The sequence below is a fragment of the Mya arenaria genome, chromosome 15 (genome assembly GCF_026914265.1).
Source record: "Mya arenaria isolate MELC-2E11 chromosome 15, ASM2691426v1".
In the NCBI taxonomy this organism is placed as follows: Eukaryota; Metazoa; Mollusca; class Bivalvia; order Myida; family Myidae; genus Mya; species Mya arenaria.
Genome location: NC_069136.1, coordinates 35539674 through 35669905, shown reverse-complemented (window position 1 = coordinate 35669905; position 130232 = coordinate 35539674). Strand labels below are relative to the sequence as shown.

Here is a 130232-nt window from a genome sequence, read left to right as displayed (position 1 = left end):
CGATACTGATGAGTTTCCTATACTTCCATGGACTTTTGGCTGGATCCAGATGAGGTATGAGGGTGAACCCATGGCTCAAATTAATTGAAAATATCACGGTCACGATACTGATGAATTTCCTATAGTTCCATGGACTTTTGGCTGGATCCAGATGAGATATGGGGGTGAACCCATGGCTCAAATTAATTGAAAATATTACCGTAGCGATACTGATGAGTTTCCTTCAGTTCCATGGACTTTTGGCTGGATCCAGATGAGGTATGGGGGTGAACCCATGGCTCAAATTAATTGAAAATATTACCCTAGTGAAACTGATGAGTTTCCTTGAGTTCCATGGACTTTTGTCTTGATGTAGATGAGGTATGGGGGTGAACCCATGGCTCAAATTTATTGAAAATATTACCGTAGCGATACTGATGAGTTTCCTTCAGTTCCATGGACTTTTGGCTGGATCCAGATGAGGTATGGGGGTGAACCCATGGCTCAAATTAATTGAAAATATTACCCTAGCGAAACTGATGAGTTTCCTTGAGTTCCATGGACTTTTGTCTTGATGCAGATGAGGTATGGGGGTGAACCCATGGCTCAAATTAAATGAAAATATCACGGTCACGATACTGATGAGTTTCCTATAGTTCCATGGACTTTTGGCTGGATCCAGATGAGGTATGGGGGGTGAACCCATGGCTCAAATTAATTGAAAATATTACCGTAGCGATACTGATGAGTTTCCTATACTTCCATGGACTTTTGGCTGGATCCAGATGAGGTATGAGGGTGAACCCATGGCTCAAATTAATTGAAAATATCACGGTCACGATACTGATGAATTTCCTATAGTTCCATGGACTTTTGGCTGGATCCAGATGAGATATGGGGGTGAACCCATGGCTCAAATTAATTGAAAATATTACCGTAGCGATACTGATGAGTTTCCTTCAGTTCCATGGACTTTTGGCTGGATCCAGATGAGGTATGGGGGTGAACCCATGGCTCAAATTAATTGAAAATATTACCCTAGTGAAACTGATGAGTTTCCTTGAGTTCCATGGACTTTTGTCTTGATGTAGATGAGGTATGGGGGTGAACCCATGGCTCAAATTTATTGAAAATATTACCGTAGCGATACTGATGAGTTTCCTTCAGTTCCATGGACTTTTGGCTGGATCCAGATGAGGTATGGGGGTGAACCCATGGCTCAAATTAATTGAAAATATTACCCTAGCGAAACTGATGAGTTTCCTTGAGTTCCATGGACTTTTGTCTTGATGTAGATGAGGTATGGGGGTGAACCCATGGCTCAAATTTATTGAAAATATTACCGTAGCGATACTGATGAGTTTCCTTCAGTTCCATGGACTTTTGGCTGGATCCAGATGAGGTATGAGGGTGAAACCATGGCTCAAATGTATTGAAAATATTACCGTAGCGATACTGATGAGTTTCCTTGAGTTCCATGGACTTTTGGCTTGATGCAGATGAGGTATAGGGGTGAACCCATGGCTCAAATTAAATGAAAATATCACGGTCACGATACTGATGAGTTTCCTATAGTTCCATGGACTTTTGGCTGGATCCAGATGAGGTATGGGGGTGAACCCATGGCTCAAATTAAATGAAAATATTACCGTAGCGATACTGATGAGTTTCCTAGTTCCTAGTCGTAACGTCTGACAAGCTTTACCAGTCGGAATATAATTTATTTATGAATCTTTAAAATAAATGTCTGTTTTCATGGGCAAATCTTGCCCAATGTTTGGCTTGGGAGTTCGTGCATTTTGTTTTCAGAAGAAAAGTTAACAAAAATGAAACAGTAGAAGTATGCAGATGTATATTATGTAAATATTCAACACAGGCACGGGACGGTGCCAATTTTTACCCCAGGGGCATAATTTGAACAATCTTAGTATAGGACCCCAAAATTATGTCACATACCAAAATTATGTCACATACCAAATATCAAACCTCAAGGCCTTGCAGTTTCGGACAAGAATATTTTTAAAGATTTCACTATAATTTGCCTTTTCGTTGCCATGACAACCAGAGTTCTTCATGAAATGGAATTCTTTGAACAACTTTGGTAGAGCTTGATGCAAGGACTATTCCTGCCAAGTTTCATTGAATTTGGCTTAGCGGGTTAGGAGGAGAAATCGTTTGAAGAAATTGTTGACGGACGCACGTACGGACGCACGCACGCACGGACGATGGACAACTTGCCATCACAATAGCTCACCTTGATCACTTTGTGCTCAGGTGAGCTGAAATGTATCTTGAGAGCTGATGATGGACAACATTTTTCATGAAGTTTCATGACTGTAGCTTAAATATTTTAGCAGTTTAGGAGTTACGCACCCGGAAGGAATGCCACGGACAATTGGATAGACGGACGGACAACTGCAAATGCACTCTGAGGGGGGGGGGGGGGGCATAAAACATAAAAATCAATGCATGTTAAAACATCAATGCATATTAAGACAACTGAAAATTAAAATTATGTACAGTACTTACTGTCAAGAATTCTTTTGAAGTTTGAAGAAAGTTTGGATTTCAATTCTTTCTAGTCGAAAATCACAACTTTTCTTGCCGACCGCCAAGTCAAATATGGTTACTGACTTCTGAGTAAGACTCGTGTGCAAAATTCCCGCCTTTTTAAAGCGGCACGTTATCAAAGAAAAAATCGGAAACTTCAAAGCTTTGTCGGCTTCTCAGCAATATGACGTCGGAACGACAAATCAACTTTACAAAGTAAGGCCAAATAAAACATTATGTCTGGTTCCGGTGACATGCCCCCAAAAAGTAGGTAGGGTAGGTCGGCATTTCTTTTTATTTTATTTATTTATTTATTTTTACTGATGCTGAGTGAAAGGTGATATAATAACGTTATTTTAATGTATATTTTGTGTGATTAAAGTCTTCTGTGCGTGCAACACTAAGCTTTTTATGTACTGTAAACATGCATAGTGTGCAAGCTGGAGGAGTTTTATGCACATTTAACCCTATAGGTTTAATAATTGTTTCTTTCTGTACGTGTTATATTTTGAAAATATAATTCGCTATAAACGAGACCATTTTCGGTGCTTGCTATGACTAGTACAGTATTTATGCAATTATATGGCAAAATCATGGGTTGTAGAACATTTTAAATTGACTGAATATCAGCGTAAAAAGAAGTCGCAGGGAATGCTTTACGTTGAATGCTTTAGTGCTGTGCAAATTCGTACATTTATTTAAAAATATGAGGTTTTGATTCGAACCTTGCCACAAGATCAATGTATTTCTATTTTCAAAATTTACTTTCCCTTAATCAAGACAACATATTATAGATTCAAAACTTAAACTAAAATTATTAAGTTTTGTTTTATTTTTAGAATGTTTACATGAACGCTTTAAAAACGTTCTTTACAATTCTCTTGAATATTGAGTAAAAAATCGGACCAATTTTTTCGTATTCAAATAAAAAAAAGTTTAGGGTCGGGCGAAAAAAATAGGTAGGGTCGGGTCGCCGGAACCAGACAATTTTTTTCTTTTCGCCTAATGTTTAGGAATACAGTCACACCTGTCTAAAGCAGCCAGTCAAACATCCTTATTTTTGGAGAGATATATTCATTTAAAAGAGCTCAAAATCTCTTAAATCGGATTTTGGTGAAAATACACTTTCGAAAAAAAAAGTTTTAAAAATTTGAAAATTGCTATTAATGATCTTGTGAATTGTTTGGGTCAATCTAAAACTACTGACCAAAGGATATTGAATTATATCGAAGAAATTCTATCGTAAAACAACTGCAAATGCATGAAATATGAATTTCGTTAGTTATTTTTTCGGCCCAATTTCTTGTTTATTTTTCGGATTTTCTCATGCAATATCTTCTTATCAGAAGTTTTAGATTGACCCAAACAATGCACGAAATCATTAATATGGCTGACGCGACGTCATTCGACCAATCGAATGCGACGTCGACATTCCTGCAACGACGTTTGCTTAAAGCAATCATATCTGGACAAAACCTACCAATTATTATTAAAATGTATTAAAATATAAGCATTAATACCGAGGGGTATTAAACGATCAAATTTTCCAAGAAGCGCTGGCGCGCTTCATGGATTTGCTCGCCTACCTTTACCCTTACAAGTTCACACTCTATGAACATAACCAAAATGCGATAATCCTCAAACTTTTACAGAGTTACCTGGAGCAAGCACGTCTCTAGTCTTAGAGTACTAGTACTTAGTAACCAGTACTAAGCAGATACATTCGCCAGTAATTGACAACTGCCCTACTTGAAACAGCGGTAGGGGAAGAATGGCCGTAGAAATCATTTCGTGACCAATCTCCACGAAAGTATCTGGCCCGCCCGGGAATCGAACCCAGGCCGCCTGCGTGCCAATCTGACGCGCAACCGACTGAGCTAGCCGGCGAAACAGTTACACAACCAGCAAAATCCATGTAAAGTGTGGTTAGGTTAGCTGTTTCTGTTACTGCTAGTTACGACGACGACGACGACGACGACGACGATGATGATGATGATGATGATGATGATGATGATACTTTTGTCACTTCCAATATTAGGTTAATACAATGTATTTGAGTTTGAAAAAAAGTTTACACATTGGCAGACTATTTCATTTATTAAGAAATACATAATTTATGTACCATATACGTAGGCCATTTTCATTTTATGAGTTTTTTTGGTATGTACCAAATACGTTTTGGCGAGCATAGAAAAACTTATTCCAACCGAATATGGTACAATGTTTGTACCATATTCGGTCGAAAATTGTACCATATTCGGTCCGAATATGGTACATTTGTACCATATTCGACCGAATATGGTACAAATGTACCATATTCGTTTTTGTACCAAATACGGTCCGACAGCGGCGGTTGTGGCTGCCCCAATGCGAAATGAGTGTGTCTTGTACTTTGCAATTTCTAGGTTCATTAAAAATAGACATTTTTTTTTTAATACGGAGGAAAACTGTGTGAGTGTAAGAGGAGTGCCATCCATATGGCAACAACAACAACTGGCCGTTAATCTTTGGCCTGTGTGCCAGAAAAAATATTTAGACTGTGTACTGGGCCGGTTGTATTAATCTGAATAGTGTAACCCTTAGAGTCTTTATCATTCTTTGAATTGCGAAGTGTAAGCAATAAATTGCCGCCGCTCGTATATTTTATATAACTAAATGCTAACGAGTGATTTACGGGCGGTTCGTATACTCGTTAAAGTGGTCTTTAGTCATTATACAATGTTCCGTAATTTATCCAAACTATGAAGCTGCGAAGCTTACTGCTATTTGGTTAGCACAATATTGAGAGTAGATTAGTTCAATATAACTAATACTACTCCCCTTTTTAACAATATCAATGATAGCTCTTCAATATCTGTTATGCGTTTAAAAAATGAAAGGGGGATGAATATATGACCAAAATAAGACTGGTCGCCATTTACTGAATGAAAATTTAAAAGGTCGAACTTAAAATAAATGTTAATAAACATCAGATTTTTAATAGTTTTCCATGTTTTACAGTTTGTTTAAGCAATGTTCATCACTTCTAATAAACATTCTGACTGATAACAAAACATGTCAACGAAAACGGTAAAATTGTTAGCAAGTCAGCTAATATTTCAGCTAATGCCAAATTATTTTATCTAGATTGCGACACAAGACAAAATCTTATGTTCTTATCTCGAGTCTTTCTCCTTGGTATTATACAGCACTGATGTAGTCTTATAAGAGGGTAGTAGGTACCCTGGTGGGCCCAGAAAGTACCCTGGTTGGGCTTGAACCCACAACCTTGGATTGGAGGCAGACACCTTATCCACTAGACCCCTTTCATTTCTTCACCTTTTAAAGAACCCAATTCACAATATGACCTTTTTAAGGATGTGCCCTATTAAAGCATTTTCTGTAGGCTCAAAAATAAAACAACACAATTATTTCTTCTTTATTCAATCCGCCAGGCCATCTTGCGCTTAATTTTCCTTCCAGGTTGGAATTACAGTTGTGTTACATGTATTCCATGCATTACAGGTATGTCTCCAGGCAGTCTTTAATGGCATTCTTGGGTACGTGCCAGTGCCGGAAATAGATAACATAAAAACAACAGAAATAATACAAATGAGATTATCACATCAATTATTTTCAGAGTAAAATAATAATAAAAAGTATTCACAAAAACATACAACTTTTATCTCAAAGATTGACTGTTTTGACACTTGTTTGTCTTTGAATTAACAATTTTTGTGCAAATATATGAAGTGCAGTGATATAAGACTGCAGACAAAAGATCAGATCGCAGATTTTTTTATGCGAGTTTGAAAATGGAGGATTTATGGCTTAAAATACTAACGCTCGCAGTTTTCCAAATAGTTGAGATCTGTTCTTAACGGATAACAGACAACAACGGCTCCCCCCCCCCGGGTTAAAAACTGATAAAATGAAGAAACTTAACGGATAACAGACAACAACTTAATTGAAGGCATTGATGCCAAAATCAGCCGCTTCTGCTACATTGAAGTCAATTAAAAATTGATGCATGATTATGTTTCGCCTTTGATTTGAACGAATTGTACATAGATTTAAGAATATTAAGAATATTCAACATAGTAATTCCAATCTTTATCCATTTATACCACATGTTATCTCTCACTACATTCTCAAAGGCTTTTGTATGATCTATAAAAGGACGGTATAAGCGTTGGCTTTGATTCCACATATGAGTAATAATACGATGTAGGACATGCTCTATCAAATAAGCTATCATTCGGTGGCCCTTATCACATCATGTGATGGCTTTAGGTTACGTAAAACGTATAATTCCTTTATTCTGCAGATATAATGAAATGAGTAATTCCAGGATTCCATCAATGAGATTAAATAACAATATGTTTTTGTTTTGTTTTATGATTAAAATAACGTTGATTTTCTTATTTAATGGTAAGAAAACATTCTATGCCACTCATGTTATATGTCATATTACTCATTATGTTAAAGAGTTTTAATTGTTTGTATTTTGCATTTCGCCATGACTATATTTGTTATAGACATTTGCATTTATAAATTTTTCAGTAAACTTTGATTGTTTGAAATACTTAAGTTATTTGTTTATTTATTTTAACATAAATAATAAATGATAATGTACTTTTTTGTATAAATTGTTGTTATTTAAATTTTGCATTTCTACATGTATATTGATTTGAATACATCAATGAATTTATACTATTCATGTTGAATTATTGTTAGCTGATATGTGTTTCTAAGAGAAATGTCGAGGTGTATTGAATGTACCTGTATTTTCATAGCCATTGTGGCAGTATCGTTGTCGTTTTGAAAGAACTAACATATGCACCAGTCCTGTTAAAATATTTATTGAGTTTATGGCCTTTTTCAACAGAGGGAAAAGACGGCAGACTGTTGGCTTCTGTTTGTTTGTTTGTTTGTTTGTTTGTTTGTTTGTTTGTTTGTTTGTTTGTTTGTTTGTTCGTTTGTTCGTAATTCATACCGCTGATCTTATTCTTTTTACAAATAATATAGTTATTTATATGTTTTCTAATTTATAATTAGATACTAAAAAAATAAAATTATGAACAAAATTTTGTCTTTTCCTTAAAATTTTCAGGCATGTACGTATGTTACAATTTGTTTTCTTGTAGGTCGCAAAGGAAATTGTTTATATGAATCACTATTTTAAACCGTTAGTATCCGGTCATAGAGAGTGACCTTCACGGGAATCAAACCTTCGTTGTCACCTACGTGTTCCGTTACACTTACAGAATGAGTTACTGACTATGTTTAATTGTTGATGGTACAAGAGAGAGAAATCATATCTAAATTATGGTAGATTTAATTTGTGAAGCCCACTTGTGGTGAACTTGACACAGGTATCACAATGGCGGTTTGTTGTAAGTGCATGCGTCCGACTGTCCTTGCAGTATTGTCTAGGCCATTCAGGTCGTTGGTGGGGGGATCAGTGACCTTCATCAGTTAATTATTTTGAGGAACGTCAGTCTTTGGAAAATTTGTACAAACAGTAACTTGTTAACAGTTTGACCTAGAACCATTACAAAATTAGTGGTAGACTACCCTTGACTGGCACTATCCCTTATTGTATCAAGGCTGAGTACATGTAGGTCATGGTCAAGGTCAACAGACCTATGAAATCGTTTTAGGACAACTCGCTAATGGTATTCTGAGGTAACATGCACGTTCAGTGGAAGGTTGATTGTTTTCGTGGTGAGTCAGTACGTCAAAAAGTTACAGCCAACGCTGGTTTTAGGAGAGCTTTGTCCAAGCAATCACTTGGCAACAGTTTGAGAAAGTGTCATCCAAATTCAGTTGTAGTTGCCCTTGAATAGTACTTGCTTCTATTATTTCGGTGGTCGATAGTCCATGGACATAGTCAGCAGTCATATTGGTCGCATGAGAAGATTAACAGACACATTGGAATATTTTTTCCGAATTCATAAATTGTCATAGCCTGTTTGACCTTGTTTGTAATATTTTGCATGATATTACACTACTCAATCATTTCTTTCCAATTATATTACCCCTGAACGCCGCTTGGTCAGACAAATAAATGAGGGTGTTTGTTTTAGAATAAATGCATTGATTATTAAGGGCCGCAAAAAGGAAACTGTTGACCTTGACATTTTACCTACTTACCAGAAGGGGTCATCAGCTGCATAAGGGAAACAAACAGTTGAAGTTTCATGGTCGTGGTTCACACCCTTCTTTAAATATTGTTTGGGCAAAAGTTCGTAAGGCTGTTGACGATGACCTTGACGTTAAGCCTACTGTCACCAAAACAATAGTGGCCTTCTACTGGCAACGAACAGCTTACCACTGAAGTAGCATTGTCCTGGGTCAAACCGCTTTAACGTAATTGAGGTAAACATACTTCGTAAGACTTAAAGTACCTTGACCAATTGACCTCGAAAGTAATGGAGAGTATCTACTTGTGAATGGAATGCTACCACTGAAATGTGTTGGCCCTTAATTAAACTGCTGTTTTGCAGACAATACTTGGTCTAACGACCGACCAACTTTTAACGTTTGGAAACGAAAATACCCCTATACATCGTCGGCGTCGCACTTTCGTTCCCGATTAATATTTTAACTGACGTGGGGCCGTATTCAATAGCTTCTCACCTAGGCGACCCGGGTTCGATTCCCGGCTCGGGCGCATGTGAGTTTGGTTCGTGGTCACCAATCCGGACAAGTGGGTTTTCTTCGGGTCCTCCGGTTTCCCCCACAACACAAGACCAACCTCTCGCGTAAAATCGTGTCAATTTAAGATAAGAAACTAAAGGTTTTCATTGGCCTCTATATTTAGCTGACCAGGCTTAATGGAATCACTGAGGCATGTCTAAGGATAAGGATAAGATCAATATTGAATACTGGTCCAAGGGTGTATATATATTTGTCATGGTTAGTAGAAAACCAATATTTCCCTGAATACCACTCTATAAACTCCTATAAAAAACAACAAAATCAATAGTTTTCAATGGTATTATTTTGGAAGTCCCTCTCAGAGAAGCACTTTGGAAGCCGATACGCAGAGTATGTCTATATAACAACATGTGTGACAAAAAATGGAGCTTACAGACGTGGTTGACTGGCCGAGGAAAAACTGAGATAAAACCCTCTTTCTGCGGAAAACTCAGAAACCTCTGCCCGTTTGTCATCCAGATTAACAGGATTTGTCTCGTACCACTAGATGTCGGGCCTCATCACCCATAAGCTCCTTAACAAAGATGTATAGAAAACATATCATTTTCATGATTTATGTATATGTACTATATAAAGTTATGCAAATGTATATTACATTGCTACGTTCTTTGGAGAAAAATGAGAAAAATGAAAATAAATTGATCATCCATATGATGAAATTGCAAAGTAACAGAAAACTTTCGCAATATTTTTTTTATACCGTTTAACAATTAATTTAATCGATGTGAACGTATCGGCTCCCCAAAGCTGAATACCTTTACATTCATATGTGTACGAATTACTCATGCTTAGAATTCGCCACCTGGCGTTTATTTTATCTGAAACAAGGGAAAATAATTTCCTTCTTATTCGTTTCACTCAAACGTAAGAAATTATATTTATCTTGGAGTAAATAGGTCGAAGATCTTGGTTATGGTGATCCTGACTTGAAAAAAGCACAGGTGCTTTCCTTTCCAATCAGTAACTTTTGAACGACTTGGTGTAGAGCCTTCAACCTTTTTGCACATTGGGCAGTAGATGACCCCAATTTACATTGTGTCAATATATCGGATTTTAAGGTCATGGCGACCTTATCAAAAACTACGCTTTCTTTACTGATCAATAATTTTAAACAATATGATACAGTGTCTTAGATTTCGGTATGCACATTGGTTATGGGCAGGATTCCCTGGTGATTTATGATAAATAGGTCAAAGGTCACGTTGACCTTTACTTTGAGGCAAACGGCCGCTCCCAAAAGGCGACACATCCGATTCGCAGAGTTCAGGTTTATGAAAGGGGACATAATAATATTGGGTCACCTCACATTCAAATTTCACTAAATAAGACATGTGGTACCTGAACTTCAAAAGCGGATTTCACAGACCGTTGGTTCATGCAAGGAGGTATCAAGCGACATGAGGCAAACGGTCGCTCCCAAAAGGCGACACATCCGATTCGCAGAGTTCAGGTTTATAAAAGGGGACATGATAGTATTGGGTCACCTGACATTCAAATTTCACCAAATAAGACATGAGGTACCTGAACTTCCAAAGCGGATTTCATAGATCGTGGGTTCATGCAAGGCGGTATCAAGCGACATTTAAAAATAGAAGGTTTTTTGTACCGTCTGACATGAACCCTATGAAATGAATAAATAGCTTTGCAAAATATATAGAAATTGGTTTTACTGAAGTTGTGAATTTAGCCCACCAGTATTACCCAGACAAATTCCCTGAATGACTTTTTCGTTTCAATATCGAGTATTGACGATGATAATGTACCTTAACTAAACTTTAACATGAAGACAAATAGTGAATTAAGCAACATTAACATTATTTAAACCGAAAAAAGACGTCCTTAAAATCTCAATATTTATAAAATTTCTGGACCTTATGAAATGACAGTCAAACCCCGTTGGCTCGAACTCGTTTGGCTCGAATTCCTCGATGACTCAAACTTTATGTAAAGGACCCATTTATTTAAACTGAATGTAAGCATAACCGCTTAGCTCGAATTTTCCGAGGCTCGATGTATTTTCACCGGTCCCTGGGAGTTCGAGCCAACGGGGTTCGACTGTAGTCATAGAATGCTAAATTAGAATGAATACCTCATCTTCCATTTGTATGCCACTCTGTATTCTTTTTGATATTATTATTTAAGGGGTAAGTTCTCTTCCTACGACCCGTATATCCCATATTGGATCACCTACTAACCCCGTAACGTATATATCACGTGACCAACGAGTTAAAATGTTTCAATGTTTCATTTATTCATCGGAATCGAAAAATAGACGCCATTTTGGTACATATGAATTTGGTGACCCAATATGGAAAATAATGGGGCCACGTGACCAGTCCTGGACCAATGGCGTTGCGTCTTTCATGTTGGAGGCGTGATATTATTAGATACTATGTCGCTAATACTTTGTGGTCGTCACAAACATTTAGGAACCACGCGGAGTCCGGATGCCGGATGATACATGGATCCATCATATAGATACCATGATAATGCACCAGTCAATTGTAACCACGCCCCCCCCCCCAGGTCCGGGGAATAGCGGGGACTTTGACTTTCGGTCCAGCCAACCCCGGCTAAAATCCCCGCCCTGCGGGGACGAACAGATGGTTAAATCCCCGCCAAATGCCCCCGCACCCCAGGGACCCTAGGTAAGGCCCTTTTTCCGCTATATTTAAAGCGAAGACAAATCAGCACACTTTCCACTTAAACAATGCAATATACATAAGATATTACTCTTATTGTTTTTGCTTATAAAACACTTCTGTTTGGTAGTAATATGTTCCGGTCCGGACAGCCCGTAACTGCTGTTGGCAAAACTCGTGAACCAATCCATGTTCATGTTTGATTTTAAAAATTTAATAATTGTAGTAAATATTGTGTTAAACTTTGCATTGAAATTGTTAAATGAATTCTCGTGCAATAAGATAGTATTATATAAGACTGTGGACACTATATCCAGTATATTATGGCAATAGGTAATCTCGTAGAGATAACAGAACAGAACATGATTTTATTTCACGTATACCTACAAGGTACATAGTCACACCCGAGCAGAACAGAATGGGTTTATGACCCTAGCACAACCCAGTGCCGTAGCTACACTGAGGCACACCGAGGCAGCTGCCTCGGTGTTTTTAGGGGCAAATAGAAATTAGCTTGAAAAATAACTCTTTTTAACTTACTTCATTTGCTTCAATGTACAAAAACCATTGACCAAAAATACCCCAGAATGCAGGAAATCGCTTCTTGCAAAAACAAATCAAGGGGGGGGGGTGGATGGCCCCGGACCACCCTTGACCGTTCTGCGGTTTTTTTTTAAGTCTGGCTAGGGCACTGCAACCGCAGTGTTTATTTTTGGGGGGCAGAAATTCGGCTACATTCCCCTACTGAGTATATTTTCCCCTGTCAAGGTTCCCTTTAAAAGAAATTATCTCTGATGAGCATTGACCTCTTAACATTAAACAATTTTAGCAATATAGTGCCATTTATGAAAATGTCCATAGTGTTGTTGAATAAATGGTTTGCAAACAAGTAAAAAAAAGTATATGAATCATTTCAGTATTATTCCCCCTTTTTGCCAAACGACACTATCCCATCAAAGGGCCCCGACACTGTCAGGGCATGGGAAGACACAGAAATAGCAATTAAAAAGACATACTAATCAGGTAAAAATAATCAGATTATATCAAATTCTAATTCTAGTCTTGTAAGACTACTTGGAGAACAAAGTTATTAAGTGACAGGAAGGAAAACTACTTTTAAATATATAATCTTAAAGACTTAGCAACACTTATCTGGTATTACAATAAAAATTATACGTACCCGTTTGCTAATCATTTTTATTCATGATTTAAAAGTGAATTCAAAATGCAGGGAATTTTGAAACATCAACATAAGATAGTTACTTTGATTTTGAGTTCAATAAAATGTAACGAACAAAAGACATTGTAAGATAAACATGCAATGGAAAACATATAATTGCAAAGTATATTTAGCTGAAAAAGATTAAATAATAAAAAAATACGAATTCATACGAAATAAAACAAAAATAATATGTCTGTCCTTATACGACGTTCGTGAGCATCTTCAGTTAAGCAGTGGTGGATTCGTGGTCTAGTGGAAATACATTTGACGGTAAATCCAGGAATCGCACGTCCCCGACGCACTACTACGGCTAACCGTATTCAGGAAGAGACGTTAAAAACAGGGATTCTGTGTGTAAATGCTTTTCATTGGTATACGTTGAAGAGTATCTCTAACCGGGGTTACATCTAGTTCGTGCATTGAGACCCAGAGAGAGAGAGAGATAAACGAATACATGTTCTTGACCATAAACTGGAGCAAATATTTGTGGCCAATTCTTCATTTTCTGTTACAAATTCATTAGCGAATTGTTGAACCGCCAAAGGTTCCTCTGTAATAATATTACATTTGAAGGTCAGTTATTGTTCCGCGATCACACCACAGTGCGATATTCAATTTTAATTTATTGTTGTGGGGCATGCATACCATTTAAAGTAAAGGTCATAGAAATAGTATTTGGCTACCATTACTTTATGATACAAATAAATTGATCGATTTCATTAGACCCCGAAGATTTTATTACCTCTTTTAATTTGGAATAAAACTGACCATACATGTGTAATTGATATCAGTGTTAACGCAAATAAAGTTGTGAATTTTATTGTTCGACTAGAAATAAATGTTGTTTAATTGGTACTGAATAATGTTCTTTTAAGCTGCACTCTCACAGATTGAACGTTTTGACAATATTTTTTTTTTTTTTTTTGGGGGGGGGGGTCTTGGAACGAGCCAGTTTATGCGAAAATGCATGGAAACCAGTGATATAAGACTGCTGACAAAAATCAGATCGCAGATTTTCATATTTAAGTTTAAAAATTGATGTTTTATGCGTTTTTCTTAAACCGCTAAAAACGCTTTTAGCCATAACACATTAATTTTCGAACAGGAATATGAAAATCTGTGATCTGGTATTTTACCACAATCAATACAAATGTTTTAATATATCAAAAAGTATTAATAAATGTCGAAAAGAATGGTTCTTATTAAGGATACCGAATTTAATTTGAAATATAGGTGCCCAAAACACTTCCTTATGAGACGGTAGTAGATCACAGCAAATCTTTTAGCACTCACCAATCATTTAATATTTTTGCGTGTTCAACAATTAAATTCACGGTTACAATCGTGTTAGCAGAAATTGATATTTTCCAAAATTGCATTATTAAGTAAAAACTTAAAGGTTTATCACCCAGAATCCATGTTTGTTATACAAGTGTATGTATTGAGTTTGAATATTAATGTGACTTACACTATTACTAAGTCTGTGTTGTGACCAGTCAAATTGAGAGAGCTTTTTCATACTTGGATACTTTACTTTGTGATTTCAGAGGTATTTATCATGTTAGTTAAAGGTTTGTAAATAACAATTTGTGTTCTTTTTAATTAAACAAAATCAAATCTGGTATTTAAGGATCGGTATTATAAGTATCTTCCATGGCGTAAGATCGCAAACCAACCTCATCCAAACCCGAGCGTAAGGTGTTTTACGGAAACGAGGTTTACCGGGTTTCCGCAGGGCACCATGTGGAAGGGTTGGGATAATTTCAGGGAAGTAGCTAGCCCTCTATTTACGTGGATGCATAATTGTGTTAGAGGTGTCCGGGGACACGGAGGTGCTTTATTTAGTACTGGGAAATGAACAGTTTTAGGATCATGTAGTCAAGTACGCGTACTGGAACTTTGGCCAATTTATTTTTTTCTTATTTTGTCAGAATCACGTGGATTCAGCCGCGTACTCGCGTATAGGCAGCTACGCGCCTGGTGATGAACTTACCTTACACGAGCGGCCATGGCAGATGCCTTTTCTCCCACTTCAGTTTAACAAATTTCGGTAAAAAAGTATTTCAATTTATTTTTGACATACGGGTTTTTTATCTTTGCCTGTAAGCAAAAAGGCTTTCCAGCATAGCCAAATATTTGGATCTATTTTTCTGGAAATGAAGAATATATAATACGTCTCAATACAACCAGCGTGATAAAGGATTACTATAAACTATATGGAAGCGTATATCGTATATACCGATACCTTAATCATATATTCGTGTAGACGTTTTTCTGTCGACTTGACGAGCTATAATACCATATGTATTTTTCGGTTAAAAGTGTTGTCGACGTGTTTACATACATGTATGAACTGCATGTGTCGACATAAGTGTTGTCGGCAAATCAGGTTATTCACTTTATTGCGACTCTTCACATTCATACAAATGTCGACGTAGCATATTGTATGTGGATAAAAAAATAAGTCGAAGCCTGAAGTTTAAAAGTGGACGTGTGAAAAAAATCTTTGGCAACATGTCGTATTATAGCTCGTCATAAAACAAAAAAAAACTGACAAGATTTCTTAATCACACCACAGGTACAGTCGAAACCCTTTGGGTCGAACTCGCTTGGCTCGAATTCCTCGTTGACTCGAACTGGATGTAAAGGACCGATTTCTTCATACTGCTTGTAAGCCTCTCCGGTTGACTCGACATTTTCGAGGCTCGAGGTAACTTCGCTGGTCCCTGGGAGTTCGAGCCAACGAGGTACGACTGTATACGATATAGGTTTCCCTCTATTTACATTCATGTTTATCAACAATATTTGGAATAGAAGTAGAAATAATCTTTTAAACTATTGTGAAAATTATTTCAGGTTTCGAATCTCGGTCTGAGCGTATGTGAGTTTGGTTTGTGGTCACAAAGTCGGGCAAGTGGGTTTCCTCCGGGTACTCCAGTTTCCTCCACAACACAACACAAGTCCAGACTCTCGCGCAACAGCGTGCTAACGAGAGTGATTAATATAAGTTGCAGTTGCTTGTTTCACAATCGTTGTAAAATTAAATAAGTTTTAACTAAACTATATGCAAACATTCAGTAGAAATACAAAATAACCGCGTTTTGTATATTCTATTTATGTTCTATTTTTAGAACAGATACAGTACAAAATAGTAAGATGTTTTCTCTCCATTGTAAGACATTCCAAGTATATGCGGAAGTGTACGGACATAAAAAGGCCATTAAAGCGGAGTTACGGATCCGTGGTCTAGTGGTAGCTCACTTGGCACCAATGCAGGGGTCGCAGGTTCAACTCCCCACCGCACCACTAAACCAATACTAATCGGCTTCCGGGAGGGACGTTAAATGGGGGTCTCGTGTGGCAGTGCTATACACTGCTTGAAGAACCAGGGCAGCTTTAACCAGGGTAACATTCTGTCTGTACACATTGCTAAAAAAACTAAAATGTATAACAATCTTATCGGAGCACTCGCCGAATTGGGCAAGGCCCGAATTTGATTATTTATAAGCTTTAATACACACCAATTAAAGCGGGTGTTTGAAATCAAAGCAACAATGTCCTAAAGCTTGTAACACTATCGTTCTGTAATTAAAGGTCGTTTTTCACAGATCAATAACCAAATCCACTTGAACTAAAAGTCAAATTTATAATCACAATATAATACTTATGCAGATGTTACGCATTCTTTAAACAAAAGTGTACCACAGAAAAAAACACGCAGAAAATCTGTCTTAAGTGGTGGTAAAATAAACGTGTGTCCTTTCTTTAATAGGGTTTGTGCCGTAATTGTTGCGTGAACTTTTAAATTCCAATTTAATCCTAATTTCAGAGATTAAATGGTCAATGCTAGCATTTAGGCGTCATTATAACCAAATGCACCTCTCACTGCCGTATGATAGGGACGGGATTTGAATGAGATAAAGAAAATGTATTTTATTTGTATGGCGTTAATGTGTCGTTTATTTTAAGGATTGTGTGAAATACGAAATTACGGGAATAATCGCAGCTAAAAATAAAGTAATAAATTTGTAGACGGAAAATAAAACAAAAATACACAAAATTGTATCTGGACAACAACAGAGTTGAAATAGAGTACATATTTTTTGGCGAAATTTGATATCTTAAAAACGAATGTAATAACTTTAAAGAGTACCTCCGAAATAAGTGCCCGAAACAAATGTGTTAATCTTAAGGAGTACCTCCGAAACTTCAGGGAATACCTCCGAAACGAATGTGTTAACTTTAAGGAATACCTCCGAAACTTCAAGGAGAATCCGAAACAAACGTAACACCTTCAAGGATTTCCTCCGAAACAGCAAGTACCAGCAGAATCCGCATCGACCAATTCAATACATCATGTGAGTATTTAAATTTTTATATAGTTTTGTGAGAGTTTTTCAACCTTATGAAGATGGTTACACATTTTTCAAGTTAAAGGGGCTGAACACCAGATGGTCCAAATATCTGCAAGTACGGTATTTCATCAAAGCAAGCCTAGAATTGTCAATGTAGAAGGCCGATAATACATCACTTTACATGGTTAAAATATTGAACACAACACTCATGTTTCTGTCTTATCCGTGTATCCCCGTTTAAAATAGCGCATTATCCAATCAAATCCATTAATGAGTACAAATAAATTTACAGACGCTATTTATAAACTTACTGGGATGGTGGTGTCTGTCTGTCTTTTTGTCTGTCTGTCCAACTGTCTGTCTGTCTGTTCGGACGTCTATCTGTTTATCGTCCGTCTGTCAAATTTACTGTTTTCTATTATACAGTCAGACGTCAAGGGACTCGCCATGTGGTGACAGGCGAGGGTAGGAGCCGCCTACTTACAGTGTCCGTCCGTTTGGACGTCAGATGAAGATCAACCCGGACATGGAAGATTTCTCCTACGAGAACCTGGTAATGCTTTCTATACTTCATATGCTTAAAGCCCGATCTACAAATTAACTGATTATATGATAGTTCCATTATTTAAAACCATTATTTTAAAGTTATTTTGGTGCCGATGCTACTTATGTAATTCGAAATGGTCAAATGTCCCAAGAAATATGATAAATACAGGGTCTGATGTATATTGTTGTTTATATATTAAAACTAAAGATAAAATTGAGCATCATAATATAACCATCTTTTTAATCATTTTAGGAACATCATGTTACATTTTCTACTAAAAACATTTTTAAAATATACAAACAATAATATTTGGTCACCAGCCATTTAGAATTTCATTTTTCCAAATTATTGATAGTTCAAGGTCCTTAAAAAATTTGTGGTCAAATTATTTTGTAAAATCCTTCTAGATATTCATTGGTTTCAAAAATGATATTGAATTCATCCAGAATTTTATTTCCAAAACATCAATGTTTTAATGCCATAAATGTGTTAAAATATTTTCACTTAACACAAAAGAGTATATGGTCACTAAGCATCCAACATTGATGAAATAGCGAAAAAAAAAGAAAATTGTCGAAAATTGACATAAACTTGGTATCGATGTGTTCCATGCATTGAAACTTACTAACTGAAGTACCACATAGTTTACAATTCCTTTTTTTTTTCGTAGTTTTTTCGTAGTTTTTTTCCATTAAAAAAAGATGACTAGGTATGTCTACCCAGTGGATACAACGCTGGTCTAAAATTTTGGTGACACCATTTCGAACACGGTCCCCGCCACATTTTTAGCTCTACTGGCCAAAGGCCAGAAGAGCTTATGCGATGGTAATGTGTACGTAGTATGTGCATCCGTGCGTCCGTGCGTCCGTGCGGTCGTGCGGTCGTGCGTCGTGCGTCTGTAAACAATTGCTTGTGAACACGATACAGTCTTCAGTTTTGATTGTATCTCGATGAAACTTGTATAGTAATTAGATATCCATTAGAGCTGGGTTCCTTTCGAAAACCAGTCAGATCCGCCCATGCATGCCTAGATTATGGCCCTTGATAGTATAAAAAATGCTATTGTGTAAACAATTGGTTGTAAACAATTAGTTGTGAACACGATACAGTCTTCAGTTTTTATTGTATCTCAATGAAACTTGTACAGTATCTAGATATCCATTAGAGCTCGGTTCCTTTCGAAAACCAGCCAGATCCGCCCATGAATGCCTAGATTATGGGCCATGAAAGTTTTAAAGAAATGCTCTCTATTTTTAGCCAGGTCTGCATGAGCGAATTCTATTTTTAGCCAAGTTTACATGTACATGTAAATTCAAGTCTAGAGTTAAGGGAGACAATTTGCAAGTCTATGATTTTGAGAGACAATTTGCTTTTTGCTTCTGCAGCTGATTTTGTGAATTACTCTGCCTTGTTCTTGTTGAAAGCCCAAAGGCCATTTTTTAGCTTTAAGTTCTGTAGTTTGCGCATTCATCTTAACAAAATTGGTTGTGAATGTTTAAGTTATGCACCTGGTGTCATTACTGGCCACACCCAGGGTTCACAGGTTTGGTAAACATAAATAGGGAAAGGTTTAAAAATCTTTTTGTGTGTTCGTTGGATCCATCTCAGCATAATTGCTTGTGAATGTTTGTTCAAATTGATCAATGTTGTCCTAGGATGCCCTTGACTTTGACCTTTTGACCAACTTTTTTTAACTTTTAAAACTACAGAAATTTTTACTATGAGTACAGTTTTGAAAGCATTTTTTTTTTGTCAGATGACTTTTACTTGGTACATATTAAAATAGTTCATGGAACTAATCTGCTTACAATACTTTCTGGGCTCAGATGTTGAACGTGCTACGTTTTCAGGTAAGCCAAACACAAAACATAAACCATATGTCTGTTGCCTTTTACCCATACATACATGCTCTGGATTGATATGACCACAAAAGTCATGCCAGTAGAGCATAGGCCCTTTTGGGCCTCTTGTTTTTTTACATTTTGGTATTGTTTTTACAATTATGATATCAAAGAGTAAAACCTTTTATTAAATAATTGTCCTGAGATTCGTTACAGAAAAAAAATAATTTTGGTACCAATTTGGTGTACAGTCCCTTTAAAGTCTCGTCAATACAACATATATACATCACATAATAAATATAGCTTAAAACATGCATTGCCACTCAATCTTTGAGTTATAAGAGGATAAAGTGCACAAAATATAATACTATACATAACTTATACAACCTCTTAAATCGATATATATATACAACACAAAGTATTACACACATATAGAATACCATGTATCTTTTTACAAAAGTAAGGAACTAGAAACCGATGCTAATTTTGTTTTAAAACTTAGTAAAAACAAACAGAAATAAAATACTGAAAACGTAAACGCAGATTAGCATTGGTTTCTAGTTTCTTACTTTTGTATATATCGATTTTAGATGTTAAATAATTAATGTATAGTTTTATGTTGTTTTTGTGTGCTATAGTCTCTGATAACTCATAAGCTGAGTGGCAATGCATATTTTAATGTATATTTAGTAGGTGATGTATATATGTTGTATTGATGAGACTTTAATAAATTATCAAATATCTTGCATAATTAAGAAAAGGGCGTAAAAAATCGATTATCACCCCGGCCAGACCATGTATGTCCGAGATTAAGGCTGTCTACTTGCACGGACAATGGTGTTTATTTCTATTTGCCGTATTTGCTATTTTAATTCGTAATTTAATTTCGTATTGACTGCAGTTAAATACTGAATGAATAAAATATTTTGATTAAGAATTTAGCTAATACCCATAAAAGATCAATGCGTGTTTTCTTATTGTTAGCGTTTAAGCTATTGTTGCAAATAAAATATTGAAATAAATAAATATTTAAATGTACAATTTAACAAAGGATTTAATTTTGAAGAAAAATCAGCATAGGGAAAACTCTTTACTATTTAATTATCTTAAATTTAAGCTTCTTTAGTGAAATCAGCTGAAAATTTGAGATTTTTTTTTACAAAAGATGTTTTCTTCTACTATGCTGTATATTGTTATCATGCATATATTTTGATAATCAGAAATAAAAATCTAATTGCTAGGGGCCATTTCAAAAATGACTTTAGTTGTAATATCATAATCTTTAATCTCTTTTTATATGCGACAGTTATACAAATAACTTCTTTAACGCTGTGTTAATTTTTCATACCGTCTCAAGTTCAATTCTCTGCAATATGTAGAATAATAATAAAACTATGGCAATGAAATAATTCCAATTTACGACTAAACTGTAATATCATCTAAATCTCTTTTGAATTGGCCCCAAGCTCGAAAACCTGTGACACCAGTTCCTATATAAATATACATGCATTTCAGTTTTCAAACGCTTTACCATACAAACTGGACGTTTAAATGACCGCAATCTTTAATTAAAACAACTCCTCTGTTTCTTTAGTAAAAACCGATTTTTAACATATGTTTGAAGTTCTTAAAAATCAGTTCATCGTTTAAAAATAAATACAATTGAATGCGTCCAAAATGATGTACAGTTCGGCCACGAACTGTGATTTGTTTATAATTTACAATAGTGCTAGAATCTATATATTATAGATTATTTATACATATATATATATATATATTCCCATACCAAAACTAATACCGCCACCTATGGTTCTAACCAACGCCTTAATATATTTTTGTATCATTTTGTGTTTTATCGTCTGCACAGCGGTTGGACCGGATGACGCAGTTTGTATTCACGTCCGGGCACCTGCAGGAGTTACGTCACGCGGTTTGCGACCTGCTCGACCTGTTCCAGGAAATCCTTACTGACCCCATCACCTCCCATGCTGACCTCCTGGCAAGGATAAAAAATGTGGTATGTCCATTTGAAGATTTCTAACTAACCGTTGAGAAAACCCATGTGTTAAAGTGTATGCTCTTGGTGCGACGGTCTCGGGCCCAATCCCGGACCGCGTTGAACAAAATCGATAGCTCCAATGTTTCTTAGAGTTTAAGCTTGGAGTCGTCATGACATCATCATGACTTAAAGTATTTAAATTCCATACGAAGCATGAGATAAAAGTGACTGCACTATATTTTTGCTATTAGAGGTTACAATTGTCGAACGACATATTTGTACTATTGATCTGTACTATTGTTGAACGACATACTTGTAATATTATCTGTACCATAGTCGAACGACATATTTGTACTATTGATCTGTAATATTGTCGAACGACATTTTTGTAATATTATCTGTATCATTGTCGAACGACATATTTGTACTATTGATCTGTACTATTGTCGAACGACATATTTGTAATATTATCTGTACCATTGTCGAACGACATATTTGTACTATTGATCTGTAATATTGTCGAACGACATATTTGTAATATTATCTGTACCATTGTCGAACGACATATTTGTACTATTGATCCGTACTATTGTCGAACGACATATTTGTAACATTATCTGTACCATTGTCGAACGACATATTTGTACTATTGATCCGTAATATTGTCGAACGACATATTTGTAATATTATCTGTACCATTGTCGAACGACATATTTGTACTATTGATCCGTACTATTGTCGAACGACATATTTGTAACATTATCTGTACCATTGTCGAACGACATATTTGTACTATTGATCTGTAATATTGTCGAACGACATATTTGTAATATTATCTGTATCATTGTCGAACGACATATTTGTACTATTGATCTGTAATATTGTCGAACGACATATTTGTAATATTATCTGTATCATTATCGAACGACATATTTGTAATATTGATCTGTATCATTGTCGAACGACATATTTGTACTATTGATCTGTAATATTGTCGAACGACTTATTTGTAATATTATCAGTACCATTGTCGAACGACATATTTGAACTATTAATCTGTAATATTGTCGAACGACATATTTGTACTACATTCTGTACCATTTTCAAACGACATATTTGTACTATTGATTTGTAATATTGTCGAACGACATATTTGTAATATTATCTGTACCATTGTCAAACGACATATGTGTACTATTGATCTGTACAATTGTCGAACGACATAGTTGTACTATTGCTCTGTACAATTGTCGAACGACATAGTTGTACTATTGATCTGTACAATTGTTGAACGACATATTTGTACTCCTTTCTGTACCATTGTCGAACGACACATTTGTACTACTTTCTGTACCATGGTCGAACGACATATTTGTACTACTTACTGTACCATTGTCGAACGACATATTTGTACTTCTTTTTGTACCATTGTCAAACGACATATTTGTACTATTATGTACCATGGTCGAACGACATATTTGAACTATAAATCTGTACTATTGTCGAACGACATATTTATTCTACTTTCTGTACCATTGTCGAACGACATATTTGTACTTCTTTCTGTACCATTGTCAAACGACATATTTGTACTATTATGTACCATTGTCGAACGACATATTTGAACTATAAATCTGTACTATTGTCGAACGACATATTTATTCTACTTTCTGTACCATTGTCGAACGACATATTTGTACTTCTTTCTGTACCATTGTCAAACGACATATTTGTACTATTATGTACCATTGTCGAACGACATATTTGAACTATTAACATGTATTATTGTCGAACGACATATTTATTCTACTTTCTGTACCATTATCGAACGACATATTTGTACTAATAATGTGTACTTTTGTTGAAAGACATATCTGTACTACTTTCTGTACCATTGTCGAAAGACATATTTCTACTATTAATCTGTAATATTGTCGAACGACATATTTGTTCTATTACCTGTACCATTGACGAACGACATATTTGTACTTTTAATATGTACTATGGTCGAAAGACATATTAATACTGTTTTCTGTACTATTGTCGAACGATATATTTGTACTATTACCTGTACCATTGTCGAACGAACTAATTGTACTAGTTTCTGTACTATTGTCGAACGACATATTTGTACTACTAATGTGTACTTTTGTTGAACGACACACATTTCTACTATTACCAGTACTATTGTCAAAAGACATATTTGTACTATTTCCTGTACTATTGTCGAACGACACGCATTTGTACTATTACCTGTACTATTGTCGAACGACACATTTGTACTTTTGTACTATAAACGGTACTATTGTCGAATGACACACATTTGTACTATTAGCTGTACTATTGTCCAACGACACACATTTGTACTATTAGCTGTACCATTGTCGAACGACACACATTTGTACTATTACCTTTACTATTGTCGAACGACACACATTTGTACTATAACCTTTACTATACTATTACCTGTACTATTGTCGAACGACACACATTTGTAATATTACCTGTACTATTGTCGAACGACACACATTTGTACTATTACCTGTACTATTGTCGAATGACACACATTTGTACTATTGTCAAACGACATATTTGTACTATTACCTGTACTATTGTCGAACGACACACATTTGTACTATTACCTGTACTATTGTCGAATGACACACATTTGTACTATTGTCAAACGACATATTTGTACTATTACCTGTACTATTGTCGAACGACACACATTTGTACTATTACCTGTACTATTGTCGAACGACACACATTTGTACTATTACCTGTACTATTGTCGAATGACACACATTTGTACTATTGTCAAACGACATATTTGTACTTTTACCTGTACTATTGTCGAACGACACACATTTGTACTATTACCTGTACTATTGTCGAACGACACACATTTATACTATTACCTGTACTATTGTCGAATGACAAACATTTGTACTATTGTCAAACGACATATTTGTACTATTACCTGTACTATTGTCGAACGACATTTTTGTTCTATTACCTGTACTATTGTCGAACGACATATTTGTACTATTGCCTGTACTATTGTCGAACGACATATTTGTACTATTACCTGTAGTATTGTCGAACAATATACATGTATTTGTATCATTATCTGGACTATTGTCGAACGACATATTTGTACTTTTAAACATGTTTCGTGAGTTTGCCTACATCAAGAAAACTGTCAAAGGCTTAGCCACTATCCCAACTGTACAATATTATTTTTGGTTCAAACCAGGTTGGTTCATTTAACACAAAGATTGCCTGTCCCCTAACCGTTTTGTCATTGTTAATGGCCAATTTGATTAATCTTCGTATTAACTTATTACTTCAACAATTTGACGCGTCTGAAATAAATGCATACTGACGTTTTGAAAGATATTTTTCCGCACGATCAGATTCATTAAGATATTAATCTTAGTGTTCATAATCTTTTCCCTTACCTTCTATATAAATATTGTGTATATCGGATCTGGGAAACAAAAGTAACGTGTCATAAACGACGTAATGCCAGACAACATCATTGGATCGCCAATCAATCATTATAGACTAAGAGCCGATGTCCATTCAAAAAAATCCAAATCTGAAATTTGCATAAGATGAAATTTATAGCACGTCTGAAAGTATGCCATACTTACATATTGAATGGTTTATTTCCGCATGATCAAATTCATTTAGATATAAATCTTAGTGTTGATAATCTTTTCACCTAGCTGCTATATGAATATTGTGTATACCCTCAGCGTGCCAGACAATTTCAAGCCAAGATTGTCAATACAACAAATTAACCTAAGATAAAAAGTCCATCCAAACTTACACCAGCCGAGCTAAAGGAATATCCATTACTTACTATAAGTATTTGCCCCATCGATCCAGGATCCAAGATGGCGTCCAAGATGGCCGCCTTTCACATTATTCATATTTTGTATTTTTAATATATTAGCATTAACTGTTTTTATTAACGTCTCTTGAATCGAAACTATGATAATAATTGATCGGTTTCGGAAGCCATTTGGTTAAATGTCTTTTAAGAGGTTAAAAGGTGTTTCCTTAGTTCAAAAATTTGCAAAACAAATTTACGGACTGCAGATAGTAAGTTGTCTCCACTTGTTATTTTGTGATATTAAACAACGTTAGAAAAAGAGTAACGTTTCTCATTAGAAAAATATAATTTGTTGAACATTCCCACTTTGTTTTCGGAAAAATGACCATATCTTGTGTACGAGAACAAAATTTGGGTGAAAATGTAAACAAAGAAGAAGATGAAGAAGATCAGCATGTCAAGCGTGTTCTTGAAATCACAAACCAGTCAGATTTAAAACCTTTAAATATGGAAGGTAGCTAATGGCCTAAGATGGTATATAAACAAGAAACAAGGCATGTAACAATGAGAAGGCAAGCCAAATATCGATCAAATTACAGTTTGAAATCATTTTATTTAGTGTTGATTGACATTTTCTATTTGTATCTGTCCTTCCATTTTTCTTGTCGATAGAAGGACGAAGTTCTGTGTAGAAATCACCGCCTACTATTATATTTCGTTCATATTGGTAGCTACAAAATTTTCTAATTGATCAAATTACGATGTCTTGTCTTCGCTACTTGGGTCATATACATTGACTATTGATATTTGAGCCGCATCGCGCGATTTTGGGCCTTCGGACATAATTATTACAAATGAAATAATCATTAATAAAAAATGCCAAAAATACTTTTTCTATGTAAATCAATTTTTTCCCGACTTCTTTCTCTCTAAGGTTTGTCATTGGTGCATCATTTTCTCGACAATTTATGACCATTGGTTAACTCATGGCAACCATGCATTTTGTCCCGACATATTTTGACTGGGCTGATAGTCTGTGTTTAAAACGGCCAAATGTATTAAAATACAAAAATGATTCATTATTTTTATCTTAATTTATGTTCTTTAAAGATTCTGTGATAAGAAAATAATTTAAATCATCAGCTAGTTTTTATCTTGATACGATAATTTTGCACGTAATTTGAATAATGCACTTTCGTTACGACGTCATTTGAATGAAGTCAAATTTGTCATTCAAAATGCGCAATACATGGTCTCACTTGTAAACACGTAACTTACGCAATTTAAGTGATATCATCATGAAATTCTCAGAATATCTTCCTGAAATATCATGCCATTCAAATACCTTAAAACATTGTAATAGTGAAAATATGTCCGAAGGCCCTAAATCGCGCGACGCGGCTCATATATTTGTTATTAACTTTTATGGTAGAGTGATTAACCGCCCAGCTACTAACTCATTAAAATTTGAACATTCGATATTTGAAAAATTATTGACAAGGTAAGCGACGCCTTTTTATTTGATTTAAGTCGGCTAAAGAATAAATCGACTTTTACACAACCCATCTTTAGTTTAACAGGACTCGAACCACAAATGATCGTCAGTTATTTGTCAATACCACGTACATATAAAGAAGGTCTGGGTCAATATTTTAATAAAAAAAAAATATTGATTTTGATTTTTTAGAGACAACCAGAATGTCATTCTCATTCATCAGAAGTTTGATTATGATAAATCTAATATTGTACGCATAGCGTCATCACTCTGGTGTACGAAAATGCTAGAATGTTTGCCTGACGAGATATTGAGCTCTGTCAAATGAGAGACAGACTTACCAAATGTCCCCAAGCTTTTGGAATATCGAAGATAGGATATTCGACAACATAACTGGCATCTGTGCTGATAATGATTATGTTGTTTATTTGTTCAGAGTGTTTTTTTTTAATTTGCGGAATGTTGGTCTCTTCAGCGGGAGGGTAGGGTCGGAAGCGTGCGGAGCAAGTACCTGTTGGCGGGCGAGACGGGGTATCACCAGGGCAACTTCACCGACACCGAGGCCGGAAGTGTCGTTAAGATCCTCCTCGACTTTGTTGCCATGACGGACAACTGCCTAACCACTATGATGAACAAAATACAGGTATCTAGCTCCCAGGGACTTAGATTGGACTTAAATTTAAGATTAGAAACTAAGTGTTTTTTTAGATGACCAATAGGCTGAATGGAATCACTGAGTCATGTCTGATGATAAGGATAAGAACAATATTGAATACTGGCCCTGGGTCAATAACGACCGTACATTTAATTTAATTCTGAGAGTAGAATTTCGGTGTTTTCACAGAATTGTAAAACTAATAACCAATAGACGGTATAGATTCTCAGCAGAATAACTGAGGGTACGAACATGAACTACATTAAAGGGCCACATTATAGGTTGATGCAATACAATTATTTATTTGTTTATTATTTACATGCATTATTATGTTTTACTCATTTGACTTTAATGGTCAAAACAAAACGAATACGATTCATGCTTGTTCGATTAGAAAGATTTTCCTCGTTTGCCTAGCCTGGCAAATGCCTTTTGAGCGGGAAGAGAAAATAAAATAACCGGAAAAGATGAAACGCTGTTCTACACTAGAATACACGACACCAATTCTTCGTATACAGTATATTACTTGTTCATATAACTAAAGTCATACCTCGGCAGGACCACAATGAAGATGTCCGAAAGCTCGAGTCCAAGGTCAAGGTCACGGAGGAGCGCGTGCGGACGTACGACGCGCTCGTGGAGTCTCAACGCACACTCTTCACGGAACGGCAGGCGGAGACCGCTACCATGGTGGACCGAAATCGGCAACTTCTCTCACAGATAAGCGAGAAAAACGAACAGATAAGACAGTAAGGGAAATGACGTCATTACCTTGTTCTACAGGCGACATTTACACATTGTTATATGTCGTTTGTACGTACTAGCATTCTCTATAGTACAACGTACCTTATCTATTTTACAACGATCAGGAAGAAACTCACTATTGTTTGCACGATTTTGCGCGAGACTGTGGTCTTGGTTTGTGGGAAAAAACGGAGAACCCGGAGAAAATAAATGTCCGAAATGGTGAGCACTAACCAAACCCACATGCGCTCAAGCCGGGAATTGAACCCTGGTCGCCGTTTCTAGAAGCGTTAGCTGTAACTAGCTACCTGTATCTCAGTGCTGGGAACACGTTAATAGGATATTTCATCCAGAAACAAAGGGTTCAGAACTTAAGAATAAAAAAGGACATGCAATTGATCAGCTTAGGATCCAACGATGATAATTTGTATTGCATGGGGCAATTTTTTCGTCGAGTTAAACAAGGGACTATAATCGTACACACTTGTATTGAATACTTACTAATAGTGTAACGTTGCCTAACTTCAGGTTGGAGAAAAGCAACAACGTGTTGCTATGGGAACAGGAGAAGAAACGAGTTCTTGCCAGCGCCCAAGCGAGGTAACTAAAATGTGGCTAAAAAAGGTTATTTTAAAAAGTTATCTCCCCTGACTTAGAACTAACTCCACTCTGCGCTTCTTCCCTTACAATAAACATGCAAATCACATGAAAAAGGATATATCACGTGATAATTATATAAAGATTGTATATAATCTTTGATTTTGAAAGTATTTTCGTATTTCAACCTCTATTCTTGAATAACTGAAATATTATATATCCATCCCGAAAACATTATCTGGTATAAAAAATATATAATATAGCTGAATTCAAGCTATACTTGCTTGCCAGGGGAGATCACTTCATAGGTGATTAATTATAAACGAATCTAAAATCCCACTGTTTTTTTAACATATACAGCCAAATATTGCATGAAAAGATTAAGTATATTCATTACCTTTCAATATCTAGAGTGGTCTATTTGTATAGTTGTCCGCCTCTCATCAACGGAGTTGTGGGTTTTAAACTACCGTAGCCGTTTTAAGAAACCAACTAAGAAACTATGATTATGCGGCTAATCTGGTATTTTTTAATTATATAATGGCTAAATAAAAAAGCTTTCGGTGAAATATTTAAACAAAATCAAACTTAACATTTTGTAACTTTAAAATGAAACTTTACCAGTAGCAATTTATTGACTGATTTAAGATAAATGCATTGCCTTAAGATAACTTTACAATCAAGATGGCAGAATGGTATACTCTAAATTTTAAAATCTGCTCTGTCCTCTCTTGTTTGTATTCCGATGAAACTTTAAACCGCTTTAAACATTAGTTGCATGATTTAAAAGAAACGTATCAAACAAACTACTAGCGACCTTGACCTTTCATCGTTTGACCTTGCAGGATCGAGGAACTGGAGCACGAGGTGGAAGTGTTAAAAAGGAGCAAGGATAGTTACAAAAACAAGGCGTCCGTACGTATATACTATATACTTTAAAACTTTAGGCCATACCAAATTTGTGTTTATGTGAAGAGTCAACCCATAGTACAAAAAGCTATCTGGATATCCTGGAAAAAACGAACCCCCGAAAATAAATCCTCAGTAGATTATAGACACCAGAGGCTCCTTATTACATTCTTGACCATTCTCATTTGTTAGATGCGTTTCCACTTCAAAATAAGTTTAAAAAACAACTTGAACGAAAGTGTGTTGGTCATTTGAATCCCACAGAATGCATCATTTTCTGATATCAAATGCCAAGAATACTAGTACAATGTATGAAGTATGGTGTTTGCACTTGAATTCCGCGGACTGAAATATAGTAAAAAGAAATGTAAAATATTCCGTAAGATCGTTGATCATCTAAAACTGTGTTGTTGATTTTTTCGATCGGGAAGCCCGAAACCGATACGTTCGCGGACGCTAAACATACAAACGATGGCCTTAGCTCAATTGGGACGAAATATCTAGCAAGGGGCCTCTTCAACAATGGTCTTAGTCAATTTTGTTCGTAATTTAGAAAACAAAATAATGATCAGAGTTTCACTATTCAGCTACATATTTGAGTGATTTGAACTTCGGCCAGTATCATAAGTGAACACTTAGTTAGGAAAGTTTCAATGTGCTGTCATTCGTGACGTTTTTAAAGATTTAAGAGTATTGAAGTTTCGAATAAAATATATTTTGAAACGGTCCCCTATTCCAGTTCCTGGATGTATTGTTTTAGTTCATCGCTTTAAACAGGTCATTCAACGCCAAGTATTTCGTGCACTCAATTTTTGTTATTGGTGTATGTGACTGTGTCGATTCATATTGTAGGTTCGTGATGTTATACTTTGTGATCAAACTATCTCAGTTTCAACGATAAACTTTTAGTTTGTTATAGTGTATATACTACAAAATCAGGGTCACTGTGGCTCCCTTCGTTTCATTTGGTATACACGCACATAAACATACAGTTGCTCTGTTGTCTTGAGTCTGAGATTCAAAACACAAAATTGCAATGTTATTTAAAGAGCAAACATGGTAAAACTGGCCATGTATCTTTCAAAACAACAACAACACGTTTAACAATGATTTACACATTATCAAATTAAAAAATTCTGATGCCCAGAGATATTGTGATTTATGATAGTGCATCTAATTTAGCGGGATAGAAGGTTTTGTAATATAGAACGCGCGCCCAGTGTAAAACATTGCTACACAGGAAACATCTTTCCTATGTTTAACCAGCACTGAGTGCCCCAAGCGAATCCATGGAGAGGCGGACACCACATCAGTTACACCAACTTTATATTTCAAATCCTTATTCTGAATTGTAACATAGGCTACAATTTAATACAAACAAGTTGACTTGATATGCTTTACTGAGCTATGTTAAGCAAACGAGTGCATACGTTCTGCATTATTAACGGAGCAATCCGAGCACGCTCGCCTTTTTACGGACTAATCCGGAAAATGCAATCCGAGCACGCTCGCACTGTTACGGACTAATCCGGAAATGGCAACCAAGCACGCTCGCTTTTTTACGGACTAATCCGAGCATGCTCGCCTTTTTACGGACTAATCCGGAAATTGCAATCCGAGAACGCTCGCCTTTTTACGGATTAATCCGGAAATGGCCATGAGGTTCGTGCGATTGTCGTGTTGGTCGTAATAATACTGACTAAAAAAGAGAAAGTCTATGAATGGTGATTATATTCAATTAAAATCATAAACTGCAACACGCGCGTCACCGTTATTAAAGCAAAACCGATATGAAGAGATGTCTTCTACTATTACATACAAGGTGTTATTTAATTGAGGTACTGGGTCCATGATTAGGAACAGTCTCAAGTCTGAGTTCAGACGCAAGTGGCAAAACTGCTAATATTGTTTTTTAGTACAGTTTTGATGATGAATTTCGCTGAATTTTATAACTATTCAAAATTGGACAATTATTCACATTCATTTTTGTAAATCAAAAGGAATAAAGACAATTGTTTTGTAATCCAATATAAGTGTCTTTCTGGGTCTAAGTCTAGACTTTGCTTAGTTTCAAAGCGGAGACTAGGGGCTGTATTCACTTAGTTCTTGGGTCTGAGTTTCAGACTCAGACTAAGAAAACTGAATTTTTCAATGTTACAAAATATCTTTAATGTAATTATGTTTCATAAAAGCATTTTTGTAAACCAGAGCGATGATGCTATGAGTTAGATTTGTTATTATCAAACCTCTGATGAATGAGGATGGAGAAAAGATGTGTACCTGATTGTAGAATAGATTATTTGTAACACATAGTACATCATTTTTGACCATCTTTTCTCATATACTAGCATTTCTACAAAAAAAGAAATTTAGCTTTTCTGAGTCTGAGTCTTAAATTTATCGAAAATTCTTAAGCTTAACAGGCTTAAGTAGCTTATTTCAATTAGCCAAACTACATACTTAAGTTGAATTTTGATAAATGAAAAATGGTTCGTTGTAAATATTATAAAAATCATTCTTTTCTAAAACTCTTAAAGAATTAAATATTTTCAAATTATTGAATAACAAAAATAGCGAGCTCAGCTTAATCCTGTTTATTTCTATTTCTGTTACGAAAAAAATATGTGAATACTAGTAAAACATTCAAATAGTTTCAACAAATTGTACCATTAGTGCTCTGATAGAAGGAAAATTACAATGAAAGTTTTTCCATATTGAGTCTTGAGTCTGAACTCAGACTTGAAACTGTTCGTAATCACTGCCCCTGAGTCTCAGACTCAGACTCAGACTCAGACTCAATACGTAAATGAATATGGGTTTGTTACCAAAGAAACGGATTTGCCTAACAAACAATGGCGAATGATCTTATTATTTATATAAAATTATGTCTACATGTATAAATACGCCTTTTGAAGTGTTGAATATGGTTAGATCAATTGAAATAGAATATTCTTTGAACAAAAGCAGAGCTATTTAGGTAATCCATCCATTATTAATACAAAGAATTGCTACTGGTAAAGTTTCATTTTCAAGTTACAAAATGTTATGTTTGAATATAGTGTTCACCGAGATCTTTTTTTTATAAAGAAATTATGTTATTTCGGAAACAATTAAATACCATTTCTGTACAATGAAAGGAAACTTTAATGATAGTAGCGGCATTATGGTGTTATTCAAAAATATAGTTCATGCAAAAATAATATAATGGCTTATTAATATAAATTAGACAAACAAATCTCGATGATTATATTTAGAATGAACGAACACACCTGTGCATCCTTTTATTTATAGATTTATTACCTTTGGTCGAATAGAGCGACAAACGTGATCAATAGAGGAGTACCAATCGTACCTGGGACCGTTGAAGGTAGAGCCAACAAGAACATCGAGTTAAACCAGTTCGAGTTAAAGGGATTCGATTGTATGTACTACTGAAGAGATCACTATTTTTACGGTGAATTGTCATTCGCTATATAAACCTTCCTGAATTTCAGGACACGGACTCCTCGTTCAAGGCGATGAGGCTGAAGAACCAGATGTTGACAGAGAAAGGTGGCGGAGAGGAGACGGCAGAACTGACATCGAAACTATCACAACAGAACTTTATGCAGGACAAGGTACTGTGTGGTAGGGACTTGCAGCGTAGTGAATGATGTTGTGTGTGTTTGTGTTGATTGGGGAAAGTTGAAACGACGGATTTATAACCGTACTATTTTAGAAGAAATGTACGCAAGACATGCTCTAAATGAGGCGAGGGGTGTTGAAGGTACATGGAAATGATTACGGGGGGGGGGGGGGGTAGAAGCGGCAGTGCTTAGCACAAAAGTCCCACAGTAAAGGGTGGCGGTAGGAAAAGCAGGGTGCTGGCCGTCGATTGTGGCGGGAGACGGCGGAACCCCAAAATTTTATGCATTACAAGGTGCGCGACGTCTCCGATGCGGTAGAGGAGGGTAGCGGTAGCGCAGGTTGGTGTTTATGGCTTGAGACGGGATAATAGATGAAGGGCACCGCTCAAACTTTAACGTTGTTTGTACCAATTAAAGACATTGGTTAGATTGCTCTAAAACTGTATTGGTCTTAAATAATTCTAAAAATAACACATTATCTTTCTTTTACAGGACATTATGTACCTGGAGAAGCAATTGTACGATCTACAGACGGCGACTGTGGGAGTTATAGGGGGAATAAAGTCTGATTTCTCGTGAGTAGCATACTGCTAGAATATAGGTCACGGTGAATCAATTCTGACTTCTTGAGAGTCCATTTTACTTTTATATATTGGCGACTGTGTGAGTTATGCACCAGTCAATTGTAACCACGGCCCTCCAGGTCCGGGGGTATACCGGAGGAAGCCGGGGAAATGGACCTTGTTTTACCTTCCCTGTGGCTCTGCAGTGCTGGGTGAATGCGGCGGTTTTGTCTTCACGCCAAATATAGCGTGGAATGGGCCTTACCTAAGGTCCCTGGGGTGCGGGGCATTTGGCGGGGATTTTACCATCAGTTCGTCCTCTCGGGGCAGGGATTTTACCCGGGCTTGTCTAGACCGATACTGGCGATAGTCAAAGTCCCAGCTATTCCCCCAACCTGGGTAGGGGTTGGGGTTACAATTGACTGGTGCATTAAAGGGGCGTCCAATCCGACTTCTCGTGAGTAGCATAATGCTAGAGTATTGCTAAAGGTGAATCAATTCTGACTTCTTGAGGGTCCATTTTACTTTAAAATATTCGCCACTGGAGTTATAGGGAGTATTCAGTCTGGCTTCTCCTGTGAATCGAGTAATTAGAAGTCTATTTAACTAGCATTCATAAGCCACGATGGGAGTTATAGGGTACCCAGTTGTCTAACTTAGAGGTCCATTATTTAAGTAGATTGGCTACAGGTTGAGGAGTAATATGTTTCATGAGGTTTGACTTCTTCGGGATATCGAGTGACTATAGGTGAACTATACTAGTAAATGACCATTGGTCACGTTGGGCGCAATGGCAGGCATCGACTTCTTACGGAGTAGCACACTTATGGCCAACTTCTGATATCTAGATATTGAGTATGAAACGAGTAAAATTGTTAATGTATGTCTAATAAACCCATTTTTATAACCAAAAAAAGTATATGAATCAAAAGTATGTTAGACAAATCATGGGAACAAGGTTATATTTCATTTTGATCGACATTAGGGACCATATTCTATATAAATATTATGCTTATGCTTTGTTATTCTGTTCCTTTTAGTGGCTCATTAATTATACAGACAAATAAAAAAACCTTCAGAGTCTCTCTGAATCTAAGTCATTTATTGAATACAGACCCAGTTAATGGTAACCGCAAACAATGTCACAATTTGTCGGGATGTCAAGAAAGGGATTTTTTGTAACCTTTTTGTAGACATAGAGAAAATGGTCGGTTTTCTTTGGTTATTCTTAAAATATGTTTTTGTACAGCGTTTATTCGCTCATCAAGTTATTCACCTCTCCTCTCAGGTCGTTATCGGGGAAATTTGTGGACAAGGACGCAGGCGAAGTGGATGCTAAATTCCGGATTCTAGCGGCGCGCATGGACCGAGTGTATCGGGCGGTCGCCGAAAACAACATGGAGAAGGCCAAGGACGCTTTGCCGCCTCACTACAAATATATTGAGGACGTATGTATTTATCCAATGACCGTTTATTTTTATTCACTCGTCCATATAACTTTTTATAAGATGGCGATAATTTGTGTTGGTCCCCATATTGCGCTGGTTTTGGACTCCAATAAATCAAATAGGACTCAGATTTCACGCAATGGTTTGTCATCACAGGTAAACAATCCATTTTTTATTGCAGTCAAATGGTCAAAGTTCAAGGTCACGCTAACCTTTGCAATGAGACGAGTGTCGATCAAAAATTCAAAATTCAGGGTCATCAAATTTTATGAAATTTTGGAAATGAAACATCCATGAGCTGTTTTCATGTCAGGTGTAAAGGTTACGGAGACCTTGAACTTTGACCTTCTGGCCTAAAGAAAATAAATCATGTTATTTGAACCAAGGATCCTGTTTTTACAGAGGAAGGCTGTCATTAGAAAATAAATAACTATTATACAATATTTGGTCAAAGAGTCACAGGTCAAGGTCAGAAAGACCTTTCTAGCACACCAGATAGGCATTTCCGGTGAATTTAGCCGTGCTGGAAAATTCCATCTGGCACCCCCCCCCCCCCCCATGCCAGATGAGTCACGCGCTGTGACGTAATACTTATTATTTACTTTATAATGCACTTTATGTAACCATTATTATGCGATTTCAATAGATAAGTTCTATAAACATTAACTTGACAAAATTGTATCTTCAAAACAAAACAAAGTAACCCTTAAAAGACGTGATATCGTAGGAACTTATTGACGTATGCAGTAAATACAAATTACTGCGCGTCATGACGTCAGTGAACCTCAACGCACGCGCATTTTGATGTAATGAACAAAAATGCGCTATTTATGTTTTTTCTTCACAAAACAATGTGATTTAAAGTATGCTAGAAAAAATATCTATCATGTGTGTCCGTTCCGGATAGAAAAATCCGACCCGAGGGCACGCTGCGTTGCCGGTAACTCGGCAAGCCTCGTTACCTGGCAACGCAGGTGCCCTCGGGTCGGATTTTTCTATCCGGAACGGAAACACATGACAGATATTATTATTCTTACAAGCAAATAAATGATTTCCGATCTCACAAATTGCTGATTCAATGGTTCTTAAATGTCACGAGATAGTTTTACTGGCATGTCGATTGCTTATATTCATTCTGAGGTCAAAAGGTCAAAGTTCAAGAAAAGAGTTCCTATAAAATGGTTTTCAATCAATAACTCAAAAACGCCCAAGCTCAGTGTCAAGGTCACGGATACCTTTTGGTATTGAAGTGATATACTTGTTTATATCACTAACTCAGAAGTGACTTATACCTGGTTCTCTTATTACACAAGACGATTGCTCATGGTAAGTTGATAAACCCTATTTGTTTTTAGCTTTCCCAATGTAAACAAATGGTTCTTTTATGTATTTGAATGCTTAAAGGGGCATCTGCCCAAATGCGAAACATGGTCTTCATTAGTAGCCTTAGCGATATCCGAAATGCAAACAGTGTATAATCACCAAAACATTCAAAAAATGTTCGACATAACTGGAACATCGAGAAAACAGAGTGCGAATTAGCGAGTTTTCACCGTATTGTTTATCCGCTCGAAATATCTGCATTCATAGGAATGATGAATGCTAGTTAGGGTCATTGTCACAGAAAAGTTGTGTGTAAGCTTATTTATACGATAAGATCGTTATTCATTTTATGATTTGGAGCATTGTGCATAGAGCTACCCTAGTTCTTTAACGTGCACCAGCGTATAGCAATGTCACATAGGGTTCCCAATTTAACGTCCCTCTCGCAGGACGATTAGTATTTGTTTTGTGGTACAGCGGGGAATCGAACCTCCGAACCCTGGATTGAAAGCCAAGTGCGTTACCTCATAGACTCATGGCCCTTTGATGCCTTTAATGGTCCTGTCACACACTGACGTATATCTCGGCGGGACTAAAAGTAGTTCGTATAATCATAATCATAATAACCACAATAGTAATTAATTGTAGTGTTGAAGATGTTATCTGTATAACTGAAGTCAATTTGATTCCCAATGAAAATATTTTAATGCATATATAATTAATATTTCATAAAAGCTAAGTCTAAGGTTTATCTGCTAAATTAAAACTTTCCACGCGAACTACTTGCAGCGAAGCTAAATGTAAAGAATTCTGACATTGTTAACTGTCCATGTTGAAGTTGTTTTCGATAGAAAAATGGCCAAGGCGCTCGGAGCAGGGGTCGGACATATGTCGGTTCTCCCTTAAAATGATCCCTTATTTTTGTTACTAGGCTTATATTCACTAAGTCTAAGTTTAAGATACTCTAAATAAATTTGGATATAATATCGGAGTGGTGCAAAATAAACAACATGGCAATACATCCATTGAAAACGAATTGCATGTTGCTGGGTTCAAATGCAAAGTTAAGAAATGCATGTGCACTCAAATTATTCGTAGACAATGTACTTATTGAAAATGTAACTTCGAAGAAATTGCTTGGAATTGTTTTTGATTCATCACTGTCATGGAACCTGCAAGTTGACTTTGTCTGCAAGAAAGTAACTGCAAAGATAGCTCTTTTAAAAAGACTTAATTACTTTTTAACGGATCAAATGAGACATTTGTTTTATAAATCGTATATACTTGCTATGTTTGACTATTATTGTAGTGTTTGGGGGAAAAGCAAGCAAACGCATACGAAACGAATAACCATGCTTCAAAAAAGAGCTGCTAAAATTATTCTCTTTAAGCCTATTAGAACGCCATCGCATGAATTATTTAAACAATTAGAATGGCTTCAATTTGAATACCGTTGCAAATATCAAACGGCTGTTATGGTATATAAATCTATTAACAATCTTACACCGAGACATTATAAAGTTATTAAACAATACAAGATATGGATTACGATCTTCTACGCGACAAGACATTGCCCACATTCGACATAAAACTCAATACAAGAAACACTCGTTTGCATGCTACAGCGGGACAGTTTGGAACTCTTTACCAGAACGAATACGTAAATCGAACACGGAAAAGACATTTAAAGCCTGCTGCAAGACGTTCTTTTTACATCATCAATTGCAAAAACCGTTGTAAGAATTGTACGCATAATTCCATGACTATTGTTTTTACATTATGTATATCTCGAGTAAGGTGTTAAATACATGTGTGACTGTCCTACTTACTCAGTTAATAAATTTTAATGATACGATTTGTTAACCTTTAGGTACAAATTGATGTATTGTTCGGCTTTGATGTTATAATTAATGTATTATATTCATGTGTCTTTATGTTTTCGTATAACATTTTAATACGTACCCTTTTGAAATAACATAACTTTATGCTTGAGTTTTCATTCTATTAAGCATTTATGTGTGTGTGCGTGTGTATGTTCTTTCAGAAGGCCACATTGTAAATAAGTCGTGTGTTATGTTTGTTTATAATATGATGCCTATGTCTTAATGTGTTACCTTATTTAAATAAAGTTATTATTATTATTATAAGCAGAAATTAGATATGTTGACGTGAATTAAAGACAATCAAGCTGTTCTGTAATGAGCGTGGAATTCCCATTACAGTCGCAATTATACAAATAATTAGATTAAATTAGCAATCGCCAGTTACCATGCAATGTGCATTATCATGCGACATAATCATGATATGATGACAGTTATAATAATTGATATTCGATCTGTTTACAGGATAATTTCAAAGTAAAGAAAATAAGACGGCTCTCCATGATAGCGAGGGCACCTTCTCAGAAGTAAGTATGGAGGCTGTTTCCTCTATTTTGATAGGCTAATACCCTTTGATTAATAGGCATATACCCCCTCAAATTGATCCCAAGTGAAGTGCTTTATTGCATAAAGTATTAATATTCCTCAAGTCCTTAGGCCTAACTGCTAAATTGAAATTACTACGCGATCTACTTGCAGCGTTGTCAATTATTAAGATTTCTGACATTGTAATCCGTCCGGCAGTTTCCGAAGGAAAATGTCCGAGGTAATCCGATTGGAGTGAGCAATCACTGTTTTGTGAATTAATCATAAGCAGCATCTTACCATTGAGGTAGAAACTTGACGTTGTTATTGAGGTCCACTAGAACAGAGGACATGCAGATTATGCTAACTATGTCACATTGAGGAGGAAAAGCTGTTGGTATTCTATCTGTTTGTTTAAGGAAAGAATTGCGGGGTTGATGTCATTATCGGGGTATGAACGCAATTGGGCTGGTCAAAGTGTGTGGACTCCACGAGTTCTTTGACCAGCCCATATTATATATTATATATTATATATTATATATGCGTTCATATCCCCGATAATGACATCAACCCCGCTATTCATTCGTTATATTTATATCATTAATTCATTATTTCATTCAAGAATTGTTAAAAAAATAATTAATTTCATTTAAGAAAACCTTTCACTTAACCTTTCTTACCCATTCTGTAAATAAAACGACCCGACTGTAACCGGAAATATTTTTTCAAATGACGTCACAATAACGCGGGAAATGATTAACGACTTGAAATCACTTTTAAACATGAAATTGAAACACTATACATTTAAAATAAATTAACACTTTCTAAAATGTTTATTTATATTTACGGGACCTGCTGACACAATACAAACAATAACAAGATCAATAGTTTTAATGTAAATTGTTATGCGATGAATTACGATCCGAACATATCCGAAGATGTTGCGTTCATCGATTGATAAACGCAATTGCCGAAAGGCAGTTCATTTAAGGAATGGAAGTTGAGGTGTAAATATAGAAGGTTGTATCGGTTGATATACTTTGACGAACTACAAGGTACCTTCGGAGCTAGTCGGCCAAAATATGAATAGTGAATTAAATATTCTACAGCAAATTGTATCAACTGGTCAAACTGGTAAACTCTTTAGTATGGTCAAAGTCAGCTAAAACGTTTATTGATTGGCCAATATTTATTCAATAATAAGTATTGACCAATGAAATCATTCAAATGTGCAAACTGGCCAAAAATTACATGTGGATAGCTTATCCAAGTTCTTTTAATCGGCTGTTTCTGATGCGTTAATATCCGCAAAAATTGACATAGCATATTTGAACAACACGAAGACAAAATATTCTTTATGTCAAATTTGTTAAATGTGGGCATGATTTGTATGGACTATGTTTTGATCGTATAGTGTCAAATGCGAGGTTGTATGTATTACATATAGAATATATTCAATATACAGTCGAACCCCGTCTGCTCGAACTAGCTTGGCACGATTTCCTTGTTAGCTCGAACAGGATGTTTTGGACCGATTTCTTTCTACTGAAGGAAAGTATTCCCGCATGACTCAAATTTCCTGAAGCTCGAGGTATTTTCGCCGGTTCCTGGGTGTTCGAGCCAACGGGGTTCGACTGAACGAAGTATTCTAAGATTTTATTATTTATGGACCCATCGGGTCGGGTCCAACCTTCTTATTAAAGAGTTTTAATATAATTATGTTTTTGTTTGAATTGCACTTGTCACAATAATAAACAACTAACTGGCGGACTCACTAACTTATTAACTAATACTGATCTTTCTTTCTTACTACCATTCGTTTCAAGAAAAGAACATCATTATTTCTGAGTGTAACCGAAACCACACTGCTCTGCAATTATTTTATCTCTGAGACTCAATTCATGCTTTTGTGACAGGCGTCGAGTGATCGGCACGTTGTGGCTTTATGAAACTTCGAGGAGACGCGTCGCCGCCGCGTTATAGTATCTCTTTCGTAATCATTAAGTCACGACGATGGTGTTGTGAGGTCTAATTTGCAACATTATGTAACAACGATTTTCATGAAAGTTTCATGGAAATAAGATATATGGGGAAAGGCAGGGATTTTACCGCACGTGGAAAATTATAAACACGGGAAAACCGAGTAAATTTATAATTGTGGAGAAGTCATGTTAAATTTATTTTATATTTAGCGTCATCAAGCTGGTATATATGACAAGAAAACACCAAATGCCATCGTTTCAAGCTACACTTGGCCAATTATGAACCATATATATATTGTTTCTGGGGAGAGAGGCGCATGTTTAAACTGTGCCCTTAATTTACGCCCCCTCTAACGCAAACAATTTGAACCGCCCCTGAATAGCTCCTTAAAGCTTCATTCTTTGCGTAAATTAGTTTACTTAGCTCACGTAGAGTAATCTTTTCCTATTATTACTTTGCAGGACGCTGTCGAACATTCTGGACGATAAGAAACCTATCTTGAGCCCCATCCCCCAGGGTGCCCCGTCAGACCCGGAGCCTGGAACCAGTAACACGCGTGCGCAAGGTGAGAACAGCTTCGGCTACACAACACTATATTTGCTCTTTAACGGAATTGCTTTTGGCCTTAATTAACCGTATTGCGTGGTTCCATGAGTGTTTATGTATGGATGACACAAAGTTTGCCCGCGTGGAATATCTAACATTTCTCGCGGAATTTAGATGAATCTTTACAGGAATGATAAGTACCAAACCTAATTCGGCATCAACATCGGCATGTTCTAGCCTAGTTGATTTTGACAGAGTTACGGCCATTTGTGTTGTTAAAATATAGTGCACATACAGATTTCTGCACGTTTCCTTCAGAATATGATCGTTTCGATTTCTTTCAAACTTGGCACAATGACTCAACATAATGAGTAGATATGCCTTACATAAAACGTTTTCCAATCGCATTCAATATGGCTGTCTGGCGGCCATGTTGGAAGTAGATCGAACAACTTATAATACTACATATTATATACATGTCATGCTGTATATTCTTGATCTATCACAGAAATAATAGTCACAAGCATGGGCGGTACTAGACATGATTTCCTTTCGATCGGATTCATGATGGCCGACTGGAGGCCATTTTGGATTTTGCCTTAAATGTGTTAATTTTTACTACATTTATATTCACCAGTCTCTATTTCCAGTACAGAACATAACAGAGTTTATTTCGTATAAAAAATCACACAATATACACGATAGTATAAGTAAAAAAAGCCATTGATCGGTTATACATGTATCCATTGGTAAATTGTATCTAAAGTATATGTACAAGGCGATCGGTTATACATGTATCCATTGGTAAATTGTATCTAAAGCATATGTACAAGGCGATCGGTTATACATGTATCCATTGGTAAATTGTATCTAAAGCATATGTACAAGACGATCGGTTATACATGTATCCATTGGTAAATTGTATCTAAAGCATATGTACAAGGCGATCGGCTATACATGTATCCATTGGTAAATTGTATCTAAAGCATATGAACAAGGCGATCGGTTATACATGTATCCATTGGTAAATTGTATCTAAAGCATATGTACAAGACGATCGGTTATACATGTATCCATTGGTAAATTGTATCTAAAGCATATGTACAAGACGATCGGTTATACATGTATCCATTGGTAAATTGTATCTAAAGCATATGTACAAGACGATCGGTTATACATGTATCCATTGGTAAATTGTATCTAAAGCATATGTACAAGGCGATCGGTTATACATGTATCCATTGGTAAATTGTATCTAAAGCATATGTACAAGACGATCGGTTATACTGAAAAAAGAAGAGATAAATCATTTGAGCAGTTGATATCAAGACTAAAATAAGTGTTTAACTATGATCTTATAAAATGTCTAAAGCAAGTACTTACTCGTGTTAAAACACATGTGTGGATCGGTATATTATTCGATTGTTCATTAAAAAACAATATCAAATTTTAATCTAATTATGTACATACAAATATGCAAATCGGTGAAACACCATACAAACTGTATTACAATCAATTAATTTAATTCCAAAAAAAACTAAGTTGGGGCGTATATAAGAGTGAGCCAGTCCGTTGGTTGGTCGGTCGATTTGTTGGTTGGTCGGTCGATTTGTTGATTGGTCGGTCGATTTGTTGGTCGGTCGGTTGGTGGATTAATAAGTCGGTCGGGTCGACAGATTCAATTAATTTTAGTTCACATGACATGTGATGTTTACCACCATACAATTAAGGACAAGTTTGAATTTGGGTACAATCAACTATTTTTTTTACGGAGGTAAGGGCCCTTTTCAACTTAGAGCTTGCAAAAAAGACGTTAAAGGAATGACAACTAAATGACAGGGTCGACAAATTTAAATACCATAGAATACAGATCAGTTTTGATTTTTTGTTACAAAGTATTAATTTTTGACTGAGCAATGGCCCCTCACCATAGACTTTACTAAAATTAGATGTCCGGACGATAACTTCCGTCAGGTAAAAAGGATTTGGAATGTTTTTTGTACACATGTTTTATTCACTATAAAATACATATAAGTTTTGACTTTTGTTACACACAACAATGTTTGATGGAGTTGTTGCCCCTTTTCAAATTAACAGTTGACCAATCCTGTGGCCAGGCGGCGTTTGGGGTTATTATTTAATCCTGTGACAGCTCTAGTTTGGATTTCGGATGAGGGAGCAAACGTTTTCCGTAGAAAAGAATTTTGAGTTACCCGACTTTTCATAATAATAATGTCGACTTGACATATTGTCATATTAACGGGATATGTCGACTTCATTTTAATCGACAAGAAAGGTAAAACGCGTTATGTCCACAGTGTACGTTAAACTTATATTGTCGACAACATGAGATCAACATAAACAGTTATTATGTGAAGTGGTATACATAATTATGACAAAGTGTCGGGTTATCTCGTTATTTCGACATCAAAAAGTCGACAAGACTACATAATCATCACCAGTATTTTCGATATACGCTTCCATAGACGACATAAATATATCAACAGTATAAACGAGACACGCTTCCATGGTTTGCAATTTTAACGTGCTTTGTTGGCAAGCAAGTTCTGGTAAAACTATATGGAAGTGAAAATGATATCCATACTTCAGCCATGGTTGTAAAAACCAACGCGGTGCGTGATTTCCAAGCCTTTGTTGAAATGTTATTTAATAATACATTCAACAATTACACGGTTGTTGGCAATTTGATAACAATAATTTTATGAAATTGTTTTGAAATTTTCATTCATTGCCAATAAAAAATATCGTATTTCGGTTGAGGTAAAATTGCATAATTACTCAACTCAAATTCGCTTGATGCGTGTCGCTCACATCATAGTTTCTTGGACTATTGTCATTTTAGAATTTGAATTCAACTATTTGTCATATTTCACAAGTTGCGATTTGTGGGGGGAGGTAAACTTGTGTGTCATTATACGGTTGTTTCTTTGTTCCTCTGTAGGGCGGAAGTTCTGTTGCAAAACATTTGTGGAGCGATCCCCATGAAATGTACAAGTACCTAACACATTTTTTGTTAATGAGATATTGGTCTTAAACTTTGTATACATGATCACCATGAAATGTATGAATGCCTAACAAATTTGCAAACCCATTTCTAGATTTCTTTATCGTGACATTTTGACCTATCTACGTTCTGAAGCTAAAACAATTAGTTTGGGTCATATGTTGTTATTATACACTATTGCATAAATAGTTCGATACTATCTTTTGGTGGCATTGACTATGACCTATTGACCTTTTTTTCTATTGTCAAAGAACAGCAACCTGTTGAGGCCATGATATTTGTACTATTTTGCAAACGAGTTTTCGATATTAACCTTTGGTGACCTTGATCGTGACCTTTGTTATTTGTTTGAAACTACAACAATGAAAATAAATGTAAATTAATTACAATAGTGTAATACGCTGACCTTGACCGTGACCTGTTTAGTCACTTATTATTAAAACTACAGCAATGAAAGAATGACGGCTGAGTGTTTAATAGTTGGGACACTTGTTTATCGATACATTCATTTGATAATAAAAGTTTTTATTAGTTTTAATATCACATCCAGTGATTTCAAAATTTCTATTTCTACTTTTAATTTAAAATACCTAAATATTGCCATTTTGAACTCTTGATTTGTCAGAACTGTCTCTTGTTCGTCTGCGTAACATCGTCGTATTTCCAGAAGAATCTTTATAACTTAAAAAGATACTTCAATATTGACCTTGATCTTGACTTGATTTAGACCTGTCTTTAATTGCCTCAGCATTTAAATTTCAAGGAGCGACAACTGGTAAAAACACATTATCACATACAAGGCTGAGCATTGTAATAATTGGGATACCTATTACATTCTAGGTACAATTGGGGGTTTTCTAAGAAGTTTAAGTACCAAATGCAATGGTACATTTAACAAAACCCCTATCATTTTGTACACTTTATTATTTTTTAATTGGGGCGGTGGGTGACATATTTTTTTTCTTCTTAGATTTCCTATTGCATAAGGGACTAAATACATGTGTTTCTGGACGAACCACGACCACGATCGTGACATTTTTCCTATTTTAGATGAGAATGTTATACATCGACACCGTAGGTATAAATAAACGCCGTTCCCGGACAGTACCGGACCGATACCCAAATACAGACCCTGGGTCATCATTTTTATTTAAGTCCAGGGGCGTAGCCAGGCTTTACTGAATGTTACGCCCGAGAGGGGGCGGGTGTTGGAGGGGGAATATCACTGTAGCCGGTTGGGGGTTCGGGGCGGGGCTTGGGGTGGGGCTCCCCAGGGAAAATATAATTATCAAGTGATTGATTAAGGCTCAGTAAGCTATCTAGCACGCCTTAGCAATGCTTAGGCTTTAACAAAATAAAATTGTGTGGTTCGGGTCATCCGACCCTACCTGGAAAATATCGCCGACCCTACTGTTTTTGTTTTGGTGCGACTTGCGAAAAAGAAAACACTCCAGACCGTCGGGAGTTTAAGCTCATAACACCCAAGATGAATTTCGAAGATGTAGAGATAATGTTTTTGTTCAAGCCGGGATCTGTATCCGAGATTGACATGTCAACATCCGACAAGGGGCCATGGACCCGTTTGTATGAAGAACAGCTGTACGATATTCCTGTCGTACAATTTATCAAGAAATTCTCCGACTTTTCGCTCTTCAGAGTAAAGTATATACAATGTCTCTTGGATAACGATTTCACAGGGCAGTTAAAACATTGCATCGCTTATAAAACATAACAAAACTAATTTTGAAATTTAGGTCCTGGATCCCGGGTCCCGACGGTCTGCAGATATAATCGCCAACATTTTGGCGCATGCGCAGTCAACTATAATTGTAAGACTGGATTGTAAACATTTCTCTAAAATTAGATCATTAGATGTTCTTAAAAAAGCTGACCAGTCTATTTCCCCACAGCATTTAAACACAATACCGTGTAGTCGTCTGATGACATCTCCAATATTTCGAGAAGACACAATTTGTACTAAATGTAACATTAATGTGGTTGAAATAATACAATCACTATTTGATATGTCCTTAATATAGAGATTAACGTACTCAATATATTCCTAGATACTATGTTAATTGTCCCAAATTGACAACATTTAATTTTCCGATGGCTTGTAATAAAAGTCAATTTTGTAGGTATGTGAAGTTGGCTTGTACATTGTACATCGTAGTTTAGCTTGTAATTCGCCAATTACACGCTTGTAGTTTGGTATTCAGCTTGTAGTTCGGCTTGTATATTGTACATAGTAATTCAACTTGTAGTTCGCCAATTACAAGCTTGTAGTTAGGTATTCAGCTTGTATATTGCACATAGTAATTCAACTTGTAGTTCGCCAATTACAAGCTTGTAGTTTGGTATTCAGCTTGTAGTTCGGCTTGTATATTGCACATAGTAATTCAACTTGTAGTTCGCCAATTACAAGCTTGTAGTTTGGTATTCAGCTTGTAGATCGGCTTGTACATTGTAAATCGTAATTTAACTTGTAGTTCGCCAATTACAAGCTTGTATATCGGTATTCAGCTTGTAGTTCGCCCTAATTGCACCAGCATTCATAATATTTGAATTACAAGCTAGTAGTTGGGTATTCATCTTGTAGTTCGGACCAAATACATCAGCAGACATTATATTTGAATTACAAGCTAGTAGTTGGGTATTCATCTTGTAGTTCGGACCAAATACATCAGCATACGTTGTATTTGAATTACAAGCTAATAGCTGGGTATTCATCTTGTAGTTCGGACCAAATACATCAGCATACGTTGTATTTGAATTACAAGCTTATTACATAGGCCTCAAACCTTGCGGTCATGGTTCAGCGCTTTTTTTGCATGTAACTCCTCAAGTATTCGGTTTAGAGCTTCGGTTGCTATCCCAATTTGTTTGAGAGGTTTTACTCCCTGAATCGGGAGAGGTCACATATTGGGCGCATCTAGTATAAAATAGAACCGAGTCTAAAGCGTTCGAATGTTATTTAAGCCAAGTCAAAAGTTTATTTTCATATTATGTTATTACAGAACATAACTTTACTCAAAATTGAACATATTGACATGGCATGCAAGTAAACATAATCAAAAGCATATGAAGAAAAGAATAAAAAACGACGATTGAAACTAATACATATAAATAAGTAAATATAATTCTGTGACTAGCTTCGTCTAACCTTAGTAAACTATAAAAAACATAGTCATATTATACATATTTTTGTTCGTTGCTTGCGACGGTATCTGTATCATGTGTGTTTTTTTAATTTATTTATTGGCATTTCGCCTCGGTGAAGGATTGGTGTCATTAACTTGAAACAAACAGGAGTTATTGCTACAGGCATGCGATTTAGATCATTTTTATACCCTGTGCCCGTATATCAGGACGCCTTAGATGAAAACATATTTTATCTTTATAAGCTGTTTTTAAATTGTGTTTTGCTATGTTCCTTAGATGCATTAATTATCTAAAAGACACGAATTCATATGTTCTTATTTCACGGCTGCCACTGTTTCGCAGCCGTGTATTTGAAAGTAAGAATGTCATTTTCTTTCAAAAGAGAAAAACAGTCAAGGAATGTGTCAACATACATAAGTACTGGTTTTTACTCCGGAGGCTGATAGGCTGATTTTACAAGCTATCAAGTTGTCATAGTCAAACTTTAAGAAATCAGTACCACGGAACTAAATAAGGGTATATTTGAAATATAATTATTTGCGATACTAATTGACACTCAATCAACAATTTGTAAAAGCTTCATGCTTCATGTCTGTTAAAAGGTCGGATAAAATAGACACGTTTAAACCGGTATTTTAGTATTTAACCTTACACTTGTCAAACCCCAAAACACGTTAACTTATCAGCCTTATCCGAGCCAACATCAGCCGAAATGTAGGTGAAGTTAGATGAATCCGAGTCCCAAATAATCACCCCTGTGCTGCTGGTTTTACAGGTGCGGTCGGGAGCTGCAATCCGGTGTTGATAGACCCGAAGACGAGGCGGCTTCACTCCATCAACCCTCTTAAATACTTCCCCTTCATGTCGCCAGCGTTCGTAAGTACGATCATCATCATCATCATCATCATCATCATCATCATCATCATCATCATCATAATCATCATCATCATCATCATCATCATCATCATCATCATCATCATCATCATCATCATCATCGTCGTCCTCGTCGTCGTCGTCGTCGTCATCGTCATCGTCGTCATCGTCGTCATCATTATTATAATCGTCGTTGTCGTCGTCGTCATCATCATCATCATCATCATCATCATCATCATCATCATCATATTATTATTATTATTATTATTATTATTATTATTATTATTATTATTATTATTATTATTATTGTTATTTCAATGTTGTTTTATACAATAATTTGCATATTGTGTTATTTTTGGCATTCACAACTAAATTCTACATACAACTCTACTATTAATTGCAATAAAATGAATTGAATATTAAGTTATCCATGAAGCATATAATAAAAAGTACTTTGTTTAATGTTTTACAAATTTACCATAATAGTGTTGGAAAAGGTCAATAATGTTTTCGTCTTAAATACCCCATACCTCTGAACTCATATTTAATTGGCACAACCATTGCCAAACAGACGTAATTGAATTGAAATAAAATATAATTTGAGCTAACAGGTGTTATGGCTTGCAGGAAACATGGTCTGCTTTGCTTTTTCAACAAGATTTATAATAATCGAATATGTATTTTTTGCCGGATTGGACCTCCATATACGATGCTTCTGCGTCATTGTTATAATAGTACTCTCTTCATTAATTTATGAACCACCCTTTTCCAACATGTACTACTATTGTCATGAACTACGATAACCAGTAAAATTAGTATGTGCTCCGACTATGCTACAGATACAGGAGCAGTATGACAAGTTCCGGGAGTACGACAAGAATGGGGACGGATCACTGGATCTAAGTGAGGTGGGTAGATAGATAAGATAAGATATAGATCGGGTAAATATCAGATACGACCTATGAGTCGCCGGGAGTACGATATGAACGGGGACGGATCAATGGATCTAAGTGAGGTGTCTAGATAGACAGATAAGATAAGATAAGATAAGGTAAGATAAGATAAAGATAGCGTTAATATAAGACAAGACAAGTTAAGACATATTAGTTCCCGGGAGTACGACATGAAAAGGAGGGGATGATGTTAGTATATATAGGTAAGATGCCAAAATACACGATAAGACAAGATTAAACATGTCAGCACTAGAGAAAAAACACAAAAATGATAAGATAACGTTTCTAGGTGAAGGGATAAATTTCGGGGATTTATAAGGAAAATTAAGATAAGATGTCTTTGTATCAAATGTACACAATATATAACACAATATGCATGTATGTGTATCAACTGGCGTTTAAACAACAGTAATATCTATTGGTACTGCATTTCAACCAGTCCACTTGATCTCGAGTAGATGATAAGATAAGATAAAAAGGATAAGATAGATAAGAAAATATAAAATAAGGATAAGTAGAATTCAAGATTTTTCGAGATTGCAACCGGAACCTTGCTAGTAAAACATGGTATTGTCGAAATATGAATAAAATAAAATATAAAAACTGAAATGATTATGCCATGTGTTTCAGATGATTGACTGTGTTAAGAAACTCGGTTTCGATTTCAACCAGCATCAGCTTCTTGAGGGCATGGAGGAGGTGGACAAGGACGGGAACCACACCCTCGACTTCTTTGAGTACATGCTGGTCATAGACGGCATATACCGAAAAAATGGTAGGTACTTGACTTCTTCTATGATTAGACGGCGTTTACCGAAAACACGGTAAGTACGGGAACCACGCCCTCGTCTTCATCGAATACATTCTGGTTATAGACGGCGTATACCGGAAACACGGAGAGTACGGGAACCACGCCCTCGTCTTCATCGAATACATTCTGGTTATAGACTGGCTATAGACGGCGTATACCGGAAACAGGGGAGGGGGGGGGGGGTTAAAGTAAGGGAACCAAGCCATCGAAGTCCTCGAATACATGCTGGTTATAGACAGCGTATACCAGAAACACGGTTAGTACGGGAACCACGCCCTCGAAGTCTTCGAATACATGCTGGTTATAGACGGCATATGCCAGAAATACGGTAAGTACGGAAACCACGCCCTCGACTTCTCGGAATACGAATACTCGTACATGCATGCTATATATGGTGCATACGATAAACGAGGTCAAGACGGTATACATTTATGGTGTTCGAAATGGTCACCGTACACATACGAAACAACGCCAATGTGTTCCCACTTTAAAGTTGAAAGAGATGTTCTTATATATAAGCCCCCTGGTGAATTCTTAATTAGTTTTTACTGAGGGTTTACCATACAAATGGTAAAATCCCACTGATGATGTGAGTTTGTGTTTTTTTTTTTGTTTTTTTTTAGTTAAAGTGACACTCGAGTTTAAAATTAATACAAACACATTTACATCAAACATAAATTTTGAGTGATCAACCTTAAGAAATACCGTGTTTCCTGCACCTTTCTTTCAAATTCAACGCGATATCCTTTATAAGAATCGTTGTTTTCGATATTTTTTTCATCCATTTTGGTAAATTAAAAAATAAATTATTTGTGGTATAACTTATTTGGAAGTAAGAGTGCATCTTTGAGGGACTCTTGTTTGGTTATTCGCACCTCTTCTGTTCCCATCGGATACAACCTCGGATGTATGCCTGTACAGCAGTAAAAGTACTTCGTTAATTTTTGGAAAAAAAAATAAGTAATTATGGTGTTTTAACGTGTATTTTGTATTACTTAGCTATTTTTTTAGCCAGTGAAATGTTTCATCGCATGAATAATAAAGATTCCCAAGAGCAAAGTCATAAAGTTTTACTGCTAAACTGAAATCACTACGCGATATATTGGCAGCGTAGTTAAATGTAAATAATTCTGACATTGTAAACCGCCTATATACATACGAGGTTGTTTTCGATGGTAAATGACCGATTTGTTCTCGAGTGTTGTTTGTTGTGTGTTCAGTATTGTTCCATGTGTCTTTATCCAGGATGTTGATTCCATTTTTGTCTTCCGGGATTGTCCCTGCAGTTGTCATTGTTTTATTGTTATCTATGAACATCGAGTATTTTTAATGAAATTCATAGAAAACACACAGACAATACTTCTAAAAGTATTTGTTTTTCTTTGTCACAGGCAAAGCCGAGCTGTTCAGGGAAGGTCATGCACAAGTACGGAAAAAGAACATGTCAAAAACCTGCTCCATACAGTGAACTGATTGGAACGAGTGTTTTCAAAAGCTTGTACAATTAGGGTTTCCAAAACATATATAAGGAGAGATTCCGAATGATATGCATGGGTGTTTCCAATACCTATGGCATGATTGTTAATAATACGTATATACCGAGTGTTTTCAAATGATATGTAACGAGTGTTTCCAATACGTATGTAACGAGAGTTTCCAAAAGTTATGTCATGAATATTTCCAAAAGATATGTAACGAGTGTTTCCAAAACGTATGTAACGGGTGTTTCCAATACGTATGTAACGAATGTTTCCATAAAATGTGTAACGATTGTTTCTCAAAACTGTGTAACGAGTATTTCCAAAACAATGTTTCTACAACTATGTACGACCCGTTTGACTGTAACAATGCTCAATCTCCTGACATTTATGGACACTTATTATTTTGCAACCGAGTGCTATTCAATTCAGCTGGCACAGATATTAAATGGGTCAAGTTTACTGAACGTGTGTGCGTTGTCAATGTTGAAAAAAATGTGCCACTGATATTCGTAATTTATTTATTTTCTGTCCTTTTTTTGCAAGGTTGCGTTTGTGTTGCTACTGTAAAAAATAAAAATAACATGTTTTTTTTTTCGATACATGTATATTAAAAGAGTGTTTTAAGAAAAGTGTTTATGGTCATTTTATGAAACATGTTGAAGATTTGGACGGGGATTGACTAACATGATAAGAATGCTTGCAATCGTGTGCTAGTCATTGCAGCATGCGACATTTAGAAGTGTCTTTTTAAGTCATTTAGGTAATGAGTTCTACTTCTGAATGGTCCACGATTTTTTTTTATTTTATGGTTGTTGTTTTCTCTAATCATCAGTTTATGGCATCAAATCATGTATTTTCTTCATGGAAAAGGTACCTTAAATGCACCATGAATGGTATGAAACCTTTAAATCACATCACACAAATGGTGCCGACATTTTATTCTTAGTAGCAAGAACCCATTACATCATTTTGTTTGATTACGTCATATTGACCCATTTTCGGCTTGTCACGATTAAAGGCCTTTTAAACGGACTCGCTCATCTTTTGTAAAATGCACATTTTTATGACGAAATTAATCATTTAAAGAGTTAAAAAACGATACTCTCCGCTGGAACCCATTAATAAATGTTGTTATTTAGGGGACATCATGATAGGACGCTTGTTTTTCTTTTCATAAGGGCGCTTTTCGATGACCTGTTTACCTACCGAACGGTCATTAGAAAAACGTCCTATCGTAATATTTCATTTATTATATGTATTCCTTTTTATTTTTGAGTTTCATTTTTTTTTATTTACCGCTATCTGTCAAGTTTCCATATATGGCGCGTATGAATATGTTCCGTACTTTTGTGCATTGAAGTCAAGGGAGACTAATCCAGCGAAATAAGTCAGCAGATACAAAATTTACTTTATTGAGCAAAATAAAAAAGAATTGTATACATCAAATTAAAAATAAACAAATTGCTTATTAATTCGTAAACCAATTATTAAATGTCACAGCAGAAAAAATACGAAACAGAAACGGTACTACGTTTTACGAATATAAACAAAGCGTCATTTCATGAAGACCACGCGGCCAATTTACCATGGCCGAAAGCTGGGACCAATAATACCATTCGGAGCTCCTCGGCCATTTTATCGAAAACAACCTCGGATGTATGCCGGTACATCTGTTGAAGTAGTTCGTGAACATTTTGAATTATATCATTAGTTAAATGTAATGTTTTAGAGTTGTATTTATTGATCTAAGTTTAAATTTATTGTCATTGAATTGTATTATAGCAAACATAATGAAGAATCCCAAGAGTTAAGTCACAAAGTTTAACTGCTAAATAAAATTACTACGCGATCTACTTGCAGCGGACTTAAACGTACCACTTTTTGAGGGTGTAAACCATCCAAATACATCCGAGGTTGTTTTCGATAAAATGGCCGAGGAGTTCCGAATGCCAATAATACATGTAATCTTATTCCCAGCCGAAAGTGAACGGTCGTCGGATTTTTTTTAGGGTCATTATATGCAGAACTAATGGAAAATCGTTAGTTAAACGCTATTTCCCTCGAAGATGCGAATTCACCTTCTTTTTTGTACTGCTCAAATGTGTGGTAATGTTACAATTAAAGATCTAACAATTGGCAAACAACTAACTGACTAGATAGGTCGGTATAGTTCTCAGCGTCGTGTGTTCCCTGATTTCTTTGAATATAATGTTTCTGGATTTACATGCTTCTGATGGCGTGAGTAAAAGTAGGTAGTGTTATGTATCTCAAATAAAACACGTTTTCAATAACGCTTTTCAACAAAAGGCTTACAGGTAAAATTACACCCCAGCTTATGTAAGGGTTTTTTACTTCCTCGATTGTATTTTTTTCCGGGTTTGGTAATCAAAGAGTAAAATACATTTAATATTAGTGTTCTCATATGCATTACCCGGTATTTAATCCATTTGCTTTTTGCATATTCTATGTCATTATTGTAAATACCGATCATGTTGAAAGAAAAAAGGCAATATAGTATGTTTAAATCAACTCAAACCCGGTAAAACAATATTCTAAAAACATGAGCGAGTCCCTTAAAGGAAAGTCTGGCTTGTTGATACATTGGAATTCCACCCCTGTTTATTCCTCTTGGCTGGTTTTAAATATTGGTCTTAATTGAATCTCAGAACGATGTAGCTAATCGGATTACTTGTTGTCAATAACTGACCATTAGAGTGAATGAATTCAATACTGGATGACCATAAGAATGACTTAAGTCGTATATTGAATACCACCATCCCCTCAGGCCTGGTGTCACAACAAGATGCTTATTTCCTGTGTTTTGTTTATTACATTCCCATTTTAATAACTTTTTGCTTAGCTTTTAGTTTTGGTTCTGGTCGGAGGGAGGTGGTTGGGTATATAGGAGTTAGCTTGCCGGTCGATCGGTGTTGTCTGGAATAAACCTCATGAAAGCAACATAAACATGTTTGTCTTTGCACACAAACTACTAATTGTTAATGCTCCTTTTCAACTTAGTTATTGCCCATTTATACGGTGTCCGGGTAATAAAACGTGCAAGAGGTGACTGATTTAAATAATTGTTAGTACACATGTGTAACACTATAAAATGCTTTCAAATAAATCAAGTTTGACTTTGGTTACTAATCACTATTACTGAAACGGAGTTATGTCCCCTTTTCAACTAGGAATTTGCACAAAGAAGGTGAACCATTTTTATAAGAAACGGCTTATCATTCCCGGGGCCAGGCAGTGTGTATGGGTTTGCATTACTCTTGTGGCAGCTGTAGAAGTCCCTGGGTCGTCCACAACGTTGTGTATGGGTCGTAATCGTTTAAAGGCGTAGTGATGTAGAGTGATGTAGAGTGATGTAGAGTGATGTAGCGTGATATAGAGTGATGTAGCGTGATATAGAGTGATGTAGCGTGATATAGAGTGATGTAGCGTGATGTAGAGTGATGTAGTGTGATATAGAGTGATGTAGCGTGATTTAGCGTGATGTAGCGTGATATAGAGTGATGTAGCCTGATGTAGCGTGACGTAGCGTGATATAGAGTGATGTAGCGTGATGTAGAAATATCTTATTGCCAAACAGTAATAAATAAACATAAATAAACCTATATGATCTATCTAAGAATCGTTTGCGTACCATATGAGAGTCTGGAACTGTTACAAAAGTGATGAAGTAAAATCTGAACAGGTTTGTCGAAGTGTTTGGAAAGAAACTAAAAGCCTTATCAAACTCTGGTGAAACACGGAGAAGGGGCACTGTAGGTGGCTTAGGCTGCGCTATGTCTTTAAAAATGATAAAAAAATATAAAAGTTACCTTTCTTCCATCCTCATGCGAAGCAAAATATTGCGGCGACCCGGGTTCGATTCCCGGTCTGGGCGCATGTGAGTTTGTAAAGTGGTCACCAAGCCGGACACGTGGATTTTCTCCGGGTACTCTGGTTTCCCCCTCAACACAAGATCACACTCTCGCGCAACATCGTGCCAACGAGAGTGACTTAGTATAAGCTATCATAGATTCCTTCACAATCGTTGTAAAATATATAATGGTTAAAAGTAAAGGTTAAAGACTCAACAGTATTTTATGAACAAAGTTTACATTTTTTATTCTTTTCACTAATATTAATATATCGACCAGTCTCTTTTTCCAGTGAATTAGATCTGTGATAGTCTAAAACGTGATAATTCTTTACGGTGATTGTCATTTTTGACATAAATAAATAAAAAATGTAAACTTTGTTCATAAAATACTGTTGAGTCTTTAACCTTTAAATAGCCTTTAAATTAATGTTTTTGTTTTAATCTACAATAGTATTCCATTATGGGCTGAGATGTTAAGTTGTAATACCACGTTTGAACATATTGGTCACGTACTCTTTGTGTTAACATAGAAATATAATAGTAATCTATATTGAAATCAACTAACAAATTACCTTACCCATTCTGCTTAAAAAATCACATATAGCGGAGAACCACACCGTGGCATTTTTTTCTAGAATGCCGTATGTTATTGTTATGATAAATATTGTAGTGTATTGTAAATACACGGTGCATTAATGAATTTTGATTCTTATTTATTTTTATCCAGTATTTTAAAACTATATCTTTTATTATTTTACGAATTATTGACAAAGGGTGCCGCCCGAGCTCGTCTAAAACGATTACATTACGATTAAATTCGATTAATGTTGTTTAACAACAAAAATATGCTTGCAGAATTTTAAATTGAGTTTAAAACTCGCTATGAACTTATGCTCCCGAAATATCCGATCCCTATAAAATATTTGGTACAACTCGAGCATCAAACAAATTGAATGATAATTTAGTTTTAATATCTATAGATAATCTACTAAAACAGATAGTAGATAGTTGTATGCCTTTAAAGCTTGTCCATTCGGCATTTTTACAGCATTACGTTTGCATATGTCCAGTATAAAAAAGTTAATACTTAAATAACAAAAGTTATCCACCATTTCAACAGATTCGTTCATTGATTCTTCATCTAAATTTACAATAGGTTTGTGTTAGTTCTTATATCCAAGTTGCGTACATACATACATATACAGGGAATTTAGCTGATGCTGTAAACTTACGGTATCAGTGGTTAATAATACGATATCATCAACAAACAATAACATAGACATAGATAGTGTATCAATATCTGACCCAGTTAAATTGTGAAAGTCAATAGAGTCTTAAACATCATTGACAAACAAAATGAATAAAAGGGGATGTATTGGCTCACCTTGTTTAACACAAAGTGATATATGAAAACTATCTGAGCAAGACATATTACTATTATCCTTAATACAAGCCTTAACACTACTATGCACTGATTGTAACATATTTATCATCTTGGAGCTAACGCCAGATTCTACTAATTTTATCCATAATACATCACAGATAAAAGTATCAAATGCCTCTTCGCAATCAACAAATGCACACCATAGTTTATGTTTGCTCAGAGCAGTGATCTTAATTAATGCACGTAGGATAAAAATACAATCAGAAATTTGAATATTAAATATTATGACTATTTCTGAATCCAAACTGTGATTTATTATAAATATTATTATTTTCGCACCATTTATCAATTATATTTCAAAGGATCAATGAAAGTATCTTGGCATTTATATTAATCAGTTATTCCTCTATAAATTGAAGGATCAGAACAGTCTTCTTTTTTGAAAATTGGAACAATAGCCCCTTTGCTCCATGCCCTAGGATAGACACAATTTTGAAATATGTAATTAAATATTTGAGCCATAAATTCTTTCGAATCTATGTAAAAAACTCATCAACAACATTAAATATATCACAACTCTTTTTACGTTTAAGACATGAAATGGTTTAACATATCTCATCAACAGTGAAGTCACAATCTAATTCATTCATTCCAATACTATTCACATAATCAGGATTATCGTTAATATCAAAATTACTAGGATATGGTGTATTTGACATATTTTTGAAATGGTGAACAAATTCATCAATCATATGACATTATAATTATTTTATTTTTTTACCATTAAACTTATTGATATACATGTATTTTCAAAATGATCTAGCATTTGTCTTTCACTATATAGTTTCATAGTTTATTTCAAATACATAAAGGCCATAGGCCCATGGGAATACAGGAATTATGCATATATACACATATCATGACAATTCATAGATCAGTGGTCAAATACAATTTCATAGATACAATTTTTTACAATAACTCACACTATATTATTATATAATTCAAACTATAATATATATACTACTATAATATTATCACAGGGAGGAGACAGTGGCTGTTATATAGATATAAACTTATTACATATGTTAAATAGAAACAAATCTTAATTCAAAAGCTTTATGTACATACATCGATAATTTTCTACATGTAGCTTTCCTATCACTGGCAATAAGTTCAACAAATTTCAGTACATTTGGTCATTTCCAACAATAAATATATCTAATCACTAAGAATCAGAAATTAGCATTACAACGAAGTCTCGATAAACATGGATAAAATAACACGGGTATTTTTGTCGATATTTTGATTCTAAAATATTCAGAGGAACAGAACAGAACAGACAGTTAATTCGACTTATACAAGTATACACCGTCGTAGAACATATACTTATACATATAAACATGTCACGTATCTACACTTACCAACATAATATAATAAAATAAAATATAAGCAAAAATATTATGTAAATTTAATTCCATATAATTATTATGTTAACTTTGGCAGTGAGGGGAAGTTTCATAACTACTATATTAAGTTAAATTATTTATAAGTGAGTTGCGTATAACAAATGCTTCTTTAATATATTTACAAACATTCATAATTTCCTTTTTATCACATGATACCAATAGTAGATGGAATTTGAATACATATGGCCACGGATTAACATTCTAGCATCGTTTTATATAAGTTACACAAGTGAGAGGTAACTGTTTGTTTCAGCGTAGATCGTGGCCACGAGCGAAATATTTACTTATGGTGTTCATGAGGTGAAATATAAAGCGATGTTACACTGAAACAAACAAGCAATTCATTATATGCCTAAAAGGAATACAAACTCACAGTTAATGGTAAGTTTTTCAGAAAAGCTCGAAAATTGTATGCGAACGATTTGTCATTTCGGAAATAACGATATTGAAAACCGATCGTGTCTTAGCCCTGTGTGCATTGACGGTTGATTTGGAACTACGCTATCAGAACTTATTATACATCATTATTTCATAAAGTGTATCAATTTCTTACAATTTTCCAGACAGCGCTTTGTATGCTCTTTTGTTTGCCTTTTTATACACTATTTTTGTAACCTTTTCCGAGACATTTTTAGACTATCTGCGCATGCGCGCAGGTAGTCTTAAGACCGCAAACTCCAAAGAACTACTTCTATTCATGTCGTTTTAATCATTTTTTTTTGTCTCAATGCGCTCTATGTTTAGTAACAGAATGACATCGAAACCATAAAAATAGATTATCCGAGTATGAGTTCTTGCTTGTTCGGCTATTTCCGCGCTGTATTGCTGTATTCCGGCGTTTTATTTTTAGCAGAATATAACTATTTATAGATCGTTATACTTATCAGATAAGTGTGGGTCAAAATAATAGATGATCTGGTAGGAAGGTAACATACTGATAGTCACTCTGAGTTCAGCCCAAGATGTTTTAGATATTATTACCGACCGCAAGTATACCATCGCCTGCAGGGTTTCTTATTATAACCTGGTGTGACCATGAAGCACGCTTATTTGTAAGGGTGTATTTCTAATATAACTTTTATGAGATAAGAAACAAAAATGATTGTCTGAAAGTCAAAAAAGTTGTATCCCAGGTTTCGCTTTGCTAATGCTTCAAATACTATGATTTGCCTGCTATACAATAACAAAATACTATTCATTCTATGATTTTTAGGCGTATACTTTTCTAATAAGATGTTTACATTTTTTTTTGCGTAAAAGCTTCGTTCCGGTGTATTCTTGGCATAGTTTTGGACATTAGACTTTCAATTTATTCTAACACACATGCCCTGATACGACAGTGAGTTATGCATACTTTTGATGAAGCAAAGTAGTTTGGATTTAACCTGTAAAACACCCAAAGAGTGCGAAGCATTCATAACAGCACTAGTATTATTTCTACACAGATACTTACATAAAACATAAATATTAAATAACATTTATTTATCAATAATACTTGAAAAGGAACAATCATATTCCAATTCTTAGAACAGACAATCTCCGATAATCTAGAAATAGTTTCAACTACATAAACTGACTGATTTTCTAAAAATAGTTTCTACATACATTAACTGACCACATGTTTGCCCTAACCGCGGGAAAACGACCATCTGATAAGCTCTGCATTTTGAATTATTGCTTAAGTTATTCGTAAAAATAAAATCATTTTCCTTAAACAATTAAAACGTGTATGTTCATAAAACTTGCATTACGTATGATATCTAATCAACGCACTGAACATATTTAGAAGCGATTGAAAGGGGCATGCATTGACTTTGTAACTTTAAATACATGGGGATACGTCGACTTAAGTGATAAGCTGTGCATCTTGAATGGAATTATTGCTGAAGTTGTTAGTCAAAAAAAATTCCTTAAACAAAACGTGTATGTTCATTAAAGGAAATGATATATGATGTATTGTATTTTCCTCTCGTATGATATCTAATAAAAGCAACAATCTTTAGCATGCATTGTCATATTAAATACATGGGGAGGGGGGTTTACAACGATTGAAGTGGCATTTACATAAACAAAATGACACAAGACGCCATAAAATAGGTATAGATATTGTTGTTTCCTCGCCCAGTGTGGGCAAAAGCGCTCTTGGCCCTCGGCACATTTTTCACTTTTATCAATGTGCCCTTCACCCATTCGCATAGTTCAAATAAAATTTGCAACTCTCACATATTTGCCCGCAGATAGTCTTTCAGCGCCTCGCGCTTTGATTAGAAAAAGAAAACGGAAAAGTATGGAAGCAGCAGGGCACATGTAAAACCATGTGATGATGTACTGCAGTTACGTCATAGAATTGTGATGGTTACTAGTATGCTTACTCGGCGTGATGGGTAAAACATATATCGGTACAGTATCTGTGAATTGGTAACTTTAAAGGCACATAACCTATTTTGACCTTTTTTTGCTTTTCGCCTCTTGAACATGATGATGATGATGACAATGATGGATGATGATGATGATGATGATGATGATGATGATGATGATGATGATTATGATGATGATGATGATGATGATGATGATGATGATGATGATGATGATGATGATGATGATGATGATGATGATGATGATGATGATGATGATGAAGATGATGGTGATAATGATGATGACGACGATGACGACGACGATGATGATGATGATAATGATGATGATGTTGATGATGATGATGATGATGATAATGATGATGACGATGATGCCGGCGCAGTAATATTTTTTTTATAAAACTGACATCAAAACCGCTCGCCAAGGATGACCCTTACATACGCTAAAAAAGTGTTTTTTACAAAACATAAGTTAGTCCCTTTAATTCAAACATTCAGCCATAACAGACTGTTACTGTCGTCTGTCGTCACGTTATTAGGACATTAAACACATGATGAAAATATGATGTAACTCGTTTTGAACGGTTGTGTTTCATACCGTTGTTATTATTTCTGTGAACCATTCAATACAAACATTATATAAACGTATAGCTATCTTAGCTTATACACGTATTGTATAGCGTGACCAATTTGCCAGTAATGTTTCTTTATGTAAGGAGACCATGGTAACAGGGGAATGATGACAAAACATCTCACATGCTGTGTCCTTAAGGTAAGCCATTCATCATTAATAATTTAATACAAACAAGACATATCTATTAACGAGACGCTCGGCCGTGGTTAACAACGATTGACTAGTGTTCGAAGGCGGTTTGAATATTTGCATTCGGAGCTCCTCGGTCATTTTATCGAAAACATCCTCGGGTGTATTTGGACGGTTTACATACTCAAAGAGCGGTACGTTTAAGTCCGCTGCAAGTAGATCGCGTAGTAATTTTATTTAGCAGTTAAACTTGACTTAACTCTAGGAAATCTTAATTATGTTTGCTATAATACACTTCACTGGCAGTCAATTTAAACTAAGATCAATTAATACAACTCTAAAACACTACATTTAGTAAATGATATAATTAAAATGTTAACGAAACACTTCAGTTTATGTACCGGCATACATCCTAGGTTATTTTCGATAAAAATATTTGACCACACTAGAGATTTTCCATGGTTTATAGTTGACCGTCAGTGGACATTAAGGCTTTTACTAAATGATGAGACGAGAATTGCAAAAAATATGACAAAAAAAAAAACGAAATAAATTTAATAACATTTTATTTTTTGGATACCGAACTCGTTTCGCGTGGAGACGTTTTGACTAACTTTGTCCAATACGGCGTAGGGTGACCTTGACCTTTGACTACGGTCAACCGGATCAGTTTCAAAATAGATTTTGGGCAAAATTCGCGTTGTGTTCAGACTTTCAACATCACCTTTTTAGCTTTTCCGCGAAAATCGCTCACGAAAAATTAAATAACTTTTAAACAACCAGAGCTAAACACATCGTATCCGAAACTTATCCTTTTGTTTATTTAACATTTTTTTTAAATTGCCAAAAAGTATTTTAACTTTAAAATCTGTACAATGGCAAATGGAATTTCTAGTTTCATTTTAAAATCACCAATGATTTTTTTAATTATATTTAATTCATCTATGTTTAGTTCGCAGGAAGTCAGGGATTCAGTCGTCCTTATGCCGAAAAATTGCTACAAGTGAATTTCATTTTAAATTTCCAAATTTTTAATACCTGTTACGTTTTCCCGATGAGCTTATTTTCTATATGGACATTATGTTATTTAAACATAATCATAGTTAAAATACTTGTTGTTATGATCTCCATTTATATTTCATATTATTAATCAACTATTACGTATTTGACGAGATACAGAGACAATTGCGGTGACAATACCAGACAATTGAAGTCAATATTTGTCAGAATTCGCTCAATATCGACCAAACTCGGCCAATATCAACAAAACTCGCCTAATATGAGTTTCCTCCGTTTTGATTGGCTACAAAACTCGCCTAATATCGGATTTGAGAAATGGGCCATTTTCATTGGCTGTCGAAACTCGCCTAATATGAAAAATATGCTGGAAATTATTTTTAAAGGCAGCCATTTTGTTTTCCGTTTTCCGACTGTTTTGAAATTTTTGTGCTTCATATAACTTTATTTGGAATACTTCAAACTATTGAATGATTGAACCACTTTGTACGGTTTGATATAACAGTTGTATTTAACCCGTTGGTGGATTTTACGACTATTATGATTTTATACGTCGACAAAATGGACGACGAAGGTGAAACATTTGACGTTTTGGCAAACAATTTACAAAATAAGACGAAAAGACATGCTTCCTTACAATGTACAGTGCTTTATTCATAAGTATGTGTAATGTCACTATAAGGATGCGTGTCAAAATCAGCAAAGTCAAGTCTAGAAAAGCAGACACAATGAATGAATAAGGGATAAATACGGCTTCAATGTGAACTAATGGTAAATTAAAAGAATGTTTTTAACCAAAATGGTAATAGTTAATTAATAAAATACTTATTAATTATGTGATTTCATATTGGCCCAGTTATTTTTCCTCGGTCAGCTGTATTTCCCTGAGCCCTTTCGAAAGGGCTCAGGCAAATACAGCTAACCTCGGACAAATAACTAGGCCAATATGAAATCACCTAATTAATAACATTATAATCATAAATGTATCGTCATAATATGTTATTCAAAAATGTTATCCTTGCAAAAGTAATATAATTTTTAATAAATATAAAGAAACCGAAAAATTCAAGATGTTAAAATTGTGGCGGGTCCCTGATCAAGTGGTAACACACTTGACTGTCAATCCAGAGGTCGCAGGATCGATTCCCCGCTGCACTTCTAAAACACGGGAGAGTCTTTAAATGGGGGTCCCGTGTGACAGTGCTAGACACTGGTGCACATTTGAGAACCAGGGTAGCTCTAACCAGGGTAATATTCTGTCCTTGCCCTATGCTCCAAACACCTAAAATGACTAACAATCTTATCGCAGTACTCGCTGAATGGGGTTTGCCCGAGTGCGAGTATAAATAAGCTTACATGCCACTTCCACCGCAACCGCTACAAGGATTGGCGTACAAATTTGGGTCACAAGTCGCTTTAAGCCGACGGCAAAGCAGAACCATAGGTGGACTTCTTAATAAAGCGGCTAACCCCTAACGTAGTGGTATACCTCTATATTTAGATTTAGAAGGTGCAGGTCTTCACATAGAAAGTGCATTTTTCTATCATGAGGTGAATTATTAAAGTGACACTCATATTCAAAATACATACACATGTATAACAAACTTTACATTTGAGTGACAAATCTTGAATAACTTACTAAATAATGCATTTATGGAAAATATTAGTTACTGATAACAAGATTGTAACCTTGTATTTAATAGATGAAAACCAAAGAAATATTAAATGATTGGTGAATGCTAAAAGATTTACAGTGATCTACTATAGTCTCATAAGGTAGAAATACTTCTGCACAATTCTTTTAAATTTAACGCGAAAACATTCATAAGAACCATTGTTTTCGACATATATTCATCCTTTCTGGTATATTTAAACAATTGCATTAATTGTGGTAAATCTTATTTGGGAGTAATATCATCTCATTGAGGTGCAGTTATTGATATAAAGATGCACCTCAACTTTATTGTTTGAAAATAGAGAAGCACCTTTGAATTCGTACCTGCAGTTATATATAGGTAAGCAAGAGGTAACCCTTTAAACAAGATATAAGTGATCATTTCAATGTAGAGATGCATCTATATTGTCCTCATAAAACACTAGAAGTATGAGACTTTGGACCCAACGGGGCATCAAAAGAGGGTGGAAACGCTCGTTGAAAAGGGGCATACCTCAACATCTAGTGTTTCCAGAGGTAGTGCCCGTCTTAAACATGTACGTATCGCCTCTGGCAACATGTATACCAAGTTTTATACGGATATTTTGAACGTTTTGTGAGCTATGGTTACGTTTCAAGTTTTTGCATGTTGTTTTTGCTGAAAATGGTTAATTACTATATACACATGTTTGTATTGTCTCCGGTATGAATCAAGTTTCAGTAGATCTCGACTTTTTTCTTCGAAAAACAACCGATTTGGAAATGCAACAGCTCGAACAACACGTGATTCAATGCTTTAATAGTTACATTTGCTGTATATTGCTTACATACACCAAAATTAACACGTTCGCCGTTTAATTACATGAATACAAACCAAAAGTGTCGCTTATTTTGCGAAAAGCATTAGGTAATAGCGACTATTCTCAAATTAAGAACATATGGAAAACATAACTATCGTCTTCGCAACAAATAACAAATGGGCCAGATACGAGTTCTGAACAACATAACTATCGTCCTCGCAACGAGTAAGGAAAAATACAATCAAATGCCCATTTCGGACTATAAATTGTTAAAATTGTCTAAAAAAATACAACCCCTGTTAACATTACAAACCAAATAAATTTAGGTCCAATGGAAGGTCATGCAGTTTCGATTAACAACACTAGACCGAAACATATTTTGTTCAAATACAGTTAAAAATATTTAGACGTTTCCCCGTCGAAGGTAGTGCCAATTATTTAGTATGAAATGGTGCATTGTGATACATTTTATATTCATATTTATACTTCGATATTGACATATTACTTATTCACTTGTACCATTTAATTTAAACAAAAATGGGAGTGGGGGCGGGATGGAGTCGCCGACTACGCTGCGCTACCGTTTTCCTAAAGCCGCTTGTAATAAATACGACGTACAGTGACCTCCTTAAATGTGCAAATGAGTTTACGTCATACATGTAATTTATTTCGAAGCACCATTCCAGACATACGTACTCACTGACGAATACAATTTCAAACGAAATGATAACACCAACAATACATCTTTACAAGATTTGTAAAATGCCCCGTCAGATGTCTCCGTTGCTGAAAAAGAGTTTCTGGACGATGTTCCCGGGAATGTCCGTCATCTCCATCCACACAGGCCACGACGCAAACGTCGAGAATATGCCGTAAAACGTCGCCGTCGTAACCGTCGTGTTTTTGGCCAGTTCTTCCCAAGGGAAGATGGCGTTGAACATGTTCACGGACCAGTTTCCGGTTCCGCCCGGCGCTCCGTCGTCCATCCCCTGCGCCCCGATCAGACCAACCACCTCAGAGGAGTATATGTCCATTGAATAGAACGAGTCCTTAGGGAACACCATGTCGACTGCCACTTCCTGTATGTACGTCACGTTGTTTACCTAAGATAAGACAAGATAAGATATTTTTGGTCGGAAAGATTACCTGTTATTGGATTACGTCTAGCAAAATGGCTTACATGTACATCGTAAAACGTTTTAGAACGTTTTTATTACAGACGATATTAACGTTGCCATGAAGTGTAACGTTTAATGTATTGACGTTCACGTTTTATAGATCAGACATCCAATCAAATAATTTCATTTTTAATTCTAAGGAAAAGCTTATAACAAGGGTAAAATGTCACCAAAAGTTGAACTAATCGCTTTTTTATTTAACAGTTTATCAAACAATTAAACACGGAGTAAAAAGATATCAAACATAATGCTTTGTTTTGCCGAAAATCGTCTGAAAACACTTTTTAAACTCGAATGAGATAACTTGCGATTGACAAGATTTTGTTTGTGATTTTAGTATTTGCGAGTTGCTACTAGGTGCTTGTTCACGAAAAATAACTGAATTTCATCGAATCTAAAAAGAATATGTTGCCAACATTACAACTGTGAACGGGAGGTAAAGCATTTATGTATTCATTTTGACTTACCCGGCCAGTGATTGGGTTCAAGAACTGCTTGAACGGCTCGTTCGTCGTGTGGTTTAACAAGTAGAAATTGCCGTCCAGCTGGAGCCGCCAGCCGCCACCTTCCGGTATGGGCTCCAGGTCCACGCCCACGTTCCCCCGCAAATTGTATAGTGGGACCGTCTGTTTCCCCGGGATCTCCGACCACGCTGTGCCGTTGAACCGGATGTTCAGTGGCCACTTGTACAAGACGTTCAGCACGCGCGGATCAACGTCATACACCATGTCCCGAACGTGTGTTGACGTGTTCACCTGCGGGATAATGATGTCAGGTAAGCCGGCCTGGCGTCTTTGGTCAATAACTTTCTTAAATACTGTCCACGAAGTTTCGTTAGGAACTTCTTCCGTGGATGGCGCTTTTAGGTACTTCGGGTAATTCTCTTTAATAATGTTCATAATATCTTCCGCCACACACGCAAGACCGTCCATGCACTTCCAGGCGAGGGTGGTATAGTACAGCTCCCCAGGGGTTGTTCCCAGCTCCATCCACGGCAGGAACTCAGACTTTCGCATCCACGTACCTGTCATCGGAAGGCTGTCGAGCGAGGACCCCGTTAGCAGCGTGTAATTAGCGAAGAAGCCAAATAGCTCCACGGAGTCGTACCTAGGATTATAAAGGACACTTTTTAGAATGTCACGGTACAATATGATACAAGGTCATACATTAACTGTATGATGATCATAGTTTGGTGCAGAATGCGATGAACTATACAGTGTCATACATAAGTTGTAGTATGACCATGGATTTGTGCAGCATGTAATGAACAATATAGTATCATAGAATTAACTATACAACGACCATGGTTTGGTGCTGAATACAATGAACAAAACAGTATCATAGAATTAACTATACAACGACCATGGTTTGGTGCTGAATACAATGAACAAAACAGTATCATAGAATTAACTACATAATGATCATGGTTTGGTGCTGAATGCAATGAACGACACAGTGTCATAGAAATAACTACAAAATGAGCATGGTTAGATGGTATATGTAAGCAAGCAGGAAATAAAGTAAGTTATTTATTATTGTGACATGTACATTACAAAAATTATATTCATAATACAAAAATAAATGATGATAACACCCGACCCATCAGGCCTCTTAAGCATTGGTACATGTATTAACATATATTAGTATGTAGGTTGCAGTGCTGTTTCTCTTTAGCATAGTGTTCTTAGTACAGGCTGTTTTTAAGTATGGATTATTTAAAATATATACTAATTATTACTAAAATACCGAACAATTAACAGCGTGTGTGTGTCTTACTTCTTTCAGTTAACTGAGGGTACATGTACTTGGTTGCATATACTTCAATATATATATTTACTATATATTTATAGTTATACTTTGTGAAAGGCATTCAATGAAAATTCATACAAGAGTTAAATAACAATCGATTGATATTTGTGGTTTGCTTGCGATGGTCAATATTGCACGAGGTCAAAGGTCTATATATATAATCACGCATATCAAAGGAGTAAAAATGTTTTTCTTCCATTTAAAACTAATAAAATGCTTATATTTTAATAAAAAATAGCACAAGTTTTCTTTAAAAAAGCAATTCAACTCGGCTGACAAACTTCACTGTTCTTTTGTATAGTAATGTTGAGGTAAAATTGCGCATGCGCACTTTGCTTTTGTGTGATACGGAAAACACAGTTTGTTATATGGAAGTTCTGCCCGAGTTCGTACCGGTTGTCAATACTTTTGCTTTATGAAGGGTGTATATTGTGGACGGAAATTTCACATAGGGAGATCAGTAAGATACTACTTATTGTACATAAACCCTTTGCGTACCAGGGGCCGGCGGAGTAGCGAGGGTAGGCGTCCGGCTGAAGCGGGTTTCGGTACTCGAGGACGATGTCGGAGTTGTATATCCGGTACGCGGGGCGGTTGTAGGGGGCGGCGAAGTTTGGTGAAGGGTCGGAGAGATGGGCGTTAACCGGGTCGTTCATGACGGTGAACACCTCGTTAGGCCTGCCGGAAATGGGGTTCATCCACACCTGGAAGAGAGGGAGAGGAAAGATATGTTTTCAGCTGCCCCAACATCACGAAAATACTTGTGATTTTTTATCTAAATCTCAACTAAATTTTCCGCATAACGATATCGCATGAAAACTTTTCATGTTGTTTCTGTGTTTAAAGGCGCGTGTTCTTACTTATAAGAACTACACATTGTTGCTTAAGGTATTAGCCGCGTAATACACACTTTTTAAAAAGCTTTAACCGACAACATAGTTATAATCACGGTACACTATGGGACTTTTATCCAAATTTTGAAGATTTTTTACCGTGAATTAAAAAAGTTATTTATGTTTCATTACACCCACTCCAAGGGCAACAAAGAGCGACAAGTAAATATTTTGCCTATATTTGAATTTTTTTCGCATTATCAGAGATTATGAAATAAACACAACAGTTTCTGGTAAAATAAACTTCAGTTAACAGAAAACTAAAGTTCAAACGAACACATTATTGATACACATGGAAAAAAATCATTTTGATTGATCTTATGATTCTTCGGAAAAGAGCAGTTTTTCGATGTTTGAAAATATATAGCAGTTTTATAAAATTCATAAAAAATAGTTAACTATAAGGCAAGCTGCTGAAATCATTTTAGATATTATCTATGATGTCTATTGAACAATTTAAAAGACAATTATGCTTAAAAATCAACCTTTTTCTTGTAAAAATTTATAAAGCTTAATTAGACTTATTCATAAAATGTACTCTTTCAAATAAATGAATTTTACTTATGATACTAACTCAGAATACAGAGTTTAAAACAAATGAGTGTACTTTTAAACTGAAATATGTGAAGAAACAAGAACACTAAGTGGGCTCGCCCCTCCAAAAATATCAGAGTGGAAGTTCTTTACTATTTTTTTTTTAATATTATAACATGTAAACAATCTCTGTGGGTAATTTGATGTCTATCTGTTTTATTTTGTCGTTGGTATTCTAACATTTAGTTTTTTTCACAATAATTCTTCACTCTTCAACAGTTGAAGTTTGCTCTGTTCCCATGCTTTGTACTTGTAGTGTGTGCACAGATGATAACTACTCAATGCTGAGTCAATGCTGATTTGGCTTTCATGCACCTTCAGGTACTTTACCCATCAAGAATGTTTAGTGCTGTAAAGGAAAAAAGTTGTACTTTAAAACCTTTCTAACTAATTAGTATAGATAATTATACTGCCATACATATACAAAATAAAATATAAACAGTTTAATATTTCTCGACATTATTTTGAAAAAACAACAACAAGCTGATACATACATGTATATCTATAAAGAAAATTATTAAATTTATCAATAAAATTCATCATCATCATCATCACCATCACCACCACCACCACCACTACCACTACCACTTGACCACCATCACCACCACCACCAACAACACTTGATTATTGAATACAGTGTGTTTATAAAAACAAAAACCAAGTCAAATATGTTTTATATGAAATACTCACATTATCTCGATCAGATGCGACTGCCTTGTGGATGGACATGGCTGTCAAATCCGCTCTCAAGGATCAAACATAGTATTTAATGCAGGCTGGAATTCTTCATAACCCAGTGTTGTTGACTAAGTAATATTCAGTCATTTTCCTGCCTGAAAGAAATTAGACTTCTGATTATCAACCAGCAGAAACTTCCACCGTAATATAAAAATGCACAAGTATTATACATTCTGCACTAATATCTGTTTTAGCCAAGAGTAAGGGTTGGTAGGCACAAATGTGTAGTTGTTGTGCATATGGTTGATAATGATTCACAACAGTATGTTTTAACGAGACCTACACCAAGCCAATGAATGTCAATAGTGTCCTAGCAGATGCGGCTTCAAGCCCCAAACCATATACAACTTTTTTTCACAGGTTAATTTTGAAAATATGCATTTTGTAAACAAATAACGGGCATGTACATGTATTGTGGTATGCTAGAAATAGGTCACGTACCAAAACACATCATTTTTAAACAAAATTTTAAGTCTAATATTTTTTAAGATAAAACAATCAATTTAAAGATTACATACTCATATCATATCTTAAACATAAGTTATGTACATAAGTACATATAAATACATGTAAAATATGAACATGCTGTCTAAACATTTAGCTTATAAAAATGATTTAAGAATTCCAAAGATAAATTAAAAAACAAACGTTTTTGAACACATCAACGTACAAAACTGCTCAAGGGTACTTACATTCAGAGCCCTTTGATACGAATATCTAAATATCCCAGTTCCATGCCGATTGTTGACAGTTCGTTTTTTCGAGAGAAAATCTTCTCTTACGCGTATATTTCACTTATAATCCATGTTTTACTGTAATGACTCAAATTGAAAGATGTATCGTAATCAACTGTCAGCGTGTACTTTTAATGTTTATTTATTTTAAACGTATATTCATGAGAAAAACATCACAATGTTTCCAAGTCCTACGATGTAGAAATTCCATTATTGACCTATGAATAGCCGGGAAATACCTTCTGTTTCTAAAAATAGCAACATCCGGTACAGGCCGAATACGCCCGATGTTCGTCGCGATCTGTTACGGCGAGTGGCGATATATGTCGATGTAACCCGATGTTTCCCGAGTTGTATTACATGGCTAATACCTTAATATTCGAAAGAAAGGTAATTCTAAAGCAAAACATTTTCTTTAGTAATAACTAATGGGTATCGAAGAAGGAGATACAGTCGAACCCCGTTGGATCGAACACCCATGGACCGGCGAAAATACCTCGAGCCTCGGAAAATTCGCACCAAACGGCAATGTCTACATTCAGAATCGGCTCTTTACATCTAGTTCGAGCCAACGAGGAATTCGAGCCAAGCGAGTTCGAGCTAATGGGGTTCGACTGTATTAGATTTTGAAGCATTTTATTATGCTGTTATTTGTCAAAATTAGTTGAGTATGGTATTGATTAATGAATTCTTACATTGTTTTTAACCGAGATCGTAAGTCAAATGGCGTTATGTATGATCTTGAATGAAGACAAAGCTTTTAAATGTTATATAACATATTTTTCTATTACATATTTTATTCTCTAAACAAAAAACAACGTTCAAATGATACCATACAAATGCGTACCAAAATAATAATGTGTTACCAGGCGTGAACAATGGTCAAATAAAACTTGTCCTTATGGCAAATGTTTTTTTGCTAGATGTTCATCCAGTTTGTTTTTTTTTAAATGGGGGCGGGTGTGACATTTATAAAAAAAAATCACCGTTGAATATGCTCTTTTTTATTGCGCAAGGGACTATATACATGTTTTTCTAAACAAACTACAAACAACATCGTAACAATTCTCCTTTTTTTACACGTGAATGTTATACATCGACCCCGTAGATATGAATAAACGTCGTTCCCGTACAGTGCCGAACCGATACGTAACTTCAGACAGAGTTCAACATTTTTATATGAGTCAATCGAATTTAACGGGGCGGTAGAAAAAAGAGGGGGCGGTCGGGGATGAAAATCTAGCAATTAATTTATAGTCGCCTGACCTGCATGATCTGTGATGTGTTCGGCTGGCGGTAGACGACGAACTCCCGGGAAAGCGACAGGAAGGTTCCGTCCGGCCGACGCTGCTTTCTATTGATGTTGTAGCCCTCGTAGTTAAATATCTTCACGATGGGCGCCCCGGGTTGCCGGAGGTACACGGAGCCGTTCAGGTAGTTCACGGCGGAAGTGTTAGTGTTCAGGGATCCCAGGACGCGTATGAAGTTTTCCAGGTCCGTGAATTCCCCGCGTAGCACGGCCATGGTGGCGAAGAGTGTCAGGGCTAATTGAGTCGCCGTAGTACAACCCTGGTGTTGAAAACTAATGAATAAATATTACTAAAGGTTTTACAAGTTATATCTTAGGCCGCCAAATACTTTTTGAACACTCCCCACGCGCCATCACTGAAAGGTGGGCGGCTGTGATAGCATTACGCCGTAAGTGAAAAATAATTTAAATATTACGGTGTATGTTTTTATTATTATTTCAGGTGAAGGGAAGCAAGGACGCACACGAAGTCTGTCTAGGTCCGTGAATTCCCCTTGCAACAACCATAGTTGCACAAAAGGAAAGAGCTAATGCAGCCTGGTTGTGAAATGTTAAAATGTTACGGAGGGTCCCACCGGTTCAGGGATTTCAGGGCGCGCATGGCATAGGCAAGGTCCGAACATTCTCTTGGCGCCATTGCCGTAAGGTTGGCGGCTGTGAAGGTTAAGCCCTGTCAGTGAAAAATAATTTGAATGTTGCGGAAGTATTAATATTATTACATGTATTATTATTATTATTATTATTATTATTATTATTATTATTATTATTATTATTATTATTATTATCAACATCATTACCGTTATTATTATTATTATTATTAGTAGTAGTAGTAGTAGTAGTAGTAGTAGTAGTAGTAGTAGTAGTAGTAGTAGTAGTAGTAGTATTTGTAGTTCTATAATCAAATTATTATTATTATTATTATTATTATTATTATTATTATTATTATTATTATTATTATTATTATTACTATTTCTACCTGCTGGTAAAGAAGGATTTTAATCTACATTTAACATAGATTCGATATTCGGATTTAAACCTATATATAATAGGGAATGTTAATTTACATTCATTGCGTAATACTTGGGGTGGTAATCCATATTTAACTTAAATTCATCTTATGGCCTTACTTCATTGACTTCATTCACTCTATCGGTCAGTTAATAATAACGAGTAATCCGATTAGCTACATCGTTCTTAGATCCAATTAAGACCAATATTAAATACCAGCCCAGAGCTAGCTTGGTCGCCGTAGTTCAGACCAGCTGGTGGATGATAAGTAATTTAAATCTATAAATAACAATGAAAGTTAATTTAGATTCTGTGTGCTAGACCACAACTACTTTGGTCGTGGTTCAGACCAGGCCCCAATTTCACGAAAATACTTAAGTCAAATCTCAATCTTAATCTTAACTCATTTTTCCACATTACACTATGACATTATCAAAAATTATTAATGTTTTACTATTTTTAAAAGCACATTTCTCACGCGCATTATGTTGATTATCATGATTGCTTAATATTCTAAAAATAATATATTTCTACAGCACAAAATGTATTTGAGTAAAACTGAAAAATAATAAATTCGACTCATGTACAATTTTTGCTCTCAATTTCTTTTTCTAAAAAATTATTGACCAATTTAAAAAAAGTAAAACATTTACAATTTTGAATATGACGCCGTTATTTGATAAAAAGAGTTGAGACTGAGACTGAGATTTGACTTGAGTATTTTCGTGATATTGGGGTCAGAGCCAGTTGGGTTGCCGTGGTCCAGCTAGTGGGGAATAAATAATTAGGAGTATATATAACAGGGAATGTAGATTCAGTGCGCTAGACCAGAGCTAGTTGGGTCGCCGTGGCCCAGCTGGTGGGAAATAGATAATTTGAAATGCATATATAACAGGGAATGTAGATTCAGTGCGCTAGACCAGAGCTAGTTGGGTCGCCGTGGCCCAGCTGGTGGGAAATAGATAATTTGAAATGCATATATAACAGGGAATGTAGATTCAGTGCGCTAGACCAGAGCTAGTTGGGTCGCTATGGTCCAGCTGGAGGGAGATAAATAATATGAAATGTATATATAACGAGAAATGTAGATTTAGTGCGCTCGACCAGAGCTAGTTGGGTCTCCGTGGTCCAGCTGGTGGGAAATAAATAATATGAAATGTATATATGACAGGGAATGTAGTATTCAGTGCGCTAGACCAGAGCTAGCTGGGTCGCCATGGTCCAGCTGGTGGGAAATAAATAATATGAAACGTATATATGACAGGGAATGTAGATTCAGTGCGCTAGACCAGAGCTAGTTGGGTCGCTATGGTCCAGCTGGTGGGGAATAAATAATATGAAATGTATATATAACATGGAATGTAGATTCAGTGCGCTAGACCAATGCAAGTTGGGTCGCCGTGGCCCAGCTGGTGGGAAATAAATAATGTGAAACGTATGTATGACAGGGAATGTAGATGCAGTGCGCTAGACCAGTGCAAGTTGGGTCGCCGTGGCCCAGCTGGTGGGAAATAAATAATGTGAAACGTATGTATGACAGGGAATGTAGATTCAGTGCGCTAGACCAGTGCAAGTTGGGTCTCCGTGGTCCAGCTAGTGGGAAATAAATAATGTGAAACGTATATATGACAGGGAATGTAGATTCAGTGCGCTAGACCAGTGCAAGTTGGGTCTCCGTGGTCCAGCTAGTGGGAAATAGATAATGTGAAACGTATATATGACAGGGAATGTAGATTCAGTGCGCTAGACCAGTGCACGTTGGGTCTCCGTGATCCAGCTGGTGGGAGATAAATAATATGAAATGTATATATGACAGGGAAGGTAGATGCCGTGCGCTAGACCAGTGCTAGTTGGGTCGCCGTGGTCCAGCTGGTGGGAAATAAATAATTTGAAATGTATATATATATGACAGGGAAGGTAGATGCAGTGCGCTAGACCAGTGCAGGTTGGGTCGCCGTGGTACAGCCTAGCTGGTGGGAAATAAATATTTTTTAATATATATGTACATATACATATAATTATGTAAAATGTTTAAAAACAATAAAAATCATTCTTAAGCAGCTCAAAACCGATCCTAGAGATTATGAAAATATAAATATGCATATAAATATAAAACAAACAGCAGCGTTCAAAGGTTGTTTTTTGTTTATTTTAAACGTGGACTTCGTAATTTTTAAATCCAATATTTAGATAGATACAATGCAGAACACGTGTTCATGATTTGAACATACCCACAGTCGCTAACGTTTGCAAGCTGCAAGCGGGGAACCAACTCACACACGTTAGCTAATGTGAGCGACGGTTCTTACATAAGCAAACTGTTTTGTTCACTACAAGCGGGGAACCAACTCGCACACAATAGCTATCGTGAGCGACTGTTAGCATTAACTGCACACAAACTGTGTAAACATATCGTAAATGTTAAACTGCTCTGGTAAATGGTCGATCAGGTTAGAAAATCGTTTGTTTTTCTTCTCCTCTTATATCTTATGGCATATACATCAAAGCGGGGAATCAAAACGCTAAAAAATATTGTTTTGAATGAACATAGAGCTATATTTGCATTCATATTTACAAGCCATACGATTGACTAATATTCGCAATAATAATATTATTATTAAAATGTAGCATAAATAACAATATAATAATTATAGAAAAATCACTTACCATAATTTAGCCAAATAGGACAGACTTTGTTCTAATTAAGTATTAAACTTAACAGCCAGATAAGAAATTATCTTTAAGGGGCTCAAAATTTATCTCAGACTCGTTTTGTTTACGTTGATACGGAGATAATATTGATTTGAGTGTAATGACCGTATTCGTAAACATGAGATGTGAGTTATGTATCTTTTGAAGTCACGTACAAAATGAATAGATAAACAAAAAAACCCATATAATATGAAGGGATGGTTGGGTGTATGTTAAAAGGATGGATGAAAGAATGAAAGGATGGCCATATGAATGATGGATTTATGGATGATCGATTGGATGGATGAACAGATGAATCAGTGAATGCAAAATTAAAATAAAATTAAATAAAATAAGATAAAATAAACTGAATGAATGAATGAATGAATGAATGAATGAATGAATGAATGAATGAATGAATGAATGAATGAATGAATAAGTGAATGATTGAATGATTGAGTGATCGATCGAATGAGTGAGTGAATGATTGATCGAGTGAGTGAGTATGTGATCGAGTGAGTGAATGAGTGAGTGAATGATTGATCGAGTGAGTGAGTATGTGATCGAGTGAGTGAGTGAGTAAGTGAGTGAGTGAGTGAGTGAGTGAGTGAGTGAGTGAGCGAGCGAGCGAGCGAGCGAGCGAGCGGGCGGGCGGGTGGGCTAGCGGGCGGGCGGACATCAGGCGGACTCCGGGCGGACGGACGGATAAATATAAATAAATAAAATACATTAATTAATTAATTAATTAATTAATTAAACATATCTTTAAAAAAAGAAAATAATGAACCAAAAATAAATAAATAATGAATTAAATGGATATATAAATAAAGAAATGGATAAACAATACTTAAATAATATATAAAAAAAAAAATGAAAATAAAATATTGACGCCTTACAAAAAAGGTCAAGCAAACTCTTACAATAATATGGTCAAATCTAAGGCATCAAGAATCTTTTTTTTTCGGAACGGTTATCCGCATACTTTTCCATTAAATGTATTTAATCTACGAAATAGTGTTAAAATGGAACTAGATGTTACCAAATAAATTAAATTGTCTCATTTATTTGCCGAGAAAGCAGCAAACCAGGTGATATACTTGATCCGCTTTTTCTGTAAATATATGAAACGCTTACATTGAGCCGTATTGCTGCGACGACGTGTTTGGGTAGGTTATAATTTAGTGGTCAAACGCATTCAGATTATCCTGCCGCTGCTAATAATGATGGTGGTGATGCTGCTCAAGTTGTTACCGCTTCTTCTTCTGCTGCTGCTGCTGCTGGTGCAGCTGCAAGTTATATTCTGACCAAAATATTCTGGTGCTGATCCTGATGTCGTTGTTGCTGTTGTTGGCGTTGTTGTTGTTGTTGTTGTTGTGTTTTAGAAGGAAATAACTAAGTGGTCAATCGCTTTTTATCAGATTTAATCTAACCGACATATCCTGCTGATGCTGCTGATGATGATGGGGATGTTGCTCAAGTTGTAGCCGTTTCTGCTGCAAGAAGCATACCCGAAAGACTCTGTTGTTGTTGCTGTTGCTGCTTCTACTACTACTACTACTACTACTACTACTACTACTACTACTACTACTACTACTACTACTACTACTACTACTACTTCTACTACTACTGTTGTTGTTGTTGTTGTTGTTACCGCTAGCTTTAGTCTGACCGAGATGCCTTGCTGCTGGTAGTGCTGGTGTTGCTGCCTCTGCTTCTGTAGTTACTGCTGCGAACTTCATTCTTACCGAGATTTCCTACTGGGGATGGTGTTATTGTTGTGTATATTACAGCTGCTGCGAAATAACGGAAATAACCTCCTGCTCGCGCTGTTGTTGCTGCTCTTGTTATTGGTAATGTTTTTGCTATTTTACTGCTGCAGATGCTGCGAACTCTAGTGCAACCCAACTACCCTGCTGCTGGTGGTGGTGCTAATACAGCTACTGTTGTTGTTGTTACTGCTGCTGCTATTGTAAGTGCTACGAGCGCTAGTTTGACCTGTCGCTAGCTGTTGTCCGAATGAATCACCATGCAGCTTGGGCAGGTTGTGGCGCTGCTGTTACTTTGTTGTTGTTGTTGTTGTTTTTGTTGTGGTTGTTGTTTTTGTTGTAGTAGTTATTAATAATTATTTTTAATATTATTATTTTTTATCATTATTATTATCATTGTTGTTGTTGTTGTTGTTGTCGTCGTCGTCGTTGTTGATGTTATTATTGTTGTTGTTGTCCTGTTTTTTGTGCTGTTTTTCTTGCTGCTTCAGATGATCATGGAAAAGGCAAAAATGGTATAGAAATTGCGCAATTAGCATACTATGTATTAATCAATTATGTTCCGTTCAGTTCTAATAGATTGTAAGACGGGTCAATATGACGTTGTCTTTCTTTCAAATACACAATGCCTAAGTCACATACCCTACATGGAGTTCCCGCCAGTGTCACTTATCTGTACACTAGGCCCGCCATGTTATTTGTTTACTGAGAAGTATTTGCCAGCGTTTTCCCCAATATCGGCATTCAAGAACTCTCCTATTATTTCATTAAGCATGCATTTCTCTGAGACACCGATGGACAAGTTGTTTTGACGTCATCGATATTTTCAATCTCATGCAAACGTAGCTCGTAGTTGATTGGCTAATCGATTCACTAGTCAGTGTTCTGGAACGCCCCTGTAATTAATTATCCAATCACATTGAAGATGTTTCGGAGAAAACATGGACGGAGCGTTATTAAACAGTAAGCAAGCTTTTATTTGGCTTTTCTGGAAATATAACAATTTTTTAATAAATGACTGATAATTATCTGAGGAGATGTTCACACGCATGTTGACGCCAATTTTTACAGGAAAATCACGATAGCTTGTCGCGGCTGCTCCCGGATATTCTTCATTCCAGCACTGTCACGGAACAACGTGGAAAGCGGACCCTGCAGAATTCCTTAACTTTAACAGCGAACATATCTTTAACAGAAAGTGTTACAAGACGCCAGTGAAAAATATTTGTTTTATTTCTTTGATTATTGCTCTTATTTACTAACTAAGGTTTTTACCTTTTTTGGTTAAATAACTAGTTTTAGCAACAAAGTAAATAATGGAAGGATTAACTAACTTTGTTTCTAAGTCTTTCGAAGAGAAGCAGAGTGTGTCATCCAGCGAAACAACGGCTGATAAGCCCATGAAGCCAGCTAGCTCTAAACAAAAAGACACCGCTATCGCGAGTCCAGAGGGCATTGCGTCCTCCCCGGATACCGCACGTGCACCGGATGATGACGTACCGCGTGATTTGAGCGTAGTTAAGATTGACGTCTGCTCCAGCCGTCCGGAAACGCCGACAGAAGAGAGCGCCGGATACGAGTCAGGTAATGTAAAACACTGATCATTTTTACGCAAATTTCTTTGAGATTACTGGTAAATCAATTGACGAACACATATCCTTTACTTATGGTATCTTATACTATTAAACGGTTTCTAAATTAATAAATAAAAGACATCTGATTACGATTATATAAAAAGATTATAAACGAACTTCTTTTGAAAATATTGTACGATATCTTCTATCTTCATTCATTTTCAAACGCCGTTTAAACTTTAATATGGATGAATATGTCATGGAACGTGCATTCTAACAAAGTAAATGGGTTTTTTTTCGGAGCGGTCTATTTGTAAAATAGTTATTAAAAAAACAAAAACATATATTGTGATAAAGATTTCGCTATGTAAACGGTATACATAAACATCAAGCAAAAATAGAACGCTATGAATTATTGTTAAAATACTCAATACGTCCGTTTAATTTCAAATGTAATAAAGTTTAATCTTCGCTTTATTTATGGCTGTAGGAAAAAAATGTCCTGGGGAAAATTCTCTCGGGAAAAAAGACGGACGCTTTTTAAACTGTCTTTTAGGTTGGTTCTGAGTAGAAATATCCTAAAATGTAATAAAATTATATACACTTAATTCGATACATATGGTAATTAAGTAAATACCACATGGGCGAAGGTCGATTTTATCCACCTAATCTAAAATTGTGTGTGTGTGTGTGTGTGTGTGTGTGTGTGCGTGCGTGCGTGCGTGCGTGCGTGCGTGTGTGTGTGTGTTTTGTCCGGGGAATTATTGTCCGCATCCACTAATTAAACTGCTTTCAATGTACGTATAATTTAAAAAAAAATTTTTTATCCAAGTCTAATATAATGAAAGCTATTGGCGGTCTTAATAATTCCAACTTGACACTGTATAATTCTATAGGAACTTTGAATGAAGAAAAGAAACGTCAACGCTTATTAGCACAGTACCAACAATCTGTGACAATAAATGACTGATCATTTCGTCAGCCATGTCATATTTTATTATGTCAAAGAAATATTTCCCGATAAAGAAATGCAACCTTTGATTTATTTTTTTACATTTCAGAAATAATTCTTGCATTTTCTTTAAACATTATCGGTACATTTCACGTTTACATTATATCATTTCGATTGTTAATAGTACTCAGTTTTTAATATATATATATTAAATTATTAATAATATGTATTACCATTGACCCGTAGCATCCTATATGCCATGTAGGCCGCGAGCAATTAAAAAAAAATAATGCCAGACATATATAACAGGTTTAGAAGAAAAATTATAAGAAAACCGTAAACTTGTATATATATATATATATTAACCGGTAAGAAATATATGCCAAAACGCATCTCTACCAATATCGTTGAAAAAATAATACACGGGACTTGCCCTCTAACCAACAGTAAAATCGGCCTTCATATCATTTTTACGTTCCCGATAATATAATGTTATAACCTTTCGTCAACTCAATAATGACTTAGTGATATCAAATATTTTATAACGAAAACCCTATCACCATTCTGTCAATAATACTTGGCACAAGTATCGTCCATGGCTGAGAGTGTAAAATAGGTTCATCCCAACCCAAGTGTAGGGTGTTTTGCGGGAACGAGGTTTACCGAGTTTCCGAAGAACAGCCTGCACGAGGGCTGGGATACACTTGCCCTACACGAGTCGCCATGGTATATGACTTTTGACCCACCTCAGTTAAACAAAATATAGTAAAAATGTATTTTTTTATCTTTGGCTGTTGGCAAGATAAGGATTTACAGCGTGGCCAAATATTTGGATATACTTTTCCGGGGTTGGAGAAATGATGTTAAAGAAACTCGTTCACGTTTAATATGGTCGTTGCAGATTCGAATCCCCGCCTAACCAAATACTAATCGTCTTCCGGGAGGGAGGTTAAATAGTGGTCCCGTGGGACCAGTGCTATACACTGGTGCACGTTAAAGAACCAGGGTAGCTCTAACCAGGGTTACATTCTGTCTGTGCACTATGCTCCAAAAACCTAAACGACTAACAATCTTATCGGAGCACTTGCCGAATGGGTAATGCCCAAGTGCGAGTATGGATAATCTTACACACCACCACCACCTGTCAATCCAGGGGTTGCAGGTTCGATTCCTATCCGCACTACTAAACAAATACTAATCTTCTTCCGGGAGGGACGTTAAATGGCGGTCCCTTGGGACTAGTGCTTTACACTCGTGCACGTTAAAGAACTAGGGTAGCTCTAACCAGAGTTACATTATGTCCGTGCACTTTGCACCAAAAACCTAAAATGACTAACAATCTTATCAGCATTCGGAACTCCTCGGCAAACCGTCCATATGCATCCGAGGTTGTTTTCGATAAAAATGGCCGAGGAGCTCCGAATGTCTCATCGGAGCACTCGCCGAATGATCCTTGCCCGAGTGCGAATATTAATAAGCCTTTACGCCAAAAATTATACGGACAGACATCGAAAGAAATAATTTCGTGTTAAATTTAGACAAACTGCTTATTTCAATGACAAAGCATCATGAAAGGTTCAAATATATGAATATATATATTCATTTGATAATATATTTTTAATAATGTGAAATGAAATACCCTATTCTGCCGAATAATCGTAAGTTGCTATTGAAAATTGAATTAGGCCAATATAAATTAATTGGTAGATTTTCCTCCAAATTATTCTTTTAAATGAGGGATTGGAGACATTTTTATTTATTTTTATTTTTCTTAGATGACTTTTTCATTGTGTTATATGTGTCCATGCTCTTTCTTATTACACAAGGGACTATACACATGCGTTTAAGACGAGCTATGAACACGATCGTAACACATCGACACCGTGTCGTAGGAATGAATAAACGCCGTCCTTGGACGGTACTGGACCGATACGCCAATACTGGCCCTAGTTCAACATATTCATTTGAGTCAATAAATTTTAAGGGGCGGCGGAAAAAAAGGGGGGCGGGCGGGGATGAAAATTTAGCAATTAATTTAAAGTCGCCTTGGTTTCCACTTCTATTTACAAAATTACCTTTTAAATCAGTACACGCTAGTTGCCGAATGTTTTTTTCCTAAAATTAAGTAGACATTAAATTTCAAGAAAGATCCTAGTGCAATCTAATTCAATTATGCAGAAAATTACCACACATGAACTAAAAGTGTCATTTGATATTTTATTTTGCGCGAAAAAAGAAAGTACGATAACTGAGGTCAAACTTGTGACATTCGTTATTTGTGATCGCGCGATCCGACAAGCAACGCCGTTCTTAGATCCAATAAGGACTAATATTAAATACCATCGCTGAACACAAGAAATACTTTAATCTGTTTCTTATGTGTATACCTCCCATCAAGTGTCGAAATCCATACGATGTAATAGTCTTGATAAACTAACTTTCAGTTTACAATGTGAGTATACCACGAGATAAATTGCGTAAATCACTAAAGTTTCTGAGAGTAAAGACCGTAAGCTTAACTGCTTAATTGAAATTATATGCGATCTACTTGCAGCGTAGTTAAATGCAACGAATTTTGACACTGTAAACCGTCTATATACGTCTAATGTTGTTTTCGATGGAAAATGGCCGAGGAGTTCCGATCAGTACACTTGTCAGATTGTGGACAAATACCGTATTTGTGTGTTCATTTTACATGGCATGGTTTACCGTAGCTGTCGGATTAGGCACTGTGGTTCAATACTATGAAATGAAAGGTTCTGTGAGAATTGGGTTTCCTTCTTAAGCTAATGAGAACAATATATGCGTTGCCCTGATAGCTCAGCGGTGGCGGACCCGTGGTATAGTGGTTACATACTTGACTGTCAATCCAGGGGTTGCTGGTTCGATTCCCCGCCGCACCACTGCAGAAATACTAATCGTCTTCCTGAAGGGACGTCAAATCAGGGTCCCGTGTGACAGTGTAATACACTGGCGCACGTTGACGAACCAGGGAAGCTCTAACCAGGGTTACATTCTGTCTGTGCACTATGCTCCAAAAACATAAAATGATTAAGAATATTATCGGAGCACTCGCCGAATTGCCAAGGGCCGATTGCGACTATAAATAAGATTACACACCCCACCTCAGTGGTAGCGGAAGGTCTAGGGTTCAAACCCGGGCCGCGTCAAGCCGAAGAACGTTGAATATGGTACCAGTAGCCCCTCCCCAAGCGCTCGGTATTTAAAGGGTAGTACTGGGGAAAACGGTGTACTCAGTACTGGATCAACCCCAAAAAATCGTATTCCGTGTATCTGTACTTTACACCGAGCACATCAAAGAATCAAAAGGTCTCTTCGCTAGGGTACCGCATCCGGATCTCTTGTATCTCACCCTGTTTCTTCAAGTCTGCCAATGTCTGGATTGACTGCAAATTGCTGTCACTTATATCTCATGTCACTTACGAGATTAATAAAGTCGTGATTGCGTCACGGCGGGGTAAAGCAATAATGCAGCCAATGGGCGCGGGCAGACCTGGATAAACTTAAACAAACAAAAAACAAAAAAACAACAGTGTATTCATAATTTGTAATGTTATCCGCACAAGGTCAAGGATCATAATTGCGGCACACAACATGAGGCACCGATACAATGTTCGTAAATTTATTTGTTTGAAAGTCTTCGGCAATAAATTATAGCCATTGCTTAAAATTATATAGCTGGGCTGGTATGTAATATTGGTCTTAAGTAAAACTAAGAACGATGTAGCTAATCGGATAACTTGTTATTAATAACTGACAAATAGAGAGAATAAAGTCAATGATGTATGACCATCAGATTAACTTAAGTTAAATATTGAATACCAGCCCTGGATAAATGTACTATGAGGTCCTAAAATATTGGAATCTGTAATGCATTGAATACAGCTAAACCATGAGACAGTCCTCACACATTGAAACAAAATTGAGGTTGTATATTTCAATGACACTTGAAAAGGATAAATATGGAAAAAAGTAGTCCACACATATATTTATGTTCGAGAAAATAGAAAAGATATACTATATAATAAAATTATTTATATCAAAAATGTTATAAATGAAATTTATTTTTAATGCCAACCGCTGACAAGCATAATATCACCCTAAGTGAACGATATCACCCATGGCAAGAACGATATCACCCCTGGCATGAGCGATATCACCCATGGTGTGCACGATATCACCCCTGATATTCACGATATCACCCCTGATATGCACGATATTCCCTGATACGCACGATATTAACCCTGACATGAACAATATCACCCCTGATATACACGATGTCACCACTGACATGAACAATATCACCCTGACATGCACTATATCAACCCTGATATGAACGATATCACCTCTGATATGTACGATATCACCCCTAACATGAACGATATCATACCCCTGATATGCACGAAATTACTGAAAGCACTTACGTGTACACTAGAACCTACGGCGTGTACAATATCACCACCGGCGTGTACAATATCACCACTGACATGTACAATATCACCAACAGCGTGTACAATATCACCGACGGCGTGTACAATATCACCACCGGCGTGTACAATATCACCAACGGTTTGTACAATATCACCACCGGCGTGTACAATATCACCAACGGCTTGTACAATATCACCACCGGCGTGTATAATACCACCATCGGCGTGTACAATATCACCATCGGCGTGTACAATATCACCAACGGCTTGTACAAAATCAAAAATGTTAGAATGGAATGATGAATAACTCTTTAAGTTGTATAAACAGGTAGTTCTAAGTCTCATTAAATGAAAGAGCTTGAAAAGCCGATACCAGGGAGATAGTGGTCTAGTTGTATAGGTGTCCGCCTCACACTCAAGAGGTCGTGGTTCGGTCCCCACCAGGGTGATAGTGGTCTAGTGGTAAAGGTGTCCACCTCTCATCCAAGAGGTCGTGGTTCGGTCCCCACCAGGGTGATAGTGGTCTAGTGGTAAAGGTGTCCACCTCTCATCCAAGAGGTCGTGGTTCGGTCCCCACCAGAGAGATAGTGGTCTAGTTGTATAGGTGTCCACCTCTCACCCAAGAGGTCGTGGTTCGGTCCCCACCAGGGTGATAGTGGTCTAGTGGTAAAGGTGTCCACCTCTCACCCAAGAGGTCGTGGTTCGGTCCCCACCAGGGTGAGAGAGGTCTAGTGGTATAGGTGTCCGCCTCACACTCAAGAGGTCGTGGTTCGGTCCCCACCAGGGTGATAGTGGTCTAGTGGTAAAGGTGTCCACCTCTCATCCAAGAGGTCGTGGTTCGGTCCCCACCAGGGTGATAGTGGTCTAGTGGTAAAGGTGTCCACCTCTCATCCAAGAGGTCGTGGTTCGGTCCCCACCAGGGTGATAGTGGTATAGTTGTATAGGTGTCCACCTCTCATCCAAGAGGTTGTGGTTCGGTCCCCACCAGGGTGAGAGAGGTCTAGTGGTATAGGTGTCCGCCTCACACTCAAGAGGTCGTGGTTCGGTCCCCACCAGGGTGAGAGTGGTCGAGTGGTAAAGGTGTCCACCTCTCATCCAAGAGGTTGTGGTTCGGTCCCCACCAGGGTGAGAGAGGTCTAGTGGTATAGGTGTCCACCTCTCACCCAAGAGGTCGTGGATCGGTCCCCACCAGGGTGAGAAAGGTCTAGTGGTATAGGTGTCCGCCTCTTACCCAAGAGGTTGTGGTTCGATCCCCACTACGGTGAGAGAGGTCTAGTGGTATAGGTGTCCACCACTCATCCAAGAGGTCGTGTTTCGATCCCCACTAGGGTGAGAGTTGTCACCAAAGAGGTCGTGGTTCGGTCCCCACCAGGGTGATAGTGGTAAAGTGGTATAGGTGTCTGCATCTCACCCAAGAGGTCGTGGTTCGGTCCCCACTAGGTTCAGAGAGGTCTATTGGTATAGGTGTCTAAGTCTCACCCAAGAGGTCGTGGTTCGGTCCCCACCAGGGTGATAGTGGTCTAGTGGTATAGGTGTCCGCCTCTCACCCAAGAGGTTGTGGTTCGGTCCCAACTAGGTTGAGAGAGGTCTAGTGGTAAAGGTGTCCACCTCTCAACCAAGAGGTTGTGGTTCGGTCCCCACTAGGTTGAGAGGGGTCTAGTGGTATAGGTGTCCGCCTCTCAACCAAGAGGTTGTGGTTCGCTCCCCACTAGGTTGAGAGAGGTCTAGTGGTAAAGGTGTCCGCCTCTCAACCAAGAGGTTGTGGTTCGGTCCCCACCAGGGTGATAGTGGTCTAGTGGTAAAGGTGTTCGCCTCTCACCCAAAGGGTCGTGGTTCGGTATCCACTAGGTTGAGAGAGGTCTAGTGGTATAGGTGTCCATCTCTCACCCAAGAGGTCGTGGGTTCGATCCCCATCAGGGTGAGAGTGGTCTAGTGGTATAGGTGTCCACCTCTCAAACAAGAGGTCGTGGGTTCGATCCCCACCTGGGGGAGAGTGGTCTAGTGGAATAGGTGTCCACCTCTCACACAAGAGGTCGTGGGTTCGATCCCCACTAGGGTGAGAGTGGTCTAGTGGTATAGGTGTCCACCTCTCACACAAAAGGTCGTGGGTTCGATCCCCACCAGGGTGAGAGTGGTCTAGTGGTATAGGTGTCCACCTCTCACACAAGAGGTTGTGGGCTCGATCCCCACTAGGGTGAGAGTGGTCTAGTGGTCTAGGTGTCCACCTCTCACACAAGAGGTCGTGGGTTCGATCCCCACCAGGGTGAGAGTGGTCTAGTGGTATAGGTGTCCACCTCTCACACAAGAGGTCGTGGGTTCGATCCCCACCAGTGTGAGAGTGGTCTAGTGGTATAGGTGTCCACCTCTCAAACAAGAAGTCGTGGGTTCGATCCCCACCTGGGGGAGAGTGGTCTAGTGGTATAGGTGTCCACCTCTCACACAAGAGGTCGTGGGTTCGATCCCCACCAGGGGTTCTTTCTCATGGCTTCTCAAAAAGGACATCGAACTTGTTTCTGCCCAGGAAACGGAATCGAGGGTGCTTCTGGACTTTATACTCTAAGACAATAGCAGTGATATAATTTTCTCTATATATGACCCACACACAATTAGAACAATCTGGAACCGTCTGGAAACCAGCTAGATTCCTGTTTCAAGTTCGTGAAATTAATAGCGAGAGTTAGATCCTTAAAAGTTGAAACACTACCACCAGATTCGTGTTCCAGGCAGTTGTAACTTGAATTTGCAGACTAATTGCTGGTCGTGATAATTATAACTATACTAGCGTTTTTGTAATTATGCTGACTTGTCGCCAGCCTTATGCACGAAGGAAGCTTTAACTAGTTAACGAAAACAAAATAAAGCTACATTTATTGTGTGACAAGGTAGTTCACCTTCAATGTTATCCCACTTTTGTAGTATTTATTTAACCTACATTTAAGACCAATCCAAGATTGAATATAAAGCGTAAGTTGTGCGTAAGTTGGGGGGGGGGGGGGGGGGGCTTTGTTGTCAATAAAAAACAACACTTATGCTGTGCCGTTTTAAGTACACAGTTAAAAATAAATCCATGTATTCGCCGTTTGTCCTTTTAAAAATATGTTTGGTTAGCGTTGTCAAACATCAAAGGTTAATTACATTAAAAAAATTCTAAGAATGCATGAGCCCCCCCCCCCCCTCCCGAAATCCGGTATGCCATTAAAATGACTAAATGTTGAGCAAGACGTCAAAATAATGATTGATTTTCGTATATTTTATTTATATCAGGCTTCCATGATCATTTCTTACAATAATCAGTTACAACACATACGAAGCGAGACGTACAGAAATGTTTAGGCCCTGGTAGGGGTCCAGGAACATTTCTATTCAAGGACGCGATAAAAAGGTTCTCAGAAATATTTACGACAAAGGGTTACATATTTCCTGGTAGTGTATGCTTACGTTGGAATATAATCCAGTGTTTACAAGACTAAATTTATTACATAATTATACCTTTTACAACCAATATTGTAAATGCGATTTATATGACTTAACTTTATTAAGTGTCTGTAGGAATTCAAACAGTGCCTCTTAGCAGGGTCTTCGTTTAAATTATTGACTACTGGGCTTGCCCCTGTAGTTTCCCTTGTAATAATGAACATCATACGCAGGACAAGCGTGTGAAGCGATCGAGCGATACAATTTGGGAATGCGACCGAGAGCTTGTTCATATCACACCCTAACATACAGTGCATTGCAATTTGCACGCCGCTGGGTCGCTAACTTTACGTACATAAATTAGATGTTGATTTGTATGCTGTTCAGACTCAGCCTTGTTGTTTTAAAGGCCCACACTATAGGTTGGTGCATTTTGATGCATTATTGTCATTAACTCATTTGACTTTAAAAACGATAAAAAATGCAACTTGCGTCCAGATAAAAAATGTTATTTTGGCGGTTTCTTTTACCATGGGTTTTTGTGACCACGTAGCTGTTATTATTTTTTTTTTATAAAGTCTAATGTTTTTTTTATTGTTTTTATTATCATCGGATTTTTACATTTTTTTTTCTTTTTATAAACCTATGGTGTGCGCCTTTAAAGCTACACCTGTACATGGGAACAGGAAATGGAAGCAATATTCGGGCGTTTTCGTCTATACTTCACTAGTTACACTTTTTGGTTTCAAGGGTTTCTGCGGTTTGGAAACCTGTTTCGGAAGTTTTGCTTAAAGTAACAAAGGCATAGTTGGTGTACAGCCTAAACAACGTGATTGAGTTTCTGCATGTTGCCATTATTTCTGAATTTCAATGAAACCGCAGATGGTCGTTTGCTTGCTTAAACTAAATGGTGTTTCAACACATGTTGATTTTTTCAAAGTGAGCTGGTGGAACAAACAAACAAACAAACAAACAGACAAACAAACAAACAAACAAACAGACAAACAAACAGAAAAACAAACAAACAAACAGACAAACAGACAAACAAACAGACAGACAAACAAACAAACAAACAAACAAACAAATAAATAAATAGAAAATAATAAATAAATAAATAAATTAATTAATAAATACATGAATAAATACATGAATAAATAAACAAATACATGAATGAATAAATATATAATAAACAAACAAACAGACAAACAAACAAACAAACAAACAAACAGACAGACGATCAGACAAACAAACAAACAAACAAACAAACAAACAAATAAATAAATAAATAAAAAATAAATAAAAATTAATAAATAAATAAATGAATAAATAAATAAAAACATGAATAAATACATGAATAAATAAATAAATACATGAATAAATAAATAAATAAATAAATAAATAAATAAATAAATAAATAAATAAATAAATAAATAAATAAATTTATTTATAAATAAATAAACAAATAAATAAATAATAAATAAATAAATAAATAAATGAGTAAATAATAAAAAATATGAGTAAAACAGGGAACTTTCGAGTAATGTAATATGATATTAAACGTACAATCAATACAGCTTCATAATTTCGATGTAACATTGCTTCAGAAAACTTAAAAACAACATAAATACATATTAAAGCACATTCGTAAGTATCGGTCTGGGTTTACCAAAAAACACAAAGATTTTCGTTTTCTTTGTCTCCTTAAACTTGACCCCATCCTCGTGGTATGCTACAAAACATATTCCCCCCTTCCAGAGACGTCATTACGGTAATTCCTCGCGCATGAACTCTTTTTCAGGAACTACTTTCATCGCGTCGCGAGCGAGTCGCGCGAGCCCAGATTTCCTGTCAAATTAGCGCGTAATGATAGTTATTAGATATTAGCCTTTCAAGGCGCATAAAAAGGTAGAAAGAAAAATGATAGAGAAATGCTTAATAGGATGAGGATTACTTTATAAGTTACCAATCGTGGCCAATCATGGTAACTGTCACAATTAGGGAGCGAGTTTTACATTTATTTCCTTGAATAAAGAACGACGTCTTTCGAGTCAATTTGCCGGCAAATTGGCATTCATTGCTTTAATCCTTTGAAAATTACAGTCTCCAGAAATTTTTATGTAGAGAATTATTTGAGGCAATAAGTTATTATTTCATTTTTGATCATTTAATCTCTTAATTCCGCTAATGTCTCTCAAGCATTTTGCTTAGTAATTTTGATAATTACAAATTATTTGACACTAAAATAGTTAATCGATTTCAATTGACAGTAGACTGGTATTATTCTGTATTGAAATTATTGTCTAGAAGCGATTCATCTTGCCAGTAAAAGTATGTGACCTTGAATAACGACTGGTGGCATTATCAGTCAGAAATGGCGAAATAAATAAAAATAAAATTAGCAAAAAACGACCTATAAAATTAATAACAAAAGAGTACTCTATTTAAATTTCATTCTTTTGAAGTTTGAACTCTAGACTAAAAATGCTTTCCCGGAAGTTTATTAAGATTTATCATAGAAATAAAAATGATATTTCACTGTTTTGAAATTTTAGCGTTTTTCTTATCAAATTCAATTGATTTTTTTAAACATGTACGCTTTATTCACCAGTCAATTGTAACCACGCCCACCCCAGGTCCGGGGATATACCGGGGATAGTCGGGGAAATGGGCCGTGTTTTTACCTTTCAGGTGGCCCCGCAGTGCCGGCTGAATGCGATGGTTTTGTCTTCGCGCTAAATATAGTGGGGAATGGGCCTTACCTAGGGTCCCTGGGGTGCTGGGGCATTTAGCGGGGATTTTACCATCAGTACGTCTCCGCAGGGCGGGGATTTTACCCGGGATTGGCTTGTCCAAAAGTCAATGTCCCCGCCATTTCCCGGACCTTGGGTGGGCCGTGGTTACAATTGACTGGTTCATTATATAAGTAACAAAACATTTTCCCCTCGCTTTCATGTACAACAAGGCGAAAACAACACAACTTAATGCATCGTCCTTTTGCTTCTAAAACGGAAAATAACGCGATGTATTTAACTTGCCTACTTATTTTATTTTGTTCGAGTTTCCGACCAATCGGTATAACATAAAAAAAATACAATCTTTCATATCTAAAAATGGCTATAATTGCATTCTTCTGAGACACGAAATCTCGTATAAAAGTGAAAACGACCCCATCCCTACCCACATGGCTCATTTTCGCCTTATTATACATGCCTATAAAGTTTCAAGTTTATCAAACATCACTCATGTCCCACATTCATGACAAAATAAGTATGAAAAATATACAATACAACATAATGAGGCATTACAAACATATTGGACATAAGAATATAGAACAGAACAGAAAATTTAGTTTTGACTTAAAGCTGCACTCTTACAGATTTATCATGTTTACAACTTTTTATTATTTTATGTCTTGGAAAGAGCAAATCTTTGCGTAAATATCTGCAAACAAATGATATAAGATTGCTGACAAAAAATCAGATCGTAGATTTTCATATCTCCGTTCGAAAATTAATGTTTTATGTCCTAAACTAACGGTTTAAGCATCAATTTTGAACTTAAATATAAAAATCTGCGATCTATTTTTTCGTCATCAGTCTTATATTACTGGTTCATGCATTTTCGCATATATTGGGTCATTCCAAGACAAAAATTAGAAAAAAAGTCAAAGCGTTCAATCTGTGAGAGTGCAGCTTTAAGCATTAATATCTCATTGTCACATTACCCAAATATAAAATGCGCACACGCAAGCAATAAACACATTCATAATGACATTATAATAAGTTGTAAACGATTTTTGTAGAATATAAAGTTGATGTGATAGTGAGAATGTTAAATAGATTACTTATGCGAATTGTTTTATGCGAAACACAATAGAATGAGACATGAAAATAGAAGCATTATTGCAGTTATAAAGGAGCCTAATACATATAAAGCACAGATAAATCTTGTAAAAATGTAACATAAATACATATACAAATCGTCTTGTTTTGTATGATAATTTATAAATAAAACCATTAGACAGAATTATTTCTGATTTCAATGCCTTTAAATAAAATCTTGTTAATTTAACAAGAAGTGATTTATTATCAGTTTGCCGTACAGAAATAAACTTACTAAAATGTTCTGATTTTTTGTACATAATTTCTATGAACATTAACATACACGGGACATTAAGAGATAACATGGTACTAGTTTTCGAAATCATCTAGGTAACAACAGTTTCTCTCATTTCTTACAATATTATTGTGTATCGCAACTTCAATTGCTATACAATTCAATTGCTATATATTGCTTCATTGCTTCTAATTATATTATCATATATATTTATATATCTAATTAGCATAACTAAGCATACAGACACTGGAAGTTTTGTACAGTGTGTGACTTTTAGGTTTCACCAATAACTGATCATTTGTGTACCAATATCTGTTTGCAATGGCTTAACCGGTTTCGTCATAAACCAAACAATTTGGTGAACTGCGTTTGATATTGAGAACATACTTATAAATATCAACTGTACTTTTTCAAATATATGATTATTTCCGTAGCCTCACATTTCACGTCCAGACAATAAGATCAGTTTTACAATTTTTTTAAAAAGATCCATTGGTAAGTCAATAGATAGACATACATGTTTTGCTTTTTTAACAACTTAAATGTAGTTGTGTGTTGCTTACTTTGCAATATAGTCTTTACAAAAAGAGTCACTAATCTAGCAAATAACACTCCTAGATACTTATATTCAGATTCTACGTCAATGTTAGCATTACAAAGAGTGAATTCGTGTCGTGGCAATCTAACTTTGGTAAATATAAGAATCTTAGTTTTAAAGGTATTGACTGTGAGTATTTTTTTGGTAAAAATAATTTTCATATACATATAGAGCATTTTGTAAATCATGGACACTTTCTGAGATAATAATAATTGTATAGTCCGACTACAGCAGTACAAACAATTTTAAGAAATCTATTCATCTTTGGTCATCATCATGCATTTTAATAATCAAGCCATTGGCAACAGTGCTGTTTTGAAAATAGTCATTTAAATCAATCACAAAAAAGGAAAACAATAAGGGAGATGAACTATCACCTTGTCTGACACCTATAAAACATTGGAAGTAATCCGAACATGATCCATTTACTTAACACAACTTTTAGCCTTTTCATACATATGTTTTGTAACACCAAAAATCTTCACCTGAATACAATGATTTTCCAATTTTAACCATCATGATGACAAATTCCTATTAATACAATCAAATGCAGCGTTTGCATGCACATTATCAGTTTCTTACGAACACATTATATAACATATTGAAACCGGCTTGATATTTACTGATTAGATCATGCTTTTCAACAAAATTTAAAAGACTATCTTTATCTATTAACGTTAATAGCTTTCCAAAATAATTGAGCAGCGTTTTTGGGCGATAATCTGCGGAATCAGACACATCCTCTTTATTCTTATATATAGGTATAAATGCAACAACAGTCCAACCATCTGGACATGAAACCTTGTTTATTGCAGGAGAAGAATTAAAAGAGCGATGCTCGGACGTGGAGGAGACGGACGACCAGCCGAAGTTGAAGCAGCGTCGGTCGCGGACTAACTTCACCCTAGAGCAGCTAAACGAGCTAGAACGCCTGTTTGACGAGACCCACTACCCTGACGCCTTCATGAGGGAGGAACTCAGTCAGAGACTCGGACTCTCAGAGGCTAGAGTACAGGTGAGGAGAGGCTTTATCAATATTTTTTCGTTCATCAATATTATTTTCGTCTGAAGTGAGATTCTATTCCACGCGCGCATGCGCATCAGTGTTTCCACTCATTTCGATTTTCAAGTTTATTCATTAAAACTCATGCCACAATGCATGACATGAGCTTGAGACATACATATATTGACGTATTGCAAACATTATACGTATTGAGAATCCTAATTAACAGGTATATACACAGCAAATATTCACATTAGTACAGTCCCTAGAGGTATTTGTGTGCATTTTTTTGTCCAGAGCGTTTCTTGGTATATTTGTGTCGGGGGATACCATGGTAACATGGGGGATGCCAGCTGTCCACAATCACTAAAAATGAACTTCAGACATCCCCCAACACAAATATACCAAGAAACGCTCTGGGCAAAAAATGCACACAAATACCTCTTGGGACTAGACTTCATTTTCTAAAACGTAATATTGGTTACTTTAGAAAACTATATATACCATATTGTAACAAAATATATAAAGCCAAACAAATGATACGTTTAGTGGCTGCTAATCGTATTATTTAAAGACAGTGTCAACGAAATTTTTAATTATTTTGTTTAGCTAGATTGTGAAAAAGCTTTAAGTTTAAAATGTTTTATTAATGAGTCCATATCCCGGATATAAACTGGTGTCCTACTGAGAAGCTCAAATGAAAGAGCCTTTGGTGGGGCTTCGTTACTTTCTATATAATTAATACAAAATATCTTTGAAGACATTAGCCAAAAACCACGGACGCATAAACCGGAATTTGCTGGAACTTGCCGAGCGCGCGCTACGGATTGTGGGTAAATTATTACTCGTTAACGTTTCACCGATATCAGATATCCAACCCGTGGTTTTTAGGTTCGTGCAAAAACGTACGTAAGGGATCGTCTCCCGGGAGGGACGTTAACTGGGGGTCCCGTGTGGCAGCGCTATACACTTGTGCACAATAAAGAACCAGCGTAGCTCTAACCAGAGTTACATTCTGCCTGTGCACTTTGCTCCATAAACTAATATTACTAACACTCTTATCCGAGCACTCTCCGAATGGGCTTTGTCCGAATGCGAGTATACATGTATTTAAACTTACACATCACCAAAACTACTTAATGTATTCGGGGAACAATCATGTGAAATGTTGACGACTGGTTACTCAATGTTATTCTGGTATCCAGATTTATTGATTTTTTTCTTCGGATGGGTGGGGGCTTGGGAGAAGTGGCGCGAGGTAGCGTTGGGCACTTTAGGAAGGGTTAAACAAGCCAATCATATAAAGCACGCTAGCAATGATGACGAGGTCGTATTATACCGCCCAGACTCACTTAGATGCAACACTGTCATTATTTAATGCTTTAATGCTACAATACCTTGAAACGCCAAGTGTATTTGCAAACAGTAGTCGTAATATCAACCATTGCCGCGATGTATGGGAATCAAAAAAGTTCGCACGAGTCAAGAAAAAGCAGTTTAAATTTAAATTGTGGACTTGTGGGTTTACCCGGTTTCATAAATTTGCTGTTTCAAAATAAAAATTTGATTACTTTCGGCGTTTTTTTTGTTGGAACATGTATTAAACAAGTTCTGGTTTTATATCGGTTTCACGAACAGTGTATTTGTTGGAACAGTTTCAAACAAAATATAAACCAGTTTAATCGTTTATTTAACAAACAACCAAAACTGTTTTAAAGCTATCAAAATAACCTCCGGTTGCAGTTTCGTCGGTTCGTTTCATCCAAAAACTAGTTCACATCATGGTGGAAAGTGATCCAACATTTGTGAATACAGGCAAAATTTTCGAAACAGGTTTCAAAACCGCCGAAACCCTGGAAACAAAAACTGTAACTAGTTTGGTATCAACAAAAACGCCATAAGTTTCTTTAACTTTTAGGGCGTTTTTGTTGATACCAAGCCAATTTCAGGTTTTGTTTCAAGGGTTTTGACTGCTTGGAAAGCTATTTCGAAAGTTTTGCTTGAAGTAACAAATGTATGGTTTTAGGTACAGCTTTAACAACATGATGGATATTCTGCATGTAGCCATTATTTCTGAATTTCTTCAAAACGATGATACCGCAAATGGTCGTTTTCCTGTTATAACCATACGATGTTTTCACACACGTTTTCGATCACTGTCCGCCATTTTCTTTTTCAAAGTGAGCTAGTTTTCGGATGGAACGAACCGACGAAACCGACTCCGGAGTAGGTTTCGATAGCTTCCAAAACCAGTTTCGGTTTTCATAAAACAAACGAAATACAACCGGCCTTTATTTCAGTTCAAATTGTCACAACAAATACACAGTTCATGAAACCGATTTAAAATCCAAACTAGTTTATTACGCCATTAATTCTGTGGATGTACGTTTAATCGTGAGTGATTTGCTTGCTAGGTAATCAACGCCGCTCTGATCGAAAACCTTCATACCAATAAATATTTAATGGTAAATTGAGAACAAAATTCATGGGCATCTCAAAACTTCGGGAATCGTTGTGTTGCAAAATGGCTGTTTGATGAAATTAAATATGAGGGATCACAATTGTGGAACAATTACTTCATAATCCAAAATTGACGTATTACGTGTGAGGAACATTAGCGGTTGTCATGTCGCATTCCAATGACGATTGATATCGTGGGGACGGAGAAATATGCGCGCCTGCGAGGACGAGGTATTTGGGAGAGACGTTTCCTGACATAGATATCTTCTGAAATAAAATCACTCGAGATAAAGTCTGGTTTCCTTTCCAATTTATAGAAGATTAACTCGAGCGAAAACATATTTTTTTGTCTTTTGTTCGTACCGTGAGATGAAAGCGGAAAGGTTCGGAATGACATTAGATTTAGATGCAGATAAAACCTTTACACGTCCTCTCTTTGATTATAGGTATGTGTGCCCGCCAAATAGATCAATAAGGCCATACTGTTTGCTAAGCTATATATGTACTTTTTGCTAGGGCGTACTATTTGTGGGGCCGTATTGTTTGTTAGACAGTACTGTTTTTCGACCGTACCGTTTGTTAGGCCGTACTGTTTGTAAGGCCATATTGTTTGTTTGTTAGGCCGTACTGTTTGTAAGGCCGTATTGTTTGTTAGGCCGTATTGTTTATAAGGCCGTACTGTTTGTTATGCCGTATTGTTTGTTAGGCCTTACTGTTTGTAAGGCCGTATTGTTCGTTAGGCCGTATAGTGTATTAGGCCGTACTGTTTGTTAGGCCTTACTGTTTATATGGCCGTACTGTTTGTTAGACCATATTGTTTGTTAGGCCGTATTGTTTGTTAGACCGTACTGTTTGTTAGGCCGTATTGTTTGTTAGACCGTACTGCTTGTTAGACCGTACTGTTTGTTAGGCCGTACTGTTTGTTAGACCGTACTGTTTATAAGGCCGAACTGTTTGTTAGACCATACTGTTTGTAAGGCCGTACTGTTTGTTAGACCGTTCTGTTTTTAAGACCGTACTGTTTATTAGGCCGTACTGTTTGTTAGGCCGTACTATTTGTTAGACCGTACTATCTGTAAGGCCGTACTGTTTATAAGGCCGTACTGTTTGTTAGGCCGTACTATTTGTTAGACCGTACTATCTGTAAGGCCGTACTGTTCGTTAGACCGTACTATCTGTAAGGCCGTACTATTTGTTAGACCGTACTATCTGTAAGGCCGTACTGTTCGTTAGACCGTACTATCTGTAAGGCCGTACTGTTCGTTAGACCGTACTATCTGTAAGGCCGTACTGTTCGTTAGACCGTACTATCTGTAAGGCCGTACTGTTCGTTAGACCGTACTATCTGTAAAGCCGTACTATTTGTTAGACCGTACTATCTGTTAGGCCGTACTGTTTGTTAGGCTGTACTATTTGTTAGACCGTACTATCTGTAAGGCCGTACTGTTCGTTAGACCGTACTATCTGTAAGGCCGTACTATTTGTTAGACCGTACTATCTGTAAGGCCGTACTGTTCGTTAGACCGTACTATCTGTACGGCCGTACTGTTCGTTAGACCGTACTATCTGTAAGGCCGTACTATTTGTTAGACCGTACTATCTGTAAGGCCGTACTGTTCGTTAGGCTATACTAACGCGCAAAGACCTGGACTCGAACCCGGGATGCTTTGGTGATATATGGGTGCGCTAATTACTGCCCTAACCGGACACACTTGCATCTCAGTTTAAAGACCCCGGTCAGACGCGTGTGTGACAGATCCATAGGATCCCTGGCCTATTAGTTTCGCAATTGAAATGTTAATCCAGGGGTCGCAGGTTCGATTTCCCGCCGTTCCACTAAAACAATAGCCATCGCCTTCCGGAAGGGACGTTAAATGGGGGTTACGTGTGACAGTGCTATACAGTGGTGCTCGTAAAGGCATAACACAGGGGAAGGCAAAAAGTCAAAACGTTTCAAAATTTCATGTTTAAATAAGTTATAAGGAATGATCTTTTTCGAGAATAAAACATAAAGTCTGTAACATGTTTTCGGGAAGTAAGGAATTGACCAAATTTTATCAAAATTTGGATCAAAGAGCATTTCATTTTTTCGGAATGTCTATCGACATTATAATTTCTTTTTTTGTATCAAAATTCTCCCAGACAGCATTATTAACAACGTCTTGTGAGTTCTTGATGATATATTTTCAAATAAGAAAGATATTCAATAAAATAATGAAACATAGTTAAAATTAAAATCATTTCCTGGTTACAAAAATGCAAATATCTTTGTTAAAGTAGCTAAAATCACCACAAAGTCTAAAGACATTGTTGATTGGGTAGTACTGGGTAGTACTGACAATTTTGACACACACAAAAAACATATTCATTTTGTGTTAAGACATTTTTCGGGAAAATGTATACATGCTCCTCAAACGACTTTTGCACAATGGAACTTAAACAAACAGGGTAGCTCTAATTGGGTTACATTCTGGCTGTGCACTGTGCTCCAAAAATCTTAATATGACTAACAATCGGAACACTCATCGAATAGTCTTGTTGGTGGTGGTGTTTATACTCCGGGTCCCCGCGTGAGCACCTTGAAGGGTCCCAGAGTGACAGTTCAACCATCGAACACCTTACCTGGCAGACTATCTGGCGGTTAACCAGTACTAGGTGCCTTCACCTCTGCATGGAACTGACAACTTATGTACATACCAGGGGCAGTGGTACAGTGTGAATGATCGTAGAAAGGATTTCATAACCAATCACACCAGAAGTGACCTGGTCCACCCGGGAATCGAGCCCAGGTTGTCCGATTCACAGTCCAATGCTCTACCGATTGAGCTAACCGGGCAGACATCGAATAGTCCTTGTCCGAGTTCGAGTATAAATAGATCCCCCCTCCCCTTTGTGTGACATTGCCATGACTGTAAGCCGGAAATACAATAACTTAATTGGCGTTATTATTTCTGGTAAAATCCGCACTATGCGAGGGATTTAGTTACCGGCTCATAATGGACAATTACCGAATTCAATACTTTATAATGCTCCGAGGATTTCAAGTCACGGAGTGTTTATTACCAGCACGCAGCCTGAAAGTACAAAAAGCAGGTAAAGTGAAGTTTACGTGCCATGTTCACGTCCATTAAACGCGTGATCAGGTGAAAACGGTCGCAAGTTTTGAGCTCTAGTATTTTCTTTTGTATTTTAATCAACTGACGTTGTTTATTGAAATATATGTAAAGAAATACAGCAACTTGACCTTGACCGCAAACTGAACAAAGCATGGGAACCGGTAACCCAGAATAACTAGCAATGAAAATGGAAGTTCATAAGCGATTTACATGTATAACATGTGTTTTTTTATAATGACATGTAGCTCGATGGCTAAAACGACAATATACAAAGTTATTCACTGCCTTTACATTTAGACTGGTCGCTGGTCAGACGGAGTGGTGATTTCCTTTTGTCAAGGGAAAGCACTGCGATTGATAAATTGCTACATAAGTCTAATCCGGTCTGTTTTCAACAGTATATAGTAGCTATCGGCCGTGATTGAAAAGGTGTGAGTGTCCGGGGATAATAGGATTACAGTTTATTAACGTCGTTAAGAAAACAAACCAACATTAGATATTAGATGCTTATAAGTATCTTCCATGACCGAGAGAGTAAGGTAAACCTCGTTTCCGCAAAACACTCTACGCTCGTTTGGATGAACCTATCTTAAACAAGCGGCTATGGTATATGCGTTTTCTAATGCTATCCACTATCCTGTCAATCGAAGGATAATAGCCAAACAGTTTTTTTAAATGGTTCTGAGGAGAGTGCAGCCTTATTTCTTAAATGGAGCGTGAAAACTGTTTCATGTTGCCATTTGAAGCGAGAAATAATTAATTAGGAATCTAAATATTGCCACAAGACAACATTTCCATGGTGCTACAGACGTCGGTCTCAAACAAGGGAGGTTATTTTTTGATGGCAATGAAAAAGGAGTTCCATACGGCTACTTGTTTTATGTAAGCCCTTGGGCAAGATTATAAGTATCTTCAATCGCCGAGAGTGTAAGATAGGTTCATTCCGACCCGAGCGTAGGGTGTTTTGCGGAAACGAGGTTTACCGAGTTTCCGCAAAACACTTTGCGCGAGGGTCGGGATGAACCTATCTTACACGAGCGGCTATGGTAGATGCTTTTTCTCCCACCTCATATAAACAAAATTAAGTAAAAATGTATTTTTTGCTGGAATTCTTTTGTGCTTAGTGAAAATAATTGCGTATGGATATGCGATTATTCGTGGTTGTCATGGATATGCGCGCAGTGATTCAGATTATGTTAATAGTCAAACCGGTCTTTAAATAGTTCTAAGGAGAGTGAAGCAATATTTCTTGAAAGGTGCGTGAAAAATGTTTTATGGTGACATTTGAGGCGAGAAATAATTAAATAGCGTTCTAAATATTGCCACAATACAAGGTTTCCATGATGTTACAGACGACAGTCTTCAACAAGGGAGGTAATTACAAAGTGGTGATCATTAAAAAGGAGTTCTATACGGGCATTTTATCTTCGCCCGTGGGCAAGATAAGATCTACTTATCTGAGGCGGGAGAAAATGATTTCACCATTGATTTCATTTTTAATACCAATAAAACAAATAATTTAAGGCAAAAATACAACTTTAAGGGAAATCATGTACTAATGTTTTAGTCATTAATAACAACATTCAAGATTATATTTTAACCATTGTATTCTTATTCTAAACAACGTATTTTACACGAATATTTTCAACAATGGCAAAGAAATGTCAATATTCCAAGCGCATAAAGCCATAAGGCAGCCATGATAGGGCGAGGGAACTTGTGTCCTAAACCTGCCCTGCAATCATTTACTGCGAAATGATAAATTGGCTGTCATTTGCGGGTTTGGGGATGCAAGTTTTATTTAATCGTTAATGCCATCCCTGCTTATTTCAATAACTTATTAGAATGTTTAAACTTCTGTTTACACTCAATCGAATTATGTTAAAATATAATATATTCACACTTAAACCTATTCAGCCGATGTATTGCATCAAAATTCGTCTTGTCTATGTATGAAATAATATATGAATTGTTTATGTTGTCTAAAATGAATCTGTGGTATATACTGTTTGAAACTTTTAAGTATTTTCTATGTTTATCATTTTGACTCGTCCCGATTTAGTTAAATTTTCCGACCGCTATTTATGAAAGTTACGGAGTGGAAATGTATTCACTTTATTTTCATCGGAATAATCGTTCCATGGCTTTATTCACCTCATGAGGATTGGTATTCAAAATGCGACTTAAGTCAATCTACTGGTCAAACATCACTGACTTCATTTACTCTATTGATATAGGCCAGTAATTTATATCAAGTAATCCGATTAGCTACATCGCTCTTAGATCCAATTAAGACCAATATTGAATACCAGCCCTGGTTTAATACTGATTATTTGTTTCATTCCTTTGACAAAATGTATGAAAGTAATAAGTGTTCATCTTACTGCGAAATATAAAGGATACTCACAATTACCCCTACATCTGAGGAAAGAACCTTACAAGTTTTAAACACAGTACAGGATTAAGGAAAATATTTTAAAACAACGTAAGGCAGACAGCAAATCCACTTAAGAATCAAATGCTTTAGGGGAGCCCGGTGGGAGGGAGGGTTCGCTCTGAAGTAATGAATTAAGACAAAAGGCCACTAGAGTAATTACCGACAGAGATTTTCTCGAGATTTCTTAATCGTCCAGCTTCAAAACTCTGCAAATTAGTCGCGATATGCGCGATGTGTCTCTATTCCCGCCATCGTCGCCTGAATTAATTCAATTAAGGGTCGACATTTAAATAAAGCTCTGTTGACGGGCTGGGGCTTCACAGGTTAAGTATATAAAGCAGCCGTCTTTCTAAATATTATCTAATTAAGCCTTGGGCTGTTGGTGGTCCCCGGGGGACGGGCTTTCGCCTCCCTGGCGGCCGTGACGCCGCTGTAATGGAGACGCCCGCCTTATATACACCGCGCATGTCATGGGTGATGGAAGTAATTTAGGCGTTCCTCCATTCACATACAGGCGCCACCGTCGCTCGGAGGTTAATCGTATTTTGATTTTATTAAGATACTTTCGCGCTCGTGTCTAACTCTTCGAGTGACTGTTCTTATAAAATGGACGAGCCAAGACCAAGTGTTGAGCATTCTGAGAACTTTGTGTGTGGGGTGTGTTCATTGTGCACTTTTTGTACCTAGAGGCACATGCATGCCAAGAGGTCGTAAGCTGTCCGGGTGTCAAGTTAAAGCTACACTCTCACAGATTGAACGGTTTGACGTTATTTTTTTGTCTTATAAGCAGCTAGTTTTTGCGAAAATGCATGGAAACCAGTGATAAAAGACTGCTGACAAGAAATCAGATCGTAGTGTTTCATATTTATGTTAAAAAACTGCTGTTTTATGCATCTTTCTTAAAGCCTAAAAACCTGCAATCTGACCTTTTGTCAGCTGTCTAATATCACTGATTTTCAGATTTTTATGCTAAAATACTCTTATTCCAAAGCAAAAAAAAAGCCTGTTTTTTTTTTAAATTCGGTGCCTTCTTGGAAGAAGAAAAATAGGTTTCATTACATTCGGAACATTCATTGTGGGACCATTCGAGATCATTCGGAACTTTCGGCCATTTTCCATCTGAAACCTCGGATTTATATAGACGGTTTACAATGGCAGATATCTGTACATTTAACTACGCTGCAAGTAGATGGCGTAGTAATTTTAATGTAGCAGTTAAACTTAATCAATTTACTCTTGGGAATCTTAATTAATCATGCAATAAAACACTTAACTTGCAATCAATTTCAACATAGTAATACAAAAAACACGTTAACACACTACAATTTATCAATAGGCTATTATTGAGCATTAGGACTTGACTTTTTAGGAATCTTAATTATTTGTGCAAATATACACTTCACTGGTAATCAATTTAAACGAAGTGATATCATATACACATTAAAACTCTACAATTAATTAATACTACCATTGAAAATTTTACGAACTACTTCTTCTGATGTACCGGTATTCATCCGAGGTTGTTTTCGATGGAAAATGGCCGAGGTGTTCCAAATGGTTTTATTAGCGTTGATGAAAACGGCCTCACGACTTTCTCAGATAAACCGTTGTGTTTAATCAATGTACGGCTTTTTTGCCTGCCAAAAATTGTCACATCGTGCAGAAATAATTTGTCAGTATGCGGCTCTGTATTATTTCTCAGTTACACGACGATAGCCCCCCGTGGGAGCGATAAATTATGATTTCGTAACCGACTGATCCGTCTTGATTTTGAAATTTGATTTTCGGAATTGAAACACACAGGACGACAATTGTCGAGTTGTCATATCGAGTTGTAACATTATGTTTGATGTTAAGAGCTGTGGAATTATTGTTTTAGCTTTCCGATTACACGGCCGTGACATTGAATCCGGAAACGTAGTTAAAAAGGCCGATTGTCCGTAAACTAGTCAGCAGTAATTGGCTATATTTGTTTAACTAATTATTGCAGCCCCGCTGGCTGCCGATTTTATTGTGTAAGCCCCAGTCCCTTTTCTGCTGCAACTACCCGCGCCCATGTCAGTCGAGCAAATTTTGGGCGGTCTAGGCCAGGGGCATATTACAGAAGCATCTTAAAATTTAAATTGTACCTTTTCTTAAATTAACAATTTCTTTAACTGTTTTATTTCACTGTTTGAAAGTGTAATGCTAAGTGTATTACTGAAACATGAATAAAAAATGGAAATTCCAATTTAAATAATTAGTTTTTACACGAAATATGACATTTCCAATATATTAAAGATGTACTCTTACTCCTAAACACGATTTACCACAATTAATAATATTTCTTTAATATTAAAAAAAGATGAATAAATTTGGAAAACAATGGTTCTTATGAAGGATACAGATTTTAATATGAAAGAAATGAGCATAAAACACGGTATTTCTACCTTATGAAACTATAGTAGACCAAAGTAAATATTTTAGCATTCACCAGTCATTTAATATTTTTTGCGCTTTCTGCTATTAAAGACACGGTTACAATCTTGTTATCAGTAATAAATATTTTTGGCTATCGGTCAAAATCCATGTTTGTTATTTACATGTGATTACATGTTGATTTTGAATAAGAGTGTCACGTTAACACTGAAGTTAAAATATGTAAAGATATTCTTAAGAAGCTTTTGTAATACGGACCCATGTTGTGTTTTTTATTCAGTCATGACAGGCTTTTTTCGTTGTTTATTTTCAAAGACATGTTAGATTTTTTTTAAACATACGAACGACAAACTAAGCAATCTTTTTGTCAATTTCTATTAATTATAACTCATGAAATAACTCATATAATGCTACTTCATCAAAGCTTTGTTGGCTTTAATAAAAGCAGATTGCAAATATAATATTTCCCAACCACGGCGCTCATTCGGAACACCTCTGCCATTTTCTATCGAAAACAAGCTCGCTGATGTATGCCGGTACATCAGTAGAAGTAGTTCGTAAATAAATAATAAAATAATAGTATAAATTAACTTTAGTGTTTTAATGTGCACTTTGTAGTACTCAGTTTATATTGATTGACATTGAAGTATATTATTGGAGAAACAAATATATTTCCCAAGAGTAAAGTCATTAAGTTTAACTGCTAAATTGAAATTACTACGCGATCTACATGCAGCGTAGTTAACTGTTAATATATCTGACATTGTAAACCATCCATGACCCATTTGAAACCATTTGTGATTACTGAAGAAAATTCTCTCACTGAAAAAATAAACTAATAAATCACGTTGCCTGGCTTGAATTTCTTTTTTACCGAAATGACCTTTATTCTTTGCATGTTCAAAGAGAAATGTCACAAGATTAAAAAGTGTCCCAATACGTCTAACAAAGATAATTACTTTTCTGTTTGTGTAACCAACAACATGTCAACAATGTTGTTGTTGTTGATGAGTTAATAAAGGTCAGCCCGTGCCTTGTAGTGGCTGCATTATGGCTTGGCCCGTCACATCTTCAAGTGTGATTTAAACAAATAAAATGAAGCCAAATCAGGACGTTTAACGTCCCCCCTACCCCACCGGTTGATGGATATTAGCCAAAATAATTAGTTAGTACCCAAAATACCGCGAGACCTGCGATGAATGACATCTCGAGTGCATTTAGAACAACTGGGCCATTTTCCATCGAAAACAACCTTGTGTGTGTGTAAGCTTATTTATACTCGCACTCGGGCCTTGCCTATTCGGCGAGTGCTCCGTTAAGATTGTTAGTCATTTTAGGTTTTTGGAGCATAGTGCACAGAGAGAATGTAACCCTGGTTAGAGCTACCCTGGTTCTTTAACGTGCACCAATGTATAGTACTGTCACACGGGGACCCCCATTTAACGTCCCTCCCGGAATACAATTAGTATTTTTAGTGGTGCGACGGTGGATCATACCTGCGACCCCTGGATTGATAGTCAAGTGTCGTACCACAAGACCACGGATCCACCAAAACAACCTTTGATGTGTGCCGGTACATCAGTAGAAGTAGTTCGTAAAATTTTAAATGGTGGTATTAATTAATTGTAGACTTTAATGTGTATTTTGTATCACGAAGTTTAAATTGATTACAAGTGAAGTGTATAATTGCACAAATAATTAAAATTCCAAAAGTAATGTCCTACTGCTTCACTGCTGAATTGATATTTCTACGCGATCTACTAACAGCGTAGTTAAATGTTAAGATTTCTGACATTGTAAACCCCCAATATACATCCGAGATTGTTTTCGATCGAAAATTGCCGAGGTGTTCCGAATGATCTCGAATGGTCCCACAATTTATCAACATTTGACGACAACAGTGTTTTTATATTATATTAAGATATTTGACAACAGTGGAAGTAGTATGACGTAATGATGACGTCATTCTTTTGTAATTGTGACTGAATGTTGTTTTCTGTTTCAGGTGTGGTTCCAGAACCGACGTGCAAAGTGCCGCAAACAGGAGAGCCAGATGCAAAAAGGTTCGTACTGATAGGCCACGCCGACTAGCGGGCGTGTTTTATATTGTTCTATCCGCTGATGGTTTACATGGTGCACTGCGTACTGTTATAATGTAAGTGCTGACTCTGCTGATAAGCCACGTCGACCAGCGGGCATGTTCATACATAATATATTTATTTTAATATTATAACAGTATAAACTTATTGTATTCCTTGAGGACACCCATGCATATTGTCAACCGAGGAAATACAGACATTTCGTATCAATCACTGCCGACAAGATGAGCTGAAAACCACGCCGCCGGTTGGACACAAGGGCATACCTATCGTTTCTATGTTAAGCGTCCTCGGGCGGATACATTTTTTGGTTTCCCTATAGAATTAATCTTGCCGAGTTTCCTTTTACTACAGCTGATACTACATACCACAAGTGTAAACAACATGGTTCATGCTTTGTACTAGTATTACTGGCATTTGATATTAGAGAATGATGCATTCTGTCCCAGAATTTCTGTGTGATTTCCCTGATCAACACACTTAAACAAGTTTTATTTGAACTCATTTTGTAGAGGAAATATTTCACCTGAGAATGGTCCAGATTATTGGACTATGGAGGCTTTGGTGCTTATATTTAGTATTCGAATTTTCGGGGGGGGGGGGGGGGGGGTCAGGCTAGCTAGAAAGGTTTTCTTACTAAGGATTGACGCTAAACAAACAAGACAATTTGGTATGGCCTAATATACATTGCCTTGAACTATGATGACATACTTTTATGAACATATTTGCTAGACCACCTTTTAAACATATTCTGATATTCTGTGCAAATCCAAATCTTAAAATGATGAAATATGCAATAGTGATACTAAAGCTTAACATTTTTTTCAATAATTATCAACAACAAAGCTCTAATTTGAATTTTTCATGATGTTTTATTGTGTAACTATTTATATTTACCGCTTCACCTGATTAAAATCAATAACGGCTGACTGCTGATTTACTGAAAATTAAATGTATTGACAGATCTGAAGTAAACTGCCTTCTCATTGGAAACAAACATGTGTGGACTACCAAACATTTGTTTTTGAGGTCTAGCTGTTTATTTATGATCATTCAAAATTTACAAAAATATTACAATGTTATAATAAAATAACATCAAACGGACAAAGTGAACGGTATACGGCGGCCCACCTTTGTTTATGGAGCCAATCCTTTCAAGGGACTCATGGTTTTGAACATATTTTTTAAGGTAATGCACCTGAAAATACCAATATCATAAGTATTTCACTCTTTGTTACTTGATACTGAAATTGCAAAATCATACAATTAGAGTTTTAAGAAATGTGGGGAGTCAGCCAGTACAGTCAAGAATAAAAAGAAACTGACACAACAACCAGACGCCTACAAGGACTCATACATAAATTTAGGGATAATTTAACCTTGAATCCTTGGTTGAATCGCGTTACAAAAGCTATTTATTTGACATCAAAGACAAGATTTGAGTAGATATCAACATTTGTTGAAGGCCTCAAACAGTCCGTATCTAAAGTTTAACACATACAATGATTTGCCTCACATTATTTCCTGATAGATAAAAATGCATTTTTCAAAAAATGAGCGATATTTTAAATTTTATTATGTTTATTTAATGCTTAAAGTTGCACTCTTACTCCCAAATAAGTTGTATCACAATTAAAACAATTGGTTTGATTTATCGAAAAGGATGAGTAAATATCGAAAACAATGGTTCTTATAAAGGATACCGAGTTTTATTTAAAAGAAAGGTGCAAAAAAACACGGTATTTCTACCTTATTAGACTATATTAGATCACTGTAAATCTTCATTCACTAATCATTTAATATTTTTGCACTTTCTGTCAAAATTTATGTTCGCTATACATGTGTATGTATTGATTTTGAATAAGAGTGTCACTTTCGGTTTATGTGTTCTTGTATGTACGTCAGCAAGTCTTGAAAAGACCTTTCCTGGTGTCTACAAATACTTCTAAAACTACAGACTTGTACGATTTGACACCAAGTCACAAAAACAAGTAAACACAGAAGTTCAGCAGACAGTTTATTTCCCGCCAATGTCATTCCTGTTAGAAAATATGGCGCAAATTTTCACACAATGCCAGTTTTAACAAACTTGCCCTATTGTCAAATTATAAAGCTCGTCTATAGAGACCCCAATTGAATTAACACTTGATTCTTTCAAGAAAACCGAGGAAGAACAAGCGGTTGCTAATCAACGGAACGGGGTAAAACTGTTTCTTAGAAATCGTAATGTAATAGAGGCTCCTCCGTATTTCAAACACTGCGCGCTAAATAGAATTAATTTGTCGAATTTTCATCAAGTCTGTATTAGATTATACAGTATTATCAAATTTTCCCATCAGTCGTGTATGTTGGGAGATGGGAGGAGGGAAATTGACTTATTATATTCACTTAGCGAGTGTTTGGCCAAGATATTGGAGCTAAATTGGGGGATATTAAGCCGTCGCGTAGAATTTATGAGTATTTCTCTATGTAGCCCCAAAACAAGTCAATCAGTTATTGTTCTATGAAAGAAGTATTATGGTAAACACTATTTATTAATTTCCCTATATTTCAATGTAAACAGGCAACACTTCAGATTGGAATTTCAGCCGTAAAGCCTAATCGTAACAACTCGGCCATCTCCGGTACTCATCGAGATTGGCCGAGGTGTTCCGATTGCCGTTAAGGCCGTTTGAATCACACTAACTTCCTGTGAAACTCACAGAAATGGTGTGAATGAAATGAAGATTTTCATTGGATTATTATAAACTTTTGGTAATTGTAAAATAAGTCAAATCAAATAAACGAGAATCGGAAAGAAGCTATTCAGATCTCTGATAGTTAAGAAGTTGAAGAATCCCCGCGAACAATTTCTCCCTTCGGGCTCAGGCAAATACAGCTAACCTCGGACAAATAACTGGGCCAAAATGAAATTACCTGATAAATAAAATTATATTAATGACGCCCTACGATACAATTTTATAAATAATACAGCACATGGCGTTTCGTTACCATTTTGGGGCTGAAAACATTTCTGTTTTGAAAAAGAAAACATGTTAAGTCAAACAATGCAATACCCTGTAAAACTGTGCATGGTTCTGATATTCCTTTCAGAAAGATGCATAATTGAATTGACTCAAGAAATACCCATCACGATCTCTATTAGGCCAACATATATTAATGGCTAGATTTCTTTTTTATCTATTTTTTAATGCAGTCGGGTCGACATTTCATTTTTTTCTTAAATGACTGTTTCACCTTTGAATATCTGTTTCATATTGCATAAGGGATCACAAACATGAGTTTCTAGACAAACTACGAACACGAAAGGGCGGTGAAAAAAGGCGGGAATTAAAATCTAGCAATTAATTTGAAGTCTCCTTACATGTCGAAAATTCATATAATTTGCACTCTTGTCATTCCCCTGCTTTCTTAAGAGTACTTCTTGTTTTGCTTATAACATTTTTTTAATACTTATCTTGTATACCACTTGATAAATTACGTCGAACGAAGACCATAAACAAAGATAACTTCACTTTTTCTTCACCATTTTAAATGAAATATAGCGAGTTTGATTAAGAGTTAAGTTTGTTAAAATACTTCGACAAACCTTTTCACAAAACGGCCGTCTGACGGAGCACCGTCAAAACATTATTTTGGAAACAGGTTTTTCGAAGTGTTTGATGAAATTAATCACCTTATCAAACTCCGGTAATAAAACGAAGGCGGGGCTCTTTAAGCGGCATAGACTCCCTTTGTTTCATTTAAAGTGGTGTTACAGTAGTAAAGTTATCTTTGTTTTTAAGTCTTCATTTTAACCATAAAAAACACCATTATACAAGCAAAACATTTTTAAATTGATTTTGCTTCACAATTAATTCTGTCTTGCATTTTTTTCGTATTTGTTAATCACTGCACCGGAATTCATGTAATGTTTTTTTTTTGTTCAAAACACTTGATAAGTGAAAATATATATCATCGACAAATATGAACGTCCTAACATGACGTAAAGCTGTACTCTCACAGATAGTTAGTTTTTACACCTTTTTGTCTCAGAATCGGCTGATTTGGCATTAGTACCTTCAATTCATAAGTCATATTAGATAACTCACAATAGATAATATCTCAATTGTTTTGTAAACTGCCGAAAATTTCATTTTTCTTAAAGCGTTAGTAACGCTTTTAGCCATAAAACATCAATTTTCGAACGTTTATATGAGAAAATGCGATCTCATCTTTTGTCAGCAGTCTTATATACCAGGTTTCCAGACATTTACGCAAAAATGGCTCATTAAAAGATAAAAAAAAATGTTGTCAAAACGATCAGTTTGTGAGAGAGCAGCTTTAAAACGCGTTTAATCCCTATAACGGAATGCATTTAAATAATGTCCAAATATAGGGGTCTGTTGAAAATGTGATCATAACTGGTTGTTCTCGTTTCTCTATTATAATGATTAATTACCGCGGATAAATATTTACAATATCCCGGAAACAAGCCGAGGTCAAAATCGAAATTATTCCGGCCTTTCAAAACCATCACAAATTCACCAATCTTATTATTTGCTCTATAATATCGCGCTATGATGAATCGCCATTTCCAATAATTTCGGCAAGTGGCTAAATTAAGTCAAACACAAATATTGTTTGGCGGAAAGATTAAACTGTTTTATTTAGTTACTTTTTCTTTGCAATAACCGGGAAAGGTTCAGATTGGCGAAATTACGCCATGGAATCTGAGAATTTTGTTCAAACATATCTGTATGCATCTAATATCGTGTAATAGAGACGTCATTTTGGTGATTAATTAGGGGAAAGGGTTCGCCAATTGGCTACATTAATTCTCCAGTGCTCTCCGACCCCACGCGCCATATTATCCGTGATTTCTATTGATGAGCGGCGGCCCATCCATAGCGAGCTGTCAGCGGTCCGAGGATGTGGTAACACACTGCCTGATATGATCGCTCGGGAACATTGTTCCCCCGCCGCTGCCGACACCGCTATTCTGCGGGCATACAGACATTACAAGTTTCAAATCACAATTATACGATTATTGCTACCGACATTCAATAACCGAGACTGCTGCATCAATTTAAGGAGTTCTTGTCACTTAATTTTACATTTTTCTTTAATTTGGTAAGCTTGAAACGTGTCGATACGGCAGGTTGAATATAAACTCGGAAACGCTGTCAAACGTTGCAATATTCAATATTTAAGTTCTTCGAAGCTCGCTATGTTGAAATCTGTTATCTCGATTTTACTGGTTATGTCGAACTTTTTTCGAATGATGTTACTACTACTACTACTTCTGCTACTGCTGCTGCTCTACTGCTACTGCTACTGCTATTTCTACTGCTACTGCTACTGCTCTACTGCTACTGCTACTGCTACTGCTATTTCTACTGCTACTGCTACTGCCACTACTACTACTACTACCACCACGATGTTGATGGCGGTATTTCATATACACTCCGGAGACCGTCGATTAGTACACGACGAAATATTATTAGAACAGCCAATGAAAACAATCGTGTGTGTGTGCGTTAAAGATTGAATATTAACATTGGAATAGACTACACAAACATGCAATCTTTGAATATTATTATATTTATTTCATTTGCCAATATGATATATCGAACATTGCAACGTCTGACACTCCAGAATACGATTTTTAAGCTAGATTTTCTTGGGCAAAGCTTTTGTTCGAATAGAAAAATAGGAAGAGATAATAAAGAATGATATCGAAACCTTACTCTATACAATACAAATGTCACTATTATGCCGTTTTTTACAATTGTTTCTTATATCAGAATGAGCAATTTTTGCGTAAATATCTGCAAACCAGTGATACGAGATTGCTGACAAAAGATCAGATCGCAGATATTCATATTTCCGTTCGAAAATTAATGTTTTATGGCTTAAAGCGTTACTAACGGTTTAAGAAAAATGCATAAAACATCAACTTTTGAACTTGAATACAGAAATCTGCGAGCTAATTTTGTCAGCAGTCTTATATGACTGGTTTCCATGCATTTTCGTGTCAAGTGGCTCGTTCAAAGACAAAAAAAGTTGTCAAAACGTTCAATCTGTGAGAGTTGCAGTTTTAAGTATTGCGGTTATCGATCTTGGAATTGATCGGTATATTAAATTAATATTGACTTCCTTGTGGGCGACAGTACATCTCGTCAACTCTTGGCAAACACTGTCGACTTAAGCTACAGCATCTGTCAACACAAAATTTACTGCCCCCCCATCCCCCACCCCCTCAATTAACTCAATAGTTATATGTTAAATATAAATCAATTGTTCAAATACATGACGTTTTTCTTATTGTGAAAACGATACGAAATGCTAAAATTGTATTACACATTTGTTCGGGTATGGGATTAGATGGGATAAGAGGCAATGCATTCGACAATCAATTCAATCCCGCTTATGATATTTAAGATGAAACTTTTATATGTTGTTATTTTACATATATATTGTACAAGTCGAATAAACTGTCTGTTCTATTATGTTTTGTTCAACGACACTACGGCTAAGGGTTTTTCACAATTATTGTGTTGTGAGAACAAAATATGGTTTAATTTTTTTTTAATATAATTCGACCATACCAGGGTGAGGAATCACGTGACTTCAAAGGGGTTCTCACAAGGGTCACAACGGATGTTAACAAATAAGACAGTGACGTCAATTTCAAAATATTTTTTTACATAAAAGATATGAAAATTGCATAGTCTTTTAAAAGCTAAGAAATGTTTTCATATCGTTTTTGTCAAAAAAGGTTTTTCTAGAAATTAACGTCACTTCCTTGTTTGTTTATATGGTTGTGACCCGTGGTGACCCCTTTGAAGTCACGTGATTCCTCACCCTGCAAACGTTTCCATTTTCTGAACGACATTTTTCACTTTTCCAACACTGCCATCTTTTTTCCGGAGTGAATATTTTACTCAATAGTTAAAGTATCCACACATTTTACCTAATTCAATCTCATGCGGATCTGATGGGTTCGTATAAAACATTTTGACGTGTGCCGGCATTAAACCAATTTGCTATGAAATTCAATAAGTTTAATTGAATTGAAATATTCAGCGAACGGACGTATTTATGGCTCCCTCGATGACCGTAGAATTTAATAAAATGTTATTCAACCAAAATAAAGACATTTTACTGCTCGTCCCGTACATCCTTGTCAGAAATGTTGTCAATTTTACAATTTTTGATATTTCGTTACCAGAATGCATGCAATAACTTATCATAGTCTTATATTACATTTGCAATTTAGTGGTCAACATATCCTTTTGTCAAATGAGAAGGCAGTATTTCGAAAGTGTTCTGCGTCGAATAAAACCATTTATGTTTGTAAATTCATACTAACAACCTTTAACCACTAATTAAAAGACGAGACAGTTATTAGTTGCTAAAGTTCTTTTTTTGGTAAGGTTTTTAGTTTGTTGTTTAGTATGTTGTTTAGTGGTTTACATCCTATTGTGTAAACTACCCACTGAATGGGCCGGTCACTGTTTATATATACCGCTTCACCTGATTAAAATCAATAACAGCTGACTGCTGATTTACTGAAATTAATGAGTTTGCCAATTTGCAGAATACTGCCTTCTTACAACAAATATGTTGGCCACTAACTAAATAAAGCAGTTCCAAATGGTTTCCTCGGGTTTCATACAATTTTGAATGTCTGTGGTAGCGTTCTTTTCCTGAAAGCATTATATCACTCATAGTCTGCACTCGTAACCACTCGTCAATCTACGGCAATATTGGAAACTCGTGACTACTGCTCCATCTCCGACAAAGCTCGGAAGATGTATTCGTTTAATGTTAGCCGAATGTGTTCCGATTGTTAAAATCAGGTCTAGATCTCGTATTTTTGTTCTTTTTCGATTATGATTCAACTTTTTTGGTCCCGAAGGAACTAAGATGAAGCGAATACATATCCTCTTCTATTATTTTTCAGAGTATACATTTTAGAAATATCATAAGGATATCTTCTACTTAAAGACTGATATAAAACTATAACTTGCTGATTGTCCGTTCGTCTGTTTCAGCGGGAATCATGTTGGCCTCCCCTGGAAGTGTGGCGCAGCTTGACGCCTGTCGCGTGTCACCCTTCATATCGATGCCGCCGATGAGGGAGCCCTTGGAGCGCCTCCACTTCCCACCACTCATGCCCTACTTCCCTCTCGCATCCACTTCCGGCCTCCCCCCGCCACTCCATCCAATGCTCCTCTACCATCCGCACTACGCCGCCGCGGCCGCCGCACTCAACTACGCGGCACTTCCGGACAGCGGCTTTAAGGCGACAAAGACCACGAGTATCGCTGATCTCCGACTCAAGGCGCGACAGCACCTCGCCTCACTCGGCCTCCAGAACATCTAGACGTTCTTGGTGTTCTGTTTGTGAAAACAAAATATTGCCTTAAGCTTGAGACTGTGTGTGTACAAGTACATATGGCTTTGTGTCTGATCTTGCGCATTCATCTGAAAAGGTCCCGGTGCGATTTTGGCTAAACGCGCAGGCTTATAAGCACTTTCCTACCTAACAGTGGGGAAAGGGAGCTTTTGTGTCAAAACTGTAGGAGAAAGTGGTTCATTACATGTAAAATCGGAACAAAAGGATTTCTTTTAAAATCATTTAAATAACAATATATATTACAAGCTCATACCATATCATGTTTTGTCGCAGATTTAGTCGATTTTATCATTAAAGCCGCAAAGGAACTAATCTCAACAAGCATGCTTATTTCATTGGCATTGTTTCGCTTGAGTGAACACGTTGTTTTTGGCCACGCAAGGTAATCGGTGAAAACTAGTTTAATGAATCTGTAAAGAGAAAAATACAAATGAGCCTTTTCCGTAAAATAAAGTGAAAAATGAATTGTAGGAGCTTTTGTCCATTACTGAGAAAAAGCAGGGTGCCTTAAAAACAAGTAGGAAAAAAACAAGAAAAAGTAGGGAAAACTGGAAAAAGTAGGGAAAAGTAGTAACAGGAAAATTTCTGTAAAACTCCGCTGATGAGGCGTTGCACGCTGTAAACATCCGCCGATGATTTTTGGCACGCTTACGACGAGAATTACGAGGACATAACCGTGACCGCGACCCCTAATGGACGCAGTCTCGTTGTATATGTTTTTTATAGAAATGCATACGTCATCCTTAGTTTGGTCACGTGGTGTTCTAGACGGCCATGGAATCGAAAGGTTCTGAACGATTTGTGTGGATAGACTTATCTTCCAGAGTTATCTACTCTCGTTTTCTGCCGGATGTTACTAGACATAACAAAGTGCACAATGAAATAGTGCGTATGTTTGAGTATTATTTTCTGAACTTTTTTGACTGAATGCAATGGCGCAAGTTATATTTCAAGTTGTGTCAAATGAAAACACGTGAAGAGTTTTGAATGAATTACAATGTCAACTGCATAAAATGCAGATGTTTAAGAACATATCTTTTGACAGTATACCTCAAAATTGGAGCTTGTGTTTTTTTTTTGTAACTGAACGTGACAATCAATAGAGATACAGTCGAAACCGTAGGCTCGAGGTCGCAGGAACCAGCGAATTTAGCTCGAGACTAGGAAAATTCGAGCCAAGCGGGAAGGCTTACCTTCAGTTTAAATAAATCGGTCCTTTAAATTCAGTTCGAGCCAACGGCGAGATCGAGCCATGCGATTTCGAGCTAACGGGTTTCGACTGTAGATGGTTAACATTGGGCCGATTGTTTAGAACTTTCTGAAAATAACAAACTTGATTACAAACATCGTTGTTAACATTAAAACTTAATTAACTATTTGATGAGGTACTAATATACATTCAAACCCCGTTTGCTCGAATTCTTTGTTGGCTCAAAGTGAATGTTAAGGACTGATTTCTTTAAACTGAACGTCATTATTCCCGCTTGGCTCGAATTTTTCGAGGCTCGAGGTATTTACGCCGGTCCCTCGAAGTTCGAGCCATCAGGGTTCAACTGTATGCAAATAAAAAGTACAAGTGTTAGGAATACTGCAGATCACAAGTTTATCCATTGAACTTCCTGAGCAGGAAAGATTTATAAGTTAACATCGATGACGCTAACCACGTTGTTAATTCAACAAATTTCTGAACAACCGGCCCATGGTGTTTGTTTGATAATATTTTTTTCTCGTGAAGCAATTCATCAGAAAAATGTACTTTATTATTTTTCATCGGAACTGTATTAATATTTATGGAGGTAGATATGTCTATCTTACACATGTTTAGTAAATGAAGGGATGTTTGTACTTGTATATGAAACAAATGGTAAAATAACTGTGGTCTTAGGCCATATATAATAATACGCTCTCCGTCATAAGGCGTAACAAATTAATTGTTTGTTTCCGGTTTTCCGTCCTTCCCTATTTTTCCCGCCAGACTATTATTTTTAATAGCTATCGGACAATCACTTTTTTGATTGTTTTTTATTTTACTTTTTAATACATCTTTTCGGACTGGAGAGATCTTTTATAAAACACACTGCTAAAACGTAAATCGAGACCAAATGGCACTGTTTTGAAGTGGGACACCGATATTCAGGGGTGGTATTCAAAATTTCAAGTATTATGGTCATGCATCATTGACTCCATTTACTCTATTGGTCAATTATTAATAACAAGTAATCCGATTAGCTACATCGTTCTCAGATGCATTTAAGACCAATATTGAATACCAGCCCAGACATAGCACTCATATTTGTTTGACCTTGGGTCGTATTGAGTAAGCAACTTAGATCGATCTTAAATTTATATTAGAAAGTGTTTTGATTGGCCTGTATATTTAGCTGACCAATAGGCTGAATGGAATCACTAAGGCATGTATTATTAGGACGGTGGCGTAGCTACATATAGGCCTTGTAGGCCCGGGCCTACAACTTTTTAAAAAAATGACAACTTTCAATAACCCTTATATGCAATAAAACTAGCTACTAAACACTTTGAACAACTCTAAAATTTGTTTTATTTTTAACCAAAGCATGTTTGTGTTTATTTAAACTACGTGCAGGATGTATTGCTTGATTTTATTGTAATCATTGCAAATATAATTTAGTGTGTGTAATGAACATATACAAGTCCCCAAATTCACATAGAACCATCGGGCCTACAAATTTTTAAGGCCTAGCTACGCCCCTGTAGGATAAGATCAATATTGCATACAGGTCCTGGCTAGAACACCATCTGGGTAAAGTATCATTATCGCTAGATATTCAGGCCCCGAATTCTCGAAACTTCTTAAGCGTTACAAGCTTAAGGTAGCTTATTTCATTAAGCCTAAGTTTACACTTAATCTTGATTTTACTAAAAAAATAGTTTATCTCTATTATAATAAAGATAGCTTTCTTTTAACGTAAAAAAAACTCTCTTAAGAAATTAAACACTAATCACATTAAGCCATTACACAAATTGTGAGCCTAGCTTAGTCCTGTTATATGAGACGTAAGATGTTTTGAGAAATTGGGACCTGTTTTATATATCCTTTAATTTAGAATTATTTTCCTTTCGTTAAGATTTGAATAAGCCAGTGGCCGAATTCTCAAAACTGCTTAAGTTTGTTATGAGGAATTAAGCTAAGCCCACTTTCTTGTGTAATTTAACTTTTTTTAAAGTTTTTAGGCATTTTGTTGCTATTATTTGTCTGATAAAAAAGATACAATAATTTCTTCAATAAAAACAAATTTACGTAAGAAAGTTTGCTTATCAAAATAAGCTATTTAAGCGTGTTAAACTTTTGAGAAATCGGGGCCTGGCGCTCCCTTGCTTTAAAATGCAATCAAATCCTGTTTGCTTGAACTATCTTAGCTCGATGTTCTCGTTTTGTATTATTATGTTCTTAAAGCTGCATTCTCACAGATTGAACGTTTTGACAACTTTTATCATTGGTTTGCAGATATTTACGTAAAAATTTGCTCTTTCCAAGACAAAAAAATAAAAAGTTGTATAAATGGTCAATCTGTGAGAGTGCAGCTTTAAGGTCATCCATCATCAGGATGCAAAGATATGTAAGTGCATTATAGATATTAACATCAAGATTATTTCTATGTATCATTTATATTGATTACCATCATATTATTATTGCACGGATCACATTTTTTGAATACCACCACACTGTTGCTAATATAAAGATATTTTAAAGGGAGGTAATAAAAATAATAATATGATATTTGGTTAATTTGTTTTTAAGATAATGGTATGTCTATATAGAAACACCTCTGACTTAAACTTCAAAATTATTTAAACTTGACATTTTGTAACTTTAAAATAAAACTCACCAGCAGCACCCTATGTATTATAAGCGAACAGTAAAGGTTGATGCCATTTTTTTACCTTATAATGATTAAATAATGCTAACTAATTACACTTTTATGAAAACAGTAATTAATAGCTGGAGGTAAAAAAATCCCAGCTAAAAAAAGCGCCAAACATCGCTTATATTTTTTGAACTTTACCTAACTCATATGCATTTTTTATCATTAAGTCAAATGAATTAAACACGACCATGCATGAAAAATGTGTTTTTGCATCAACCTGCCTTAATTGATGGACTTTAAAGCCCGTCAGAAATCACTCATCTGATAAACATTTTGGTTGTGCTTATGGTGCAGTATTTTGTTATGAGAAGGCTTCTTGATATTATTCTCTGTGTTATTTACATCACTATACTGTATAATATGATGCTTAAAGTTAACATTTTATTCCTGTGGTTTGCTGTTCATGATACAGTCGAATCTCGCTATATCGTTTTTCTCGTAATATCGTTTTTCTGGTTATTTTGAACCCTTTTCAAATGTGTTAGGTTAAGTGAGACATGTTCTTTTGTAGTTCGGTTATATCGAATATTCGATATCTCGAAGTATTTCACGAGGTCCGACGGACATCGACATAGCGAGTTTTGACTGTATTTAGGATGTTCATATGACGACATTTTGACAAAGAAAAACATCCATAAACGAAAATGCTACGTATTATTTTATGCCTCACATATGTTGTTACTCTGGTGATAAACTGATGTCAAACTCCTGTGAATTGTTTTCATGAAACTTACTATTCTAATTTTATCTTGCAAAAAGGCATCCATTTGACCACTAAAATCATAATATTTTCCCCCCAAATGTTAACAATTTAACATTAACTCTAGCTGTGATTTAAACCTTTAATGTATGTATGTTTTTAATCGGAGTGATTTCAGTCTGTGTAAAAATAAAATGGGTGTATACTAGGCCAGTTTTACATTTTGTTCCAGTATTACTTCTAATATTCAGATGTGTACATATACTGTACTATGTCATATCATGTACTATTATATTGTGTTCAGCTAAATATTCTCACCATGTTTTCTGTATTTGTATTACGCATGTGTTCTAAAACATTGCGCTATTTATATTTGTAAAAAAATATCCCTCAGCAGTTAAGTATTTAGTTGGAAACAAGAAGATTTAGTTATATTTTGTTTTTAATGATAAGTATTTAGTTAAATGAAGTAATTTAAAATAAAATAAAACCAAGAATGTGCATATCTTAAATAAGAAAAACAAAGAGTGTGTATATACATCAAATAAACAAAAAAAATCTAGGAGTGTGCATTATCCGGTTAAAGCAAGGCTAAGAGTGTGCATTATCCTCTTAAAGCAAAACAAAGAGTTTGAATATCCAATTGAAGCCAAACAAAGAGTGGTATATTCAATTAAAGCAAAACAAAGAGTGTGCATTTCATTTTAAAGCTAAACTAAGAGTGTGCATTTCATTTTAAAGCTAATCTAAGAGTGTGCATTTCATTTTAAAGCTAAACTAAGAGTGTGCATTTCATTTTAAAACTAAACTAAGAGTGTGCATTTCATTTTAAAGCTAAACTAAGAGTGTGCATTTCATTTTAAAACTAAACTAAGAGTGTGCATTTCATTTTAAAGCAAAACAAAGAGTGGAATATCCTAATATAGCAAAACAAAAACATGTGCTTGTGCTATTAAAGGAAAACAAAGCGCGGCATATCATACTATAGTAAAGCAAAGAGCGGCATATCCTTTTATACCAAAACTGAGAGTGACATAGACAGTGACAAAGTGTGTGCATGTCCTACCAAATACAATACAAAGAGTGGCATATTTAAACAACGCAAAACAAAGAAGGCATATCCTATTATAAAAACAAACAAAAAACACACAAAAAACAAAGAGGGTACATATTCCTATAACGAACTCTGAAAGCATAAAATAGGGAATGTAATACATGATAGTGTACGATTGTAATTTATTTCTTCGAGTGAGTACCAAAAATAATTTACATTTTTCGATCGCCGTTGCCACAAGTTAACTATTTACTTTTGTGAAGTTAGGCTATGCTCTAAGAACGTTCTGGACTATGTTATGAAATCGTAAATATGCCTTATAAGTTGCTTCCAAAGTTGTCAAGAATTTAATATTATGATTTTTTGTTGCTTGTTTTATTTTTTTGATCTTTTTTGGACAAAAAACAACAACAAAGTGTAGGATGCCGGTAACATGGCCTAAAGAAAGCCTATAGAAAATGTGTTTGTTTTTTTCTTTGATATCAGATAAATGGCGTTTATTAAGTTATGCATTATTTTTTATTATTTTATCTACAGTCTATACTGATTTTTTTCTGCAGTATGTATTATCTTATTATATTGTTTAGTATTTTGGATAAATTACCTTTAACTATATGTTGTTGTTTTCCACATTGCCATAGCAACTGCATTTATGTTCAACGAAAAACAATGATTGACTAGTTTAATCTACTGTACTGCAATCTGATGTGTGCGTATTTGATTGTGTTACGTGATTGTTTGTTTTGTATAGTGTTCTGTACAATTTATGTTGAAATTAAAAGCTACGTTATTGTTTTATTATACGGTATATGAACTTAATTGCGTTATATGTAAGAAGTGGTCAACTTAAGCGAATGACATGGTCCTTTACCAGTTGAACTTAGTTTCTTACCGGTGAAACGTGGTCCGCTACCGGTGAAAGTTCGTCCCGTACCGATGAAACTTGGTCCCCTACCAGTAAAAAATGGTCCATTACCGATGAAACGTGGTCTCCTACCGGTGAAAAATGGTCCCCTAACGGTGAAACGGGGTCCCCTATAGGTACAACTTGGTCCCCTAGCGGTGAAAAAATGCACTTGGTTCACTGCCAGTGGAAAATTGTGACTTACCAGTGAATTTTGTCCCCCACCGATGAAACTTGGTCCTCTGCCGGTGAAAATTGGTCCCCTGACGATAAAACTTGGGCCTCTACCAGAGACACTTGGTCCCCCACCGGTGACACTTGGTCCTCTACCGGTGCAACTTGGGTTCTTACCGGTGAAACTTTGGCCCCAACCGGTGAAACGTGTTCCCCTACCGGTGAAAAATGGTCCCATATCGGTAAAACTTTGGTTCCTACCGGTGATACTTGGTCCCCTACCGGTGCAACTTTATTCCCTACCGGTGAAACCTGGTCCCATATTGTTGTTGTAGCTTTGTCCCGTGACACTTGGTCTCCTTCCAGTGAAACTTGGTCCCTTACCGTAGAAACATGGTCCTCTACCAGTGAAACTTGGTCCACTACCGGTGATACTTGGTCCCCTACCAGTGAAACTTGGTTCACTACCGGTGATACCTGGTCCTCTACCAGTGAAACATGGTCCCCTACCAGTGAAAAATGGTCCACTACAGATGAAACTTTGTCCTCTACCGGCGAAAAAATTGTCCACTAACGTGGTCCACTTACAGTGAAACGGGGTATCCTATATGTGAAACTTGGTCCCCTACCGGGGAAAAAATGTGCATTTTGTCCCCTACCGTTAAAACTTGTTACCCTACCGGTGAAAGTTTGTCCCCTACCGATGAAACATGGTCCCCTATCGTTGTTACTTGGGCCCGTGAAACTGGGTCTCATTCCGGTGAAACTTGGTCCTCTACCGGTGAAACTTGGTCCTCTACCAGTGTAACATGGCCACCTACCGGTGAAACTTGAAACTTGGTCCCTATCCGCGAAACGATGTCCCCTACCTGCACAACTTGGTATCCTACCTGTAACACCAGGTCCCCTACCGATGAAACTTGGTCCCCTACCGGTGAATCATGGTCCCCTACCGGTGAAACATGATCCCCTACCGGTAAACCTTTGTCTCCTACCTGTAAAACGTGGTCCTCTACCTGTAAAACATGTTCCCTACCGGTGCAACTTGGTCCCCTACCGGTGAAACATGGTCCCCTTCCGGTGAACCCTAGTCCCCTACCTGTAAAACTTGTCCCCTACCTGTAAAACATGTTCCCTACCGGTGCAACTTGGTCCCCTTCCGGTAAACCTTTGTAACCTACCGGTGAACCTTTGTCTCCTACCTGTAAAACTTGGTTCCCTACCGGTAAAACATGGTCCTCTACTGATGAAACTTGGTCCCTTATCGGGGAACTCGGTCCCCCACCGAGAAGAAGAAGAAGAAATTCATAACCGTATGTTAAACGCATAATAAGTAATAAAGTAATGGAAAATGATTTTAACTACATTGCTTTGCAAGTTTTAAAACGAGGTCGCGAAAAATGTCGTTTACAATTAAATGGAAACCTACACAACACGCTTCATGTACTGCTGAACATATCTACGGGATGAATATAATCTTACCGTTATAAAAAGATAATTAATACCTCGCAGTATCCGGGTATATATATATTTATATTACATTAGCCTAATGTGTACCCTTTCAAAGTGACGTTGCTGAAAGTCGTTACGGTATGTGGATTTTATTTAAGGAATGGAAGTTGAGGTGTAAATATTAGGGCATGATACGACTATGCACGTTATTTTTTTATTTATTTTTGTTGGACAAATAATGTGGTTGCTATGCCATGAAATAATGAAACAAAATATTGGCATAACTCAAGAAGTATTTTAAACGTCGATAAAAAAATTGTATTTTGATAAATTGCAGTACAGTAGATTAAACTAGTCAATCATTGTTTTTCGTTGAACATAAATGCGGTTGCTATGGCAATGGGAAAACCAACAACATATAGTTAAAACACAACAACGTAACTGGATCCTGTCATCTCTATAATAATTAAAGCCACGCTCATATACCTTGGTGTTGATGGAGGCAAGGCACATGAAAAATATGTGGTTGCTATATCAACAAAAAGTGGTTGCTATGAAAACTGAAATAAATATGAATGTCTTTCTGTCTGTCTGGAGAAACTGGATCCCACAATATCTCAAGAAGTGTGTAAGAGGGTATAATGCTGACTATGCACACCATTTTATTGTTCCGTCGGTCAAAACAATATTGTTGCTATGGCAACAAAAATAGTGAAAAACAACACTAAGTAGATCTTGGCATACCACTAAACACGAAGTTATTCGTTTTAATTTCGATACATATTATAGCATGCACACAATGGAATATAAAAATGGTCATTACTAGACAATGCTTTGTTGTATAGTACAGTTATTGTTAAAAACGAGGCTATATTGTATCTGATATTATAATCTATTGTTTCAGATGTTATAATGTGTATACCTAATATCATTGTATAACATAAACATGACGCTTGTAATAAACATGTTGTTTCTGTTGTTTTGCTTTCTATGGTGTTATATGATGATCATATGGTTACGTTCTAACTTAAAGGGAATAGACCCCAGATGGTTCCAAAAACGGCAAATAAAGTTTTTCCTCAAAACAAGAGTTATGTGAAGTTAACTAAACATACGACATTGGACATTCAAGATCGAATGTTGTGCTGGTACGACATTGGACATTGGACATTCAAAATCGAATGTTGTGCTGGCACGACATTGGACATTCAAAATCGAATGTTGTGCTGGCACGACATTGGACATTGGACATTCAAAAGTGAAAGTCGTGCTAGCACGACATTGGACATTGGACATTCAAAAATGAATCTTGTGCTGGCACGACATTGGACATTGGACATTGGGATTTCAAAAATGAATGTCGTGCTAGCACGACATTGGACATTCAAAATCGAATGTTGTGCTGGCACGACATGGGACATTGGACATTCAAAATCGAATGTTGTGCTGGCACGACATTGGACATTGGACATTCAAAAGTGAAAGTCGTGCTAGCACGACATTGGACATTGGACATTCAAAAATGAATGTCGTGCCAGGACGACATTGGACATTGGACTTTAGTATTTCAAAAATGAATGTCGTGCTAGCACGGCATTGGACATTTGACATTCAACATCGAATGTTGTGCTGGCACGACATTGGACATTGGACATTCAAAATCGAATATTGTGTTTGGCACGACATTGGACATTGGACATTCAAAAGTGAAAGTCGTGCTTGCACAACATTGGACATTGGACATTCAAAAATGAATGTCGTGCCAGCACGACATTGGACATTGGACATTGGGATTTCAAAAATGAATGTCGTGTCAGCACGACATTGGACATTGGACATTGGAATTTCAAAAATGAATGTCGTGCTAGCACGACATTGGACATTCAAAATCGAATGTTGTGCTGGCACGACATTGGACATTGGACATTGGTATTTCAAAAATGAATGTCGTGCTAGCACGACATTGGACATTCAACATCGAATGTTGTGCTGGCACGACATTGGACATTGGACATTCAAAATCGAATGTTGTGCTGGCACGACATTGGACATTCAACATCGAATGTTGTGCTAGCTCGACATTGGACATTGGACATTCAAAATCGAATGTTGTGCCGGCACGACATTGGACATTGGACATTCAAAAGTGAATGTTGTGCCAGCACGACATTGGACATTGGACATTCAAAATCGAATTTTTTTGCTGGCACGGCATTGGACATGGGACATTCAAAATCGAATGTTGTGATTAATTGAGTCGATAAAAAATAAGTCGACAGGCAGTAATAGGTTACTTAATCGGCTCATTGACAATATTTCGTGTTATAATACGTAAAACCAGATAAAGTAGATGTAGGAACGATTACATTTATATCTTTTGGAACATCAATGCATGTGTATACTTTCCATATGTCATCATATACTGTGAATATAATTATCTTCACTTCGTTTATAAATGGTACTGGATGTGTAGCAGTGGCGTGTAAACAATTAAGCTTATTAAAAGTATGCCATTTCGAAAGCATTATCACTGTTTGTCTACATATAATCCACGACCATTCATAAGTATATTCATTTGAATCTTTTTCTGTATGTGTGACATCATGTCTATCTGAATCATGCTTAAGTTTCAAATATTGCGATGGAATCGTAATGACAATGCTCTCTTGGTGTTTATAAATTTATAATGAGTAATTGCTTTTGTGATCTCTAACCCTTTTCAAATAATTTTAAGACAATATCTCAAAAATATTAATTTCGAAAATTGCATGCCATCCGAATTAATTTAAAGTCGGTAGAAAACATTCATTCATAAAACATGTCATACATTAATTTGAATGTGCCAGCACAACATTCATTTTTGAATGTCCAATGTCGTGCTGGCACGACATTCATTTATGACTGTCGAATGTCCAATGTCGTGCCAGCACGACTTTCAATTTTGAATGTCCAATGTCCAATGGCCTTCCAGCACAACATTCGATTTTAAATGTCCAATGCCGTGCCAGCACAACATTCGATTTTGAATCATTTTTGAAATCCCAATGTCCAATGTCTAATGTCGTGCTGGCACGACATTCATTTTTGAATATCCAATGTCCAATGTCGTGCCAGCACGGCTTTCAGTTTTGAATGTCCAATGCCGTGCCAGAACAACATTCGATTTTAAATGTCCAATGTCGTGCTAGCACGACATTCATTTTTGAAATTCCAATGTCCCAAGTCCAATGTCGTGCTAGCACGACTTTCATTTTTGAATGTCCAATGTCCAATGTCGTGCCAGCACAACATTCGATTTTGAATGTCAAATGTCGTGCTAGCACGACTTTCACTTTTGAATGTCCAATGTCCAATGTCGTGCTAGCACGACTTTCAATTTTGAATGTCCAATGTCCAATGTCGTGCTGGTACGACATTCATTTTTGAATGTCAAATGCGTGCTAGCACGACTTTCACTTTTGAATGTCCAATGTCCAATGTCGTGCCAGCACAACATTTGATTTTGAATGTCCAATGTCGTACTAGCACGACTTTCACTTTTGAATATCCAACGTCGTGCCAGCACAACATTCGATTTTGAATGTCCAATGTACAATGTCGTGCTAGCACGACATTCATTTTTGAAATCCCAATGTCCAATGTCCAATGTCGTGCTGGCACGACATTCATTTTTGAATGTCCAATGTCGTGCTAGCACGACTTTCACTTTTGAATGTCCAATGTCCAATGTCGTGCCAGCACAACATTCGATTTTGAATGTACAATGTCGTGCCAGCACAACATTCGATTTTGAATGTCCATTGTCCAATGTCGTGCCAGCACGACATTCATTTTTGAAATCCCAATGTCCAATGTCGTGCCAGCACAACATTCATTTTTGAATGTCCAATGTCCAATGTCGTGCTAGCACGACTTTCAATTTTGAATGTCCAATGTCCAATGTCGTGCCAGCACAACATTCGATTATGAATGTCCAATGTCGTGCCAGCACAACATTTGATTTTGAATGTCCAATGTCCACTGTCGTGCTAGCACGACATTCATTTTTGAAATCCCAATGTCCAATGTCGTGCCAGCACAACATTCGATTTTGAATGTCCAATGTCCAATGTCGTGCTAGCACGACATTCATTTTTGAAATCCCAATGTTTAATGTCGTGCCAGCACAACATTCATTTTTGAATGTCCTATGTCCAATGTCGTGCTAGCACGACTTTCACTTTTGAATGTCCAATGTCGTGCCAGCACAACATTTGATTTTGAATGTCCAATGTCCAATGTCGTGCCAGCACGACATTCATTTTTTAAATCCCAATGTCCAATGTCGTGCACGACTTTCAATTTTGAATGTCCAATGTCCAATGTCGTGCCAGAACAACATTCGATCTTGAATGTCCCATGTCCAATGTCGTATGTTTAGTTAACTTCACACAGCTCAAAACAAGAGTAAAAAAATTAAAAACGAAAAAGCATGAGGCCGATAATACATCACTAAACATGAATAAAATAATATTTAATCTTTCTCAGCTGAGTTTACCTGTTTAAAAATAGCGCATATATAATGGTTTCCCAGTTTATAGTGTGTATATTCAGCATTTTGAAAGTCATGAGATCAGAACATAAATAATCGTAACTAATTAATATACAGTGCGTTGTACACAAGGATATCAACTGATGCAAGTTTTGAAAACAACAACAACAACAACAACAACAAATTTTGCAGTTGTATAATCTGGTGTCTAGTCCCTTTAAGAGTTAAGGCTTATGCCTCCGCCAAAGGGATTGCCGGACCGGTTCACATTTATACATTTAGAAAAGCTCTGACGAAAAAACCCATTAAAGACCCACCGTATAGGCTGATGCAATGTTTTAATTTGGATGTATTATCGTGTTTATCACATTGGACTTTAACGATCAAGACAAAACATGCCTATGATTTAGGTACATATAAATAATATTAGCGATATTTTGGCGTTTGTTTTTAATTTATAATTTGTGGCTACGTAGCTATTTATTAAAAGAAAACCTTTATAGAAGCTGAAACATTTTTTATCTGTACCTTAATCATATGTTTTTGTTTTTTGCCCTTATCTCTAAAGTCAAATGAGTTATCAAGCATTAAAATAATAAAATAAATGTTGCAACAACCTATAGTGTGCGCCTTTAAGGCATTAGAGGCATTTCGCACTCAACACTAAGCAATTTAGTTAATTTGATGTGCCTGTCAACTAAATTGTTTCGAATGCATAAACTGAGGTATATTAAGCCAATCATAATTCTTTGAGTAAATTATTTGAAACATTGTTGTTACTAATAAAATGATTATAATAATAATAATAATAATAATAATAATAATAATAATAATAATAATAATAATAATAATAATAATAATAATAATAATAATAATGATAATGATAATTATAATAATAATAAATGCAATAATAATAAATATAATGACATGTTATAGTACATCGTAATTTATGGTAATTATAGCGTATACAGTCAGTGTGTGTATACCACGTGATAATTTGCGTCTGACATGTTATGTCGGAAGTCAATATTTTGCCTCGAAAAAAGACTTTAAACACGTAATACTTCTCCATTTCTTCACCATTTTAAATGAAACAAAGCGCAGTCTACACCGCTTACGGAGCCGCGCCTTCGGTCTTTTACCAGAGTTTGATTGAGATTTTAGTTTCTTAAAACACTTCGACAGACCGTTTCACAATATGGCCATCTGACGGAGCACTGTGAACACCTTATTTTGGAAACAGGTTTGTCAAACTGATTGATGAAACTAATCACCTTATCAAACGTCGGAAATAAAACTAAGGTGGGGCTCTTTAAGCGGCGTAGACTGCCCTTTGTTTTATTCAAAATGGTGTAGTAAAAGAAAAGTTATCTTTGATTTAAGTCTTCATTTTAAGCAAAACGTTGCCTTCAGACATAGCAAATATGACGTAATTTATCACGTGATATACACACACTGGCATTCAATTGAAATAAAGTTTAAATACAATTGATACATGATGTTTTCAATGGAGTTCCAGTGTCGGTAAAGAACATGACAAAGAATACATTAATTTCATTTATAATTTGGTGAGGACATGTTTATGATAGAAGGGGTTTCTGACGTACTGTTACACGTCGAGTTCGGTGCGTAAAATTAAGTTTACGTCACAACTGCGTATATTTTTCTATATATAAACCGTCCATGATTGGACAAAGTCCAATTTTCGAAGTTCAAATGAAAAGCCATATTGAAACAGTTGTCATACGGCGTCTAAATAATGCTTCAAAAACATTATATTGACCTGTATAGTTATAGACCGGAAACAGTTTATCGTATGACGTCATAACATATCATGCTATTTCATGTAATAAAACAGTTATTAACTTATTAGCTGTGAAATATGCAGTTCATATTGAACGCAAAATGATTATTGACCGAGGTCAATAATGATTTTCTTGGCAATATAACAGGATATTCAACAGCTTATAAGTAAATGATTGTATATTTACTTGGTATATTTAGCATAAAAATCAAAGCAGATTCGAGAAAATTAAATTCATCTTCAATAGTTAGTTATATTTTGGTAAACATAAGTGTTTATCCGAAATATATTTAATCCGAATTTGTTGTTGTTTTATATGGATTCCGACGACTTTGGATAATT

At 36.3% G+C, this 130232-nt stretch overlaps 2 protein-coding genes across 2 annotated transcripts; one reads left to right on the top strand and one right to left on the bottom strand.

Moving 5' to 3' along the window:
* Window positions 1-65594: 65594 nt before the first annotated feature.
* On the bottom strand, window positions 65595-76572 carry LOC128220427 (uncharacterized). Its single transcript, XM_052928807.1, has 5 exons — window positions 76535-76572; window positions 72817-73119; window positions 69090-69295; window positions 67250-67889; window positions 65595-66707 (listed from the first exon to the last, which is right to left on the bottom strand). The coding sequence occupies exons 1-5, from the start codon at window positions 76535-76537 to the stop codon at window positions 66375-66377; spliced, it is 1485 nt and encodes a 494-aa protein (XP_052784767.1). The 5' UTR covers window positions 76538-76572; the 3' UTR covers window positions 65595-66374.
* Window positions 76573-79640: 3068 nt separating this feature from the next.
* Window positions 79641-115333, top strand: LOC128219324 (short stature homeobox protein 2-like). The gene is made up of 4 exons (XM_052927132.1): window positions 79641-79908; window positions 94245-94444; window positions 106869-106926; window positions 115002-115333. The coding sequence occupies exons 1-4, from the start codon at window positions 79641-79643 to the stop codon at window positions 115331-115333; spliced, it is 858 nt and encodes a 285-aa protein (XP_052783092.1).
* The last annotated feature ends 14899 nt before the right edge of the window (window positions 115334-130232 follow it).

What these genes read in the sequence shown, in the direction of transcription:
- LOC128220427 (XM_052928807.1), bottom strand. An exon ending in CGCTACTCCGCCGGCCCCTG is followed by an intron (nt 67,890 to 69,089) that starts GTACGCAAAGGG and finishes TTATAATCCTAG; the next exon opens with GTACGACTCCGTGGAGCTAT. An exon ending in TGAACCCAATCACTGGCCGG is followed by an intron (nt 66,708 to 67,249) that starts GTAAGTCAAAAT and finishes GTCTTATCTTAG; the next exon opens with GTAAACAACGTGACGTACAT.
- LOC128219324 (XM_052927132.1), top strand. Translation starts at nt 79,641, where the DNA reads ATGGAAGGATTAACTAACTTTGTTTCTAAGTCTTTCGAAGAGAAGCAG. An exon ending in GAGCGCCGGATACGAGTCAG is followed by an intron (nt 79,909 to 94,244) that starts GTAATGTAAAAC and finishes TGTTTATTGCAG; the next exon opens with GAGAAGAATTAAAAGAGCGA. An exon ending in TCTCAGAGGCTAGAGTACAG is followed by an intron (nt 94,445 to 106,868) that starts GTGAGGAGAGGC and finishes TTTCTGTTTCAG; the next exon opens with GTGTGGTTCCAGAACCGACG.